At 41.6% G+C, this 117486-nt stretch overlaps 2 protein-coding genes across 10 annotated transcripts, besides 4 other annotated features; both read left to right on the top strand.

Annotated features, from left to right (window-relative positions):
* Nucleotides 39654-41416: a promoter, noted in NCBI's record as "1.7 kb upstream regulatory fragment". NCBI's record gives its function as "5' regulatory region of Eed gene" and the evidence as "EXISTENCE:reporter gene assay evidence [ECO:0000049][PMID:17784790]".
* Nucleotides 40775-40782: a transcriptional cis regulatory region, noted in NCBI's record as "motif 6 region; may bind an NF-Y family factor". NCBI's record gives its function as "necessary for full Eed promoter activity in ES cells" and the evidence as "EXISTENCE:site-directed mutagenesis evidence [ECO:0005528][PMID:17784790]".
* Nucleotides 40957-40993: an enhancer, noted in NCBI's record as "m2a fragment". NCBI's record gives its function as "high activity enhancer in undifferentiated mouse and human ES cells, with moderate activity in differentiated mouse ES cells" and the evidence as "EXISTENCE:reporter gene assay evidence [ECO:0000049][PMID:17784790]".
* Nucleotides 40978-40985: a transcriptional cis regulatory region, noted in NCBI's record as "motif 2a; binds an ES cell factor". NCBI's record gives its function as "necessary for full enhancer activity and for full Eed promoter activity in ES cells" and the evidence as "EXISTENCE:site-directed mutagenesis evidence [ECO:0005528][PMID:17784790]".
* On the top strand, nt 41252-67574 carry Eed (embryonic ectoderm development). Its single transcript, NM_021876.3, has 12 exons — nt 41252-41816; nt 45179-45331; nt 49905-49997; nt 50623-50688; nt 51797-51922; nt 52576-52657; nt 54424-54515; nt 57366-57499; nt 59867-59972; nt 65815-65973; nt 66624-66697; nt 67165-67574. Exons 1-12 carry the CDS (start codon nt 41703-41705, stop codon nt 67289-67291), a joined length of 1326 nt encoding a protein of 441 aa, NP_068676.1. The 5' UTR covers nt 41252-41702; the 3' UTR covers nt 67292-67574.
* A 13430-nt stretch (nt 67575-81004) lies between these two features.
* Nucleotides 81005-103543, top strand: Hikeshi (heat shock protein nuclear import factor). Of its 9 annotated transcripts, none has more exons than NM_001291288.1 (6): nt 81024-81259; nt 86264-86501; nt 91768-91908; nt 98513-98664; nt 102037-102155; nt 103221-103543. In NM_001291288.1, the coding sequence occupies exons 4-6, from the start codon at nt 98542-98544 to the stop codon at nt 103273-103275; spliced, it is 297 nt and encodes a 98-aa protein (NP_001278217.1). In that variant the 5' UTR covers nt 81024-81259; nt 86264-86501; nt 91768-91908; nt 98513-98541; the 3' UTR covers nt 103276-103543. The 9 variants fall into 9 exon arrangements, 7 of the variants coding, with proteins under 7 accessions (XP_006508196.1, XP_006508195.1, NP_001278217.1 ...); NM_001291287.1 differs by lacking the exon at nt 91768-91908 and adding an exon at nt 82185-82248; XM_006508132.4 differs by lacking the exon at nt 91768-91908 and having other exon boundaries at nt 81011-82248.
* Nucleotides 103544-117486: the final 13943 nt, after the last annotated feature.

Here is a 117486-nt window from a genome sequence, read left to right as displayed (position 1 = left end):
CGATGTACTTACATATAATAAATAAATAAAATTTAAAAAGAAAAAAAAAAGATTCTCGCTCAGCTGCCTCTGTTGGTGGAGTACTGGCCAAGTCTCATAACCTCTAATATTACATTAAAGGGTTATTCAGTATGACATCAAGGAGAACTTGGAACTCTGGGACTGAGTGCTATGTAAAGGAGACAGGGAGAGAGCTTGTGGGGTAGGATTTGCTGTGTCAGTCTTTGCCAAGGGAAATGAGCCTTAAATCCATGTGGGGTTCTGGAGTGAAAAGATGAACAGAAGAACATGGTGGGGCTGGAGGTGAAAGCATCAGTTAAAACAAGGGGGCAGAAGCATTTAGACACAGCAAATGCTCCAATCAGATGCAAGAACTAGTGAGTTGTGGGAAGGGATGGATGGGCAGAGACGGGTGGGTTATAAAAGCTGTAAAAAGGTAGGAAGTGAGAACCAACTCCCAAGAGAATGTCCTTTGACATGCACATCATGGGGTCTGCTAGCCCCACCATACAATACACAAATGCAAACAAGAAATAAAATGCACAAACAAATTTTATTCTCTACATGTTTTATAAACATTTTAAATGTTTTATTCTAAGTGTATGGATAAATTTCTGTGTACCATGTATGTGTCCGGTGCCCAAAGAGGTCAGAAGAGAGTATGGGATCCATGGAACTGAAGTTACAGATGTTTGTTAACTGCCATGTAGTTGCTGGGAATTGAACCCAGGTCCTCTGGAAAAGTGGCCAGTGCTCTTAACTGCTGAGTCATCTCTACAGCCATAATAGATTTCATTTTAAACAAAGAAAGAGAAGACTAGCTTAGGGACAATGGGTATATGGATGTGTGGAAGATATATTGAAGATGAGGTTGACAGTAGCCCCATATCAATCACGTACGTTTGAACTAGGGCAGACAAGTTGTGCATGTAGACAATGACTAATCTGACAAGGATTTTGAAGGCAAGACTAAATACTGAAGCATCTAAAGAGGAAGCAATCCAAGGTCAACACAGAGTGTAGACTTTGTTAATGGAAAGAAGGGTACTGGGGACACTTGTGGGGAATTTCGCCATTTCATTTGTAGACATGAACATATCTGAATATCTTTACTGGGAGACATTTAAATGTTTCTACAGGCATGTTTCTGTAGATGGTGAGAAGTGTATTATTGTCAGGCCAGGTTTGTTGATCATTCACACATAAACGTTTTAATGATTCCAGGTTACATCATTATTTATAACTTAAACCCATCTCCACTGACTCTATCCTACTCTCTGCTGACCTCTCAGCCCCTAGCATACATGTTGGTAATATGGGTGGCTATGTTAGGAAGGTAGGTTAATTCATGCCAGTACCTCAAATCTCAGTGGTTGAAAAAGTTGTTTTCTTTATTGTTTTCCTTTATACCTCCCCATACCCTTATTTCTGTGTTTTGAAGGACAAAATCCAAACCCTTATGTATGGTAGGCAAGTGCTTTCCAGAACTCTATTGCTCACCTACACCCCAACCCCACTCCTATTTAATTGGCCAAAACAAGACACATGACACATTGCCTTCAAAAGAGCTGCATGTTTCCCCCGATGTCTGAATGCAAAGGTCAGAATTCTCTGTAAAAACCCAATAAATAGTTTTCCCTGGACACTTATCTGCACCTGCTCTGCTGTCTGTGGCGTCACTAAGATGTCCTTACTGCCAACATTGTGCAACCAACAGTGCCATAGCACAATTGTAACAGACCCTCGGACCTTTGCACGACTGACTCCATGATGTACCATTCAGCCCATAGACAGCCAAAGTAAAAGCAAAAAACCAATCCATTAAAGTTCATGGTTCTAGCCGGGTGTGGTGGCGCACCCCTTTAGTCCCAGAAAGTTCATGGTTCTGAGAAAACACTCTAAATGTATTAACGTTGCTTTTTGGCTTCTGTCGTTCTGCTTCTGGCTAACTGTTCTTGTTAACTGAAGTATGTCAACCCAGAATATGATTATTATTGTCCTTAAAAGCTCATCCTGAGACTGGCTTGAGGTTCCACTGGGATCCCGCACTGTCTGACTAATAAAGACTTTCTATTGGCTGAAATGAATGCTTAAGTAGTGATCTCTGGTGGATGCCCCACAACACAAGCCCTACAGGAACGAGTTGTGTTTGATTCTTGGCTGGTTCTCTCCTTTTTTATTTATTTATTTTTAAGTGTGTGTGTGTGTGTGTGTGTGTGTGTGTGTGTGTGTGTGTGTGTGTGTGTGTGTGTGTGTACTTGTACTAGAGCAGGTACGCAGGTACCCACGGAGGTTAGAAGCATTGCATACCCTAAGCCTTCCATCAGAAACACAATAGTTAAAGCGCTCTTTACTTCCTCTCTGCTTCTGAGCTCCCACTTCCCTAGCTTCTCTAGGAAGACTCAGCTCCTTTCTGTCCACTGTGTACTTCCTCCTTACCCTTTCACTTCCTTATCGCTCAGCACGTAACATGACCCACAGGACAGAACAACCCGCAGACAAACAGCAAATATTGCCCAATCTGTTGTTTGCTCTTTCTGACTCTGACTAGTTAGTTACCCGGATTTTTCAGTCTGTGCTAGCCTATGACTTTTTGACTGGACAATCCAGGCGATAGCTACTCTTCCTTTGTATCAGAATTCCATAGAGCGGCCGTTGAATCTTTGATCAGATGATTGTGGACACCCCCTGCATTAAGAATTTTTTTTTGGTTTTGGTTAGGTTTGGTTTGGTTTGGTTTTGTACATAATTCTTTTACCCATGATATTCATACTTATTGATGAATGGCAGTACATGGACAGACATTGTTAACCCATTGACAATTTATATATATATGTGTGTGTGTATATATATGGTTTTTGTTTTTTTTTGAGACGGGGTTTCTCTGTGTAGCCCTGGCTGTCCTGGAACTCACTTTGTAGACCAGGCTGTCCTCAAACTCAGAAATTTGCCTGCCCCTGCCTCCCAAGTGCTGGGATGAAAGGTGTGCACCACCACCGCCCGGCTGACAGATACTACTATATTTTAAGAAACTGACTTCTAGCTTTAGTTACATTGAAGTAAATCTGGGTCCACAATTACATGTATTAGACTTTTGCTCATATTCAGAAGAAAGGAATATGCTTCAAATACATTGAAATACATTTTTTCCTCATTACTTTTCTACTTTCTACTGGAATAAAGCTGGCTAAATGGCTCAGTGGGTAAAGGTGCTTGCCCCAGGACCCATGTGATTGAAAGAAAGAACCAACTCACATGTTGCCCTCTTGCCTCTTCATTTGATATGATGGGTGAAACAATAAGTCTTTAAACCGCTCTGAGCTCCCGATGGGTGGATGCATGCTTAAAGCAGCCCTCTCCAGATGCTCTGGAGCCAGATGGAAAACACACACACACACACACACACACACACACACACACACACACACTGGCTTATTTTTAATATGCCCTAAGCTAGCTCAATGGCTGAGCCACTCCTGAACCTCCACGTAGCTATACACTCCCCTTCAGTATTCTTGAGTTCTTGCTTTCTAAAATCTATACTTTCTCTCTGCTACCCCAGACCTAATAGGGGAGTGGCCGGCCCCTGGGGCCGCTTTTCCCTGATTCTTCCATGGTTGGGTCTCTGTCTTCCACAGCTCTCATGTTTGCATCCTCTTCCTTCCTTCTGCACTGGTGGTTCTCCTTCTCTCTCCTGTGTTTCCTCTCTGGGAATCCTCAAAGCCCAGCCTCTGTCCTCCTACCCAACCATTGCCTGTTTCTTTACTGACCAGTCAAAAAAACAATTTTTGAGCCGGGCGTGGTGGCGCACGCCTTTAATCCCAGCACTTGGGAGGCAGAGGCAGGCGGATTTCTGAGTTCGAGGCCAGCCTGGTCTACAGAGTGAGTTCCAGGACAGCCAGGGCTATAGAAAAACCCTGTCTCGAAAAAACAAAAAAAACAAAAAAAAAAAAAAAAAAACAAAAAAAAAACAATTTTTGGCAGGAACCTTCAGTAGACGTACAAATTCCCATGTAAGCATAAATTAAATCCCCAACAGATGGTGTACACTCACACACACACACACTCATACACACACCACACACACACACATACACCACAGATCCACAAACACACAGCTACACATACACACACATGGGCATGCACACATACAAATAAATAGTACATAAATGAAATTCATGAAATTCTTACACACACACACACATATATATATATATACATATATATATATATATATATATATATATATATATGAGGTTCCTATTATTTTACTGCAACACCTTCTGAAAGACAGGAAAGTTTAGTCAAATGATGAAAGCTGAAGCCATATTTCTCTTCATTTGCTTTGTAGAAACCAAAGTAAATGCGCCACAGTGCCTATGTCCAGACCTTCATGGCCCTCCACCAGGATCAAGTCTATACAAAGACAAGACAAAAGATGGCCACCCCTGATTCTCCAGATGACCTCTGATGTGTTTATAATAGATAAAGAGAGGAGGGATATGTTTTGTTGGAGGTGCAGTCAGGTATAGGGTAAGGACGGGCCTTTGCGGGCCCATGCTGAGCCATCCATTCCCCCTGAGGGACCAGCCACATGATGGTATAATATATAGTTTACTCAGAGCATGGGAAGGGGAGCTGAGAGGGTAGTAGAGAGAGAGGGAGAGAGAGAGAGAGAGAGAGAGAGAGAGAGAGAGAGAGAGAGAGAGAGAGGAATAGAGGCTGTCCATAAGCACTTGGAGAGAGAGGGGGAAGGGGAATGGGGAGAGAGGGGGAGGGGCGAGGGAACTGAGTGGAAGCAGGAAGGCAAGAGCAAGAGCAAGAGAGTGGGGAGGGGGCAAGCCTCCCCTTTCATAGTGAGTCAGGCATACCTGGTTGTTGCTTGGTAACTAAGGGGTGGAGCTTAGACAAAATGCTAACAACCTCTGTATCCAAATCCTGTCCCCAGAGGGAGAACGGTAGAAATTAGACTCAGAACGTCAAATCTTTTCTTCCACTCAGTAAATCTCCATGGCAGCTCCACACCATCCCACTTAACCAAAGAGACCAAGCCTTGAACCTCCTAGCATCCATGTACAGGAAATGCTTAGACCCTTGACATTTAGAATCCACATTCCTTTCTCAGCGTTGTAACTTCAGCAACACTAAGAAAAACTGGGGAGTGACTTTGAGGATATTTCTCAATTTACTAGTAACTTGCAGACCTGAGCTTTTGACTTTCCATGGGTGACCTAGCTTTAGTTTAACTATTTGTTGTACTGATGAGGAGAAACGCAAAACATGGAAGGAAACTTAGAAACACACACAAACTATGCCCTTGGAATCCTACTGGGCTGGAGTGCAGACCCTTTAAGACCAGGAAGCAGCAGATGGGGACAGCGGAACAGAAATCTGCAGATGTAGGATGATGATACAGTCTCATCACTGGGCAAAAGTTGTATTCAGAAACCTGTTGGGATAGAGAGGTGGCTCTGTGCTTTAGGATATTTACTGAACTTACTTGAGTGAAAGCTTTAAGGAAGTAGCAGTGGAAGGATGTGACTAGCCTGTCACAATGGTGCCATCATGAGACAAGTCCATGAAATGTAAAAAGTGAGAGAGGAAAGAGAAACTCCTAGTGAAGACCATATGGCCAAGAGCTGCAGAGCCCTGCCAGATTACTCTTTATTGACAGCACAGACATCAAACGCACCTTGTGAAAGGGCCCACGTCTAGTCTGACTAGAAGCACATCGAAAGTTGAAGCATAAATCTGTACTCTTCCATTTATATGAATTACTCAGATTTTCAGCTGATTTCCACAGTACTAATAAAGTGTACACAATAGCCACTCTCCATGGAGGTATATAATGATACATTTATATAGTTTTGGTTTCTGGCACACAGCTTCTAAAATGCTAGGGACTGCTGGAATTGTAAGTATCTTTAATATGCTAATTAGGTAGCTGGTAGTTGGGAGTCTTTATGCAGCTTCGGGGTAGGGATTAGCAGGTCAAAATTCTTTTTTTTAATTAATTAATTATTTAATTATTTTATTTACATGAGTACACTGTAGCTAGCTGTCTTCAGACACACCAGAAGAGGGCATTGGATCCCATTATAGATGATTGTGAGCCACCATGTGGTTGCTGGAAATTGAACTCAGGACCTCTGGAAGAACAGTTAGTGCTCTTAACCGCTGAGCCATCGCTCCAGCCTCAGGTCGAAATTCTTAATCTGAAGTGTAGAACTTTCAGCCCTGTCCCTAAACTTTGAGACAGAGGAGTTGGGGATTGAACTCAATCATCAATGGCAAAATGATTTAGTGATTTACCGAATCTACATAATCAAACTTCCATGAAGAATCCATCATGACAGGGTTCAAAGTGTTTTTCAGCTGGCAAACACATTTCCCACAACTCCATGGACAGAAGTCCCTATCATCAGGACCCTTCTGTACCTTGTCCTCTGGGCTTTCAATCTAGCTGTTATTTTAAACTAGGAGTGGGGCAGTGGTTTGCCCACGTCTGTAATCTTTTAACTCGGTAGGCAGAGGCTGGCAGATCTACAGAGGAAGTTCCAGGATAGCCAGGGCTACAGAGTGAAACTCTTGTCTCAAAAAAACCAAAAAAACAATGAAGAAGGAGTAAGAGAAGAAAGAGGAGGAAGAGGAGGAGGAAGAGGAGGAGGAAGAGGAGGAGGAAGAGGAAGAGAAGGAGGAGGAGAAAGAAAGAAAGAGAGAGAGAGAGAGAGAGAGAGAAAGAAAGAAAGAAAGAAAGAAAGAAAGAAAGAAAGAAAGAAAGAAAGAGAAAAAGAAAGAGAAAAAGAAAGAGAAAAAGAAAGAAAAAGGGAAGAAAGGAACAAAAAAGAAAATGTAAAATGAGCCTTCTTGAATAATTCTGTGAAACATTCTAGCAAATTATCAAGCCCAGCAACAAAGAAAGATAAAGAAAATGAGTCAATAAGACCAATTAAGACCAGAAATATACCTTCAGCGGCCTGTTTTTGCTGAGTAGACCCCTTCTTCAAAAGTGTCTTCGAAGCCAGGCGTGGTGGTGCATGCCTTTAATTCCAGCACTCGGGAGGCAGAGGCAGGCAGATTTCTAGGTTCGAGACCAGCCTGGTCTACGTAGTGAGTTCCAGGACAGCCAGGGCTACACAGAGAAACCCTGTCTCGAAAAACAAACAAACAAACAAACAACAACAAAGTGTCTTCAATCTCTCAGTGATGCCACCTGTGACTCTGCCAGCGGATATGGGAGGCATAACCTCCTGATCCAACACATCCCCAAAGCCACACCCCTGAGCTCTGCCCCATTGCACTGTAAGGCTTCTGGGAGGAAAATTAATAGCCAAACCATCAAATTACTCCACAGACTTTTCACAATGATGTAAAAGTAGCCAACAGGCACATAAAAAAATTCTCAACCTAACTAATCATCAGAGAAATGTGAAGTAAAACCACAGTGATGGACTGGAGAGGTGGTTCAATGATTAAGAGCACATGCTGGTCTTGCAGAGGACTTGGGTTCAGTTCCCAGAACCCATGTAGCAGCTCACAACTGTCTATAACTCCAGCTTCAGGTGACACAATACCTCTTTGGCCACTATGGGCACAAGGCATGCATATGGAGCACATATACGCATACATAGAGACAAACACACATTCTCATAAAATAAAAATAAAGAAACCTTAAAAAAAATTAAAGAAAACCAGAGTGAAACATTACCTCACGTGTGTTTGAGTAGCCATTATTAAGAAGGCAAAACTAGTGTATGTGAAGATCATAGGAAAGGAAACCACCATACACTGTTGGTCAGTGTGTGAATTGATGCAAGCAGTATGAAAAGGTATGTAGATGTGCTTCATAGAACTTCTACATGATCCAGAAATCTCACTAGTCGGGGCTGGAGAGATGGCTCAGTGGTTAAGAGCACTGACTGCTCTTCCAAAGGTCCTGAGTTCAAATCCCAGCAACCACATGGTGGCTCACAAGTCATCTTTAATGAGATCTGACGCCTTCTTCTGGTGCATCTGAAGACAGCTACAGTGTTCTTAGATATAATAATAAATAAATCCAAAAAAAAACCCAGAAATCTTACTAGTGGGTATATACATAACCAAAAAAAAATGAATTCAATATGCTAAAGAAACGCTTGTATTCGCATCACCTTTGCAATATTATTTACAGTAGCCAAGATATGGAACCAAGTGTTTGTTGACAGATGGATAGAGGAAATGTGATACAGTTACCATTTGTGACAGTTCACATTAACTTGCAGAATATGATGCTAAGTAAAACCAGCCAGGTATAGAAAGATAAATACTATAAGGTCTTTCTTTCTTTTTCTTTCTTCCCCCCCCCCTTTTTTTTAAATTTTTTTTCGAGACAGGGTTTCTCTGTGTAGCCCTGGCTCTCCTGGAACTCACTCTGTAGAGGCTTGCCTAACCCTTGCCTCAAACTCAGAAATCTGCCTGCCTCTGCCTCCCAAGTGCTGGGATTAAAGGCATGCACCACCACGCCCGACTATAAGGTCTTTCTTATATGTGCAAACTGAGAAGGGTGAACTCAAGAAGCCGGATGTAGAATGATGGTTGCCAAGGTCTAGAGGAGAAGGAAGAATACAGAGATACTGGAAGAGTCTAGTTTTAACTGGACAGGGTGACCAGATCCCTGAGTTCTATTGTGTAGCATGGTGACCATAGTTAATAATGTGTTATTATATCATTGAAAGTTCCTAAAAGAATAGATCATAAGTGTTCTTACCACACACAAAAATGTGTGGTGGGTAGATCTGTCAGTGGGTACAATTCTCAAATCCTTATACTGCACAGTGGAAATCGATTCCGTTTTCACTCATCACTTAGCCCTGCGGAGGAGAATGGAGACACATGGGTGATCTGACATGGTGACCAGCAGCTGAAATGAGCCAGGTCTTGTGCAGCTGAGCTATGAACCTGTAGTCTCATGCTAACTCCTGGTAATTAATGGGAGACTTAAGTGAATTGTTGGAGACACTGTTAGTATCCAAAGAGTTGGGGGATTGGTTGCTATGAGGATGGAAAAATGTGTGTATTTGGTTATTAAAAATAGATCACTCATCTTGGATGAAATATGTCTGTTTGGTTAGGAAAACAAACAAAACAAATACTTGTACAGGAATCCTCAGGATTTCACAAACATTCTCTCCCTCCCACCCTCCTTTTGTATGTGTGTGTGTGTGTGTGTGTGAGTGTGTGAGTGTGTGTGTGTATGTGTGTGTGAGTGTGTTAGTGTGTGTGAGTATGTGAGTGTGTGCGTGTGAGTGTGTGTGTATGTGTGTGTGAGTGTGTGTGTGTGTGTGTGTGTGTGAGTGTGTGTGTGAACATAAGGCCTTAGTGATAATGAATGCTTTTAGCAGTTGTTGGGGTACACTGAATTACTTTTCCTCAAATATTTCAGGTCAAGATTTAATATTTGCTTTGTTTTTTTTTCTATTCCATTTCTTTTATTTACTTCTGGCAAATGTCATGCGAACTCACAGTGTTAGGAAATCCACATCGACTCCATTCAACTCATCCACATCTCCCTTAGGCTCTGTTATGTGCTCCATCTTTTGAAGTATCACAAAATGAGCCATTTTTGACCATGGAGTATAATGATGTCCATGCACCACTTGCATGGACGATGCCTGTGAGCTCAGAGGAGGTGTCAGACCTCCTGAGACTAGACTTATAGATGGTGGTCAGTCTCCATATGGGTACTGGGCACTGAACCTGGGTCCTCTGGAAGAACAGCCACTGTCTTACCTGAGCCATCTCTCAGCATCCCTATCTCATTGCTCTTTACTCTGCTGCGTCACCTGCTTTCTTGCTCCATCTGCTTGCTAATTCACTCCACATCTTCAACTCTTTGGTTTTTTACAAAATGCAAAATGCTGTGAAGCCATCTCAAGAGACACACATGTGTCTTAGCATTTGTAACCCTACAATTGATGTACAGTAGATTTCCTTTCCTTTTCTTTCCTCTCCTTTCTTCTTTTGTCTTTTTTTCTCTTCTCTTCTCTTCTCTTCTCTTCTCTTCTCTTCTCTTCTCTTCTCTTCTCTTCTCTTCTCTTCTCTTCTCTTCTCTTCTTTTTTCTTTTCTGTTCCTTGAGATGGGTTCTTACTGCATATCCCTGGCTGGCCTAGGCCTCAAGTTCACAGAGATCCACATGCTTCTGCCACCACACACAGCCTGTACAGTAGACTTTTAATCCACAGGTGTTGAAAGAATTAATGCTAGTGCTAGTGTGATCATTTTAATAATAGCCATTCAAGCTAACTAAGAGAGCTACAGGCGAACAAGCCTCTAATTATACTTATTTAAAAAAATTCAAGAATGACATGTTGTATGTCTATATGTTATGACCTTGTTTTGAAATATCACAAAATGAGCCATTTTTTGACAATGGAGTACAATGAGTTTCCATTATATATCGGACTATATGTTTGTATATATTCTCAAAATGATACAAAATAATTTTTATTGTGTGTGTGCTCCCTCTCCTACCACTAGTCTTTGTTGTTGTTTTACAGATAAAAAGATGGCTACTCAGAAGAAACGATGTCCAAGATCCTATGGCCCAGGGATAGGTGCATCAGGATCTGAACCTAGCTTTATCTTCTTTAAAAGCACAAGGTCATTTCTTCTCACTGTCACAAGGTCATTTCTTCTCGCTGTACTACTGTTGGGTTAATCCAAAAAACCTTTTATAAGACTAAGCATGTTATTAGTAAATACTATTAAGTATAAAAGTAAGGTCATATCTGAATGATTAAAAATGACCCCATGACAAACAGCCCATGTGGCATCAAACTTTTGCTCTAAAGTACATCAGAGCTAAAGACACGGCTTAATCTGTGAAGTGTTTACCTTGCACGCATGAGGACCTAAGTTCTAGAACTAGAATCTGTTTAGTAAAATTCAAAAGCCAACTGTAGTGGCACATACCTGCAATCCCAGCACAGGAGAAGCAGAAACGAGTGGATCCCAGGGCTCAATGGGCAACCAGTCCAATCCTCACAGAGCACCAACGCCAATTGAGAGATCATGTCTTAAAAATCAAGGTAGAGGTACACACCTTTAATCCCAGCACTTGGGAGGCAGAGGCAGGAGGATTTCTGAGTTAGAGGCCAGCCTGGTCTACAGAGTGAGGTCCAGGACAGCCAGGGCTATACAGAGAAACCCTGTCTCGAAAAAACCAAAAAACCAAAAAACCAAAAAAAAAAAAAAAATCAAGGTAGAAAGCACCTGAAGAGTGACACCCAGGATTATCCTCTGACCTCTACCCGAACACTTACACATCTCACACATGTACACACACACACACACACACACACCCCTAATAGAGGTTCTCTCAGTCTCTAATTTAGAAATTTCGAGTTAGAATCTCACGTAGCCCAGGTTGACCTCAAACTCACTACATAATGTCAACTGGCCTTGTACTCCTAACCCTCTTGCTTCTGTCTACCAAGTGCTGGCATAACAGAACTGAGTCCCAGTGCATTCTTCTATTATTTCTGAAGAGCATACTTTAGAGGGCTAGTGACTCTGTGGCTAATTCAGCCAACCAAATTGAGTAAGAATGTATTGAGTTGGGGGCTGGTGAGATGGCTCAGTGGGTAAGAGCACTCGACTGCTCTTCCGTAGGTCCGGAGTTCAAATCCCAACAACCACATGGTGGCTCACAACCATCTGTAACGAGATCTGACTCCCTCTTCTGGAGTGTCTGAAGACAGCTACAGTGTACTTACATATAACCAATAAATAAATCTTTAAAAAAAAAAAAAAGAATGTATTGAGTTGAAGCCAAGCAGCGGTGGCAGCACGTACCTTTAATCCCAGCAGTGTGTAGGGGTGTGTGTGTGTGTGTGTGTGTGTGTGTGTGTGTGTGTGTGTACAGAGGCAGATCTCTGGGTTGCAGGATCCTGTTCTACTCAGAGAAACCCATCTCACAAAACAAAACAGAAAGTATACCAAGTAGACACCTAGAAAGTAAGTCAGGGCCAAATTCAAGATCAGATTCCAAAATTATTGGGATGTGCTACAAGTAGGCCAGATGTCTTGAGAAAACATCCACATAACTCCATACACATTCTGGGTAGATATGAGGATTAGAGTAAAGTAGTTATACACCCACCTCAGGAACAAGAGGCTTGGTTATATGATATAGACCATGTTCTGTACGGTGTAGGCAACTTCTCCCAAGCACCCACACACTCTGCATCAGTGGCTGAGCTAACTAACGCATGGTGTCGGAAGGATGATTCTGAGTGATTCAAACTTGCAGAGTCAGTGCTGGATCTTTCTTTGCCCAGTTGGCACAGTATGCTCTCTATCCTGGTTTTACATCTGTTTGTTTCCTTGTTAATTTTTTTTTCAGACAGGATCTTGCTGTATAGCTTTGGTTAACTTGGAACTTGTGATCCTCCTGTCTCAGCCACCATGAGTGATGGAATTATGGGCATGCACCACCATGCCTGGCTTGGATCAGTTTCTTATGTGTTAGCAGTGTAGATATTATCAGTCTATAGAATGAAATCTTGTCTGTATACCTTGAAGGCTTGGTGAAGAACCCATGGAAAGCAGTGAACAGTCCAAAGCAGTGGATATACCCCAAAACCCAGGGTACAAGCTGTTTAGGATTTTCCTCAAAATGATAATGGCATCAAATATGCTGATTTTGCCCTGAAACAGATATTGAACACTAATGAATAGCAATTCTCTTTGACCAAACAGAGGAACAATTCAAAAGTCTCCTAATTCTGGATGGAAAGAAGGTTCTTCAAGGCCTTTGACAAAATGTTTTTATTGTTGTTTTGTTTTGTTTGTTTAAGGTAAGGTAGCCTTGGCTTGCCTGCAGGTCAATATGTAGACCAGGCTGGCTTTGAATTCAGAGAACCACCAGCTTCTGCCTCACAAGTGTTGAGATTGAAGGTTTGTATCACCACACGCATCACAACGTTATTACTGTGTTATCTTTTTTTTCCGAGACAGGGTTTCTCTGTGTAGCCCTGGCTGTCCTGGAACTCACTCTGTAGACCAGGCTGGCCTCAAACTCAGAAATCCGCCTGCCTCTGCCTCCTGTGTGCTGGGATTAAAGGCGTGTGCCACCATGCCCACCTTTTTTTTTTTTTAAGATTTATTTATTATTATATGTAAGTACACTGAGGCTGTCTTCAGACACACCAGAGGAGAGTGTCAGATGTCATTATGGATGGTTGTAAGTCACCATGTGGTTGCTGGGATTTGAACTCAGGACCTTCAGAAGAGCAGTCAGTGTTCTTAACTGCTGAGCCATTTCTCCACCCCCACAACAACATTCTTTAAGAAAGTATTAATTAATGAACGTTTAAATGGCAGGAGGGGTGCTGTTGAAGTCCAACAGCAGGATCAGTAGACTAGCAAGAACTGCAACTATTAACTGCACTTTCTTAGGACCCACCACTCCTTCAGTGTGAGCAATCACCTCAAACAGAGGAATGACATGGAGAAAGAAGCCCTGAGCCCCGGTTTCAAACTCCAGAACCAGGGAATATCTCTGGGTGCATCAGTAGAAAACAGAGAAGCAGAGATGGTAGACAGGAAGGCCCTCCTGGCAGGTTCTCTGGACCTGAGATGAAGGGGGCTACATCAGTACACTTCCAGGGAATAGGCACTTGGGGCATCAGAGTTATTCTTTGACCTTGGTAGCGTTTTTTCCCCAACTCGTGACAGCAAATGGTTAATGAGTTAATAGTAATATGAGTTATTTAATCTTATTTCCCTAAGACTCAAGTTTTGTCCTTATAAAATGAGAATAATAAAACTGCAGATTATTCATATTAAATAAGCTGAATGTATGTATTGTTTAAACCAGTGTCTACATTTGTAACCCTCAACATGCTATTCTCTATTCTTACTTCCTTTGTCGTTGTTGTAGCTTTAAATTTCATAAAGTACTGTCAAACATAGTGATACAAAAACTACTGTCACTGGAGATATTCATCAGTACTTACATACAGTGCAATAAGATGTAAGGAAAGAAAATCAGAGAAAGAGACGTCACAGTCAGCTATTGGATGGGTCACACGGCCCCCCATGGAGGAGCTAGAGAAATTACCCAAGGAGCTAAAGGGAACTGCAACCCTATAGGTGGAACAACAATATGAACTAACCAGTACCCGGGAGCTCTTGTCTTTAGCTGCATATGTATCAAAAGATGGCCTAGTTGGCCATCACTGCAAAGAGAGGCCCATTGGACTTGCAAACTTTATATGCCCCAGTACAGGGGAACGCCAGGGCCAAAAAGGGGGAGTGAGTGGGTAGGGGATTGGGGGGGTGGGTATGGGAGACCTTTGGGATAGCATTGAAAATGTAAACGAGGAAAATACCTAATTAAAAAAAAAGAAAGAAAAAAAGAAAAAGAGACGTACCTTCCTCTCCTTACTCTGGCATTGAATGTTCTATCAAGTTTCTAAGTGATTCTAATACTCTAGACCTCCTATGTCTCCCTCTTCTCTCTTGGGGACTTTTAGCTCCTCTCCTGAGTTCATGGTGGGACTGACTGCCATGACATCACACTGCCACACATCACAGCTCCAGGACATCACCTTTTCCTTCTTTAGTCACTGAGGCCTCTGCATCTTAATCAGAAAAAGCTGGACCTCCCCATCCCCTCAAGGGCAGCAAGGGTTTAGCCCACAGGGCTTAGTCTGTAAAAAAGGGCCTTTCTCTTGGGGAATGCCCAATGCAGTGAGAGGGCTGGGTGAGAGATTTGGTGTCACCCACAAGGTTTCTTCATCTTCTTTGCTTTGCTCTTCTCTGATGCTCTGGCTGGGGAACCCCAGCTCACTCATCTCTTATCTAAGATATCGATCTTACACCCGGGTTGTCTTCGGTGGGTAGAGAGGGCTGAAGTAAGTGTCCCCACCTACATCTCACATTTCACACGGAAGTTTTACAGAGGTTTCAGTCCTCTGTAAGGCCTGCCCTATCTTGCTCAAATTAGTCAGAACCATTATTATGCAGGAATTCTCTCTCAAACAATGAGTAACAGAGCTCAACCGTCCTCTAAGGCAGGCTGAAGAGATGCTCCCTGCCTAAGTCTGTTCAAAGAAATTCTTTAAAGAACTTAGAAAATTGTCGCAATAAAGGTTTTTAAGGAGGAAGGCTATGAAAGCCCAGAGCAAGATTAGTGGATTTGGGAAAGTAGCAGCTGCAGCCCGCTGGTTCAGGACCCCTCTGCCTACAGTAGGTCAGGCATCTGGAGGTTTGTTTAACAGACTCTTTCTATAAAATCCTAAGAGGTACTCATCTGAAAAAAGTATCTCTTCCCCTCTCACATTCTTGATACTAGCACATGAAGCTAGCCTTGCTTACCTCTTGCTAAGACACTTAAAATAGAAACAGATTAGGCAGAACTGGTATTGTAGGCCTTCTATTCCAGCTGCTTAGGAGTTTGGGACTTTCGGTTCACAAGTTCAAGGCCTGCCTGCACTACAGAGTGAGTTCAAGCACAGCCTGCACAACTTAGTAAAACTCTGTCTCAACATAAAATGTAATAAGAGAGCTGGGGATATAGACTTTGATGGGAAAGCCCTTGACTAGTGTATGTAAGGCCTAAGGTTCAATTCCCAATACATTTAGAAATATACAGTATCATTAAAGAGCTCATGGGGTTAGAGAGAGGGCCCAGTGGTTAGGAGCACTTCCTATACAATCTTAATGACTAGAGTTTTGGTTCCTAGGACCCACATAATAAGTGTCCCATGAATTCCAACCCCAGCTCCAACAGAGGTAGAAACAGGAGGCTCACCATTGGCTTCCGGCCACACCAATAAAATGTGAGTCTCAAGATCAGGGAGATATCTTGTCTCCAAGAAATAGGCAGAGAGTGATAGATTAAGTCCTGCCCTCTTCTGTCCTCTGCACTCATGCACAGGCTCACATACCTCCACAAACATGTGTGCCACACACACGTGGACATACAGTCACACACACACATGCACAAATATACAAATGTTTAAAAAATGTTAATGAGTTTGATTGGTAGACTACATGAGTAACTGGGTTAAATTAACAGATGGATCATGAAGGCTCACAATGCCCTATGCCACTCAAGCTCTGATTTTTCAGATGTCCTTTACTTTGCTCATCGTTGTTGGTGATATCAGTAATCTTTCTGGTGGCTCACCTGTGACAGCCTTCCACCAGCCTCCTCTGGTCCATTGTGCCTCTGGCTCTTACCTTGGATCCTAGTTCTGGATACTTTCGCTCTTCTCTTTTCTCTCTTTGCTTTCTCTTCCTTTTCTTTGAGACAGAGTCTCACTATGTATCTTGGTTGGCCAGAAACTCACTCTGGAGACCAGGCTGGCCTTTAATTCAGAGATCCGTCTGCTTCCATTTCCCCATTGTTGGGACTGAAGGCAAGTGCCACACCCTGGCCACCAGATATCATTTATAATTGCACTGTCCTAGATATTCTCAGTCTAAGCAGACTGAAACATTGGAAACCCACAGCCTATGTACAGAACACTCAAACCTCAATGTGATTTATGTTTTTTAACTCCCAATCTGATATAACACTAGCTATGCTGTTATCTTCAAGAAATGCAATCAACTTTTGGGTTGATCCTCTTTGAAGATTCTCCTTGCTTCCTTTCTACTATGAACTTAATACTATGAGAGAATGCTACCCTCACTGTCCAAGATAGCAGCTGCAGTTGAATAATGACCATGAAAAGATTTCCTGGAAGCTTCAAATGTTGTCTTATTTGATAGATTTTTAAAAAAAGTGTGTGTGTTGGGGGGATTTTCAGATACAATAAATTTAAAGATCTTAGGTTGGGGAGAGACTCTATTACCTGGGTAGACCCTAAATGCTTCCTAAGTGTCCTCAAAAGAAAGATGCGAAGGAGATTTGGTATACTAAGAGCTACTGTGCTCTGCACGTTCCCAACCAGTTCTCCCATTAATTAGTCAATACTTCTGAAAGCTTCATTACGGGATGGTATTTATAAAAAATACCCAGAAAACATTGAAAACTGCCAAAACATTTTCCAAGATACCAAAAGGTTAAACATACCGATTTCTCTATATCCTTAGCCAAAGACACAGACGTTGAATTCGTTTGGATCATTGGAGAATGCTTAGGTGACACTGAGTCAGGAGCCAGGAGGCTGATGGAATGAAAAAAAGAGAAAGTGTCAAAGGTTGTCATCCTTGATGCACAAATAGCAAAGGCTTAAGACCTGGCAGACCTTAAGGGTTGGAGCTTTTTTAGACTGTGAGGTCAAAGTCCTGAGGAAGGATTCAGTAGCTTAAGTAAGGTAGGATAAAGGATATCTAGTGGTTGATAAGTCATGGAAACAAAGAGTGAGGAGTAATCTCTAAGACCTTGAGTTGGCCTAGGATATGTGAATTTAGGATACAGAAGGAAGGAAGAAGAAAGACATACTTCCCAGGCAGGAAGAAAGGCGTTAATACTACTTAAGTCGATATGCTTGTGCTTATTTATGGAGTATAGTGTTGTATGGTATTGTATTGTATTGTATTGTATTGTATTGTATTGTATTGTATTGTATTATAATTCAAGACACTTACCTACTTTACAATAATAAAATTGAGATAATTAGTGTATGTCCTCAAAAATCACTTCCATGTGTTAGAAACTTTCAGACTCTAATCATTTTAAGTGTATGCTCCTCCTCCCTTCCTGCCTTCTAATTTACTCCTATTCTACCATCTATTCTAAGAGACCAGTTGCTTTTTAGCTCCCACAGATGGGCTAGAGTATGCAGCACTCGAGTGTCTTTCTGTGCTTGTTAATGTGATGAAAGGCTGTGCTGCAGCTTTGTGTTAAAAACCTTGCCTGGCTGTACAAGGTCCTGAGTTAGATCCACAGAACTGAATGGTAGTGGAGGAGCAATGGTATCTATGAGGACCAGTGATGAGGATTTTGAATCAAGCTAGCCAGATCAAGCAGTCGGGGTGGTGGAGTGACAAAAAAAAAAGTATTTTTTTTTTTTGTCTTCTCATAAGGTAGGATGAATTAGAGAAATGAAAGCAATATAAGAAGCTGCTAAATTTGTGGTAAAGGTGTTGGTAATAGAGTGTCAAAACGGCCATAAAGTTATTCGTAAAGCCAAAAGCCTGTATTCTCAAACCCTTCTTCTCAAGCTGGGTATGGTGGTGGCATGCCTTTGATCCCATGAGAGGAGGCAGAGGCAGAGGCAGAGGCAGAGGCAGAGGCAGAGGCAGAGGCAGAGGCAGAGGCAGAGGCAGAGGCAGAGGCAGAGGCAGAGGCAGAGGCAGAGGCAGAGGCAGAGGCAGAGGCAGAGGCAGAGGCAGAGGCAGAGGAGGCAGAGGCAGAGGCAGAGGCAGAGGCAGAGGCAGAGGCAGAGGCAGAGGCAGAGGCAGAGGCAGAGGCAGAGGCAGAGGCAGAGGCAGAGGCAGAGGCAGATCTCTATGAGTTTCAGGCCACCAGAGGCTACATAAGAGCCTGTTTTATATAACAACAAACAAAGCAAAGCCTGTTCCTCAGGCCTTTCCTGCCTATGTATACACGGGGTTCCCTGGGTGTGGTTCTGTTACCTCTCTACAGCCCACCGCAAGACAAATCTTCCTTCTGCTTATTAGGAGGCCACCACTGTCCTGACCAAAACCCTGTAAGCAGTTAATACAGCCCTCCAGACAACAGTGATGACTCAAGCCCCTCTTTTCTGTCCAGAACTGAGTGCTTGCTTTCTGGGTATGCAAGAGGTCATATATTGCAAACTAGTCTCAGTTACAGGGGTACACAATCCTCAGTTTAGAAATAAAAGCCACAGTAACCTGTTGTTATGTTTTCTTAGGAGGTGTGAACACAGGAGAAGAAGCTATGGATGCCCCAATTTGGTTTATGTAGACTTTCTTCCAGTCTGCAATAGGTGTCCAGGTAACATGTTCTAAGGATCCAGATATTTTTATTAAGAGATTATTTCTTGTGACGTCAGGAAAACTGACTCATGGAGTAGAAAAAAATGACCACATTTATCTTACTTAAAATTAAAAGATAAATCTTATAGAATTAAATTTACTTTCAATATATCTTAACCTCGCAATCAACTGAATCAACACTCCTTTAAGTTTACCGAAAATGAGTTGGAAATTAATGTCTCCTCCAGATCCTGCCTACAGACATTTACAGTATTTTATTCATAATTGGAAACTACCAAGATGCCCTTCAGGAGAATGAATAATTAAAGTGTGCTACAGTCAGACAATAGCACATTATTACTCAATAGAAGGAAATGATTGAAAGCAGGAAATGAGTAAGAACAAAGTGTGTATGTATGTATGTATGTATGTATGTATGTACGTCCGTTGATGCCCATCATATTGTCTGCTTATTTTGTCTTTCCATTACTATAATAAATGCCCAAGAATGACTTGGGGAGAAAAAAAATGGATTTATTTAGCTTATACTTCTCTTATATTTCTGGTTGTGAGTCTAGCCTTTAACGGCTGAGCCATCTCTCCAGCCCTAACTTATCAATCATGGCTGATCACTGAGAAAAGTCAGGGCAGAAACTCAAAGCAGGGGTCTGGATACAGGAAGTGAAGCAGAGGCCACAAGGGAGTATTGATTATTGACTTGCTCTCTACTGTTTGCTCAGCCTGCTGTCTTATTCAACCACTAGTTTAGGGGTGACTCCACCCACAGTGGCCTGGGCCTTCCCACATCAATTATTAATCAAGAAAATGCCACAAACTTGCTTTCAGGCCCGTCTGATGGGGGCTTCTTAATTGAGATTCTCTCCTTCCAGATGACCTGCACTGGTGTCAAACTGACAAAACAAACAAACAAACAAACAACAAAAACCAACCAATCAACACATATGCTAACTTAAAACATTAACTAAAAGCAAGAACATGTTTTTCAAAAGTAGATGAGGCTGGATGTATTGGTGTGCAGCTATCCTGAAGCAAATGCTGGCCCAAACACAAATGCTTCCTAGTTTTTCCCTCTGCTCTGCCAGGATTCAGCAGACCTGTGGTCTTTGGGAAGGACAGTCATTGAGGATCCCGATACAAGAAGACCAGCAGACAGACCACCATGTCTGCCTGGGGGCACCTCATTTGTGACCATTCCTTCTTTAGCTCAGGATCACCCATCTGCTGACAATATCCCATGATCATTGCGCCCTCACTGCAGTTCTTTGGCTCCCTGTTTTTCTTATTTCCTTTGAAGTCTAGCTGGATTGCAGAGTTAAGTTTGTAGTTATGGATAAAAACTAAGTTAAAAAAACAAAACAAAACAAAACAAGCCAATTCGAGAGGGCCCTATGAATCCAACTGCAAAACCCTTTTGAAAGGCAAGCAGAATGAAGACAGTAAACAGATCAGTGAATGTCATTGTTGAGAGGAAAGCGGCATGGGTATATGGAGCACAGAACAAGTTCAGAGTAGTTCAACTACTGTGAATGATGCTGTGTGGGTATGCGTTACTGGAGATTTCTCAAACCTCAGAGAACACATAATTAAAAAAATAATGGATTGAAGTGTGAAAATGAAATTTTAATCCATAATAATATAGCAATATTGACTTATCAACTGTAAGAGGATAAGTCATATTGACTTATCAAGAGTAAGAGGAGTCTGGTGGCCCAAACCTGTGCCTCTTGCTGTTTAGGGGGCCAAGGCAGAAGGATCAAGAGCTCTACAGAGTGAGTTCCAGGATAGCCAGGATTATACAGAGAAACCCTGTCTCGAAAAACCAATAAATAAATAAATAAATAAATAAATAAATAAATAAATAAATAAAATAAAGACCTGGACTATGACTCAGGGGCAGGGAATGTGATCGCCAGCACCAAATCAAATAAATAAATAAAGTGTTAGTAATGGGGGAAGGTAGCACAGGGACAGGGACAAGGGAGTGTATATGTGTTCTGTACTTTTGGCTTTTTCTATAAAACTAAAGCTGTTTTAAAAATCTATTAATTAAAAAATAGACCTTCAAATTTAGACTCTGTTGATTGATAATGATACAAAATGGGCTTTCCTCCAAGACACTAGTAAGCATAAATCTGAAAATCTTACAGTGAATTCCTATGCAAAATAATAAAACAGGGGGTTGGTGAGATGGTTCAGTGGTTAAGAGCACCAACTGCTCTTCCAAAGATCCTGAGTTCAAATCCCAGCAACCACATGGTGGCTCATAACCATCTGTAATGCAATCTGATGCTCTCTTCTGGAGTGTCTGAAGACAGCTACAGTGTACTTACATATAATAAATAAATAAATAAATATTTTTCAAAAATAGTAAAACAAAAGCATATCAAAAGTGGAACAATAGTCATACATCTATTTTTTTTTGTTTGTTTGTTTATTTCTTTTCTTTTTCTTTTTTTTTTTTTTTTTTTTTGAGACAAGGTTCCTCTATGTAGCCCTGGCTGTCCTGGAACTCACTCTGTAGACCAGGCTGGCCTTGAATTCAGAAATCCACCTGCCTCTGCCTCCCAAGTGCTGGGATTAAAGGCATGCACCACTGCCCGGCACATTATCTATTTTTAAAGGAAAATGCTATGAGGTAAATGACATAAAATAAGGAAAGATATTTGCAAAAATAAGACTTTAAAATGAGCAAAGGGCCACGTAGTACTTCGTTTGGCTTGGGCACTGCACAGACCCTGTCCTAACCAGGCACTCGGACCCTGGGCTGCATGGAGAAGCTGCTCCGTGATCCAAGCCCTGAGTAAGGTTTGTCTCCTTAGCTACCTCTTGGAACCTCCCTTTTGGGGTCAGTTTCCATTCAATCCTGTTGTGGAACATATCAGACCGGAGATGGGGGGAGATGCCTGAACAAGGTTTAGATATATGCACAGTAAGGCAAACTGTCCTAAAAGTGAACTTTTAGGGGAAATTTCCCCTATGTACCATCTTTTGCTTGTTCATAATTACATATGCATATGATTAAATTCAGATGTACCATGGAAAAGGATATGCAGTCAAGAAATGCTTATGTAACCCAAGTCTGTATGGCAAAACAGAGAACAGTCCATCTTACCCTACCAACTCCTCCCTCCACCTTCTTCCATGCAATAGTCCACTCCATAAAAGGAAGCCCTAGATAATAGCAGAAACCCTTGAACTCCTGATCCTGATACTTTCTTGCTGTGCTTTTATTTTTCTTCTGAATACATTTTCCTTGACAGTTTGCAATCTGTGTGAAGCGGTTTGACTAAGAATGGCCCTCAGAAGCTCATATACTTGAATGTATGGTCATCAGGAAGTATCACCACTTGAAAAGGATTAGAAGGTGTGGTCTTGTTGCAGAAAGGGTGTCAGTAGATGTGGCCGTTGAGTTTCCAAAAATCCAAGTCAGGCCAGATGGCCTTCGATGGCTACACAGGCCACAGACATCAACACAAACCCCAGGTGCAGTAGAGACCTGGCTCTTAGTAGCAGCTCAGGCCTGGACTTCCATGGCCCTAGGGGGTTGCCCTGGCTCCTCACATCTGCCTGCTCTTTACCACAATCACATCTCCAGCTCCACCTCTGTCCACAGTGCAGGGACCACTCAGCTTCGCTTTCTCTCCACCAGTACTCCCTCTCTCCCATCTCTCCATCAGATAGTTTCTCAACCCAGTGGCGTCTGCCGCCAGGCAGGGGCGTGGGCTTAGGTGTCTCTCATTTCTGCAAAAATATAATTGAAATAGTTATCAAATAAGTAAAGGATCCCAAGACTTAGAGGTCATAGCCATTTCTACAACATTTAAGTTTGCCATGCAATTTTTCAATAGATAGCAAAACCTGTAAACTATGCACACTTCTTGACTACCAATTGTTCTTAGGAGTTGACACTTGGGAAATAATCCAGAGGAGTAACTGGGTCATAAAAGGAAGGTTTAAAATGCTCTCTGAATGCAGAGAGAGAGAGAGAGAGAGAGAGAGAGAGAGAGAGAGAGAGGAGAGAGAGGATTAATTAATTGATTAGTTAATTTACTGTGACTTTCTGACACCAGCCTGTGATGTTGTGTCCAACACCTGTGTAGGCTGCAGTGTCTGCACTTAGGCCCCGCTCTGGACTAGTAAACTAAGCAACTGCCTTTGGCACATCTCCCTCTCCTAAATTAAATTATCTCTGTCCAAGAACACATTTTGTTTGTAGATGAGGTGCCTACTTATGGCAAGCCTCACCCTGCAGTCATTAGAATGCCAGAGCAATGCTGGGAAGGTTATTCTAGGCACTGAAGAGGTCAATTCTGTTTTGTCTTTGAGAGGTAGCTAGGTTTATCAACAGTACGCTTTTTTTTTCTTTTCTGCCCGTCTTCTGCTTTCATTTTTTTGTTGTTTTGTGTTTTGTCTTTCAAAGACAGGTTCTCACTATGTCTGACTATGACTGACCTGTAACTTGCTCTGTAGACCAGGCTATCTATCCTCCATCTCACAGAGCTCTGCCTCTAGTGGTGGGATTAAAGATATTAAAGCCATTTCACCTGGCTTCCCAAGAGTACCATTCCCTGCACTGGAAATTGCTTTTTTTCTTTTTCTCTGCCTCATTATCACTAATCAAAGCTTGGATAAGGCCCCCCTCATCAGGAATCATGTTCATCAATTCCCTGATTCCAAAATTCTGGTTCTCTATGCCAGCCTCATCTAATCAGCAAACAGAAAGAATCTGCCCAGGATCCTGAGTCATGCCCGGGTATCAATGCTTCTCCCGCAACAGTGAACAAAAGATGCTGGGATCAAAGGATTATCCTTTCCTGCCAGTTCAGGCCGGGTCTCAATCCTAGCAAGACTCTGCCTCAGTAGCTAGCAGGACAAAGACCTCTACGGATACTTTCTCCCTAGTGACTTAATGTTCCAGCTATCAAAGACAGGGAAGAAATAAAATAAAGCATTACAAGAGTCACCCAAGGGATTCTGAGATTATTAGTGAGGAGAATATCTTGGTTCACTTCCATTAACTCCTGTGCCTCTTCTAACACCCCTCCCCTTCCCTTTTCATCTTAGTCGGGATTCTTTATACACGGCTCTTAAAATGAGGGATGGAGATCTTGAGCTCCCCCTTGAGGCCGAAGTGTGTTAGTATCTCTCCTTGGACGGGTTCTTGAGTTTTGGAAGCTATGTTATGTGCTTTCTATAGTTTCAGGTAATATTTAAGTCATTCTCGGATTTCTGACGAGGTTGAAGATTGGTTGTAGTCCCATAGTCAAGTCAACCTATTTAGACAGGTTGTATTGAGAGAGATGATATAACTTTGAGGGGATGGTTTTCAGATGATAATACAAGCTAAAACCAGGACATAATTCAGGTATAGAATTGTAAGCCTTTTAAGTTAGGATAAATGGTAGAGTGTCTTATCTAAATTGACAAATGGGGTGGACTGGGTGTTACGTGTATCTTATACTCTATAATTTGCATAATTGTAATAGTTGTACTCAATTTATATATGAAAGAAAAGAGCCTTTTATTTGGACAAAAGGGGGGAAATGATGTGGGTTGCCCTGGTGCTGTTTGTATTCTGATGTTAATTCTGCTTCCCCAAAAGGGGCAACCCTGCTGGGTGCGGTGGCGCACACCTTTAATCCCAGCACTTGGGAGGCAGAGGCAGACGGATTTCTGAGTTCAAGGCCAGCCTGGTCTACAAAGTGAGTTCCAGGACAGCCAGGGCTATACAGAGAAACCCTGTCTCAAAGAAAAAAAAAAAAAGACGGGCTTCCCTGATGAGGAGTGGATCTCATACTCAGGTGATTTCAAGGGAACCTTCTTCCCATTTAACTGGTCAAATAAAGGCTAGAGCCTTTGACTGGGCAGCGGAAGGGAAAGGTGGGGTTTTAGAGAGTGGAGGAAGAGAGAGGATTGAGGAAGAGGAGGTAGCAGGAAGATGGAGCCCAGAGAAGCGGCAAGTAGCAAGGGATCTCGTAGCTGGGGAATGGAGTAGTGTAGTGGTCAATCTGCTCAATATAGGCATGCAGCTTATATGGTAAAAAAAAAAAAGTTCTCCCATCTTATCATCAGCCTTCATAAACTGAGTTGTTTGGTTTCACTCATTTTCATTTCAGGGAGAATATCTACAGTTCCCATGACATCCCACTGTGTGTATGTGTGTGTGTGTGTGTGTGTGTGTGTATCTTAGCTATTCTGATCTTTGACAGTTGAGAGGATGCTGGCCTGAGGTATAAGTTATATGGTATCTTTCCAGTTTTGACTTTGATTTCTCACCCACTGTTAGCTTACAGGCTATTCCACTATGCTCCTCCCAGGGACCTAGCAACAGCTTCTGTCAGCAAATGCCCCCCTTCAAGTGCACCAGATATGGGCAGCAAACTCGAGCTCCAGTGCGCTCTCTCTCTCTCTCTCTCTGTCTCTCTGTCTCTCTGTCTCTCTGTCTCTCTCTCTCTCTCTGTCTCTCTCTCTCTCCTCTCTCTCTCTCTCCAGTCTCCCCGTCTGTCGTTCCCTCCTCCAAAACATACCACTCTACCACTCTACCTGATGTCTCCCTCTCTTGTGTTCTTGTGTTGCTCCTTTCCTCTGGATTGTTGTATCTTTATTTTGCACAAAATTCTTTTCCTGAAAATTTCTCAGCCCATTTAAATTAAAATTTTTTATTCTTCAAAGGTCTAATTCATGCAACACCTTCCCCCATACTCCTGTGAGATTCTGTAAGTCGGATCCGAAGCTTTGTCACATGTCCAGATTGTAGTTATCTGTCTATTTTTTCAATATCGTCACTGGTAAGTGCACAACTTCTAGCAAGTGTGAGAATCATTCAAAAAAATAATGAATTAAGTTGTTGGAGGATGATTTCAAACACCAAATTTTCTGTAAGAGAATGTATCTTCATTTTTAAAGAGGAAAAAAATGAAAGAGGAAGAGAAAAAGGAGATAGTAGAAGGAAAATAAAGATGAGAACGAAAGAGAGAAGAAAGAAAAGTGACTGGAAGCAAAAGTTACAAGACTCGCAGTGTATTCAGGAAACAGCATTGGCGTAAGTCAGCAGACTGCACTCCAATCCCCTTGTGCTCCTAATGAGTTAAACGGCTACCAAACTACTCCCTGAGCCCTGGCTTTTCTAAAGAAAAGCAAACAAACACCAAGATAAAACAAAAATCCCCATGGAGTCCTGTGCACTGTGAGATTATGTGGTCATCTCCCCACTCAAGCATACTCAAGCTGACTGAACAATAACACTGGGGGTTAGCGAGACGACTCGGAACTTAGGAGCACTTGCTGTGATTCCAGAGGACTAGAGCTCTGCTCCCAGCACCCACATGGAAACTCTCAAAACTAGAACTCCAGCTTCAGGGTCTGACACCCTCTTCTGGCTCCCACAGGAACTAGCACATACATGGTATTCATTCGTAGATACACCTACACGTAAATAAGAATTAAAATACTAATGTAACAGTGTGGCTGCATGATGTTAGTTTCTCTTTTTGCCCATATATTCTGCAACAGTCTCCATCACCCCACCAGGTTCCAGAGTATTGTCCAGATCAATTCACACAGAGATGGCTCTGATTAAACTAAATGGTCATAAAACCAAACCAAAAGTCATGAATGTGAGAAATGGGATGATAGGGAGGAGCAGGGATTGACAGTAGTGGAAGAGATCTAAGAGTGGTTGAAGGAGAGAGAGGGGAGGAGGGGGAGGGAGACAGTACAGAATGCATTACATACACATAGGAAATTGACAAAGAAGTAAATTACCAAAAATAATTTTTAAAACATGGAAAACTTTGCCTCTATCTATTGAGGGTGATGCATCAGAAATATTTGCTGGGCTGGAGAGATGGCTCAGTGGTTAAGAGCACCAACTGTTCTTCCGAAGGCCCTGAGTTCAAATTCCAGCAACCACATGGTGGCTCACAACCATCTGTAATGAGATCTGATGCCCTCTTCTGGTGCATCTGAAGACAGCTACAGTGTACTTAGATATAATAATAAATAAATCTTTTTTTTTTAAAGTAAATGTTTGCTGACAGTGGTAATAATGAACTCTACAACTACTTTTTCATTATTAAAAACATGTGTGGTGCTGTCAGTCAAAAGCAGGACTTCCCCTATGCTAAGCAACACTCCACCATGAAGTTACTGTCTCCAACTCTATATGCCTTAAAAAAATTACTGTGGTTATTTTTCCTTTATGGGTAAATATTTTATGGCAGAATTATTCAAAGTTTCTATCGTTTATTAAGCGGAACATTTTTTTTCCTTCCAAGTCTTGCTAAATGCTGTTTCAAACGGAAGCTTCTATTCTGATACCAACTACTTTTAAGTCAAATGAAGAACTGAAAAACAGCTATACTTAAGCAAATCTCAGTCAGCCACCTCAACCTGGGATGCAGGAAAGCCACTTGTCCAAGATCATTGTAGAATTTAAGAAAGAACAGAGATCAGCTTCAGTTGGAAACCAATCAAAACTGGGAAGGAGGGACCTGTGAGACAGCTCAATGCTCAGTGGGTGAAAGTACTTGCCACTAAGCCAGAGGACCTGAGTTCAACTCCTAGGACCTACACTGTGGGAGGAGAGAAGCAACTCTTGGAGGTTGACACTACCCACATGGCATGGCAAGCCATCCCACCCCAAATAAAACATTTTTTTTTAATGGGAAGGAATTTAAAAAAAAACATTAGAAAATAAATATACAGAGCTCAGGGGATTAAACTGTAGCTTCTGGGACCCATGATGAGTATAGATATTCCGGATCTTAAAGGAACATCTTTAAGATGTGTGTGTGTGTGTGTGTGTGTGTGTGTGTGTGTGTGTGTTTGTTGAGGGGTGGGGTATGTTTTTTGCAGTACTGCTCTAAAATTGCTATTTTTTATGTTTTCCTGTTTTCTTTTAGGCAATTCAAAAAATACATCTATGTGTCTGTGTGAGAGTTTGTGTGTGTACATGCGGGTGCCCATGGAGGCCAGAAAAGGGCACATCTCTTGGAGTTGGGAGTTAGAGGCAGTTATGAACTGCCCAATGTGGGTTCTGGGAACTTAACATAAGTCCTCTACAAAATCAATAGGTACTCTTAAAGGCTGAGACATCTTTCCTCCTTGAATCCCTCTTTAAAGGATTTCTAAACTACCCACTGTCCTTGCAAACAAGTATTGCTGTTGCCCCTCTGAGCCTGATGTGCTGCTTGCTCCAGGAAACCACGTCTTTCCCACTCTTCACAGTTTGTTCTCAGGCTTTGTGGTAATGCAGCACAGTGACCTACCCTGCATGGTCTATCAGCCTTGATATGCACGGCCCCATCACTGTCATCATCATGGTGGTCATGGTTGGGTGAGCACCAGGCACACCCAGTTGGGGCAGGGGTCAGTGGAGACTGATTGGTACAGCAGGACTCAAGAGTGAGAAACTAGGGCTTTTCCTTCCGTAGCAACCAATGTCAGCAACTTCAGGAATGATGGCAACTCCATGCTGGCCAGACTGTGGCCTAAGGACTTCCTTTATCTTTTAGGGACCCTAACTCAGGTAAGACGAGATCATTGGCTTTGAGAAAGATCAGAAGTTCAGGATTAGCCAATATGAAGCAAAATTGGGGTTTATCACCTTCATAAATTGATGGTTTTAGTATCAATTTTAATCATGAGGGTTTAAAACGGAGCTGAAGGAGAAAGTAAGACAGGCTTGGGGATGGGCCTGGACTCCTCGAATTGAAAATAAAATCCATTGACTCTACAAATTACACTTGATCGGTTCCGTGTACAAGTCCTGCCTGTGCCATCTGTACTTCTGGTGGACCACGGTGTGTGATAATTTACAGAAACAGCTCACAGATCTCAGGAAATCAATGTGTTTATGTTTATCAGTTTATTATGAATGATACAAAGAATATTTTGTTGAAAAGATATAGGAGGTGAGATTCCAGAGGGATCCAAGAAGCCTCTGTCCCCACAAAGTCAGGGAGTAAACACCTCTCTCTCAGCACCTTGATGTGGTCACTGATTGGGAAGCTGCCCAGCCCCATGGGTTAGTGTTATTTATGGAGGTTTTGTAACATAAGCAGGAATAATCAAGTAACTGGCCAGTAGTGAAAGAACTTCATGTCCAGGCTGTGTTGCTGAAACTGGACTATAATTTTACATTTCCAAGCAAGGCTTAGACTTCCTAGCTGCTAATCTCCATTCTGAAGCTATCCAGGAGGCAAAGGTTGCTTCGTTAGATTAAAATAATGCTCCCGTCACATTTATAACTCAGGAAATTCCAAGGGTTTTAGGATCTCTGTGCCAAGAACTTGGATAAAGACCAAATATCTTTCTATGATACCACAAAGTGGCAATGAATTCAAGGGCATAAAATCCAGGGTATATGTAGTTAATAAGTAGTTTGTAGTGATGAAGCCAACAATGTTGTTAACTGGATTTCAAAGGCAATGATAAATCATTAGGTTGCACTTATGTTTCATGGCAATTTATTTCCCAGTAACTTCTTAAACTGACAAATTAATGACAGTAACATATCTTTACTTAGTAATTACAAGCCCGCCCTGCCCACTTTCATCTAGGTCTAACACTATCTTACTCTAGTTCATTTATTTGATAATTAGATGTTACACATACTCATGGGACTGTGAGACTGAACTGGATATTCTGATGCTGTATTCCATAGCTTTTCTAAACAGAGAGGTGGATGCTTTTCAACCTGAGCCCATTCACAAAACCTCGGCATTTAGAGCTAAACTTTGCTTCTATATACCAACACATACCCTTTCAAAACATGTGTTCTAGCACAACCAACTAGATATAGCTAGGTCCTTTCTAAAGATTTATTTTATTTTTAAGTGTGTGTATTTTTAAGTGTGTACGTACGTATGTGAGCGCCTATGGAGACCAGAAGCGTAGGGTTAGGTTTTTTTTAAACCCATTTTAATAAGGGTTCTTAAGTGCTTTAACCTCCCTTCTAGCCGGTGGTAATGGAAAAGAAAGGTTAACAGGGTAAAGGAGGATGTGCTCTTTGGGGTGATTCCAACCTTCATAGTCAGGATATCAGCAGTTTAGTTCACACAAATCAACAGTCGTAACTTAATCCACTCGCAAACACTATTCACGAACCAGCAACAGCAGTACAATCCAGAAGAAACCTCAAGGCTCTGCCAATGGGCCCAAGTCTGCAAAAGTGACAAGAAGCCACTGAAATATCATGAGCAGTTCTTTGGTGCATTTCTCTCTGTGAAGTTGTGATAAACAATGGTCAGTGAAGAAGGCAAGGTGAACCAGTGCCACAGTGTCCTCGGTGGAAACCAGCATTAGTGAAGCCCAACTAAGGCTAGCAAAGAGTGGCAAGGCAAGGCAATGCCACACAGCATCATCCACTGTCGGTTGGGTTATATGTATACCCTTTCCAAACATCATGTGTCCTCTTGAGTGTCCACTCTAGCAAAACATCATATGCTCTTTTTCCAGGCAGCATCCAGAAACACACCATGTGTCAATTCTCAGCAAAACATCCTCCCATGTGTCTATTTCAGCAAAGCATCCTCTCATAAAGCAGTTTCCAGAAAAACATCACATGACACAACTGAGTCTCCAAAGAAACCAGAAACTTCCACTTTACAGGAGAGGGTATCTAGTGTGAGTCCCCTGGAACTGGAGTTACAGGCAGGTTTGAGCCACTTGACATTGGTGCTGGTAACAAAATGTGGGTCCTCTGCAAGAACAGTTCATGCTCTGAAGTGCTGAGCCAATTCTCTAGCCTCAATAAGTCAATAATTTAAGGGAATAAACCAGGCCCTCTGTTTCTAACAGGGTTATAGGAAGTAGAAAACTCCCTCTTTCTTCCACAAGAAGACAGCAAGAAGAAGGCTATCTCCAATCCAAAAAGAAAGTCCTCATTATAAGCTACACTGAACAGCACCTGGGTCTTTACTTTCTTGGGTCCCAGAACAACCAGAAAGCAAAATAGAAAGCAGAGATCCTCAAAATACCTGACAGTTTTCAACCCCCACATTTTTTCTTCAATTTTTCTTTCAGGGTCCCCAGTACACCATAGGGGATGCAGGATAAACATGTGAAGATGATGCGAGTAGCCCTGGCAACTGTGGATAATGACTACAAAGTCTATAGAGACAACTAGAAAATGGCATTAGAAGTTAAAGACTATATTCACGAGGATCTCAAAGAGCATGATCCTGGGATACCACAGCCACACAGGCGACTGGATCATTAACCTCAAGGACCCCTAGAACCCTGACCTGAAGTAACATTTCAATCAACAGGACCATCTCTGCCAGTCTGTTAGCAAGATGAAAGTCCTGATCCTCTAGCTGAGCACAGATGCACAGCACTAAGAAGCTCATGAGGACCCAGAAAGTCTCTTTGTTTGTTTGTTTGTTTGTTTGTTTGTTTGTTTTTCAAGACAGGGTTTCTCTGTATAGCCCTGGCTGTCCTGGAACTCACTTTGTAGACCAGGCTGGCCTCGAACTCAGAAATCTGCCTGCCTCTGCCTCCTGAGTGCTGGGATTAAAGGTGTGTGCCACCATACCTGGCTCCAGAAAGTCTCTTGATGAGACCACTCACCAGGACAGCACTGATCAAGGTAGGGAGCAAAGAAGAAGTGCTAAGCCATGTAAACTGCAGGGAAGATGAAAATGAAAACCAAACTAAACAGAAACTACATCAAACCACAGGTCAGGTACATTGGAAAAACAGAAAATTCAATGATAGTCTGAGCTAAGTTAAACCTTCCCAACAGCGACAGCTCATGGGGTAGAGGTCCTTGTGCACAAGCCTAAGGAACCCAGTTCAGTCATGGATTGAGCTTTAGAAAATGGGTTAAAGCCAGGTAGTGGTGGCGCATGCCTGTAATCATAGCACTCGGGAGGCAGAGGCAGGCAGATTTCTGAGTTCGAGGCCAGCCTGGTCTACAGAGTGAGTTCCAGGACAGCCAGGGCTACACAGAGAAACCCTGTCTCGAAAAACCAAAAAAAAAACCAAAAAAAAAAAAAAAGGATTAGAATGTCTAATGTCTGCTTTTAGCCTAAATAGTATATTTTACCATCTACTATTAAAGACAGGAGTATGGGGCTTCTTAATGTGTTTCTTAACCTTACACACAATTTGTATTTTTTAAAACTGTGGTACTATCATTTTCAGTGATATGACTTAAGTGAGCGGCACAGATAGTAGCCACCTTATAAGGATACTGAGAACACGGCAATCATATGACACTTTAGCAATGTTTTCGCTACCAACCATCTTGGGACAATGATAGTTGCTTTAGTGGAACTTGACCTGAAAGAACAGACCCTAGGCTTCAAGTGGCACACAACCCTTCTTCAAAGTGCAGTTTGAGGGTTGATGTGAAGGGTTTTCTTTTCTTCTAGGCAGTATTAACATAACATTGAGTGCTACAAGTGTGTCAAAATTGCGTACATTCCTAATGCAGGTTTAGACAAGATTATTTTAAATCCTTTTACTTATATGGATTTCGAAACCTCTGCTAGCATCTGTGCAGAAGCCTCAAACTGTAAGCGTGTTTCTGCCTTTGTTCAGCCAACTCTGAGAGCTTGTTATCTTTTTAATCCTCTAAAAAAGTCAGTACAGATGAGGGTGGGAAGCGGAGATAGAATGCTCATTTCACATAGTCAGCATGTTCCTGTTTGGTTTGGAGGCGCTGTGGATGTGAAGATGAACCAGAAATGGAATCTGCGTCACAGACAGGCTGGGCTGGGATTGAGCTGTAGTGAAGCAACTGAGTTAGAACTGGGGGGGGGGGGGGGGGGGGGTACCGAGGATGTAACTCAGTTGGTAGAGAATTTACCTAGTGTGTACTAAGCTCCTAGACATGGGGCTAGAAAGAGGTCTCACAGGGTAAAGATGAGTGCTGCAAAGCTGAGGTCATTGCTAATGACCTGACTTCAATCTCTGGAACCCACATGGTGGAAGGAGAAAACCAAGTCACATTTCATATTAAATTTTCCTCTAACACACACACACACACACACACACACACACACACACACACACACACACACACACAATAAATGTAATTAAAAATAGCACAAATAAATTTAAAAAACCAACAAATAAGCATGGTAGTGAAAGCCTATAATCCCTAGTTACATATCAAACTCAAGGCCCAACCTGGGACACAGGAGACTTTTAAAATAAGAAAGAGCTGGGTGTGGTGGTGTATGCCAGTAATCTCTGAACTCTGAAGGCAGAGGCTGGAGACTCTCTTTGGGTTCTAGGTCAGCCTGGTCTACAGAGTCCTGGACAGCCATGACAACATAGAGATCTTGTCTTAAAAGCAAAACAAAACAACAACATCAGAGAGAGAGAGAGAGAGAGAGAGAGAAAGAAAGGGAGGGAAGGAGAAAGGAAAGAAGGAAGGGAGGGAGGGAGGGAGGAAGGAAGGAAGGAAGGAAGGAAGGAAGGAAGGAAGGAAGGAAGGAAGAAGGAGGGAGGGAGGGAGGGAGGGAGGGAGGGAGGGAGGGAGGAAGGAAGGAAGGAAGGAAGGAAGGAAGGAAGGAAGGAAGGAAGGAAGGAAGAGCTTGAGAAAGAAGTGTTTTGTGTTGGTGGAGTGTGAAGTTGGAAGTATAAGTCAGTATGCATGAAATGTGGTAAAGATGGCATTGAAGTGCTTGCTTGGAACTTTCTCAAGTGTCTCCTGGAGCTGTTGATTGTCTTCCTCCACTAATTCCTTTCCTACATTTTTTTCCAGCCCTTCCAGCATCTTGGCCCTAAGGAGATTATGAATCTTATAATCACCTTCTGGTAACCTAGCTGCACTGGGAGCATTACCTGGTACAAGAAGAACAGTGTAAAATGTACCTTTGAATATTCAGGAATTTTATTTCTCTCCTACCCTCCTAAAAAAAATAGCTGGGGACAATAAAAACATGCATGGGGCTAGTATGAGACTCTGTATGGCAAGCTCAAAAAGGGTGTGAGACACTAATGGTGAGGTTAAGCAGTGGTCATAGTCATGATGTATATTAGGTATATTTAAAAATGTTGTAGGAAAACAGTGTGTTCACTGTATGGTTGTCACAATTGCTAGCAAAACTGTAACACGGTTGGGGATGTAGCTCAGTTGATAAAATGCTTCGTGGCATGCAGAAGCCTTCTTAGATTTGATTCCCAGCACCATGTAAACCAGGGATAGTGGTGTATGCCTATAATCCCATGCTCTCAGGAGGGAGAGACCGGATGTAAACCAGGGATAGTGGTGTATGCCTATAATCCCATGCTCTCAGGAGGGAGAGACCGGAAGAGCACAAGTTCCAAGTCATCCTTTACTACATAGCAAGTTATAGACAAGCCTGGATCATATGGCACCCTATGTCAAAAATAAACACACACGCCGGGCATGGTGGCACACGCCTTTAATCCCAGCACTCGGAAGACAGAGGCAGGCAGATTTCTGAGTTCGAGGCCAGCCTGGTCTACAGAGTGAGTTCCAGGACAGCCAGGGCTATACAGAGAAACCCTGTCTCGAAACCCCCCCCACCAAAAAAAACCGAAAATAAATAAATAAATAAACACACCAAAAACCCCATGTTATCAATGTTTTCAACTATGCATGTATCCATGTCTCTGTGAACATATAGAAAGACTAGATAGAAACATCAATTACGGCTATCTCCAGACAGTGGAATTATGGGAGCATTTCTTTCTCTGTGCTATTCTTCTAATTAACAAATTATCCAAAATATACTCCTTACTCTTGTCTTTCCAAACAAATTCTATTTTAAGAACGACCAAAGAACGTTGGGCGTGGTGGCGCACACCTTTAATCCCAGCACTCGGGAGGCAGAGGCAGGCAGATTTCTGAGTTCGAGGCCATCCTGGTCTACAGAGTGAGTTCCAGGACAGCCAGGGCTGCACAGAGAAACCCTGTCTCAAAAAAAAAAAAAAAAAAAAAAAAAAAAAAGAACTCAGACTTAGGGCTGGAGAGATGCTCAGCGGTTAAGAGCACTAACTGCTCTTCCAGAGGTCCTGAGTTCAATTCCCAGCAACCATGGTGGCTCATAACTATCTGTAATGGGATCTGATGCCCTTTTCTAGTGTGTCTGATGACAGCTACAGTGTACTCATTCATATATATAAAACAAATAGATAAATCTTTTAAAAAGAAAAAAGACTCAGACTAAGTAGCCAAACATACCTTAGAACCCTTACTTCAAAACTGGTAGTTGGTGTGCCCTTAGATGCATTACTTAATCGCTGTGTGTCACAATTTCTTCATCTGTCAACAAAAGTATAACAATGTCTATTTATAATGTTTCAGGGATGACTAAAGCACTATTACATATTAAATACTTAGCACATTTTTGCACACTGGAAGTAGGAACACAGAGAAACTATTGCTACTAAGATAAATTACACAAAAAAGAAAAAATAAGTCTTAGATCAAGAAAGGGCATTGTGGTTGGTTTGAATAAGAATGGCTACTGTAGGGCTGGAGAGATGGCTCAGTGGTTACGAACACTGACTGCTCTTCCAGAGGTCCTGAGTTCAAATCCCAGGAACCACATGGTGGCTCACAACCATCTGTAATGAGATCTGATGAACTCTTCTGGAGTGTCTGAAGACCACTGCAGTGTACTTACATGTAATAAATAAATCTTTTTTTAAAAAAATAAAGAATGGCTACTGTAGGTTCACATAATTAAATGTATGGTTGGTTCCCCAGTTAGCAGAAGGATTAGGGAAAGATTAGGTGTGTCACTGAGAGTGGGCTCTGAGTTTTCAAAAGACTCACTCTGTTTCCAGTGTTTTCTCTCTGTCATGTAGTTTTACATCAAGGCATGAGCTTTCAGCTCTTCCTTTGCTCTGCCATCATGGTCTCTAACTTTGAAGCCACAGGTAAATCAAAACTTCCTTTTGTAAATTGCCTCAGTCATGGTGTTCTATCACAGCAAGAGAAAAGTAACTAAGACAGGCATACTTGTTCTGATTGAAAAGATGATGAAAGTCTTCACAATAAAGAGAAAATGTAAACATTCTACGATGGAAGAGGAAGGCTTTTCAGGAGGTGGGAACACTGTTGTGTAGAGGTGAGGCCACCACCGTGCCTCCTGTGTGGTAGAGCTCGAATGGCGCATCCTCTATGAAGGCTGAGGAGATAAGAACAACAGGGCGGGGGTTATCTTAGCTCACGGAAGTTAACTGATGTCCCATGTATTTGTTCTAATCTTTATTCTCAAACAGTTTTTTGTTTTTGTTTTTTGATATAGTCTCTTTATGCAGCCTTAGGTATCCTGGAACTTGACATATGGACTAAGCTGGTTTCAAGCTCACAGAGATCTGCTGGATTCTGTCTCCAGAGTCCTGGTACTTAAAAGGTACAACAGCATGCCTGACCCTCACTTTTAGTAAAATCACAGTGAATATTTTTTTTTGCAATTTGTCTAATCTGAACAAGAACTGAAAAGCCTCACCTGTCCTCTTTGCGATCCCTTAGATCACCGGATAAAACCAAATTTCAGCCAGTTTTAAGTCAAAGACTTAATAGGAGACTATCCAAAGTATGAAATCGTCCCTAGAGACAAGAGAAGAAACAAAGCAATAGAGTAAGGAAGATATAAGCCCTCCTTTTCATAGCTGTACGGATAGTTTAAGACTTGGGGAGTGCCCTAGTTATTTTCTATTGCTAGAATACTAACCTATGACTAAAAGCACCATGAGGAGGAAAGGGTTAATTAGTTTAAATGTTACAGTCCGTCATTAGGGGATGCCAAGGTTGAACCCAAGCAAGGTCTGTGAAAGAAAGTTTCTTACTAACTTGCTCAGCTTGCTTGGTTATACACCCCAGGGCCATCTGCCCAGGGATAGCACCACCCACAACAGGCTGGGCCTTCCCACATCATTCGTTAATTTTAAAAATGCCCTACTGGCATGCCTATAGGCCATTCTGGTGGGGGCATTTTCTCAACTGAGATTCTCAGTCTAAGATATCTCAGTTGACCAAAAACGAAAACAAAACAAAACAAAATCAAAGGGAAAAACAAAGCAACAAAGACTACATTGTGTCAGCAGAGAGCCTTTCAGCAGTAACTGCAGATTTTGGATTTTTCAGTTTCCATAATTGTATGATTCAATTCTTTAAAAACTATGTATGCATACGTGTGAATACACATATAATTCATACATGTCTTATGTGTCTGTATACATAAATACATAGTACATATGTCCATGTATAAATGCTAGTCTTCTTCTATGGGGACACTAATATACATCTCTGTTGTTTGGCATAAGATACGGATAAATGAGGGGAAGAAACCTTACCTCTACTATTTTCCCTGATGTGGTCAGTCGTGTTGTCATTTAGTGTGGACCCTCAAGTTCATGAACTTTGGAGCATTTTACCCAGCATGCTCTCTCTTGCACTTTTAATTTGTGCATTTGGAGGAGCACACTGTATTTCTCACTCACACTTTGAAACAGTCCCTGGATAGAGTGTAGTCTCTCCTCCCTAGCCCCTCTTCTCTTCCAGGTTTCCAAAATGCCTTTCCAGGCTAGAACCCAGGTTGTGGTCTGCTGGCCTGACACAATAGAGGAGGGGGGAGGGAGAGGGAAGAGGGAGGAGGAGGGAGGAGGAGGGGGTAGGAGGGAGGAGGAGGGGGTAGGAGGGAGGAGGAGGGAGGAAGAGGGGGGAGGGAGTGGGGAGGGAGGAGGGAGGAGACTCAGGAAACTCAGGAAACTTGTACAAATGTACAAGGTTCTTCTCTGCCTTAGAGAAACAGTAAACCACTACTGGAGAAGAGGGGAGTCATGGCTTGAGGGACCTCAGATTGTTTTGCAAAATCTATGTAATTTAATCTATGTAATTACCCTTTCACTCCAAAAACTTCCCTGGTGCCTGCCTACTCCAACAAAGACAGCAGTATCTGATCCAGTAGGACAAATCAGACATAATAGAACGACATGGACTCAGGTGGAAAAAGGAGAACCAAGCTTTACAAAGAAATGGAATCCCAGGTGTGCACTGGTTGGGCCAGTGTAAAGTTCCAGCTAACGGCGGTCGCCACCTGTTAGCTGCTGACTGTTAGGGAACAGTGGTCTTCTCATGGCCGATTAACAAACTTTGCAGTAGTGTAAAGATTCAAAGTCTTTTTTTTTTTTAATATTTTAGTTTTTAGAGTTTCTCTGTATAGAACTCACTCTATAGACCAGACTGGCCTTGAACGCACAGTTCACCTCCAGGAAAGATCAAAGGCTTAAAACAATAATATCAAAATTCTTGCACATCCAACATCAAGTCCTAAACACTTTTTTTAGAACCTGGCATTTATTTGAAATATTCTAGGTCCTAAGATAAAGACCTTTGTTTAATTTAGTAGTAATTGTAGTCTTCAAGAAATTAAGCACACATAGACCAGAAAGGACTTTCTCTCAAAAAAGCAATGTATTTAACTTCTTAAAATCAACATTAGGCATAGAGGTGGTTTTATTTTTCAGTGAATAAAAGAGAACTTGGCTATCTAAAGCAAATTATTATAAGTGCTTTTGAAGTTAAGACAACTTTTTCTCTTATCTAATACATGCTTATTACCAGAAAGACAGAGAAGCCGAAAGACAGCCAGCCATGATGGGCATATGGCTCTGTGATGCAGCACCTGCCTGGTGTGTGTAAGAGACTCTGGGTAAGATCTCCAGCCAGGGAGGAGTGGATGAGAAGAGAAGATGAACATATTGGTAGCTTAGTGGGGAGCCATATGGTACTGAGAAAGGGGCAGGCCCCAGAATTAAGCTGTGTGGATTCAGGCCTTGCCATTCCACACGCTAAAGCAGCTTGATGTCTTAGCTTCAGCTTTCTTATCTATAAGTGAAATGATAGTATAAAAAATGAAAGATTAAATTAGATAAATTGTGTAACGGACCTTCAGTGAATGTGACCTCTGGACTCAACTTTCTGGGCCCTTTTAGTCCTAGCATCTTCAAACAGGGATTGTGCTGGTTTTGATACAGTTGAAAGGAACACCTTCCATCTCAAAGTCACCGTGGACAAAAATGTGTTTTCCTTCTTCTTCTTCTTCTTCTTCTTCTTCTTCTTCTTCTTCTTCTTCTTCTTCTTTTTTTCTTACTGCATAGGAGGAGATTTCTGATAAAATCTTATTCATAGAGTTCACCCTGGTGATGTGGGCACAGGTGAGCTGGTGGGCTGATCAACTCAGCTACCTCCCAGGCCCAGATCCAGGACTTTGAATTGGCCCACCCCAATGTCTAGCCCAACTATGATTGGCTGGAATGCATGAAAGGGCTGGTCCTACAGATCCAAAGCTGAGGATCTCCAAGGCAACAACAGGATATCAGAGAGGAGCATCCAGTATTGATAGTGTAGCAGAAGCCAGAAGACTTCTCATTGCAACGGACACCTGCAAGATGTGTGGACAAGGGTATACTGTGTGACACCCTGTGACACACTACAGCTTCCACGATGAGAGGTGTTTTGGGTTTTTTTTTTTATTCTATCTTATTTTCTTTTGGGGAGGAGGTTGCAAGGGTGGAGGGCAGATACAAAGATGAATGGGACTGGAGTGCATGGTGTAAAATTCACAAAGAATCAATAAAAAGTTGATTTAAAATCTTAATCATAAAATTAATAATTGTAAAGCAAAGTAAACCTTTGTTTCAAATTTCAAAGTTTTATCTCCCAGCAACTTTTCCAGAAAAGATAAACATTTAAACTTTTTCACCTAAATTGTCTCATTTAGCTTACATAAACTTCCTCTGAAAGACTAAGACACTGGAGGGCGAAAGGAAAATACTTTTTATTATTAAGTGGGTGCCCAGCAAATGTCTTGTCTGTTTCTACCTCTTCATTTCACAAATGACAAATGACAATATAGAAACAATTCTGTCCTATAATTTCTACCTCTTCATTTCACAAATGACAAATGACAATATAGAAACAATTCTGTCCTATAATTGAGGAGAGGAAGTTCTTCATTCAGACATTCCCATGGCTTAACAATACACCCACCAAATCCACAAGGCTCACAAATTTATTATTTGTCTGTCAAGATTGTACCTGAGGGGACAAGTGAGCTGGCTCAGTGGTTAAGGCTGGCTACAGGCTGGCTACAGGCTGGCTACAGACTGGCTACAGGCTGGCTCGCAAACGTTAGTGACTCCAGTCCCAGGGATCCAACATCCTCTGACTTTGTGTACCAGTACAGACATGTGGGGCACAGACATACACACACTCATACACACATTTTTTTTAATCTAAAAATGAAAAATTAAAGAGTTTTTAATGATACGGGCAAATTTAGTTACCTTTCCCTATATTAAAAAATTGCCTTTTACCTAAGTCTCACAAACTCATGCAGTTGCTCACAGTGACTTATAGGTCTTGTCAGTTTCCTAGAGCCTCAGCTTTCAACAGCTAAAACGAACACTTAAGACTATGAATTATGACAATTCAGAACCATGTAATTTTTATTTATTTATTTTTGGAAAGAGGGTCTATAACGAAGCCCAGGCTGTCCTGGAACTCCTCGTGTAGACCAAACCAGTGTGTAGCTCTAACACACTGCAATCGACCTGCCTCTGACACCCTAGTGCTGGAATAAAAGGCATGCCCCCATACTCTGTCCGATCCATACAATTAAAAAAATTTTTTTTCAAACAGGTTTTTAGTAAATAGCCTTGATTGGCTCGGAACTTGCTATGTCGACCAGGATGATCTAAAGATTGAGGCGAGCAGGCAGTACTTCCGTTGTTGCCCTTCCGATGTTGGATTACTAGAATGTATCATGCATCACAAGGTATTTTTACTTAAGTCTAAATATGTAATTTAAAATACAGGCTTACTTAAGCCAATAGTGGCACCAACCGGTTGAATATAACCAATCATTGTAATAAGTATTTATTAGATAAAATATCTGCCCAGAACGGAGGCGTGTCCGTAGGCACTGATTTGGTACCGTTTTGAAATCCTCCCCGAAGCTTCAGAAACCGGTGGAAAGACTACCTGGTTCAGCAGACAGAACCGAGGGGAGGAGGGGCCAGGAGGCGGCCTGTCGTCTCCGTAACCCAGCGCGAGAATACGCCTCAGCGCATGCGCACCTGCAGGTGGGACCCGTCCATGTGCCCGATGGGGGAGGCGAGCAGGGAACAGCCTATAGATTTTGAATCTCTCCCTTCAAAAAAAGAATCTAGGCTGTGAGAAGTTCCGTAAACACTAACTCGAAGTTGTTCTCCCGAGCTCCGCATCAGGGACCGTAGACACAGACCCCCTAAAACAAGAGGTGACTTCTCTTTCCTCCCCCCTCCCTCGGGAGCAGTGGTGGGCCGATCCAGGCCACAGACTTTCGTTCGTTTGCAGCGGGTCGGAGATCGAAGGATTGAGCCAATTGCGGATGAAACGTCTTGGCCAGGAAGGGGGTGAGGGAGCAGCCCTTTGAGTTCCGCCTCGTCTCTAGGCGCTGGTGGGGAAGGGGGACGTAGGAAACCCCTGCCCTCTGAGCCAGCAGATCCGACGCCTCGGTGCAAAGTGTCGAGAGGGCGGCGGGAAAACCGCCCGCCCGGACCAAGGGACGGGAAGCAGCCGGGAAGCCGTGCGGGAGGGCGCGCGCGTGCGCGCCCCTTTTTCAGCAGTGTGGCGGGGTCGCACGCACGCCCGCCTCGGCGGCTGGGCGCGATTTGCGACAGTGGGGGGGGCGGCGGCGGTGGCGGCGCCGGCAGCTTTGCGGCAGGCTCGGGCCGGGCGTGCTTGACGGCGGTGTGGCGGAGGCCCCGCCCGAGGCGGCAAGAACCTGGAGGGAGGCGGAGGAACATGTCCGAGAGGGAAGTGTCGACTGCGCCGGCGGGAACAGACATGCCCGCGGCCAAGAAGCAGAAGTTGAGCAGCGACGAGAACAGCAACCCGGACCTCTCGGGAGACGAAAATGTGAGTGCAGCCCCGCCTGTCCCGGGACTGTGGAGTAGAAGTTTCAGGTTCTTTGGTAACTGCGGTCGGGGCCGGCGGGCGGGCGGCCGTGGGGGGAGGGAAAGGTGTCACCCGCGCTCAGGAGAACGCAGGCGTGCGGGGAAGTCCGGTTTGGCTGGGGCTTTCGAGCTGGGACTGCGGCAGATAGCAAGCAGAAAGTTGTCGAGGAGCGGATTAAAGGTCCCAAAGGGTCTGCGAGGTCCGCTCAGATCGTCCCTGCGTGGGAGACGGAGTTTGTGCCTTTGGGGGCTTGACGCTGATTGCGAATCTGAGATTGTACTTACTGGTTTAAAAGGCATGCTCGAGGTAAGAGGTTCAGTTTTCCCCAGGAAAGTTGGTACGAAGGGTCCTCGTAAGGATCCGAGGGGCTGTGTCACTGTAGAGCACTACGGGATCTTCAGGATGGAAAGTATAGATCTCTGGCTTGGGTTTACGTGACCGTGCGGTTATGTATGCCCCTTTCCATGGAAGTGCGGTGTGCCTTCGTGTCGACTTTTTTGTGGAAGGAGTAGAATCGAGAAGATCGTAGAGGGGGAGCCACCTTTGATTAAGGCAAAGGAGGGAACAGTTTGAAAGTTTTTGCTTAATGTAAAGGGATTGGAAGATTTCAGGCCACCGTGGTAAATTCTGTACTTGAGCCAAGTGTGAAGATTAAGGGAAGTCGGTGCTTAGAGAAATGCCGCCCCGTAAAAAAAAAAAAAAAAAAAAAAAAAAAAAAAAAATACTATGCAAGCGTTGTAAAGAGTACTAGACACGTGTTCTAATAATTAGATACTTATATTCTGATAGGGTAGCGTAGAGGCTTTGGCCTTTCGTATAATGATTACTTAGACTTTAATGAAAATGTCAAATTTATAATGAGGAAATTGTCAGGGAAAAAATTTAAGTGAAAGCTCATTTTATCTTTCCAAACTCCTAAGGTACATTTTTTGATGCTTTCTAAATTTATCCATAGTTGAATGATTGAGTTAGCTTTTGCTTCGGTCCCTTCAAAGAGGGACAAGACTTAACGTTTTGGTATGTGTGTTTTTGACACATTATTGAACCCTTTGGGGTCCTCTCAGAAAAAGGGATTTTTTGTTTGTTTGTTTGAGTTAGAATCTCCCTGTTCAACATAGACTCTCCCCATGCTGCCCTCACACCTGTTACCTTCCGTGCTTTAACCCTCTCAGTACCTAGAAGACATTTATGCACCACCATATCCTGCAGAATACTGTGGATGTATAGATGAAGCACATAAGATTACAAACCAGACCAAGTATAAAACTTTAAAATATATTTAATTTTCTTAAAGGGACAGAGGCATAAAAGCTCATTTGTAAAGCACATGCCTGACATCATTGGAGGGACAGGTTCTTTCCTCACCAAAGGGTGTGTGTGTGTGTGTGTGTGTGTGTGTGTGTGTTGGGGGGGGGGTGTTGTATTTTATTTTTTAAGTTTTGCAACAGGATCTCACTTTGTACTCTTTGTTGGCCTGGAATCCAGAGATCAGCATGTCCTGCCCACTAAGTGTTGTAGCAAAGGTTCGAGGCACAACACCTGGTTTCCCATCTAGAAGGAGTAATGGAACCATTGAGGGAGGTGATAGGGCTGATTTTTACCACCTGCACCAATTGTAATATGAGATGGGATTTTTAACTGGAAAATCCAAAATCGGAACTTTTTGCATAGAAGAACAATCGACAGGTGAGGAGAAACAGATAATCTGTGGTTTTCCTTTTTTTTAAATCGGGATCTTGTACTTCCCGTGCTGGCTAAGGTCTGCCTTTGCCTCCTGGGAATCAGATGCCTGGATGAAAATGATTTCAATTTAAGAGGCCAGTTTAGATTGTAACAATTAAAACTTCCACTAAAAGCTAATTGTACATTTACATCAAATTGCAATTCAATCACTTGTAGGTCACCTGCTTTATGTCAAGTACTTCATTCCTTGGTTCTTGGTTGGTTTTTTAAAAAGACATTTATTTTAGACCAATGTGAAGTTTGAAAAATCTTAAGAACTAATGTTTTTAAATGAATTAGTGGTTTTTAAATACCTTTTGACACTTCTATTTATTTTGTACCTTTTGTAATGTAATACAAAACCAACTTTAGGGAGCAGTAACTTAGACCACAAAAGCCGTGGGCTTCACTCTAACGACTGTTGGATACACTCAGACAAAATGGTTCGTCTGGAATGGATTTAGGGACTACTACTACCTAGTGATATATGGAAGTATCAGGGTGATACTTGGAAATTTTTGTATTCCAAAGAAGACTTAAGTATGGGTTCTGAACTGAAGATAAGAAGTCAGAAGACTTCTCAGTATTTCCTGCAGCTATATCTGTTTGGGCAGATTATTATAGTGTACAGAGTTCAGATCTCTGCACAGAGTAGAAATACATTTCATGGTAGGATTCAGACTATGAGGTGAATTGCATTTACATATAGTGTAGACCACGGAGAGCTTATTTAAAATGCTAAATGGTTTATGTTATAAATAAGTAGTCTTTGCATAACAGATGCTTTTCAAAACTACACCTAATATAGGAAGTAATAACACTCTCGCCCCAAATGGCCAACCTGAGTAGCAGTCAAATAAATTATGAAGATGTGTAGTAGGTCAGTCAGATTTATTGAATTATGTTAGTGAAATATTGAATCTTAGCAACTGTTTACCAGCAGGAGAGCAGTTAGTTTCCCCAGCATTTTCTTGTGGACAAGTGGCATTCCTACAGAGCTGTGTAGGAGTGAGTGAGGCTTTGTATTGGTGTCCCTGGTGTAGACCAGTGTCTTATTTAAAGCCCAGATTTGCCTATATCTTCCACTTCTCTGCAGTCTAAGTTTTCCACTAGTATTCTAATGTATAACTGGATTTTATGTCCCCACCTGCAGCCAGGAGTACAAGTCTCACTTTTTGCACACTTTTAATTAAGTCATCTTTTTAAAGATTTATTTATTTTATGTATATGAGTACACTGTAGCTGTACAGGTGGTTGTGAGCCTTCATATGTTGTTGGGAATTGAATTTTTTTGTAGGACCTCTGCTCCCTCCAGTCAACCCTGATTGCTCAATCTCTGCTCAATCCGGTCCAAAGATTTATTTATTATAAATAAGTACACTGTAGCTGTCTTCAGACACACCAGAAGAGGGTGTCATCTCATTAAGGATGGTTGTGAGCCACGATGTAGTTTTGGGATTTGAACTCAGGACCTTCAGAAGAACAATCAGTGCTCTTACTCGCGGAGCAATCTCAGCCATCTTTTTAATAGTGAAGTCCCTTGCTTTTAAATACTGTGTACATCTGTTTGATGAAGCTCCTAATTTATTTACTGCTCACAGGACGATGCTGTCAGTATTGAGAGTGGCACAAACACAGAACGCCCGGACACGCCCACAAATACGCCAAATGCACCAGGAAGGAAAAGCTGGGGAAAGGGAAAATGGAAGTCAAAGAAATGCAAATATTCTTTCAAATGTGTGAACAGCCTCAAGGTATGTGCTGGAAGCTCTAGACTTCAGACTTCTCTCAGGGCATATGGGATACCCTTAGGTCTAAACTATTTTAAAACTACTGTTTTAAAGGGGTTTCTGTTTGTTTAAGTTGACTATTCTAATCTGTCACACAGTTAATCAAGTGAGCTTTGTTTATCCTTGTTCTTTACTTTGAATGTATAATAGTGAGTATTGTAGGCTGTTCTTGACTTATTTGTTGATCCAAATAAAGGACTTTAAGAAATGTTACTCTTTATATTTCAGTAAACTATAACCAAAGCCACTTCTGACATCAGTTACTAAAAAAGAACTGAGTGTGATCTGTTAACTGGTCCCTAGCAAATGCCAACACATCTTAATTTTTAGTTTTAAAGATATTCTAAACTTTTGCTTATAATTACCTTTTAACAAAACAATGTGACATTTTTTAAACTTCTGGGTTTTGGGTCCATCCACATGGCTCAGTGGATAAGGGTGTTTTTGCTGCCAAGTCTGACAACCTAACTTTAATCCTTGGAACCCAGATGGTGGGTGGTTCAAGAGAATTGATTCCTGAAGTCATTCTCTGATTGCCACGTGCCTGGTAAGCCGGCCTTTACACACACACACACACAATTTTTTAATTTATTTGTATTTTATGGACATTGCTATTTTGCCTGCACACATATGTCTGTGTGAGGGGGTTCCTGCAGGTAGGTGTTAGATTGGGAAGCAAGCTGCACAAAGAGATGAGAGTGAACATTTGGTACAAACTGACTTGGTTATCTTGGATCGGGGAAACCTAACACCAGGTGGTTTTATTGTAGGCATATCAAACAGAATTTGGAAGAGGGTCTCCAGGTAGCAATAATTCCCATACTCATTTCAGTTCCAGGCACACAGTAAAGGTTAAGGTATGGCTACGTAGAAACTCTTTCACAAAGTATATGTGACCTTGGGGGTGGGTTCTACAGCTAAAAGTCCTAGAATCTAGTGTGGTCTCTGACAGCATAGATGTTAGCAGGCCTTAAAGTACATGTGACATCCACGAGGGATGGGTGAATGTTAAGGGAGGAAAGAGCCTAATCACAGTAGGGAGCTAGGGTGAGGTCTGTCCCTACTGAGTACAGTATAACAGGAAGGTCACCAGGTCTTTAACAACCCCCACTTCTCAGCTTTCTGGGTGGAATGCAGGTATTTGATTTTATCTCCTCCATTGGAGAGACACACCTGCATAATTAACATTCTGTGTCCTCTATTGTGTGGTTGCTGGGAATTGAACCCAGGTCCTCTGGAAGAGCAGACTTTGCTCTTAACTACTGAGCCATCTTTCCTTCCCCAAATCAATGTGTTTTCTGTTTTTTTGAGACAGGGTTTTTCTGTGTAGCACTGTTGATACAAACCAGACTTGAACATACAGAGATCTCCCTGCCTCTGCCTCCTGGGTGCTGGGATTAAAAGGCAGGGGATGGTTTTGGTTTTTGTTTTGTTTTTTTTTAAGATGGGGGTGGGCTGGTTTTGTTTTGTTTTTTTAAGATGGGGGTCTCCCTAACAGACCACTATAGGTAAGGACTTTTTATTTTAAATGGTTTATATATACATTTACTGTTTTTCTAAATTTTATGGGCATTTTTCCCTTGAAAATATATGTATATTTATATATTATGTTTATTATATGTTTATAATATATATTCTCTCCTACAGATGTAAGTTTAACTTTGTGCGAGAAAAACATTGAGTGGGAATGAATATTTAGAATATACAAATAATTTAAAAAATTACCCTCTCCAAAAAAAAAAACTCCGTCCAAATCTAGTCAATAAACAGGCAATAAAATGAATACACATTTCAAAAGATAAAGTAGGACCATCCAGATGACTCAGTGGGTAAAGGCCCTGGCCACATAAGCTTGGACACCTAACATCATCCCCCTAACCCACATTAAAAAAACAGCGTCATGGGCTGGAGAGATGGCTCAGTGGTTAAGAGCACTGACTGCTCTTCCGAAGGTCCTGAGTTCAAATCCCAGCAACTACATGGTGGCTCACAAGCATCCGTAATGAGATCTAATGCCCTCTTTTGGAGTGTCTGAAGACAGCTACAGTGCATTTACACGTAATAAATAAATAAATCTTAAATAACTTTATGTTATCCTCTGACCTCTGGAGTCTATTTTCCCTCCCCCTTCACCCACACACATGCACAATAATAATGAATTTTTATAAAAACCACGAGTACTGTTGGTGAATAGATAGATGAAAATGTTCACCATCTTTAGCAACCAAGGATATGGGAATCAAAATAATACAGATTCTGCCTCTCCCCTGTCAGAGTAGTTATTGTTTTTCACTGCAGTGAGGACAGCTGTATACTCCTGGTGGGGATGTAAAATAGTACAGCCACACTGGACGTCAGTGTATGGAGTCTTAGAAACTACAAGTAAAGCTACCATATGATCTTGCCACTCTATGTCTACATATCATAGAGAAACCTCTTTCCACATTTGTCATAAATATTCACAATAATCAAGTACCACGTCAGGTCAGCTTGGGTGCCCATCAACAGCTGAGTGAAGAAATGTAGATACAGAGAGACATGTGATTCAGCCATGCAGGATGTAGCTTTAGAAGGGAAGAAGGGAACCAAGGACAATAAAGGGTAATACCTAACTAAATTCAGTTAAAAGTTCATGATATACAGAAAAAAAAAGTCATAAAGCTCACTGCTTCTACTACAAATATGTACTAAAGTACCTTAAAAATGAAATTGGAAACCTTTTCTCAATATAATTTTAGGTAAACTCTTAGCAAAGCATAAGAAACTGGCCTTTTCTGGTCTGGAGCAAACTTTTAGTGCTCACCATGGTTAACTGTGCCCTGTAAGAGGTGTAAACGAAGTTCCATTATAGTTTGTTGATATAAAAACTTACTTATATTAACTTAGCAGTTTTATATACTGTCTCTAGAGGATGTTTTTATTGATGTATGTAATTGTGTGTGTGGGCGTGTCTTCCATAGGGGTATGTGCATGCGATGGAGGAGGGTTGGGTTCCCCTGGGACTGTGCCAGGCTGTTGTGAGTCCCCCTTGCCCCCAATAAACACAGGGTGCCAGAGCTGGAGTAGGGTCCTGAGTTACCTCTTACTATAAAAGACACTTTTAAGTGTCTTTTAAATAGTTCCAAAGTCTGAAGCCCTGGATTTTCAAGAGATAAGAAAATAAAAGCTAGAAGACATTAAAAGTAGAAGCAAGAACTTTAAAGTGAATTTAGAAGTCAGTGTTGAATACCAGGAGATTGCAATAAAGCCCTAAATCTGAACTGCAACTTAGAAAACTGCTGGCGACTGCGTAGTCTAAGCTCTGCTTGGAGAGCGAGCACTAAAGACAGAAATCTCACAGGTTGTTCTCCCCGTGTGTATCTGAAGGCATAATAGTTCATTCCCTCTGAGACTCCACTGTTAGTCTTGAGGGGTTGATACTTTCCTCTAGTAATCCAAGTCCAAGGTTATAAAGATATAATTCAAGATAATTTAAATTTGTTTGACTAGGACTGACTAAGAAAAGCAGTGGCGGGGCTGGTGAGATGGCTCAGTGGGTAAGAGCACTGACTGCTCTTTCGAAGGTCCTGAGTTCAGATCCCAGCAACCACATGGTGGCTCACAACCACCCATAATGAGATCTGACGCCCTCTTCTGGTACATCTGAAGATAGCTACAGTATACTTATGTATAATAATAAATAAATCTTTTAAAAAAAAAAAAAAGAAAGAAAAGCAGTGGCAAGAATGAGGTGTGATGTGCTCTATTTCCAAGGGAAAACCAAACACAATCCAAAGCCATTTGTTGGTTTGTTAGATGAGAGAAATAACCATGTCCTCTGAGCTCAAGAATTTACAATACATCTACCAAAAGTTCCCAATTGATCATGATTCAGGAAATGAAGGTTGGGTTTAAGAAAGCAGGCAGATACCAGAGTGTTTTCAGGATACATAGCTGTTTGAGTCTTCATTAGAAAACATTCTCATATTTTAAGATCTGGAAGCTTGGGTGGTGTTATAGTTTTAATGTCAGAAGTCAGTGTGTGCATGATATATGTCTTAGTGTTCTATTGTTATGAAGAGACACCATGACCATAGCACCTCTTGTAAAAGAACGCATTTAGTTGGGACGTGCTGACATTTTCTGAGGTTTAGTTATTATATCATGGCTGGAAGCAAAGTGGCATGTAGGCAGACTTGATGCTGGAGAGGTGGCTGAGAGTTCTTCCTTTGGATCTACGGGCAGGAGGAAGAGAGAGACACTGGGCCTGGTGTGAGCTTTGGAAACCTCAAGGCTACCCTAGCTAAACACTGCCAAAAACAAGGCGGCAGCACCTACCCCAACAAGGCCACACCTCCTCATCCTTTCAAATAGTGCCACTTCCTAAGCATTCAATTCTATGAGCCTATGTGGGCCATTCTTAGCCAAACCACCCAAGTATATAAGGTAGTGAATGAGCTGAATTTGGGGGAGAGAAGGAAGGGTAAGAGTTAGTTTGCTAATGGTTTTTGTTTTTAAAAATAAGTTAAATTTTTCTTTCATGGTTTATATTTTATAGGAAGATCATAACCAGCCATTGTTTGGAGTTCAGTTTAACTGGCACAGTAAAGAAGGAGACCCTCTGGTGTTTGCAACTGTGGGAAGCAACAGAGTGAGTGTCGGGTGGGGGCAGGTTGGCAATACTGATTGTTACAACTAGAGTGCTAAAATGGAATGATTTTAAAATCAATTCTGGATACTGGGTTAACAGTATGACTCTTTGTGTAAGAAACTCATAAGAAATCGTACATATGTACAGGGTATCAGGTGATGTTTCAGAACATGTATAATGTTGACTTTATGTGAGGTTCTTTATTTTTAAAGTTTTAGACTTTAATTCTCTTTGAAAAAGTTGTGATTGCATGGATGAAGTGTATATTTAAATGTTTGGAAATAGAAATTGTTATTACTAGGCTATTAAATATAGTCTAGCATTACATAAAATGTGTGAGGATTTATAAGGCTTTGGTAAGTTTAAATTAGTTTCTGTAATGTCCTTAAGTTAGAATTGCAACTAGAATTTTTTTTTTTCTTTTGGTTTTTCAAGACAGGGTTTCTCTGGCTATCCTGGAACTCACTTTGTAGACCAGGCTGTCCTGGAACTCAGAAATCCACCTGCCTCTGCCTCCCAAGTGCTGGGATCAAAGGTGTGCACCACCACGCCTGGCACAACTAGAGTTTTTAAGAGATAAAGAGAATGTTTATCTGAGATGACATGCATATTTTTGTTTCTTTAGGTAACCTTATACGAATGCCATTCACAGGGGGAGATACGGTTATTGCAGTCCTATGTAGATGCTGATGTATCCTTTTCTGAATGTTTTTATAGCCCTGGTTTAAGAAATTTGATAAGTACATCAGAACTTTGAAAACGAATTCTCTAAAGTTACTGTCCCATAGCTAGGCGTGCTGTCACGAGGGCGTCCTGGCATCTACCTGATGTTGGACTTGTTAGGAGGTGGATGTGTGATGAAGTGGGTAGGGGTAAGATGTGTGATGAAATGGGTAGGGTAAGATGACGGAAGAAGGAGCATTAGAAATCCATGAGAAGAATTATTAGCAGAGACCAGCTAAAACCTCATGGTTATTGATCATGCTTAGAGTTTTACAATTTTACTATAGTTCTAATGCTTAACTGGAAGTCCTTGTATGGATTTGATCAATAGAGCCAATGGAAAAAATAATATGTGTGTTGTTAAGGAAATAAAATATTGGTAAGTGAGTTATGAAGAAAAAGAAGATCTTAAAAGCCAAAGATTAGCTCACAGGAATTTTAAAAAGCTGAATGTTAAGATGTTTCTTCAGACCCATTGGAAGAAATGTGACAAGTGGTGCAGGGTGACACTGAATCTGCAGATGACACAGAAATGAGTGAATGGTTTCCATGTTAGAAAGGTACAAAATGAACCATGCATAGGTTCATAGCTTATCAGGACAGAGGGTCAGTAGCAAGGCAAACCTGCAGGCTTGCCACCTAGCTTTATAAATAACGTTTTACTGGAGAACAGTTATGTCTACATGTTCAACTGCTGTTTCCGGCTGTTTTGGGACTACATCAGTGCAGTAGACTACTTCCACAGGCATCTAGAAAGAAGTGTGATGGAGTGAGGGACGAAGAAGGAGCTCAGCTGGTGTAGATTTTAGCCTAAAAGTGCCACTGTGAATATGCATTTAGTTTTTGAGAATAGGGCCTTGGTGCGTAGCCCTAGCTGGCCTTTCATTTAAGAATATCCTGCTTGTGCTTTTTGAGTCCAGGTCACCTGTCTATCAGTATGCAAATTTTGTGTAAAGAAAAATGAGCACTTAAATATCCAAACTCTTACCAGTTGTTTGGAAGGTTCCATTTATTGTAAACATTTCATTAACTCATTTTTTTTCATAATTATGTTTCTTAACTGTGGTATTTCTCAGGCAGATGAAAACTTTTACACTTGTGCATGGACCTATGATAGCAACACCAGCCACCCTCTATTAGCAGTTGCTGGATCTAGAGGCATTATAAGAATAATTAATCCTATAACAATGCAGTGTATAAAGGTGCGTCTTCTGGTCAAATTGTAGAGAATGCTACTTTTGAATTCACATCTGGTTAAAACTTCATAAAATGTCTTTAAAATGAATGTAATCACTAACTTGCTTACCTAAGTTGATTTATACCTTGATTATATAGTCTTTTTCTTTATTACATTTATTTATTATTTGTTTGTTGGTTTGTTTATTTTGGTTTTTCAAGACAGGGTTTCTCTGTATAGCCCTGGCTGTCCTGGAACTCACTCTGTAGACCAGGCTGGCCTCGAACTCAGAAATCCAACTGCTTCTGCCTCCCGAGTGCTGGGATTAAAGGCGTGTGCCACCACTGCCCGGCAGGCGTTGCTTGTTTTAACCCTGGGGGTCATTGGCATCTCTTATACAATGCTATTAGCTGAGCCTTGGCTAACTGGTACCATTTTCCTTCCTATAATTTTGTTGGGTGATATTAGTATGTAGCCATGGTTGAGTGAGAACTACTTGAAGTGCATTTTTTGTTTGGGGGGGTTGGGAGGCAGAAGGCAGCAGGGCTGGACACTGAATCTTGGGCCTTGAGTGTACTAGGCTATTGGTTTGCCCCCAGCCTTATGTTTCTCTTAAGGTTTATGAAAGAAAATTTATTGGCTTTTGAGATGAAATGAAATGTTTTAAATTTATTATAGCACTATGTTGGCCATGGAAATGCTATCAATGAGCTGAAATTCCACCCACGAGACCCAAACCTTCTCCTGTCAGTAAGTAAAGGTAAGCTCACAAGAAACAAAAGGTCCCTTAGTTCAGTTTGTTTTGGAATAATTGTTAGAAGTGAAAGGTTGTGTTCTGAGAATGCATAGTTTAAATTAAAAGAAGAAATTTAGTAGAAAAAGAAAAGCCTTTATTAACATCTCATAAACCAAGCCTTCAAAAATAGGTTTCTGCCTGTTGATGTCAGACATAGTGAGATTATGTCATCCTCGACTCGACTCTTACTGTTTTGTGATAGTTGTAGAACCTTATCCTCAAGTGAGTAATTGCTTTATCATAAATGCCAAAGTTAAGGTTTTTCAGATGTTTTTAGTAGCTCCGTTCTCACCAGTCTCTTCAATAATGTTAAAGGGATGTTGCATGTTAAATAAGAAAAGAGACTGATGAGGTGGCACAGTAGATAAAGCCTGACCATCCTCAGAACCCATGTGTAGGTGGCAGGAGAGAGCTGGCCTCCACACACATGCTGGGCCACCCCAGGACAACTCCCTCTCCCCCCAAAATAATAAAGGAAGCACTGCAGTGAAGAGCCATACTCTTATTATTAAAAGATTTTGGATTTGAACCCCCTATAGATTAACTATAACTTGCCTCCTTGTTTTTTGAGACAGTTTTCTATTCTGTATCCCAGAGTAGCCACAAAGCCACAGGGAACCTCAAATCCCACCCTTCTTGGTGCTGAGGGTCAGGTGTGAGCCACTGCGCCTGCTTCAGCTTCCTTGAGTGGCTGCGTTCCCTGGCGAGAAAGCATGGCATTGCTCCTTGTGCCTGCACTGCTGCTCAAAGTTTACCTGGATTTATACCCTTCTCGTTTTGTTTTAATGTGTATCAGTGTTTTGCCTACATGAATGACTGCACTACATGCACACCTGGCACTCAGGGAGACCAGAAGAGAGTTAGGGCCCTTGGAATTGGAGTTAACAGTTACTTGTCAAGTTAGTCCTGGGTCCTGGGAAAATGAGCCAGTGTTTTAAGTGCTGAGCCATTTCTCCAGCTCTCTCTGCTGTTCTTAACTGTTTCTGGCTTTCTAATATTCATTAGCTTGTTTTTTCTACACTCTTATTTGCCTCATCTCCTTATATTTATACTTCTAAGTATGTACTTTAAAAATCTTTTTTTTTATGGGTAGATGTATATGGTTATATGTGGGTATGTGCATGTGAGGGCAGATGCCTACAGAGGCCGGAGACATTAGATACTCTGAAGCTGCAATTAGAAACCATTGTGAACCACTCGATACAGATGCTGGAAACTGGACTCATCCTCTGGTAGAGCAGCAATTGCTCTTTCTTGCTGAGCCACCTCTTCTCTCCCTACCATGTTTTTGTTGTTTATGGAGAGATGGGATCTCCGACTCTCTAGCCCAGATTGGCTTTGAAGTCAAGTCCTCTTGCTCAATCAGACCCCTACCCCCACCCGATAGTCCCTTGAGGCTGAGAATGTAGGTATAAGGGGAGGAGAATTTTGCCTTTTTATTTCAGTGCTGAAGCTTGAAGCCCAGGCCTTGGTGAGTGCTCTGAGCAACATCCTCAATGTCTGCTGCAGTTGTCATTCATTTTTCTGTTTGTTTTTGAGGCAGTCTCAGTATGTGAGTTAATAATCTACATGTAACATATTTTAAGTTGTTATATATCATCGATAATATGCTTAGTTTTACTGTACATAATCTAAATCTTCATGGATTTTACATACATGTTAATGGCATACTAAAAGTTTGCAGTAGGCAAGTGATAAAAGTCTCCCTTAACTTTGTGTGTTTACATTAGATCATGCTTTACGGTTATGGAATATCCAAACAGACACTCTTGTGGCAATATTCGGAGGTGTGGAAGGGCACAGAGATGAAGTTCTGAGTGCTGTAAGTTGAATCTGGGGTAATGATCTTGGGTTTACATAGAGTGACTATCTCCCATTAAACTTTTCTCATTGTAGGCAAACATGTCTGCTTCATGCAGCCTGTCAGGCAGTCATTTCATCCGTTCAACATAGAAATGCTGACCTATACATAAAGGCATAGAGCAAGTGGGCCTCTGGCAGTTTTGGTCTTACAGAATGACTCTGATGAGTGCCATGAGAGGAAGAATATTGCAGTCATTCTCGGGGTGGGGGTGGGGGTGGTGGTGGTGGAGGTGGTTTTTGGAGATAGGGTTTCACCATGTATTTCAGCTAGTGTTGAAATCTTCCTCCTCCTCCAGCTTGCTGAGATTACAGGCATGGATTCAGTTGGGATTACAGGCATGCTCCACTAGACCCAACTTTTTTCTTTTTAATCCAAAACCCACCAATTGAATTTTCCTTGTTCTTGTTGTTAAAGAACAAGTTTATCTAACTGTCCTTCAGAAATTTTTTGTTTGAAGTTGAAATCAGTAATTCTCTTGGGGAAGTCTGTGTGCCACCACTGCCCATGGGGAAGTCTTCTGATGTGCTTACCTTTGCATTTCAGAGTGCCTCTTCCCTGGGTTGCATGCAAGACCGACCAGTAGGTTATGGTTATAAAAAAAAAAAATGTAGTTTGTGCTTTGGCAGCAAGGTTTTCACTATACTCCCTCTGGCCTGGAACTTGCTATATAGAGCAGATTGGCATCTGAGTCACAGATAGCCTGCCCCTGCTTCCTGGGTGATGAGAATAAAGCCTGGGCCACTCATTTTGCCTGCCTGCCTGCCTGCCTGCCTTTTTTTTTTTTTTTTAAAGATTTTTATTTATTATTATATCTAAGTACACTGTCACTGTATTCAGACACTCCAGAAGAGGGAGTCAGATCTCATTATGGATGGTTGTGAGCCACCATGTGGTTGCTGGGATGCGAACTCAGGACTTTCAGAAGAGCAGTCGGCGCTCTTAACCACTGAGCCATCTCACCAGCCCTGCCTGCCTTTTTTCTTTCTTTCCTTCCTCCCTTCCTTCCTTTCTTCCTTAATTTCTTAATTTCTTTTTAAAATACTTCTTTATTGTGTATCTATGTGTGAATAGGTGGATGTGCACTTGCCACAGTGCTCGCCCATGTCGTGATCACAGGCCAACTCTCTGGAGTCTCTTCTCTGTTTCTGCCAGGGATAAAACCGAACTCTGGTCTATGGGCTCCGTAACAGGCCTCCTTACTGGTTATGTTAGAGATAAGCCTGTACTGTCTTTATGCTGATACATTGTAACCAGGAACCTGTCAGCTTTAGGACATGTTCAAGTTTTTAGCATTTCAGCCTTTGCATGGTAACTCACTTGATTTTTTTATTCTTTCTAATTTAACCACTTAAAGATGAATTACTTTGAACCGTATATGGCAGTGCCAAAATACTGCATTAGTTCAAGTTTATCTGCTTTTGAGAATCATGACACCTAATACTACCATATCAGCTTGTATATTTCTAGAAGTCGTGGTATCATTCTACACCAGGCTCTGTATGGGAGTCATCAAGAGAAGTCTGACTTAGAGGGGCTGGAGCGATGGCTCAGTGGTTAAGAGCACCGGCTGCTCTTCCGGAGGACGTGCGTTCAGTACTCAGTTGCAGAGTATTTTGTGTCCTCTTCTGTCTTCCAAGGGCTATGTTCTGTCCTCCAACCTTTGTGCATGTGCCATGGCTCATGTGTGCCACCTTCCCCAACACATACTACAAATACATTCTTTAATTTTTTGATATTTTTAAATGTTTGTAATGTGATACTTTATTGTGTTACTGTGAATTTTGTTTATATTCACCCCCAACCTTGATTCCTCCTAGAGCCTTCCCTGCCTTTCTTCCTCCCTTCCCTCCTTCCCTCCTTTCCTCTCTATACCCAGTCCAGTTTGGGTTAGCTGACTACTACTGGGCATGGGGCCTGCTCTGAAGTGAGGTGTCACACCACTCAAGGTGGCAATTTAATTTAAATTAAATTTTTTAAAAAGATTTATTTATTTATTTATTTATTTATTTATTTATTTAATGTAAGTACACTGTAGCTGTCTTCAGACACTCCAGAAGAGGGAGTCAGATCTCGTTACGGATGGTTGTGAGCCACATGTGGTTGCTGGGATTTGAACTCCGGACCTTCGAAAGAGCAGTCGGGTGTTCTTAGTCACTGAGCCATCTCACCAGCCCCTTAAATTAAAATTTAATTTAAAATTAAGGAAGATATTTCACTATAGTTGAATAGATGAATGTAAGCTCAAGTAACTTAGCTTCCATTTTGCACTCTAGTGATGAGAAAGTAATTAGAATTTTGAACTATAGTCTGTGACTTCTGGCAAGCTGAGGCGATGCCTGGAATGTGGTTAGTATTCCTGGATTGAAATGTGCTCACCAGGCGGTGGTGGCACACACCTTTCCTCCCAGCACTGGGGAGGCAGAGGCAGGCGGATTTCTGAGTTCAAGGCCAGCCTGGTCTACGGAGTGAGTTCCAGGACAGCCAGGGCTACACAGAAACCCTGTCTAGAAAAGCCAAGAAAGAGCCGGGCGTGGTGGCGCATGCCTTTAATCCCAGCACTCGGGAGGCAGAGGCAGGCGGATTTCTGAGTTCGAGGCCAGCCTGGTCTACAGAGTGAGTTCCAGAACAGCCGGGGCTACACAGACAAACCCTGTCTCGAAAAAGCAAAAAAAAAAAAAAAAAAAAGAAAGAAAGAAAAGCCAAGAAAAAGAAATGTAGTACTCATGTTACTGAGGCACTAGGTGAAAACTGGAAAGTAGCATTTGAGGCTATAAATTACTTATTTGCACTTTTCTGCTTTATTCCTAGGATTATGATCTTTTGGGTGAAAAAATAATGTCCTGTGGTATGGATCACTCTCTTAAACTGTGGAGAATCAACTCAAAGAGGATGATGAATGCAATTAAGGAGTCTTATGATTATAACCCAAACAAAACTAACAGGTGACAGGCTCTGTGTGCTCAGTAGATGTGAAATCGTGTCTGCTGCTGCACTAGTGGCCATTCTTCTAATATCCTATAACCTCAGGTATCATGTAGCCGCTATCAGGGCTTACAAATAAATGGAAACCCTTATTTAAATTATGTTTTCAATCTTTGAATTGTCTTCATCTAATTTATTGGCACATTTCAGTTACTTTGATTTATGTATACATGTTCTTAACTCATTATGTTGGAAGTATAAAAGTTAAATCACCTGACCTAGTGTGGAATAGAGAAGGGGAAAGACATAATAGTAAATCCTAACTCAATATACTAAACTATAATCTCAGACTGGTTTCTAGCTATAGAATAGTTCCTGTTAGTAAAATATTGTCCTGCTAGGAATGGTGGTGAACACCTTTAATCCCAGCACTGAGGAGGCAGAGACAAGAGCATTTCTGTCATTTGGAAAATTGCATGCCACTCTGGTCTACAGAGCAAGTTTCAGGCCACTTAGGCCTACTACCTACATAGTGAGACCCCCTAGATACGTGGATAGGTAGGTATGTAGGTAGGTAGGTTGGTAGGTAGGTAGGTAGGTAGGTAGGTAGGTAGGTAGGTAGGTAGGTAGATGTTGATATTTTCTTGTAAATGATGCTTCCTTCATTAAATAGAACCTTCAGATTGTGGAGTGTTGCATGTCTCCATGGTGAGGAGTCTGTGGAGTTGTTGCATGTCTCCATGGTGAAGCAAGCGTCTGTATCATTGAGATGCTTCCCCTGCTTCTCTTGTGAAGGCTGCTCCAGGTCTTAGTGTAACTGCCTCTTAGTACTTACTTGGTTGTCAGAGATACTTTCACTATAAACATGTGTGCACGTGTTATACGTTCACTACAAGCATTATATATTTAAATATGTTAACTTTGCATTTTTATTTTAGCAAAGAGTTATTTTCAGGTTTCCAAATAAGTTTATTAATAGGCCGGTTTTACTTTTGCAAGCTTTAGTGAACATTGGAGTGCATTTATCATACTTTACTGACTTTTAAGAATTAGTGCAACTTTTAGTTTCAATCTTTCAACATCAGGTGCAATGGTCAATTTATGTTTTAAAATAGTTTTTAGATCTCTGAAATAAATATAAATTACATTTCACAGAGTTGCCCTGGACTTTTTGAAAGGGCATTAACTAGTAATATAATATGCATTTGACTAAAAAGCAACTGAGATTGTAACAGTTATGAATTCATGTCAGCATGGCTTGGTGAGATGGATAAGAGCACTTGCTGTAAAGGCAGAAAGACCTGAGTTCAGGTCCTCAGCACCCATGTAAAAAAACCTGGTGTGGTTTTGACTTGCTGATAAACCCAGGGTTGGGCAATAGAGCTTGCTAGCTGGGCAGTCTAAGATAAACCCAGGGTTGGGCAATAGAGCTTGCTAGCTGGGCAGTCTAAGAACCCACTGGCTTTAGGTTCAGTGAAAGACCTTAGTTCAGAAACAAGGTGGAGATGGAGATAGGAGGATGCCAGCCAGAGGTTCTCCTTTAATCTCTGCAGGCACATTCATGGACACATGTGTACATATGGTTTTATTGTTTTGTTTTGTTTTGTTTTTGGCATTGATAACATCTTACCAGGAGATCCTAAACTTTGAATTGGAGAGAGTTTGAGACGATGAGCTTAACCTGTTTGTTTTTTTTAATATATATATGAGGGGGAAAGAAAACATGATTGCCTCAGGCCATAATCCACATCCAATCACAGTTCGATAATTAACATAAAATGAATCACAGGGATGGGGTGTGGCTCTAGTTAAACAGTCCAGCAAGGGTGATGTTGTGGTTGTGGCCCTCTAAACAAAGACAGACAGACATCATACAATCACTTGGGAGATTAAAATTTACCACCTCCAGAATATCTTGTTTATTTTCTCACAAATACATTTTAGCAAAGGAGGAGGTCGAGGGCAGCTTTGTGGCCGCACTTCGTTCTTTACATGGGTTCCTGACAGGCACTGAGCGCAGGTCAGGCTTGGGAGGCAAGTGCTTTTACCGTCTCACCTACCCCAAACTTGAAATCCTGAGTTTAAAAAGGACAGTAGAGCATTATCATGGAAAACTGATGGTGAAAGAAAATACAACTGAAAAATGGATACATTGGCTCTAAAGAACAGGTTGACAGGGAAGTCAGTGGTCAGAGTTTATGTTGTGGAGTTTTACAAGTTGAACTGGAAGATGAAGCTCAGCAGGCAGAGTGCTTGCCTGGTTTGTGTAAAGCCCTAGGTTTGTTCCTGACTCAGCACCGCAGAGTTTATAAATCCCAAACTGAAAAACAGTATGATCCTACTACACTTTTTTTCTTTTAACTTTTACATTTCCATTCTTCCTTCAGGCCATTTATTTCCCAGAAAATCCACTTTCCTGACTTTTCTACCAGAGACATACATAGGAATTATGTTGATTGTGTGCGATGGTTAGGCGATTTGATACTTTCCAAGGTATGGAACACTAGAGTTAAGCTGTACTTGCATTGTGCGTGCCTGCGTGTGTGTGTGTGTGTGTGTGTGTGTGTGTGTGTGTGTGTGTGTGTGTGTACACTGTTCAGGAAACAGTTACTTATGAAATTTATTAAAATCAATAGTAGATAATAAACTTTTAAAGTCTTATTTTGGTAGATTTGCTGAAATATTTAAGGAAAAAGAAGTTTGCTAGGTGCTCTCTACACTCTATAGTGAAAAAAGAAGCAAGCTTAGAAGGTTCAACTGTCTGGGAACCAGAGATGTTGAAATAATAATTAAAACCAATAGGAATGTTTTTTGTTTCTTCAGTAAATCCTTATTTGCAAGAAGAGGTGGCTGGAGTTGATTGGCTTACAGGCTGCAGTTTGCTCTACCTTGTTAGTGGATATAGATACACAGCCCTCTGTCTCCGTGGATTCCACATCTTCTAATTCAATCTATGATCAGAAGTATTTGAACAAAAGAATTGCATCTGTACTGAACTTGTACAATGATCTTCTCTTATCATTGAGTAAACATAGTACAACTATAATATACACATGTGTTGCATTGGGTTTCATGAGTGTAGTCATGACTAAAGGTATGTGGGAGGATGTGCACATACGAAGCTGTTTCAGGAAAGTACTTGATCCTGTAGCCTTTGGTATCTGCAGCCAGTTCTTGTGTCTTGCTTTGTTTAGTTTGTTTTTTCCAAGTGGTCATCTTGAGGGGTGATTGGTGTTGTTAATGGAACATGTAGGCTTATCAGAGTGGGAGAGTCTGCCTGGCTTCTTGATGTGAATGTCAAGGTGTCTTACATCTTAGGCAGAACTGAGTTTGATTTTTTTTTTTTTTTGTCCCCCTTTTTATTTCCTTTCGGATTTAAACTTACTGTTGTTGGCTTCATTTTCCCCTCCTTAAACTCTTCATCTTGGGATAGGCTACAGGAAGTTTTAAAAGTAGTTCAGAGAGGTAAAGTGTGGCATCACCTACTTTCTCTCAGTAGGCATGCTGCTATCATAATCATTATTGTAGATTTTTGTATTTTATGTTTATGAGTGTTTTGCCCTCATAGATGTCTGTGTACCATTTATGTGTCTCTGGTGCCCTCAGAGGCCAGAAGAGGGCATTGGATCACCTGGAACTGGAGTTAAAAATCAGTAGTTAACGCTGTCATGCTCTCAAAACCTAGACAATGAACATCGGTATGCTTTGTGTTTAGTGCCTTGTCGTTTTGTCACGTCACATGAATTTTGTTATTTTGAGAATGCTGCATACAGTTGGGGGCCCTTAAGATTATTTATTTTCCTCAATAGGATTCGCTGGAGAGCCATATTTTGTATAGTCTAGTGAAGCCCCCCAACCCTGGGGATTAAAGGTGTATGCCGCCATTCTCAAGCTTCATCAAGGATACTTAATACCATATCATTGGCTGTGTTTGTTTTTCCAGTTTGAAACTACAGCACACTCTCAGATAAACCGTTTGTGTGTGTGTAGACACACATATATATACATACACATACACATATATGTATATGTATATATATATATATATATATATATCTTATGTAGGCTTGACTTTTTGTATCTCTGGGATAAATGTTTAGAGTAGTTGTTGAATAATGGTTGACTTTTTAAGAATTTGTCGAACTGTCTTCCAGAGTGCCATTTTACACTCTCATCAGCAATATATACACAGTCCAGTGTCTCTGTATCATTGATATTATTTAATACTACCATTATTTTTAGTTGTTCCAATAGATGTGTAGTGAAACTTTATCCTGGTCTTGATTTACACTCACTGCTAGTAATGCTGCTGAACATGTGCTTATTTACCATCTGTATTAGGGTTCTCGAGAGGAACAGAACTTACAGAATGAGTGTATATATATGATTTATTAGAATTGTTAACCCAACACTGGCTGCCTATGAATGAAAGGTCCAAGAATCCAGTAGTTGTTTAGTACACAAGACTAGATACCTCCACTGATCTTAAGTACACAACACAATTTCAAAGAATGCCAGTGAAGGAATGAACTTGCCATCAAGAGCAAGCAGGCAAAGAGTGCATCCTCCTTTGTCCTTTCTGTGGGCTGCTAGCAGAGGGTATCATCCAGACTAAAGATGGATCTTCCCACCTCAAAGATTCTAATTAGAAGTGGCTCTTCTTCAAATGATTTGAGAGAGAGAAAAAAATCCCTCACAGGTGTGCCCAGCCATTTGGGATTTAGTTAATTCTAGATAGTCCAGTTGTATACTAGACAGTCAAGTATAGCCATCACACCATCCATATCCTTTTGGGGAATATTTCTTGGAATCTTTAGCTGGTTTTCTAATGGATTAGGTTTTTTGTTTACTTTTAATTGTTGAATTCTGAGTGTTCTTTATATATTCTAAGTATGCATCTCTGTCAGAAGCATGGAAATATTTTCTTCCAGCTAGTGGCTAGTCTTTTCATGTTCATAGTAGGGCCTTTGGCTAAGAAAGTGGCCTTTTTAAAAATAAGGGGGGGAGGGTGTCTGTGTGTGTGTTGTTGTTGTTGTTGTTGTTGTTATAGTGCAAGTGGAACTTAGAGGGCAGTTTTGGGGAATCAGTTCTCACATTGTAAGGATATCTCTCTTCTTCTTTTCCTCCCTCCCTCCTTTCTTCCGTTCCTCCCTTTCGTTTTTAGAGAAAAAGTTTCTTTGTGTTGTTGTGGAACTCACTATGTAGACCAGGCTGGCCTTGGATGACTCTACTGCTTTCTGCATCCTGAGGCCTAGGGTTAAAGAAACTTATGGGATAGTCAGTCAAACTTAGCAAATCCTCTTAGCTCAGCCCCCTGAGTGCTGGGATTGCAGGTATGAGTGACCATACCTAGCTCATTTAAGTTTGCCCCTGTACTTCCTATAGGTTATTTGAACTTTTATTTTGTTCATTTTGTTTTGGGCTATTTCCTCCTCTTCCTTCTCTCTTCCTCTTTCCCCTCCCCCCTCTTTCTCCTTTTCTCCCTCCTCTTCTTCCTCTCCTCTTCCTCTTATAATTTTTTTTGTTGAAACAGGGTGTCTCACCATCTACCCAAGCCAGCCTTAAACTTGCTATAGCCCATGCTAACTTCAAACTTCTCCTCAGTCTCCCAAGTACAGAAACTATGTGACACTTAATTTGAGAATCACCTCTTTATGTACAGCTTATCTGGCTTACTTTTTAGTAATGTGTATGTGTGTCTGTGTATGCAGGTGCTTGTGTGCTGCTGCACTGTGTGGAAGTCAGAGGCTACCTTCGAGGGTCTTTTCTCTTTTGCATAGAATCTGGGCATTGCACTCAGCTTGCAAGGCTTGTGCATGGAGGACTTTTGCCTGTGTGCCATCTTGCTGGCCCGTGTGGAGCATATTTCTTTGTGTAGCAGCTTTAGAGGTTGCTTTGCTTTAGATGTCATATTTCGAATATGTAACCTTTCAGACTACCATATGTTGGCATATTGGTAATCAGAGGAAGTATAGGACCCTTCCCTTGTCATTGCTTTGTCCCCAGCTTATGATCTAATTATCTTAAGTATTTAACTTATATTTGAGAACCATATTGGGTTGTGTAATTTTTGCAGTGAAACAAATTTGGAAAGTGAACATGGGACTGTCTGCTTTTTTGTTTTTTCCTTTCTAATTTCGGGGTGCCATCCTAAGCCAGGAAACTTCCTGCAGCTATTCATTAGAGGTCTACTAGTAACAAATTCTCTTGTTTTTTTCTTAGTTTTTCTCTCTACTCTAGAATATATCTATTAAATACATATTTCTGGCTTTACAGTGCCACCCCTCTCCCCAGACTTGAAAAGTATTTGCCCTTTCTCTGGCCTGCATAGCTTCTAATGTGTAATATTTTGTCATTAACCTCCCAACCCCAAACTTATTTGTAGTTCATTGATCTGGAATATGTGGTGGAATTATATATTAGAGAAATATTTTGTCTCATACTTTGAACTATAACACTAATGACACTGTTTTCTTCCCTTATTTTGAGACACTAATCCTCATTATTAATATATTAGATATTTTTGGTGCGCACACACAGTGCTGGTCTTATTTTGTCCCTACTCTAACACTAAGATTTTTGTCAGAGATCTTGTCAGATGGCTGTCTTCCTCCTCCATTTGTTTCTTGTTTGTTGGATGATATTCTATCGGGTTGTCTTGATTGGGGATTCTCCTCTTTGCTCGTCCAGCCGGTCAGTTAAGCTTTCATTGTGTTTACTGCATTAGTTACTTGGTGCTGAGACAGAATGCCCAGCAAGGCAATTTAAGAGTTAATTTGGCTCCAGTTTGATGGACAGTCTCATGGCATGGAAGTCGTGGCAGAAAGCAGTGTAAGGCAGCTAGTGCATGCATCTTTATTGAGAAACAGAGCAGTGAATTCTGCTGCCCATTCACTTTCTTAAGTCCCACGACGTAAGTTGGTAGTCAAGATTAGGTATCACAGTTATATTTTTACTGGGGCCTGAATGTTTCAGTATTACTAGACTCTGGAAACTTCCTTTTTTTCATTCACCCAGGCATTTGTTTGCTTGTTTGTCATTTGTCATTTGATGGCTATCAATCCCAGGGCCTCACACCTGCTAGACAAGCACTCTTCCACTAAGCTGGCCCTCGGATCTTGGGATCCTCTCTTGTTAGCAGGCTTTCTTTATTATCTACTTAGTTGTGGAAGGGAGCAATTCAGGGCTGCCTTGCAGTTTGCCAGGTGAAGGTAGTAATTCAGACTTTTCACTGGGCCTCAGCCGATCCCACCTTAAAGGAGGCGGGCCATTCCTTATCAGCTGCTTACTTAGTGACCTCTACTGGCGCTGGGGATAGTGTTGCACTCTTAACCCCTGCGGTGGTCATTGTAATGTCCTGGCTGCCAGGCCAGAGAGTTACATTACTGCTACAGAGGGAGAAGAGAGCCCAGAATGTACTTGTTAGGACCTAAGGAATGGTTTCTCAAGAGCAGGTTCAAATGTCTCTTAGCATTAAGACTTTAAATCTGAAGAGGGTAGAGAACAACGTTGCTCTTCCCATTCCAATCTTTCTGTGGCGCCGTGGTTAAACTGTTTAAATGCAGAGACCTCTGTAGGCTGCCATCTGTGACTGAATAGGTCCCCTGAAAAACTCTAGGGGGCAGGGCTGTTAATCTGGGTTCTGTTGAGGTTGGCCAGCCACGGAGGAGAGGTTGGTGATGAGATGTTTAGCAGCATCTCTGGCTACTGTCAACTAGAGGCCAGATACAGTGTCAAAAATGTGGTAGTGTGGACCACTGGCTAAGTGAGTGATTGGAATAATGACCACAGGGAAATTGTTTTAAGTAGAACTGTCACAGGTTACGGAATGTGTCATTCATGACCTGTTAGACCCGATCCCCACATGAGCATCTTGAGCCACTTTATAGCCTATGGTCCTTTCAGTGAACTAAAATCAATTTCCTATGATGTTATCTAAGCATCTACTAAATGGTGCCCACACTGTGTATAAAGCCTCAGTAGTTAACAAGGTATAGGTAGTCACTCCTGATTAAGTGTGCATTGGGAAACTGAGGAACTATGAACCAATGGCCAGATTTTAAAAGCCTTCTAATTTTCTGTAGCATTCCTCAGGTCTCTGTATGCGAACGTATCCAAAGCTGAACTTAATTTGTTCTGAGGGAGAAGCAGGATTCTTCTGAATTGCTTAATTCTATTGCTAGTCAGATTTCTTGTCCTCAGGTGTAAGCCTTGACTTGCAAAACAGTTTATAGTCTTGGAAAGTAGGCTCTCTGAGCTATTCTAAAATGGTAACAGTTTTAATTTTACTTTTTGAAATGCAGTTCTAATTATGTGTCTCTTATTTCTCTTTTAGTCTTGTGAAAATGCCATTGTATGCTGGAAACCTGGCAAAATGGAGGATGATATAGATAAAATTAAACCTAGTGAGTCTAATGTGACTATTCTTGGGCGATTTGATTACAGCCAGTGTGACATTTGGTACATGAGGTTTTCTATGGATTTCTGGCAAAAGGTAGCACATAATTTTACATTTGGAATTGTCTTCTGAAACACTGTAATTCTAGCCTCTCCTGCCCTGTCTCCCTCCTCACCCTCACACCTTGGTTGTCCCAATGCTGTGACTTGCTTTGGCGACCTGCAAGCATTATCTGCAGAAGGGGCAGCTAGGTGTCAGCACTGTCACTTTCCTAATCCTGTTCCTAAGATACAATGCTTTAATGTGTTTATCATACACAGCTTTTTTTTTTTTTTTAAAGAAAAACTTAGAGGAAAATCAGCATGGAAGGTAAAATAACTATACCTAAAGTGTTAAAGGAATCTGCCGCTGCAGTTTTGTCAGATTGACTGAGCATTTCTCTAACAGCTTTGGAAGAGTATCTCACTCTTTCTGTAACTCTGTGAAGTAGAGGAAAAGTACAACACTCGTAGTAAAACTAATGCCACCCATGAAATGTCTTACTTAGAGCCTTATTTTTTTCAAGATTCCAGGGAAATATTAATTCTTACTTTTTCTTATAAATCAGTAGCATAGATGCAAAACTTAGTCAGCTGGGCATCAAGGCTGGAGCTTGGGCTTCTAAGCAAGGAAGCGCCCTGGGTTTCCTGGAATACCTTAGAGCCTGGTGCTCTGTTAATTTTATGTTTCCAATTCTATTTACACAGATGCTTGCATTGGGCAATCAGGTTGGCAAACTGTATGTTTGGGATTTAGAAGTAGAAGATCCTCATAAAGCCAAGTAAGTATAGACATTTCTAAAATGGTCTAAATTGTAGCTTTCTTATGCCATCCTTAAATCATTAATTTTTGTGGTGCTGAGGGTCAAACTCAGGGCCTTCCTTATACCTGCCAGGCAAGTGCACTACCACTGAGCTGCGTCATAGCCTAATTTCAATTAACTTATTTATACTGTGGTGACAGAAACATATACCAAACGTGATGAAATTTGAGAATGAATCCTTGGGGGAGGGTGGGTGTTCGAGACAGGGTTTCTCTGTGTAGCCCTGGCTGTCCTGGAACTCAGAAATCCGCCTGCCTCTGCCTCTGCCTCCCAAGCACTGGGATTAAAGGTGTGCGCCACCACTGCCCGGCTGGGAATGGATTCTTAATGAAGATAGGCTGGTTTTATACTACACTTTTTCTTCTTCGTTCTTTAAGGTAAATGCTGTTCTGTTTGCTGTTTAACTCTTATCATGTTTCCCCTAGATGCACAACACTGACCCATCATAAATGTGGCGCGGCTATTCGACAAACCAGTTTCAGTAGGGATAGCAGCATCCTCATAGCTGTCTGCGATGATGCCAGCATTTGGCGATGGGATCGACTTCGATAAACTATTTTTTCCTAGTAAAAATTAGTCTGTTGTCTGTAAAATAGAAGTAATGTATCTTGCTAGTAAGGGCACATAGAGCATTTAGACTTGTTTTTCAGCATTCGATCAGGCTGAGCTGAATGTAGTGATGTTCACATTGTTTACATTCTTTGTACTGTCTTCCTGCTCGGACTTTACTGCTTTTAATAAAAATTTATTTTTGTAAAGCTGTGTTATTTTTATTGTGATGGAAACAAACTGGAAGAAATAAAGTTGTACCATATCTTTTTGTAATGTTTACTTTAACTCTAGAAAGCTATTTACTTTGAAGTCTTTAAGTGTAAATTGTATACCTAAGCTAAACTTAAATCGTGGCTCTGCCACCATGTAGCGTTGGATGCTGTCTTAGTTACTGTTCTTGGTCATGTTCTGAGAAGGGATATGGCCGAGGCAATTCTTGTAAAAGAGCAGCATCAAAGCCCACCCCCGTGACACACTTCCTCCAGCAAGGCCACACCTCCCAATCTTTTCAGATGGTGGCCATTCTTGTTCAATCCACTGTGTGTAACTCCAGTCTCAGTGGACACAATGTCTTCTTATGGCCTCTAAAAGCACCGGGCATGGAAAGCCATGCAAAGCACCAATACACAAAAATTAATTTTAAGCTCCAGGTTACTGAAATTAGATATTAAGGACTCATTAGACTTGGGAGAGGGGCTGGAACCTGAGTTCAGTGGACGGCAAGAGTAGACTCCTGAAAGCTGTTCTCTGACCTCAATTTGTGTGTACCTGCATACACAGTACAGGTTTTTAAAGAACTTGGTAGCATTAGAGCTTTGCTTTTTTTTTTTTTTTTTAACTAGGCCAAAGTGACCGAAGTGTAGATGTCCTCAGTGGAGGAGGTTGTAGAATGAAATGGCTAAGTAGTGTCACCGTTTTCTAAAAGACAAATAGGTCTCATAGAGTTAGGAGTGTATTTTGGACTTGGGTGATGGATGCATTGTAAATGTTAGGACCAGGCTGGAGAAATGGCTCAGCATGTAAAGCTGCTTGCTGTGCAAGCCTTCAGAAATACGTTTAGAGCTCAGCACCATGTAAAATGCTCGCCTTTAACCCCAGTGCTTTCCTTGGCAGAAACCAGAGTCTGAGATTGCTGCCTGCCAGCCTAGCTGCAGATTCAGGAAGAGACTACCTTAAGGGAATAAGGTGGAGAGTAAATAAGGCAGAGGCAGGTGGATTTCTGAGTTTGAGGCCAGCCTGGTCTACAAAGTGAGTTCCAGGACAGCCAGGGCTATACAGAGAAGCCCTGCCTTGAAGAACCAAAGGGGGGAGAAAAAAAGATCCTTATGGTTTTAAATTTTGAGTAACATGATATAGTGTTTTATATAGTCTTATATGTCCAAGCTGGCCTCACAGATCCTGCCTCTGCCTCCCATGCACAAGGATTAAAGACAAGACACCATGCTTGGGCTTCCATTTTTGATAACCTCTTTACATTCAGTAACACTAAATGGGAAGGAGTTGGTTGAAGATGTAGGTTAACCAAATAGTTCACAACCAAGGTCTTGTAGACAATGAAGCAAGCTCTATACTGAGCTGAAACAGACCCCCAAGCCTTGAGTAACCTGCGATTTCAGATGCAAAACAGCCAGCCACCCTATTTAACCTGGCAAGTTGAAGGAGGACCATGAGTTTGAGAACAGCTGAAATACATCACAAGATCCTGTTTCAAAAATAAACCACTACTTGAGGGCAGGCAAGATGGTCAATGAGTTTGCCATATTCGTCTGACAACCTGGCCTCTACTTCTGGAATTCATGGAAACACAGCCTTCAGTTTGTCTTTTGAAGCTAGAGTATGAATGATTGTCATATTCTGGCTAAAGTCTTTTGTGATGCTAGTAGATGGTCCCCTAGAAAGTTTCCCAAGAACTTCAATGTTACAACTAGGGACAAGAAGATGTGGAAGTTTGCTTGCAGACACTTAATCAAGGGTACCATTGCACAACATGGGCCTACCTAGAGCATAACTCCCTCTTCCTAGCTAGGGAGTACCATTCACTAGTTAAGTGTTTGCCTGGCAGTCACAGCATTCTAAATTCAGTTTTCTCATGCATGCACACACATAGCCAGGTGATGCCGTGACCTGAGTTCTACATTTCCTTATACAACAGGGAGCCGTTGGTTTGCTGAATTACACCTTCAATAGTGAAGGTACCTTTCTAAAAATTACATTTATAAATAAGTAAATCTTTAAAAAGGGGTGGGGGTGGGGGCTGGAGAGATGGCTCAGAGAGGTAAAGAGCACTGACTGCTCTTCCAAAGGTCCTGAGTTCAATTCCCAGCAACCACAGGGTGGCTCACAACCATTCATAATGAGATCTGACTTCCTCTTCTGGAGTGTCTGAAGACAGTTACAGTGTACTTACATATAATAAATAAATCTTTAAAAATTACATTTATGTTGTGGACCAGTGTGGGTGTGTATGCATGCCCATGTGGAGGTCAAGAGACAACTTGTGGGAACTGGCTGTCTCCTACCATGATAGGTCTTGGGGACTGCACTTAGATTACAGACTTCTGGGCAAGTGCCTTAGCTCACTGAACCATCTCATTGGCTCCAAGGAACATTCTCTTACACCTTTTTTTCCTTTTCTTTGTTTTCAGAATATGTAGCCTGAACTTGCCCCAAACACTCCTGCTTCAGCCTCCTTGTTGAGAACGTAGGTGAATGCTACCAGCTTAGTCATGGAACTTTTGAAACCATACAAATGATAAACATGGACATCTCAAAAGTAGATAAGACATCGAAGGCAGAGGTTTCAGATGTCCCTACATGGTCAGGGTCATTTTGAACTGAGGACATGTGCTCTCTTCCCACAGGCATGAAGGGCATGATGACAAACGCTGGCATAAGGAATACAGTAAGCTGACCTGCGAATTGCAGAACAAGGTCTTCTAGACCCCCAGATCTACTTGCACTGCATGCCCCCCTACAAAATGCCCAGGATACAAAATGAAAACACAGTTTGTGTTTAAAAATGAGAATGTAAGATTAGGATAGTAATTAATGTCAACTTGAAGGGCCTAGAATCATCAACAAAAAAACCTAGGCCTGGCTGTGAGGGATTATTTAGATTCAGTTAACTTGAAAGAACCTAGTGGGGAAACCCCCACTCAATTTCTGTTCGGCGCACACCCAGGAATCACGAACAGACGACCACCTTGAAGTAAAAGCATGAGATAGTTTTTAATGACGGAGCTCCGGGCCGACACATATCTCCCACAGGAGACAGAGGTGTCGACCACATGGTGGAGCCATAATGGCGGAGCTCCGGTTCGAAACGTATCTCACGCAGGAGACAGTGGTTTCGACCCCGAGGCTTGGAAGCTAGGGACTTTTATAGAAAAGGGGTGGGGCTGGGGGAGGAATTGGCGCGGTTTCACATGATTGGTCCATTTAAACATTAACAGACTGTCAGAAGGGCGGGAGATAGGGAGGCACTAGGCCAGTCAGGACATGTGACGATGGGCCTGCCCGGGCATGTCCTGGCCTGTTCTGCTATGTTCTCAGCCCCAGGTTTCAAAGCTCACAAACAACTCTTTGGGCTATTTGACATAAATTACATGAATCACATGTCTCAAGTTTTATTTCCTTTCAAACTGAGTTACAAAACCAGTCCTAAGTGTGTGCTAGCATTCCTAGGGCCAGGGTCCTGAACTGTGCAAAAGGAAAAGCAGGCTGGGCATCAGCATTCATCATGTCTGCTTTTCCTGACGGCTGATGTGATGTGAACAGGCCCCTCCTGTTCTTTCCCAGTGCTGACAGAGTGCATCCCCTCAAACTAAGTCCAAATAAACTTTTCTTCTCTTAAGTTGCCATTTATTTTGCCATAGCAACACAAAAGGTAATACAAGGGTCTAAACAAAAAACTTCTTTCCATTTTTTAAAGAGGATGCTATTTAGTGCTAGTGCCTCCCCAAGTAAAGTTAAAATCTTGTGTAATTAGCATGCAGTTAGTATTAGCCCTCGCATTATATCAATCTAATAATCACAGAAATTAAACAAGTGATATTTTGCGATCTATACATATGTGTGCATTTTCTTCTTGCCAGTACAGTAGAAACAGTGCTCAGAAATAACTCAATGGAGGATAACAGTCCACTCTAGTAAAAAAGGCTGTGATCTTTCTGTGTTCGTGGTAAGTTCTTGACCCACGCTACCGTCTCACCAGCAAAACGCACGCAGGCCACTCGGATCCTTCTGCAGTACAGCTTTAATACATCTCGAGAGATAGATGATCAGCTTCAGGAGAGGAGACCCAGAGAGCAGAAAACCCTTCCCTTTTATAGGCTGCGAAAAAAACGGTTGGAGATGTGCACCACTGGGATTGGCTGCCCACTATCAGTCAGTTAACGCCACGAGAAAGGCAGGGCTGTCAGTGCTTCTGCCTACCCTGCTGTACATGTGACTTGGTTACCATGCACTTGTTTGGAGACTTGCTGAATTCTACACATTATGAGTCCATTGACATGTCTGTGTTCATGAGGATCTGGGAGTGTCGTATACCAATGGAGTGGCAAGAAACAGCTGAGGTGTTCGCTCTTGTCTGAACACCCATGTCCCTTGAACTTCAGAAATGCAAGTCCAAAGATAAAATTAATAAGAATTTTAAAGATAAGAATTTCTAGATGCGGACAGCAGCATTAAACAAAACACAGGTCTTTTCTGAGGAACAGAGAGGTGCAGGGCTTCAAGACAGCACTAGACTTTACAGGTGAGTCCAAGACAGTTAAGTTGCAGAGTTCAAAAGCCAGCTCAGTCAGTCAACGGGTTCTCCAGGGAGGGAGTAAGGATTAAAAAGAAAAATTAGACAACACTGTTGCATGACCCCAGCCAGTTCTGAGGCTGGAGTGGGTTTATTTTTTCCAGTCTGCCTTTATACCATTTTAAGTACATGCATATTTGACCTTATTATTATAAGGTCAGTTCTAGGTTAAGGAACAAACAAGGCAATGAACAAAGCCCAGAGATCCCAGTTTCTCAAGGCTCACTGTGATGACCGAGATAAAAGGAATGCCACATCCCTCAGCTGAATTTACCTTGAGCCTTGTATTAGCCCAAATGTAAACATTCTTTTTTGTTTGTTTGTTTGTTTTTTCGAGACAGGGTTTCTCTGTATAGCCCTGGCTGTCCTGGAACTCACTCTGTAGACCAAGCTCACCTTGAACTCAGAAATCCTCTCAAGTGCTGGGATTAAAGGCGTTTGCCACCACAGCCCGGCCAATGTAAACATTCTTATCTGAGCCTACTTCCCTGTCCTAGCCCAAAGTCAAATTCCTGCCTGAGCTTACTTCCTTATCCTAGCCCAATCTCATCTCAAATTCCTGCCAAGTTTCTAGAAGTGGCCCCCAAAGCTCTCCACACACTCTATATGCTTTTCTCCTGGTGTACTGTAGTATTAAATGCTAAAACCTGTTAAACTGCAAATGTATACAGCTACACACAACACAGAACAGCCCAAGAGGCTAAAGGGGGAGTTTTAAGAGTAGCGCCAGAGCTGGGCGTGGTGGCACATACCTTTAATCCCAGCACTTGGGAGGCAGAGGCAGGCTGATTTCTGAGTTTGAGGCCAGCCTGGTCTACAAAGTGAGTTCCAGGACAGCCAAGGCTACAGTAGGGACAGGTGTGACAATTTAAGACGCTTTCTTACATTTTTTGGTTGTGAGCCTATCCTTTTTTTTTTTTTTTTTTTTTTTTTTTTGGTTTTCTGAGACAGGGTTTCTCTGTGCAGTCCTAGCTGTCCTGGAACTCTCACTCTGTAGACCAGACTCAGAAATCCGCCTGCCTCCACCTCCCAAGTGCTGGGATTAAAGGCATGTGCCACCACTGTCCAGTGTGAGCCTATCCTTTAACTGCTGAGCCATCTCTCCAGCCTTTCTTTCCTTCATCTCTTTCTTTCTCTCTTTCTTTTTTAAAAAGATTTATTTATTTATTTTATGTCTGTGAGTACACTATAGCTGTTTTCAGAGACCAGAAGAGGGCATCATATCCCATTACACTCAGGACCTCTGGAAAAGCAGTCAGTGCTCTTAACTGCTGAGCCATCTCTCCAGCCCTCCTTACTTTTTTAAAATAAAAAATAAAGAGAATTTTATAATGCCCTGGAGATAGTGGCCAGAGGTAGAGAACTTGCCTTACATGTCCTGGGGCAGGGCTAGGTTCAATCCTTGTATCCTCAAAAGATGAACTTGGAAGGAAATGAATGTAAAATAAATCCTTAACAGTACTTTCCAAAGTGAAGGAAAAAAATTTAAAAGTCAATATAGATTATGAGAAAAACTACATAAATTTAGCTTTTGCTGCTTCTCAAAACATAACAAAGGGCTGGAGAGATGATTCAGCATTTAAGAGCACTGGTTGCTCTTCCAGAGGACCCAGGTTTAATTCCCAGCACTCATATGATGGCTCATAAAGATCTGTAACTCTAGTTCCAAAGAATCTGACGCCCTCCTCTGGCCTCCTTGGGCACTTGCATCCCCATGGTACACAGATAGATAGCCATACACATTAAAAAAATTAATATTTTTTTAAATTAACAGATCAAAACACAACTATGTAACTCCTGATTTTATTTGTGCTGAGTTCAGCTCGGTGACTCTTGGCTTTGGCTAAGAGGTTTGACTGCTGGTATAAAGCCAGGTATCTGTCATTATCTGCAACCATTCCTTGGCTTAATCCTTAAAGAGCTGGGCCACGTTCCGAGTGCTAGAGCAGCAGTTTGCAAATATTTCGGAGCTTGGAACTGACACAGCATCACTTCTTTCATTCCGATCAAACAGCCAAGAGGGAAGAAGCTGACTGTCCCCGCTGCAAAGTCACAGCACGTGGGCTTGGATACAGGTAAGGATGTGACTGATAAGTTTGCAACTGCCTTAAGTGATATGACTCAGATCTGCCTTCCAGAAAGATCTATCATTTGGAAAGTTTCAAATTATCAGTGTATCTTCTCTTAGTTAAAATTCTTACAATAGCATAGTGTTACTTCCCTCCTTATCATGGAGAGAACTTAAGAAAGGAAGGCTTTATTTATTTGGGCTTGTTCTTTGAGAGAATACATTCTGTCACAGTGAGGGAAGCATGGGAGACAGGAACTTGTTCATACATAGGTGGGGGAAAGAGAAGACAGCAGGCCAGAAGCAAGGTTAGGCTCTAACCTCATGACCAGATGCTAGTGACTCACCGCTTCCAGGCAGACCCACTTTCTCAGACCTCCCACACCAGCACTGGTATATGGGATCCAATGGTTTAAGCACACAATCCTGTGAGGACAGTCTACATTCGAACCTAATACTCTCTCCTTGTTCTCCATCAGCTTATGCTATTGCCATGCAAAATGCACTCAGCTTAACTTCAGAAGGCCCCAAGGCTTAGTCCTGGCTGTGTTGGAACGCACTCAGTAGACCAGACTGGCCTTAAATTCAGAGATCTGCCTGCCTTTGCCTCCCAAGTGCTAGGATTGCAGGCAAATACTACCACCCCTCCACAATGGCACCAGGTAAAACAGTGCCTTCCTACAAGGGAGGAATAAGAGGACAGCAGGAAAGATTATTGCAAGTTCAACGCTAGCATGATCGACGCAATGAATTCAAGGCTAACCTAACCTGCACGGGTGAGACCCAGGCTCAAAAACAAAATAAAACAACCCAAAAACAAAACAAAGAAACAACAACAAGCCAATATGGTTTGAAAGGTGAGCAATATCTTTGAGATCTTAGAACTATTTCTCAAATTGTCCATTAGTTTTTTCAATATAAGTTGATTTAATATGAGTAAGATTTCTCTATTTGGATTTCCTCCAAAAAAAAATCAGAGAGGTTGGTCTGGTCGAATCATTGGAAAGATTTTCTTAAAGAGAATGAGGAAGCCACCATGGGGTTACAAGGATTTTGAGCACATGGCCATCTGGGCTGGCCTATTGGAGTAGGAGTGGCCCAGGCAGAACTTGGCAAGTGGTATCTCAGGATTATTGATAAGGAAGTAGACAAAGAAGGTTGATATCTGCCTAGCTCTAGTGCTTTAAGGTTATTATAAATATAAAGGTTTTGTGTCTTTTTTGTTTTGTTTTGTTTCTTTCGAGACAGGGTTTCTCTGTATAGCCCTGGCTGTCCTGGAACTCACTTCAAATGTTATCCCCCTCCCCAGTCCCTCCTCCATGAGCCCCCCACCTCATCATCCCTCCCCTTCACCTCTTAGAGGATGCTCTCCCACCCATCCACCCACTCCCACCTCGCCTCACCCCTCCAGCATCTCCCTTCTCTGGGACATCAAGCCTCAATAGGACCTAGCACATCCCCTCCCACTGAGGCCAGACAAGGCAATTCTCTGCTACATATGTAACACTGGGTCACAGATCAACCCATGTATACTCTTTAGTTGGTGGTTATAGTGTACTTACATATAATAAATAAATAAATAAATAAATAAATCTTAAAAAAAAAAAAAAAGATTCTCCCTCTGAGATGCTGAGATGCCCAGAAAAATGCTGTTCTCTCTAAAAACTTGCTTTCAGGACAACTTCATAACAGCTTGCTCATTTGGTCTAGCTTCACAGATTAATCCAGTCGGTACTTCACTTAAGTCTGAACTTTCTTAGCATGCAGAGACTGGACAACAACTGCTACAGCTAGCTTTCTTAAGACTTAACCACTTTCCCATTTTTCTTCAGACCCAAAAAGAAAACTTTACCCAATTCCCAAGAGGCAGGTTGGAGGATTTTTTGGTCATTCAATGGCTGTTGGATGTTAGTCATGGTCTTGGACAGGGAGGAAACAAAGTAGGGAGGATAGATTCAGGGATTTCTTTTTCTCTTTCCTTTTCTCTCTATTCTTCTTTCTTTATTAGGTAAGGGAAAGGGGTTGAAAAAAAGGGAGGATATAAAAATATTATAAGAATATTAGACAAAAGGGGTAGATTATTGAATCTACTCTTATTTTATTTTATTTTATTTTGGTTTTTCGAGACAGGGTTTCTCTGTGTAGCCCTGGCTGTCCTGGAACTTACTCTCTAGACCAGGCTGGCCTTGAACTCAGAAATCCGCCTGCCTCTGCCTCCCAAGTGCTGAGATTAAATACATGCTCCACCACGCCTGGCTTTGAATCTACTCTTAAATCAAAAAAACATTTTATAGTCATAATCATATATATATTCATATATTCATAATCATAATATATATTATATGTAGCTGTTTTCAGACACTCCAGAAGAGGGCATCAGATTTCCTTAAGGATAGTTGTGAGCCACCATGTGGTTGCTGGGATTTGAACTCAGGACCTTTGGAAGAGCAGTTGGCGCTCTTAACCGCTGAGCCATCTCACCAGTCCTATAGTCATAATCTTAACATTGGTAGAGATCTTTGAATTTTGATGCAAAGTTGAGTTTATATTTTATTATATTCATACAGAACTTTGTATATTGATAGAGAAATAAAGTTATTTTGATATAGTGATATAGGTTATTGTATATTGATACAAATTTAAGGTTAATTTTGATACATATAATATGTATGTTTTCAACATTTGAGGTATTGTATTTATATAATTCTTAAAGATGTAATATAAAGTTCTAGTCCTTTTGAATGCTTCTATTTAAAACTGTTAGGAATAATAAAAAATGCAAGTTAGGAACTATTAGGGATGATTAAGAAATACAAGTTAATAGATAATAAATAGCAAAGAACACACAATGTTTGACAATTCAGATATACTACAGATAATAGTCTTCAAAAACCTCAGAGGTCAACAGAATATGGCATTTAAAGATGCTTTCTTAATTAAAGATCTTTTTGACTATGAGACATGTCAGCTCCTGGCAGCATCCCATTTAATTTGGAAGAAGATGATGAACATCAATAACCTCCATATGGAGGTGCTTCAATTGAGGCAAGCTGGCCACTGGGCAAAGAAAATGACCATGTCTCAATTACAGAAAACATGCTGTCCAGAAAGGACAAATGGATACAGGAAGTTGACTGCTGGACTCTGGCAATACAAGGTATTGCAAGCAAGTTCTTCATAATTCCTGCTTCATAAATATGGCTGCCATATATACTGCCACATATACTGTCTGTCAATTCTTAGGCTTGAAGGCTGCTTGCCTACACTTTCTGTATACTCAGGTATAATTTATTCCTTCTCAGGTCTCTGATGAGCTTGAAAACTTGATAGTTAAAGTCTGAAAATTAAGCTTGAGTTATTTAGAATTTAAGAAGATGTGTTAGTCTAAAAAGCTGTTTTTAAGTTGGTAATACAAGTTGAGTTAGGTACAAAAACTTTGAATACACCAAGATATGATAGATAATAGAAAAAGTTCCCTAACTGCCAAATACTATACATAGACTGGACATTTTAAATATATATCATACCTTACAGTTTTCATAATTGTTATAATTGTATTCAATTTATATTTGGAAGAAAAGGAACCTTTTATTAGACTAAAAGGGGGGAATTGTAGAGAGAATATCTTGTTGTATGTATGTATGTATGTATCAGCTGTCAATTAAAAACCTATGGCCTATAAGAAAGGGTAGAATAGCAGGAGGAATACCGGGGAGGCAGAAAGGATTCTGGGATAGAGCTAGGTGTGGGAGATTAGCCGGGGAAGCTGTGAGGAGTACAGACACATGGTGCTTGAGCAAAGGTACTCAGCCATGTAGCAGAATATATGTAGGAAGCCGCCCTCACATTCGCCGTTACAAGATGGCGCTGACATCCTGTGTTCTAAGTGGTAAACAAATAATCTGCGCATGTGCCAAGGGTAGTTCTCCACCCCATGTGCTCTGCCTTCCCCGTGACGACAACTCGGCCGATGGGCTGCAGCCAATCAGGGAGTGACACGTCCTAGGCGGAGGATAATTCTCCTGAAAAAGGGACAGGGTTTCGCCTTTTTGCTCTCTTGCTCTGGCTCTTGCTTCTTGCTCCTGAAGATGTAAGCAATAAAGCTCTTGCGCTCTTGCTCTCTTGCACTCTTGCTCCTGAAGATGTAAGCAATAAAGTTTTGCCGTAGAAGATTCCGGTTTGTTGCGTTCTTCCTGGCCGGTCGCGTGAACGCGGGTAAGAAATATAGATTAGAATAAACGGGCTATTTTACATTATGATCTAGTCAAAGTCTGAGTCTTATTTCTGGGAGCACGGGGCTAGGAGGAAGAATCAGACCTAACTCTACAGATATCTAATGTGGAGAAAGGTTACTAAATTATTGTCTCTAATTCTCTGTCCAATCTAGAACTAAAATTATCTACCAGAAAATGGTAAAAAAAAAAAAAAGCAAGTCCTATATAATAAAGACTAAGACTAAGTTAATTAATTAATAAACAGCTAGAGATCATTACAAAGTTTCTAAGCTAGCCAGCTCTCAAGCTACTAATAAGATTGTCTTATAAGGAAAGGAGCAACAATCAAATGCACATCACAGACAAATGAAAACGTTGCCTAAGAACATATAAGTTGAATAGTATGAGTTGCTCCTAAAGTCAGAACATGCACAGAACCCAAGGTGGGAAGTTATACAGGAAACCCTGCAAAGTGAATCACTGACACTGAGCGGGAGTCTACCCACTATTTAGTATTTCACAGGTAAGAACCATCAAAGCGACCCTATTAGGTAAATCCTGATAATATTCCATTTTAAAAATGGTGAAAGCCGGGCATGGTGGCGCACGCCTTTAATCCCAGCACTTGGGAGGCAGAGGCAGGCGGATTTCTGAGTTCGAGGCCAGCCTGATCTACAAAGTGAGCTCCAGGACAGCCAGGGCTACACAGAGAAACCCTGTCTCGAAAAAAAAAAAAAAAAAAAAAAAAAACCAAAAAAAAAAAAATGGTGAAAAAGAGACAAGAGAATGTTAGGTTAGCCAGTGTATCATGCAGCTGGTAAATGCCTGAAGTGAACAGAAGCAATCTGACGGCCAGTGGTCTTACTACGTACATCCTTTCTAGTCTAAGTTCAGGAGGCAGAGGCAGGCGGATTTCGAGGCCAGCCTGGTCTACAGAGTGAGTTCCAGGACAGCCAGGGCTACACAGAGAAACCCTGTCTCGAAAAACCAAAAAAAAAAAAAAAGAAGAAGACTTGCACTGTTTGCACTGGGGAAGAGAGACCTGTTATGGCTGGTGGTCCATGCTCAGATAGATCAAGCTTCGAAAAGACTGTGTTCTTTCCTCATGCAAAAGGCACAGGGATTAAAGCTGAAAAAGGGAGAATGAGTGCGGTGGCGGTGGCGGTCGATCCTTGGTGCTACTTCCTTTAGATAATGTTTTGTGTTTCCAATGAGCCTTTTCTGGAAATGCATCCAGAACTCAAAGGACAAGTCAGTCAGTTATGGGGCTGTGTGTGTGTGTAATGCCAGCCCTCGGGAGGTGGAGGAGAAGGATCAGGAATCCAGTATTATCCTCGACTACACAGCACGGTCCAGGCTAGTCTAAATTATGCAAAACCTTGTCTATTTAAAAAACAAACAAACAGAGAGACAAATAAATGAATAAAAACAAACAAACAAACACCAATCCCAAAAGATGAGCAGCAGTGTCACACACTTTTTTATTTTTTGGCTTTTTGAGACAGGGTTTCTCCGTGTAGCCTTGGCTGTCCTGGAACTCACTTTGTAGACCAGGCTGGCCTCGAACTCAGAAATCTGCCTGCCTCTGCCTCCCATGTGTGGGATTAAAGGTGTGCGCCACCACGCCCAGCTAGTATCAGATACTTTTAATTGTAGCATTTAGCAGGTAGAGGGAAGCAGATCTGAGTTTGATGCCAGTCTGGTCTAGAGTGAGTTCCAGAACAGCTCAGGCTACATCGAGAAACCCTGTCTTGGAAAACAACTCCCCAAAGTGAGAAAACTTAGATTATTATTTTTTTTAAAAGGCATTTTTACAACAAAACTCCCTAAGCAGCACCAGACCCTATTCTTAGTGGCAGTTATCAATTAATTCATCATTTAATCCTTCCAGCAACCCAATAGGTCTATTTGTCTCAGTTTGCAGATGATTGACTGATGAAGCTGTTATATAGCTTGCCTACAGTTGTACAGCACATTAGTTGGGGCGGGGAGGAAGCACAAGTGAAGCACTACAAGAAATATAAGCAAGAACACAACTACGTGTTAAAACTAGTATTTAGTGGGGAAAAGGACTTCTGGACCTCTATAGCTTTAGTGGTCCACGCCTATAATTCCAGCAATTGGAGGCTGAGAAAGGAGTGCACAAGTTCGAGGTCTACCTGGGCTAGGTAATAAGACACTGCCATAAAAATGAGATAAAAATATATTAACATTTTTGATATAATGTTTGTCAGGAAGAATGCAGTAAGTTGGTTGCAACTTGAATTTACGCTCCAAAAATCAATTTTTCAAGCTTCCGGGCAGGTTATGCCGAACCAATTGCCCTCCGTATAAAACGGAGATAATATTTATCCCATTAAGCTTTTGAAAGGAGAGGCTGGGTGAAACGATTCTGGCAAAGGCGTATTGTTACTCCTAAAATGTTACACAACCGCCAGAAAGGTCTTCTCCCAGCACCACCTTTAGAAACTTTGACTCACACAGGCACGGAAATCATGTACTATCAGTAGTAACTTTCAAATTCTCCCGGCTCGCCCTCTGGGAGGCTGGCGCACTGCACTATGGGATTTGTAGTCTTAGCGCGATACCAGCTCCTCCTTACTACCTTAGAAGGAGGAAATGGGTGTAATGACCCGGAAGTACTCGTTCCGGAGAGGCGTGCAAGTTAGGAAGGAAGGGTCAGAGGTCGCCGGCCCAGATGCGTTCCTGTGTTGTTATGTAGTGGAGGGTCACGTTCCTTCCTGCAAATTCTGGAAGGTTCTTGAGTTCAATTAGGACAGTGGCTGCGGAATTCCTGGTGTCCGGCCTGAGGTGCCCGCTGGCCTAGCAGAGGCGCCGAGGGCGCTGCCATGTTTGGCTGCCTGGTGGCGGGGAGGCTGGTGAGGATGGCCCGGGCGGTGGCAGGAAGGGGTCGGTGACTGAGAGCTGGGTGGTGGCACGGTGCACGGCGCTTGGAACGCGGGGAAACCTGGTCATTGTGCTTTTTTTCCTGGGCGTGTGCGACGGACGGGCAATGGGACGCTGGCCCCACTCTTAGCTGTGTTTGCGAGGCTGTCAGGATGTGACTGCATTTTGTTGAGTGCGGATTTTGTTCCACCTGCTGGGTTGAGTGCTGTAGTTACTTGTTAATTTCAGCCTTCTGTACGGCATTTCGCCGTAACCGTGGTAACTCGTGAGCTAGTCTTTCTCTCTTTGCTGTTCAGGAACGTACACTCAGTAGATAGTGTAGTAATTACTCTTGTAAATTGATAATGCTACTTAGAAGTAAAGCTGAGATTTGTAATCTAAAGCTAAGTGGTTTTCGGAAAAATTCAATTTTCCGGACAATGAAGGTGTTTTGTTTTGTTTTTCCTTTTTGGTGTCTTTGGAAGGCCCCCCCCCCCCTTTCAGAAGTTTACCGACCCAGTTTAAAATACAATAATTGCAAGTTGCTTAATAGAAATGACTGAAATTTAGGTGTGAGCCGTACCTGTGATAACTAAAGGATTCGAGTACAATGCTTTCTTTTTGGTCAGAGAGATGCCCTTGCTTAGCCAGAGCCTTAGAATGAAATGAAATGAAATGAGTGCGGGAGTGGTTGAGGAGTAACCAGAGTGAATCTTGTTTGCTCTTTAGAAACCAGCGATGTATCCGTCTTGAGACGTGACTCCTTTCTCTTTAGAGCTATTCTTGTTTTGTTTCTCCTTGTTTTGTTAAATACTGCAACCTCTTTGTTAAATTGTGCCTCACGTGTGGTAAGCGAGAGCTCCACGCCTCCGTTTTCACCAGCTTTTGATAATGTATTCTATACACGCTGCTCTTAAGAAAAACACGTGGTTCCAAGAAACCATGGACTTCTGTCTGCAGTGAATGGGAGGCTCCTGTGGAGGTGAGGTAGTGCTAACCCTGGTCAATAGCTTTTGGAATGTCCCAGTAGGAGCTCTGGGGTTTGGAAGATGAAAGAAACAATTTGAGAAGAACGTGTTCCTCAGATGTCTGCCATTAATAAAGCCCAGCTTCGTGTCTTACACCTGTATTTCCAGCTCTTCAGAAGGCTGAGGGAGGAGACCCACAGTTGCAAGGCTAGACCCTGGCTCTAAAACAGTGGTGGGGTAGTTCAGTAGTTAAAACACTTTTTTCCTGTCTTTTTTGAGACCGGTCCTTCTCTCTGTACGCCTGGCTGGCTGTCCTAGGACTCTGCAGACCAGGATGGCCTTGAACTCAGAGATCCAAGTGCTGGGTTAAAGGTGTGTGCCAGCACAGCCAGCTCAGAATTATTGTAAGCCCAAAATGTGGCCTCAAACCCCATTACCACAGAACGAAACAAACCAATGAAACCCTATGTAGAGTCTGTGTTATGTTGTGAGCTAATCTGGAAGGGAATTTCCGGCTATATGCTTTATTTGCCCAACATTAAATTTATATGATAAATATCCAGTGGATATTTCTTTAAGACAAGATTTTTTTGGGGGCTTGGAATTGTATATCATTAGACATAAATGAAAATGAAGGACAAATAGAACTACTAGCATCTCAGAACTTAACTCCATTCTTTTGCTAGAAAAACCACCTATTGAAACTTACAAACCTAATTTTCATTCTTTGAGTCTTTTCTTTTTCCTTTTATTTCTATAAGACAGGATTTCTCTGTGTAGTTCCAGGTGTCCTGGAAGTTTGCTCTATAGAACGGGCTAGCCTCAAACTCAGATCTGTCTACCTCTGCCTCCCCAGTGCTGGAGGATTAAAAGCCTTCGTCACCACAACCTTAGGTTTTTTTTATAACATTTATTTATTTGATATATTTAAGTACACTGTAGCTGTCTTCAGACACACCAAAAGAGGGCATCAGATTCCATTACAGATGGTTTGTAAGCCACCATGTAGTTGCTGGGAATTGAACCCAGGACCTTTGGAAGAGCAGTCGGTGCTCTTAACTAGCCCTAGGTTTTTTTGTTTTCTTCTTAAGGAAAAAGAACTCAAAGAAAGGAAAGATTCTCCTACCCCCATTTTTTGTTTAATTAAAGTCAAGGATTAGACTGTGTAGTTGGATATGGTGACACACAGCTGTAATTCTAGTACTTGGGAGGTGGAGACAGGAATTTGAGGTTGGTCTTGATTGACTATGTAGATCACTCAAGGCCAACTTGGGCTACCTGCATAAGATCCTGTCTTTTAAAGGGGATTGGAATGTGGTACACATTTACAGAATGTCTCTTGCCTGTGCAATAAAAGTTGAAACAAATACTTATTTTGCCTTATGGTTATTTCCATGTCTGTGAATACTATAGCTTCTCACACCTTCCAAGAAATATAGGTGCTAAAACTTGGCGAAATTGAATTTAGCACTATAGGAAATTTTGGATTATATTTTTGCTTTTTTTTTTTTATGGTGGAAAATTTTAAGTTGGGTCAGTAAATTTCCTAAAAGGGAATCAGAACTTGACCTTAAACACCCAGTCCTAGTCAAGTCAGTTACTTGTACCTGTAAATCTGACACCTGTGAAGAGAGGCAGAGAAGTAGGAGTTGAAGGTCATTCAGGAGGCAGCGCCAGGCCTGGTCCACAGAGAGTTCTAGCTAGGACAGTCAAAGCTACCTAGAGAAACCCTGAGTCAAAATAGAAATCAACTAATTAAATGTTTAGTCTTCAGAGTAATTGTAGTGATGTAGAGTTGTTGTTTTGATGAATAGCAATTACAGTTTAAAGAAATACAGAAACCTAGAATAAAAAAACCAAGCAAACATATAAGCTAAAATGTAGACAGCTTGTTTACCTGAGTTCTCTCAGAATTGCTATCTTTTTAATGATGCATATTGATTCAGCAATATCAGTACATAATAAAGACAGAACTTAATGTACTGGAACCAGCAGCCTTAACCTCACCACACAGGAGAATCTCATGGTGGCTTCCAACTTGCTGTGTAAGCCAGGGTTGGCCATGATGGTCTGATTTTCCTGTCTCTTTTTCCAGGATGTATGTGCCACCATACCTGGTTTACCACCAACCCTACCCTCCCCCCCCCCCCCCCCACCCCAAGCTGAGGCCTGAACCTAGGGCCTTGCTCTTGTTAGGCAAGTACTCTACCACTGAGGTAAATCTCTACCCCCTACCAATTCTTAGGCTTCCCCAAAGTAAAGTTTTCTTTAGTTTGAAGACTCAGTGGTCAATGCTAATCTTTGCAACTAGAAAAGAATTAGGTTCCTGAGGATTCAGCATTTTTTATACTTTTAATTTTTTTAGTTTTAATTATGTTATTTACATTCCAACTGCAGTTTCCCCTCTTCTCCTCCAAATCCTCACCCGCACCTACTTTCCCTCTTCTTAGCATTTTTTTTTTTTTTTTTTTGGTTTTTCAAGACAAGGTTTCTCTGTGTAGCCCTGGCTGTCCTGGAACTCACTTTGTAGCCCAGGCTGGCCTCAAACTCAGAAATCCGCCTGCCTCAGCCTCCCGAGTGCTGGGATTAAAGGCGTGCACCACCACGCCTGGCTTCTTCTTAGCATTTTTAAACATCTTGTTATTACTTTATTTCATATGTATTTGACTTTAAAAACATATGTATTATTGAGCCGGGACTGATAGTATACAACTGTAATCTCAACACTTCATGCTAGAGAGTTAAACTCATTCTAAATTAGCAGAAGGGATGTGGCAGATTTACATAAGCCAGTACCAGGCCAGCCAGGGTTACTTAGCAGTATCTGTTTCCAACTGAAACCACTCTTGATTGATTAATATTCAACTCACAGCCTAACACCATTATACCTCATACCTGAAGAAAAGTGTAACAACATTTTTTTTTTCATGGAGGCATTTCATAGTTATTTTGCAAGTAGAAACATTAGAAATATTTTGTAAAGTGTGGTCATTTTAAATATCAAAATTACAACAAAAGCACAAAGTGGAAAACAAGGCACTAAAAAGATTGCAGAAAGGACATTTGTTCACACATAGGGCTGAGACAAGAAGGCCCTACACAGTCTCGTTCCATTTTAGCTGGAAGTGGTTTTGGTAAGGCAACTTAATGTGTTTTCTTGTTGTTCTGCCCCAGAAAGTTGGTCAGTGATGGGAGAAATGCAAGCCTTGGCTTTGGGTTATAAATAAATTTTAGTTGATGAATTTACAAATCTAGACTCTTAGAGTAATTGAGTACCCATTTTAGTTACCTGACACTCTATCCTTCAGATTGAGGATAAAATCCTAGGAGTGTTTATGTGAACATACTTTTTTTCCCCTCCTTCCAGGGATTCCCCCCAACCCCATCCTCCCTTTCTCTTCAGAAAAGGGCAGGCCTCCCATGAACATCAACCAGCCATGGCATATTAAGTTGCAGTGTGACTAGGCTTTCCAGTAGGAGGAAAGGGTCCCAGAAGCAGGCAGCAGAGGCAGAGACAGCAGCTCCTGCTCCCACTGTTAGGAGTCCCACATGAAGACCAAACTGCACAGTTGTAATGTACAGAGGGCTTAGGTCAGTTCCACGAAGGCTCCCTGGTTTGTGATTCAGTCTCTCACACTTTCTCATTTTTACAAGGCTTATGTATTTGAGTCGGCATCTCATGTGGTCCAGGCAGCCTCAAACTTGCTACATAGCTGAGAATGACCCCCCAAGTCCTGGGATTCTAGGCGTGTGCCACTATGTTCTTAAACCATAGTTATTTGTTTTTGTAGGTAAAAACTCAGGGAGCTGTTGAGAGAATGTAGCAATATTTTAAAATGAGCATTTTAAGGCTAAATATTTGGTTTTGGATTTTTAAAAAAATTTATTTGGCGGTTTTGTAATTAGAATATTATGCTAACAAAATTATATTAAGTGTAATAATGACCATACTGGGGACAGTTTGTGGCAGTACTAAAGGTTTCAGTAACTCATCAAACTTGGAACTAAGACTGGTTTTTTATTTTCTAGGTGCAAACAGCTGCACAGCAAGTGGCAGAGGATAAATTTGTTTTTGACTTGCCTGATTATGAAAATATCAACCATGTTGTGGTTTTTATGCTGGGAACAATCCCATTTCCTGAGGGCATGGGAGGATCTGTCTACTTTTCCTATCCTGATTCAAATGGGGTGCCAGTGTGGCAGCTCCTAGGATTTGTCACGAATGGAAAGCCAAGTGCCATCTTCAAAATATCAGGTCTTAAATCTGGTAAGAGTCACATTCAAATAGTGTCATAGTTAAGTTTTCTCATACACAATGTAACATGAAGTACAGCTTTTTAAGGTTCTACCATGTTTTTTCTCAGTAGCAGTAGTATATAACATTCTTTTGTAAGAGCAGATGATACAGTAGCATTTGAGAAGTGTAAGTAAAAGCTGCTTGGGCACGCTATACTGGCCATACTGGCCCTCCGGCCCTGAGGGAAACCACAGCCACTATTTACTTTGGACTTTTCTGAGTTCCTGAGCATTTGAATAAAGGAGTGTTGTTTCTTCTTCTTCTTCTTCTTCTTCTTCTTCTTCTTCTTCTTCTTCTTCTTCTTCTTCTTCTTCTTCTTCTTCTTCTTCTTCTTCTTCTTCTTCTTCTTCTTCCTCTTCTTCTTCTCCTTCTCCTTCTCCTTCTCCTTCTCCTTCTCCTTCTCCTTCTCCTTCTCCTCCTCCTCCTCCTCCTCCTCCTCCTCCTCCTCCTCCTCCTCCTCTTCTTCTTCTTCTTCTTCTTCTTCTTCTTTTTCTTCTTCTCCTTCTTCACATTTTACAGTATGCATATCTGTCTTAAGTACAAATAGAATTAAGTACAAACAGTATAGGAATAAAATTGGAATTAAAAGTTTGAACTCTTACATGGCTCAGTTGGTAGTGCTGTCTGTGCAAGCATATACTAAGCCAGATATGGTGGTGTGTGATTGTCATCTCAGCATTAAGGAGGCAGAGACAGGTGTACCCTTGGGTTTGCTGGCTAGTTAGTCGAGCCAGAATGGCAAGCTCCAGGCCAGTGAGAAACCTGGTTAAGAACACTGTGGACAGTCTCAAGGCACACCACTTAAGATTGACCTTTACCGTCTACAGACAGGTTCGTGTGCATTCACACGTGTACTTGAACATGTTCACATGAAGGTTTGCTTCCTTGTATAGTCATATACTTATATAAGTGAATTTTCACACGCACATTCACACACGTGAACATGCATGTACACACACACACAATTGTTTACAGCTCTTTGATCTCTAGTGTTCTTTTGGTTCTTTTGAATGAGGGGGCATAATCTTTACTTTGAAGGTTTTTTTTTGAAGAAATGTGAAAAGAAGCTTAGATTAGATATCGTTTTCTGCTGCTGAGTCTTTGTTTCTCTTAAATGTAGATGGACATATATAAAAACTCAAATACATTTCTGATAGAAATTACACGTGAAGGCAAGCGAAAGCTGATTTAGGCAGTGTAGATAACATGTTTATATGCTTAACAAATAGGTGCCTGCTTTGGGAGTTTAAAGCTAACAGTTACGTTCTTGTTTTCAGTAACTGTAGATTTTCATTTAGAAGAGCATAAAGTAGAGCTGGCAAGATGGCTTGGCCAGTAAAAACACTTACCCTGCAAGCCTGACAGCATGAGTGTGATCCCTGGTTCATACACACAAACGACAGTACAAAGAAGACTCAGACACTTCAGCCTGCTAAAGAGAAAGAGTGGGAAGTAGCTGTGAGTGTGGAGAGGAGGAGCCGGGGAGAGAGGAAGGAGTCATGAGCGCTGGGTGGTGGGGTCCTGGAGGAGATGTAGTGTTGTTCTTGGGAAGAGTTGGTCGGGCCTACGAGGCCTGTTGGCATTCTCTCCTAGGAGTGGGTACAATTTCTACATGAAGGGATAAGTCAAAGTTTGAATGTGCTATGCACACAGTGGCGCAAGGCAAGTGTGTATGGCAAGGATAGTAGGTGTGGATCATAAATTGAGTAGATATTATCTACTCAGTTCTTCAGTCTTTCATGTGCTTAAGATACAGGCCTGTTAATGTTATACAAAGATTGTGTGCTACAAATGCCAACAGAATCGACTTGAAATGGAAGTTCTAAATAGACATACTGTGAGTAAGTGGAATAATTATGATACTTAATATCTGCATAGAAAAAACAAAGTAAATTGAGCTGCTATTGTAGTTTTCATTATAGACAATTTTAATGTATACAGTATTATATGAGATAAGACATTCTCATCATCCAGCTTTAAAAGTGACCAGATTATTCGGTTTCAATTCCTATCCACTTCTTTGTTTTGATATGACTGGATACAGAGTCTTGAATCACAAGTAATCTATAAATGTATTAATATCTGTCTTTGAAAGATAAATTTTAGCTGGGCAGTGGTGGCGCACGCCTTTAATCCCAGCACTTGGGAGGCAGAGGCAGGCAGATTTCTGAGTTCAAGGTCAGCCCGGTCTACAGAGTGAGTTCCAGGACAGCCAGGGCTACACAGAAAAACCCTGTCTCGAAGAAAAAAAAAAAAAAAAGAAAGAAAGAAAGAAAGAAAGAAAGAAAGAAAGAAAGAAAGAAAGAAAGATAAGTTTTGGGAACTTTCTTTTTTAAAAAAGGCTAGGAATGTGGAATGTATCCCTCAGTGGTCAGAACACTTGCATACTATGTATCATGAGGCCCTGGGTTCAAGTCCAAGCACCACAGCGTTGACCTGCCCTGAGCGGGACTCTCCTCACACTGACTCACTCACCCAGAGTTAGGGTCCATGGAATTGTGTACGTCCTGTGGTAGGAATCCATCAGGGCCGCGTGGCTGACCTCACCTGCTGGGTTAGACATCTGTTCCCCTCAGCTCACACTCTACTTCTCTCCACTGCATATTCTCTCATTTCCTGTTCCTTTCAACCATCCTGTCCCCTCCTTGGGATTTGTGGAGCTCTTCAGTCTTGTCAGATGACGCACTGTCCTGGGCTGCTGTTGCACCCTGTGGGTCCTGCCTCTCCTTGTGATCCTTTCTTTTAGATCTCCTCCGCAAGTGTAGGCAACTACTGACCTGTTTTCTGATATAAAAGATTTTGTATTTTCTACAGTTATATAAATGGCATCACATAATGTGTACTTTTTCAGGAGCTTCTTTAATTGAGCACAATTAACTTGGAATCATCTATATTGTAGTATGTATCACTAGTTCGTTCCTTTTCTGTTATTGGATCACAAGCTCTTTTAATAGAATTGTGTGCCATACAAAACTTAAGTGTGGCATTTCTGTTAGGAACCATGAATTATTTGTGCTTTTTTTTTTTTTTTTTTTTTTTTTTTTGTTTTTTTGAGGCAGGGTTTCTCCGTGTAGCCCTGGCTGTCCTGGAACTCACTCTGTAGACCAGGCTGGCCGAGAACTCAAATCCGCCTGCCTCTGCCTCCCAAGTGCTGGAATTAAAGGCATGCGCCACCACTGCCCGGCTGGAAATAGATATTTTTATCTTGTTTTTTAAACAATAGAAACTGACTTGGAAAATGATGGAAAGATTGGATTTATGTTGCTCTGCATTTGTGGTAATAAGCAGTGTAGGAAGAGGAGCAATGAATTGTGGGAAGAAAGAATACTTCTGATTTGGAGTTGTGAAGCCTGCTTGACATGATAGCAGAGCCTTCAGTATAAAGTTGTAGGTTGAATTGAGTGCCAGTTGAAAGCCAGAATTTTGCTGACTTATTTTATGTACAGACTGATAACATTGCTTTGAGATGAAGGTTGGGATCACCTTTGTAATCATTAGATTCATGGTTTTTAACCTTTGAGATCCTGCTTCAAGCCCAGAGGTTTAAGATGATTAGCTTGAGCAAAGCTACCCAAGGCTGTCAAGGCTGGCTTGCTGAGGCAGCTTTAGGTAGTGGTGGCTGAATTTAGTTTTAGAATCGACAGCTTTCCAATAAGGGAGTTAGGTCAGCTCAGGGTTAGTAGTTTCTCACTTTGCTTCAACATGTTCATTTTGATTAGTTTTCTCCTGTCTTTGGCATTCTTTTTGATTGAATATTTTAAAGTTTATCTATAAACTGTATTCCTTTTTTCCTAGAGATTGTCACTCACTTTTAACATCATTCCATGAATTAATCTAGTAGTAAATATTGATACATGTTGATGACTATGGAGTGCAATTTGGCAATTTTTATTTTGTTTTTGTTTTTGTTTTTTTCGAGACAGGGTTTCTCTGTGTAGCCCTGGCTGTCCTGGAACTCACTTTGTAGACCAGGCTGTCCTGGACCTCAGAAATCCGCCTGCCTCTGCCAATTTGGTAATTTTTATATTTCATCTTCAGGCTTCCTTGTGTGTTGGTTTATTTAGTACAATCCTGAATATAATGACAAATTTAAGATGACATGTTTTTGATTATTTTGAATGGAAAATATTTGTCTCAATTTTTACACTAAAGTTTAACATCAGTGGTGTGGCATTTTTGTTTTATTTTTGTCTTTGAGACAGGGTCTCTCTACATAGTTCTTGCTGTCCTAGAACTTATCCTGTAAACCATGTTGGCATCAAACTCACAAAGATTGGCCTGCCTCTGCCTCTGGAGCTAAAGGCACACATATGTACCGTGCCCTGCCAACATCGGTGTTCTTGATAGTCATCAAAGAAGTTAGGCCACAGAGCCAGATGCTCTGTTAAGATACTCTGCCCATTCCCACATTTTCCCAGAGGCAAGTAATATAGGCAAAAAAGCTATTTACATACTTTTGTTTTGTTTTGTTTTGTTTTGTTTTCGAGACAGGGTTTCTCTTTATATCCCTGGCTGTCCTGGAACTCAATTTGTAGACCAGGCTGGCCTCGAACCATACTTTTGTTTTGACTTAGTTTGGTCCACCAACGCATTTCATTTCCAGGTGTCCTGAGAATTTTCTTAGTGTACTACATCTTTAATTTTGTCAATAAAGTCCTTTTACTGGCTATAATCTTCTCATTGACATTAAAGGTACTCTAAGAATTCAAAATTTATTTCCACATATACCTATTTTATCTCAAGTTTTATTTTAACACTGATTACTGCCTTTTTTTCAATTGTTTCTTTAAATGTCATATCTGAGTTTTGAAAGTGGTATTTATCCTTTGTGGTATTAATATTCAGAATTTTCAGAAATCTTGATACTACTTTCGGCACGCAGAGGAGCAACTGAAAAGTGGTTTCATGTTAAACGTCTGTTAAAATCTGTAGCAGCTGTGAGTAATGAAATATTGTTTCAGTTTGTGATAAGTCAGGAATATGAGTATGATGCTTTTAAAATTATGGGTTAAAGTTTTGATTCTGAATTTGGAAGTAGAAAACAGTTTCTCTTGTGAAAGATAAGTAAGTACTTAGAGAAAAATATAAATAATATGTCTTCATGTTTATGTGCATTTGTCTGTCAAAGATAAGTGTTCGCAGAGTTCATGTACTACTTGAAGAGTTTGTTGAAGCCATAGGCACATACCTGTTCATACACACAAAGTTCAATTTCAAACCTTCCTTTTCTCTGTAGGTTAACTATTTGTAAAGTGTTTCAAGAGTCAAGGAGGAAGTAGCGAATGCCTCAGTCAGGGAGCATTGCATTCCAGTGACATCTTCAGTGGAGAATTATATGGAGAATGGGAAACAGAAGAGGCCAAGATTGGAAGAGCAGGTGGGGGAGTAGGACCTTAGGTCAGATATGAAACCACTTCCATAGAGCTTGACAAATTCTCATTGTGTTTACAGCACTTTTAATGTGTGATTATACTTATTAGAATAATAAATAGTTGCTCAAATTGCCTGTGGCATAAGAGAAAACAAGTGTTTATGTGAATAAGTATCGTAGTAGGGTTTTATAAATTATAAACTTGTTATTAGTAAAGGATTATTATATTTTGTGTTCCAGGCCTCCAGAGTAAATTAGGTATCTTGTAGTTGAGTTTTCCTTTACTGTTTTGACCAAAGCCCAATTATGAGATACTATTAGTTTGAAACTCAGGATTTTTAAATGGCAGTTCCCAAGGCTGGAGAGATGGCTCAGTGGTTAAGAGCACTTGCAGAGGGCCTGGGCTCAGTTCTCAGCACCCACATGGCAGCTCACAGTTTTTCTATAATTCTAGGTTCCAAGGACCTGATGCTCTCGCTGCTCTGGCCTCCAAGGACTCCATGCACACATATAGTACATAGATGCAGGCACTCACACATGCACACATATAGTACATAGATGCAGGCACTCACACATGCACACATATAGTACATAGATGCAGGCACTCACATATGCACACATATAGTAGTACATAGATGCAGGCACTCACACATGCACACATATAGTACATAGATGCAGGCACTCACACATGCACACATATAGTACATAGATGCAGGCACTCACACATGCACATTTCAGTACATTAGGGATTATGCCTGTGGTACGAATGCGAGGCAAGCACTCTGCCACTGAGTCACATTCCTAATTCTTCATCAGACAAAAAAGAAACTAGTGGAGAGTAGAAGACCTGGACAAAGATTCCTATACTCTTCCCACACTTATCATTTTTTCGTCACATTTGTCACTATCTAGATACAAAAGAGTTACATTTATTTACTTTTTAAATGCGTGTGTTAGGTGTGTGTGTGTGTGTGTGTGCTGAGGATTATGTCTCTCCTTACCACATAGATCCTGGGGCTTGAACTCGTTTTGTCCAGCGTTCAGATTGTCAGGAACCAAGTGCATTTACCTGCTGAATGATCTCGCTGGCCCTGCGTACATCTGTCTTTCTCCTGAAAGTTTGGAGAGTATGTTGTACTTATTGTTCTCCTTTACTGCTGAGTGTGTGAGCCTATGTTTTGTAGCTCCATGCCATAATCTTGCTGTAGAAACACAGTGTGATCACATTCAGCATTAATGCAAACATAGTACTCTCATCTAATTTGCAGCCTGCACTAGTTTTTGTCATTTGTCCCCAGAATGCCTTTTATAACTGTTCTGTCACCCTTCTTCAAAGATCTAAGTAGATCCTACATTACTTATAAATGTTTGCCATCTAGTCTTTGATCTAGTACATTGCTTAGCTTTTCTTTGCCTTTCATAACACTAACATCAAATATTTATTTGGAATATGGGTGTGCATCTTTTTTTTTTAGATATTTCTCATTTTATTGCCTTGGCTGCTCTGGAACTTGCTGTGTATACCAGGGTGGCCTTGAACTCACAGAGACCTGCCTGCCTGTCTCTCCAGTGCTGGGATTAAAGGCATAGGTCACTACTTACCTATGTATTTTTTTAAAAAAACAATAACATGGACTCTGCTTTTGTTTCTCTCTTTTTTTGTGTGTGTGTGTACACACTTGCCTGTGTGTGTACTTGTGAGGCCAGAGTAGGACTTGCGGTGTCTTTCTTTTTCACCTTCTCCCTTATTCTTGAGAGACAGGATCTATGACTGAATTTGAAACACCACCTGCTAGGGAGCCCCAGAGATCTCTGTATGTTATGCTCTTTAACCCCGTGTTGCAGCTACAGGAACATTAGGTCTAGTTCAGATCTCTCCTTTCTGAGCCATTTCCCCAGTTTTATAATTGTGTTGGCTGGCTGATTTTGTTTATGAGACATGGTCTTATGTAGCCCAGGCTGGCCCCAAACTCACTATGTAGCTAAGAATGGATTTAAACTCCTGCTTCTACCATCCAAGGGCTAGGATATAGGTGTACACTACCATGCTCAGCTGTCAAGGGGTCTTGCTATACTGCCTAAATGCTCTTAACTCAGGGCTCAAGGAATCTTACGGCCTCAACCACCTGAGTAGATGGGACTGCTGGCATGACCTAGCTCTTAACCAAGACGGTTTAACCATAGAGGAGAATTCATATTATCATCATAGCCACAGTGCAAGTTGTTTTACAAGCATTAAATAAATGTAATATATGTAAAATGCAAGAATTAGATATAAGATATGCAAAATACATTAGACATAAGATATGTAAAATGGCACAGTTGGTGTACAGTTATTGGTTGTTTTATTTTCAGAGTTGTGAAATGCCAGTGTTAGAAGGGCTATTAGAAATCATTGGGCGTGGTGGCGCATGCCTTTAATCCCAACACTTGGGAGGCAGAGGCAGGCGGATTTCTGAGTTCGAGGCCAGCCTGGTCTACAAAGTGAGTTCCAAGACAGCCAAGGCTACACAGAGAAACCCTGTCTCAAAAAACCAAAAAAAAAAAAAAAAAAAAAAAGAAAGAAATCATTAGAAAAACTGAATATGGTGGTATCCCCCAACCACCTTAGTGTCAGCATAGAGATGGGGGGCAACAGCAGGATCAAGAGTTCAAGGCCAGTCTAAGCTACATGAAATCATGTCTCAAAAAACAAAACCAGAAATCACTCAGATAATGAAACTAGCTTAGAATTGTTAATTAGCTTTATAGCCCTAAATAATTTAAGCTTGTTGAGAGTCTACATATATAGATATATATTTGACTTCTAATCTTTCTGTTCATTACTAAGATCTTAAGATGTTTGCGTGAGTTTGCAACATACGTTGTCATATTCAGATGTTACTGTGTGGCAACTACTTTGTCATTAAGCATTTCCAGTCTTCTTCCTTGGCTGCTGTGTGCATATACAGCATATGAAACAGAGGACTTGTAGCCTTTATGTTTTCTCTTGAGGACTTAATTAGATGAATTACATTTCATGGTTTTATTCTTTTATATGGGTCTTCCAAAGAAGAACAGCTTTTATGTTACATATACAACTTTGGGTGTTGTTCCTAGGAGATGTCCACCTTATTTTTTGAGACAGTCTTCTGCAACCTGTGTCTCACCACCTGTGTTAGGTTGGCTGGCCAGTGCTGGGATTACAAGTGTGAACCATCACGATGGCTCTTTATATGTATTCTGGGAGCTAAACCCAGGTCCTTGGGTTGTGAGGCAAGCAACTTCCCAACTGAGCAACCTCCTCAACCCCTCAACCCCTTTACTTAATACATTTTTAATAGACTATAGCTTTTTTTGTTTGTTTGTTTTTTGGTTTTTCGAGACAGGGTTTCTCTGTATAGCCCTGGCTGTCCTGGAACTCACTTTGTAGACCAGGTATAGCTTATTTTTATCTTGCAATTACAGAAGTGCAGTAGGTCATTTCTAGAATCCAAGCTGTGTCTTACTGTTCCAGTCTCATACACTGTGGATTCAATCAGCAAATTATTTCACTTTTTTCCTTTTCTTTTTTTTTTTTTTGAGACAATTATTTCTCTTTCAACTCACTACTTATTTTTTAACTGTACTAAAAGAAAAGGGGTTGAAATATGTATGGTAGGGAACATGGAGGGATGACGGGAATTGCTCAGGGCAGACTTGACTTGCTTTTTAGTAAATATTTTAGTCTTTCTGGGCTACAGTAGGTTTCTATGGCATATTGTTCTCTAAATAACTTTAAACATATAAGCTGTATTCTTAGGTTCCAGGTCATTCAAAAATGAGATGTAAGCTAGAGTTTTTAATTTCATTGACATGTGATCTTCATAGAACAGTTTTCAAAGAAGTTATGTCTTTTTTTTTTTTTTTTTTTGTCTGATTTGGTTTTTTGAGACAAAAGTCTCTTTGTTTAGCCCAGGCTGTCCTAGAACTCAATATGTAGGTAAGGCTAGCTTCAAATGCAACAGAGCTCCATCTGCCTCTGCACTCCACATGCTGGGATTAAAGGCATGTGCCACCATGCCCAGCTCCAGTCACACTACCTTTAAAAGAAATGGCAGACTGAAGACGTGATCTTTATGGCCTTTTGCTTTTTTATTAAACAGAATCTGGAGTTCATACTTTTCAGACTTTATTATAATGGTAAAGAAAGAAACAGAGAAAGGAAGTTTGTAAACAGAGAAATGCAAAGGGAAATAAAAGATCAAAGGAGAAATACATTCTAGAATGACGGTGAAGTTGCTTGTGTTAGCAAAATCTTAGATACTGGGTCTTAAGTTGAGTTTCTTCAAGTAAGTGTTGACCACAGAACTGTTTCTAAGGACCAAAAGAAAATATGGTATTTTACTCAGTCATTTAAGAAGAACTTATTTAGTATTTGGTAACATCTTGAGTATTTTGTGAAACTATGTATGTAGACCCTGAATGTGGGCTTATGTGCAAAGGTAATTGAAATGAAATAGTATAAATGTGAAATCAAAAAACCACTGGTTGCTGTATTAATTACTGGACCACTTGCTATGACCAAACACCCGAGCAAAGCAACATAAGGAGGAAGGGTTATCACACCTGGAAGTCACTGCTGCAGGAACCTGAAAGCTGATCACATTGTACCCACAGTCAGTTAGAAGACTACCCCACCCGGGGATCCATCCCATAATCAGCCACCAAACCCAGACACTATTGCATATGCTAGCAAGATTTTGCTGAAGGGACCCTGATATAGCTGTCTCATATGAGGCTATGCCAGTGCCTGGCAAATACAGAAGTGGATGCTCATAGTCATCTATAGATTGGAACACAGGGCCCCCAATGGAGAAGCTAGAGAAAGTACCCAAGGAGCTGAAGGGGTCTGCAACCCTATAGGTGGAACAACAATATGAACCAACCAGTACCCCCAGAGTTCGTGTCTCTAGCTGCATATGTAGCAGAAGATGGCCTAGTTGGCCATCATTGGGAAGAGAGGCCCCTTGGTCTTGCAAACTTTATATGCCCCAGTACAGAGGAACACCAGGGCCAAGGAGTGGGAGTGGTTGGGTAGGGGAGCAGGGTGAGGGGAAGGTATAGGGAACTTTCGGGATAGCATTTGAAATGTAAATAAAGAAAATAACTAATTTAAAAAAAAAAAAAGAAATCAATTAGTGGCCAGGTAGTGATGGTGGTTGGTTTATCCTAGCACTCAGGAGGCAGAGGCAGGTGAATCTCTGCGAGTTTGAGGACAGCCAAGGCTACACAAAGAAACCCTGCCTCAAACAAATGGATGAATGCTTGTGCTCAGCCCTTTTTCTATCCAGGCCAAGACTCCAGCCCATTTTGTGATACTACCAAATTCAGGATGGGTGGGTACCCCATTTACCTTAAACATTTTAGTTGACACGGTTATCCGAGAGGAGACCTTTCAGTTGTTAAACTTTCTAGACGAGGTTGCTCTGGAACATGTCTGAGGGGTTGGGTTGTTTATTAGTTGGTGCAGGAGTGCCTAGACCATGGGTGGCACCTTCCTGAGGCATGTGGTCCCTGGCTATGTAAGAATGATAGCTAGTGATGAGCCTGAGAGCATACCAGCAAGCAGGGGTTTTTGTGGCTTTAGTTTCAAGCTTTTTTTTTTTTCTTCTTCCTTCCATCAACACAGCAATTCTCTGTGTTCTCTGTGTAGCCCTGGCTGTCCTGGAACTCACTTTGTAGACCAGGCTGGCCTCGAACTCAGAAATCCGCCTGCCTCTGCCTCCCGTGTGCTGGGATTAAAGGCGTGCACCACCACTGCTCAGCTTTTTTTATTTTAAAGATTTATTTATTTTATATATGTGAGTACACTGTCGCTGTTGCTGTCTTCAGACACACCAGAAGAGGGCATCCAATCCCATTACAGATGGTTGTGAGCTACCATATGGTTGCTGGAAATTGAACTCGGGACCTCTGGAAGAGCAGTCAGTGCTCTTAACCGTCAAGCCGTCTCTCCAGCCCTTCAAGCTCTTTTCTTGAGTTCCTGTCATACATCCCTTATTGAGGGACTGTAACTTGGAAGTATAAGCCAAAGTTTTCTTTTCCTTCTCTAAGTTGCTTTTGGTCAGTGTATTTTATCATAGCAACAGGAATAAACTAGAGTCATGGCTCTTCCCATCCCAGTTAACCCGATCTAGATAATTCCTCACAAGCACTTGCTTCAGTCAGGGTAACTATCATAAATTGGGCATTCTTGAAGAGTTGTTTCATTTTTTTTCTATATCTAAATGTTATCCTGTGTGTGTCTGTGTGCCCTAGCATGCCAAAGGACATCTGTGGTACTCCTTTCACCAGGAATCCTGAAGGTAGAACGCGGCCAGTTAGACTTGGCGGCAGCTGCCCTCACCTTCTGAGCGCTCTTGCTCGCTCTCGTTTATGATTTTTATATGTTTATTTATTGTCTGTCTGCAAGTACTCCATAGGGTAGATGTGGCGATCTGCGCACAGCTGGTAGGGGTTGGTTCAGTTATCAGAATCATAATGATAAACTTAATAATGTGTTAAGTAAGGAAGAGATTCCTCATTTGCAGAGGAATTTGCATGAGTACACATTAGCTTGAAATTTGTAGCACCTGTGAATTTCTTTCAGGGGAAGGAAGCCAGCACCCATTTGGAGCCATGAATATTGTGCGAACCCCATCTGTTGCCCAGATTGGCATCTCGGTGGAATTGTTGGACAGTCTGGCTCAGCAGACTCCTGTAGGCAGTGCTGCCGTGTCCTCCGTTGACTCCTTTACGCAGGTGATGCACACAGATTCCATTCCTGTTTTGCCCCTCCTCCCCATTACGGTATATTTCACAAAATTGTATATCTCTGTGTGGTGTTTAAAACAATGTTCTGGTATATGTCTATTTTGTGAAGTAATTAAAGTTAGGTAACGTCCACGGTGCTGCATTCTTCGCTGTATAAGCGCATTTATAATCTGATGTCTTAGCAGATTTGCAGTACACTTTCAATGTGTAATCTTCTGTTATACATATTCTTTGCAGCTTTGACCAACACCTTCCCATTTCCCTTACCCTTTACGGCCACCATTCTTTTGTCTGCTTCTGTAAGCTTATAAAATTTTTGAGCCTTTAAATAACTTGTATTTTTATTGAACATTTTATTATAAAATATTTTAAGTATATAAAGTACAGAGAATAAATAAGCTAGGTATGCTACAATTTGTATTATGTACTTACTCTTGTCAAGCATTTTTTTATTTTATTTTGTTTTATTTTTTTTGGTTTCTCTGTGTACTCTTGGCTGCCCTGGAACTCACTTTGTAGACCAGGCTAGCCTCAAACTCAGAAATCTGCCTGCCTCTGCCTCCCGAGTGCTGGGATTAAAGGTGTGCGCCACCACGTCCGGCTTTTTTTTTTTTTTTTTTAGCATTTTTTTAAAGTACAGATAAATACAAAGAAGTAGACAGAATAAGGTAAGAGCTGTCCTTGTAGACTTAAGCTCCACCCCCCCTTTGTTATAGTCTCTCATATCTACTAATTTCTGGATTTCTCCAACATGTTTCCTTTGTATACTTTTTGTTTCCAGTTCTAATTTATGCCCAGAGTCTGCAAGTAATTTTTTTAAAGATTTATTTATTTATTATTATGTATGTGAGTACACTGTAGCTATACAGATGGTTGTGAGCCACCATGTGGTTGCTGGGATTTGAACTCAGGAATTTCGGAAGAGCAGTCAGTGCTCTTTTTTTTTTTTTTTTTTTTTTTTTTTTTTGGATTTTCGAGACAGGGTTTCTCTGTGTAGCCCTGGCTGTCCTGGAACTCACTTTGTAGACCAGGCTGGCCTCGAACTCAGAAATCCACCTGCCTCTGCCTCCCAAGTGCTGGGATTAAAGGCGTGCGCCACCACTGCCTGGCGAGCAGTCAGTGCTCTTAACCGCTGAGCCATCTCTTCAGCCTGAGTCTGCAAGTATAAGTCATACCACTGTGACATTCACTGGCTTTTCCTTTTAAAAAAATTTTTTTTCTATATTCAGTTATATTTTAGATATTTTTACTGTAGGTAGTTTATGTTCACATGCCTCTTTGACAAAATTTTATTTCCTTTTTTGTTTTTTTGAGACAAGGTCTCACTATGTAGCTCTGGCTGGCCTGGAATTTACTGGGTAGATCAGGTTGGCTTCAAACCACAGAGATCCACTTGACTCTGCCTCCTGAGTGCAGTTATTAAGGGTGTGTACCACCACTACCCAACTGCCAGTTAAGGGGGTCTCTGTCTCTCTCTCTCTCTCTCTCTCTCTCTCTCTCTCTCTCTCTCGTCCTGGAACTCACTCTTAATCAGGCTGGCCTTGAACTTGCAGAAATCTAATGCCAGTTAAGTCTTAATGTCTAATAGTCCAAGTTCCTTCTCCTCCTCATCAGACAGAATAGGCCTAGATATTCTTCCTAATAATTTTAATAGCCTTATTGTGTTCTAGACATTAATACCTTGTTAAATTTTGTGAAAAATTTTATTTGAATTTTGTTGAAAGTAGCATTGAACTTGCATTTAGTTTTGGGCAACTTGGTTACCTTTCTTTTTTTTTTTTTTTTTTCGGAGCTGAGGACTGAACTCAGGGCCTTGCGCTTGCTAGGCAAGTGCTCTACCACTGAGCTAAATCCCCAACCCTGGTTACCTTTCTTTACACATTGTCTACTTATCTGTGCCAGAAAAGGAAAAAAAGTCTTTTTGCTGGTGTGGAGGGTGGCTGCGAACTTTGTTTCTAATAGTAACCTTTTGGTTTGTGACCTTACAAATTCTTGATATTAATGATCCCGTGCTGGTAGATCCTTGAATTGTATTCCTTCCATCCCATAAATGGCAGATTTTTAAAACCCCAAATAAGGTAATTCCTTTTGTGAAAAAGATGCATCAGGGACTTTCAGAGCTGGTTTTGTATTTTTGAGAAAGTAGTGCTGGGAAGATCATTTGTTTTACATTTTATTATTATTATTACTATTATTATTAATTATTATTATGTGTGTTACACGTGTGTTAGTGGGCACATGTGTGCTGTGGTGATTGTGGAGGTAGAAGACAACTTTTGTGAGTTGGTTCTCTTTTTCCACTCTGGGTTCCTGTGATAGAACCCAGGCCATCAGCCTTGCATGGCACCTTCCCTTCCCTTCTGAACCATCTCTATGGCCTGGAGGGTTGTTTGTGAGTGAACCCAAAGTAGCACTGCCTTTAAGTTTTTAACTTTAAGGTTCATTGCCTTTAAGACCATTTGATTTTCATTAAGAATTAATGAGCTTACTTCTAATTTCTATTAGCAGGATATTAGTAGATTTGATCATTTTAGGATCAGTGAAGAGAGACAGATTAACAACTGGGAGAAATGGCCAGCCATCCTGCTCTCGTTTACAGTAATGGGACCAGTCGCTTTTCTCTCCCATCAACAGCCTCCTTTTCCCTTCCCTTCCCTCTTCCCTCCCCTCTCCCCTCTTCCCTCCCCTCTCCCCTCTTCCCTCTTCTTCCCTCTTCCCTCTTCTTCCCCCTTCCCCTCTTCCCCTCTTCCCCTCTTCCCCTCTCCTCCCCTCTCCTCCCCTCTCCTCCCCTCTCCTCCCCTCTCCTCCCCTCTCCTCCCCTCCTCCCCTCCTCCCCTCTTCCCCTCTTCCCCTCCCCTCCCCTCCCCTCCTCTCCTCTCTTCTCTTCTCTTCTTTTCTTTTTTCTTTTCTTTTTCCCGAGACAGGGTTTCTCTCTATAGCCCTGGCTATACTGGAACTCACTTTGTAGACCAGGCTGGCCTCGAACTCTGTTCTGTTGCCTCTGAGTGCTAGGATTAAAGGTGTGCACCATCACCACATGGCTGTAGCTTTTGTAATAATACTTAAGTTTTTTTTATTTCTGTGAAGACAAAGGCCTTGTAGAGGGGGTTAATTTTTAATATGAGAAAATATGATGATTGAAGGAAAAGGGGGCGTACATATACAGAGGTGAAAGGTTCAAAGAAATCTGCCTGTTGCAGCCTCGCAAGTGCTGGAATAAAAAGTGTGTGCCACCACACCTGCCTGTCTTAGAACGTATATTCCTTAAACCAAGTTAATATGTGAATACTTTAAAATAAAAGTATTGATCTAAACTGCACATTTAATGTAACTAGCTAACATCAACTATTAACTTTTCAGTTCACACAGAAGATGTTGGACAACTTCTACAATTTTGCTTCATCATTTGCTCTCTCTCAGGCCCAGATGACACCAAATCCATCAGAAATGTTCATCCCAGCAAATGTGGTTCTGAAATGGTATGAGCCAATTCCAATCTCTAGTATTTAGACTTTAGTAACTATGTATATTTCCCTGTGAATATATGTCTTCTTTGAGAGGTAAACATAGTCTTTTATTGTGGATATCAACATGTGTTAATATATTACATGCTAATACTGTCTGCTCTGTAGCATTCAGATCTGGAATAGTTCACATCCTAAATATCCTATTACATAGTAGCCGTTTCCTAATGAATTAATCCATAGAGTTAGGGAAAGATAGTTGTCTGTGTTTTAGATCACTCTTAAGGGTATATGTTGAATTAGAAGTACTGTATTCACACTTGAACAATGGATCAAAACATTTTCTCCCAGGGGCTGTCGAGATGACTCAGTGATCAAGAGCACTTTGCTGCTCTTATGGGACCTGGGTTCAGTTCCCAGCACCCATAACTGATTGTAACTCCAGTTTCAGAGGAAGGATCTGATGTCCTCTTCTGGCTCCAGTAGATATCACAAACATACATACAAAAGAGTAAAGTACTCTTTTACATAAAATAAAAATAGAAATATGTATAAACAAAATCACAAGTCAACCAGGCATCTCGTGGTTCGCACTACACCTTGAACATAATGACTATTAAATTATTATTCTCCAATTTTCTATGTTTTGTAGGGGTTTCATTTCACTTTGAATGTCTCAGTGAGGAGATGTTTAGGAAGCTTTGTAGGCAGTAGCACTCTGCTGCAGCGAGGGGCACCAGAATAGATTGGATTGCATTTTGTCCCAGTGCTGCTGTGACTTTGAGCAAATTGCTTTCAGGAACTGCAGTCTCTGCGATGATTCCGTTCCTTGACTTTCTTGCATTGGCTCTGTCTGGATGCGGACTTTGAGGTGATGGCTGCTCTCTGCCAAGAGTGGTCAGTCCCATCTCACCTCAGGTCACCGTTCTTGCTCTTATAATAACTTCCTGGGTTGCTTTCTCCCTTTTTTATCATAGTGTTTTAGAAATGTTATAAATAGTATTGTTGATAAAAGTTATTTAATAAGTTATGAAATTGTGATTGAAATGTTCTTATACAAATTTGGATTTTCTTTTCTAGGTATGAAAACTTTCAAAGACGACTAGCACAGAACCCCCTCTTTTGGAAAACATAATTTGAATAAAATAACTTGTCATGTGATGTAAAAGCATGAAGTCAAAAGGGTCATGAAACCTACCTTTCAAAAAAAACCTGCTTAGTGACTATGAGACTTATAAAACCCTTATAAAAATTAGAACTATTGAATGAGGAAAATGTTCAATATTAATTATTTTCTCCCTTATAAGTGTGACATACTTCTTGGAGGCAAACATTTTGTATAAACTGTCATTCATTTCTTAAAATAAACCCTACTCTCATTAGTAGTATTTGAAATACCATTACATGTGTAACCTTTTCGTTTATTCTCACAGTACTTTGCTAGTGACTTTGTTGCTTGGTTTTTAGGGTCCCATGTGCCCAGGATGGCTAGTAATTAGTGCTATGATTACAGGCTTTATCCATCATGCCCTGTTTAATGTAGTTAACTTTAAATCAAATATTCATAACTGAGGAACTTTTGAAAAACGTCAAATATGTATTTTAGGATGGAAAGATTATCTTCTGGGAGTATTTCTTTTTTTTTTTTTTTTTTTTTTTGTTTTTTGGTTTTGAGACAGGGTCTCATGTGGCCCAGGCTAGTCTCCCACTCCCTCTGTCGCTGAGAATGCCCAGCCCCTGCCTCCTGACTGCTGGCCTTACAGGACATACCACCACATTTGTTTTAGGAAGAATTTCTTACGATTAGCAAGCTGTTGTTTTTCAATCAAGAGTGGTTGGTTGTGAGTTTTTATATCTGCAGATTGATATGTTTTTATTTAAAGATTTTCTGTGTTTAATACCAGTGAACTTTTGTTGAATATGGTCAACATTAGTAGAAACTTATATATAGAGAGTGTAGGACTCAGTACCTTTGCATATGAAGGGAAAACACTCTGTCTCCCTTACAAAGACTCATACTGGTGAAGCATAGTGTGATGATCGCCAAGGTCTTAGCTAGAACGAAAGCTGCTTTGCCTTACTCGATGCTTACTCGTCCAAGGAGCATGCACAGCAAAGGAACCAGAGCATGCCTCTATAAAAGGAAACTTAGCAGGTTTGGAGCCTTGAGCTAATTTTATCCTGTCTTGGCAGATCATTTTAAGAAATTGGAAATCAGGTCACTGGCAGTGTCTTTTGTCTTCAAAGGGTGTAAGTGGTCTGCAGAGGAACCAGATCATTAACAGTGCCTTTAAAATACATGGACTGGTGCAGAGTCATTTGTTAGAGCAGTTTGTGGTCTTTAGTTCAAACAAGGATCTAGTTTAATTGCACACCCAAACTGCCTTTGGAAATTTCTTGCATGTCAGCGTTTGGTTGACTTTACATGCAATGTGACTTTTCCCCCAAATTATTCTCAGTTATCTCTCTCCTTCAGCTGGAATCCTAGGTTACTGGGTTATGAATGTGTATAGTGATTATGCTCAATCCATCTTGTTAATAAATAATGATTGATGTTCAGTTATGTACCTTGACAGTGGCTATACAACAGCTTTTGCTATCCAAGACAAAAAGCACTAATCAACTTCAAAATAATTGACAGAACCAGAATGATTTTTCTACCAGCATATGTGTAACTAGGACTCTAGATTATCAAACCCAAACTATAAAAGTGACACACAGGTCAACTGAGTATTCTAGTCGTGTAGCTACTTGTTTTTACCTAGTCACAATCTGTTCTGGGGCCGGAGAGATTCTGGTCCAGTGGTTAAAGAGCACCTGCTGTTCTTTCCAAGGACCCGAGTTTGGTTCCCAGCACACACAGAGTGGCCCACAATCATCTGTAACTCCAGCGACAGAGCCTGACACTTTCTGTTCCCCAAGGATACCAGACAGGCATGTTGTGCACAGACATGTGTGCAGGCAAAACACCCACAAATATTAAACAGAAATGAATAATCTTAAAAATAAATGTGTTCTGCCTATTCAATGATTTGGTAGATAGAGGTCCAAGTTATTTAACAAACTGTTTCCTCGGTTTGGTAACCGACATAAGACCGTGTAATTGCCTACGACAGTTCTGGGTCAGTACGTGTAAACTAGTTTGCCTGGCTTCCTGAGCAGCTGGTGAGAGTTAAGTTTTGGATGACCTTTTCTAGTTGAGTTATTCTTGCTCTTGCAATAGCATTTGGCATAGCATGAACAAGTGAGTTTTCATTTCCAAGAACTCTCAAATATGACATATACTCCTGGCATGTTGGACATGCATACTTATCCCCAGGGAAAAAAGAAAGAACAAAGTTAAGTATCTGAATCATTAAAAAAATTATTCTATATCTACAAGATGGATTTTTGCATAGGATGCATGTATAAGCCTGGTTTTGAGATAAGTAATTTCTTATTTATTTATTTATTTATTTATATTCTTTAATCCTTTTTTACAGTCCAGACCTTATCCCCTTCCTGGTTTGCTCTCTAACTGCTTCCCAGCCTATAAGTCCTTCCCCCTCCCCCATCTCGAAGAGATAAGGAATTTCTAATGTTACATAAAATAATGGGAACATTAAAATCATTTATTTTTGATTTTTTAGTCTATGTACTTAATTTAGAACAGTCCAAGATGTCTAAGGGAGTGCGAAGGGGAATGATGATAGTGGATTGGAGGGATAGCTAAGTGACTGAAAGCTCGGACTGTTCTTGCAGAGGACCCAAGTTCACTCCCAGCACCCATGTTGGGTGGCTCAGCATCACCTGTAACCCAGCTTCAGGGGACCTGACACCTCTGGCCTCTGTAGACATATACACAGACATATAATTTAAAATAATAAATCTGCTTTTTAAAAAAGAAAAACATTCTTGTGAAACATAGAACATAGATGTCAATAACATTACTCTTAGTAGCCCAAAAAGATGGAAGCAACACAGTTGTCCGTCAACTGAGGCTGGATATGGTGTTCTGTGTCCCTATAATGGCATATTTTATTTGCAATAGAAAAGAATGAATTAAGGCTGGAGACATGGTTCAGTTGTGAAGAGGACTGACTGCTCTTCCAGAGATCCTGAGTTTAATTCCCAGCAACCACATGGTGGCTCACAACCATCTGTAATGGGATCTGATGCCCTCTTCTGGTGTGTCTGAAGACAGCGACAGTGTACTCACATATGTAAAATAAATAAAATCTTTTTAAAAAAATGAATTATACATAGCTATGGCATGGACAATCTTGAAAACATGGTAAGTGAAGGAAACCAATACTAAAAGACTACATACTGATTTAATTTGAGTAAAATATCTAGAAAAGGCGAGTCTGGAGACGGACAGGTCAGTGGTTGCTTAAGGCCACTGTGGGTTACAGGGTAGGATTAACTGTTACTGGAGGGGAGGCTGCCTTGTGGGAGGATGGAAGTATTCCAGAATAAAAAAGGTAAAAGTTATCAAACAGAAACGGTGCTCTACAAGTCAGCCTGTGGATACCGCTGACACTGCCTTGAGTAAACTAAAAGTACTGTATTCTTTAAATGGGGAATTGTGTATGTAGATTATACTTAAAGCTTTTTTAAAACCAAGGAATGTTGAAATACACAGAAGTCATGGAAAAATATACAAGCTACAGAAATAAGAGAATTCTTGATGATTTTAACTTTTTTACCTCTTCAAAGTATTATAGCAATGAGGATGAGAGGAATGGCAATTAGAGTCTGAACCCAGAACAGCATTTGCAGGATCTTCAGTCTGCCGGCTGAGCTAGCACATGCAGGGGGTGTTGTGGGAAGTGGAGCCTGTGGAGGGCCGTGGAGTCCTTTGGGCTCCTTGACGAGGAGCGGGAGACGGGTCTCTTCCTGTCTCTCTTTGCTACTTGGCTGCCACGAGGTGAGCTAACTTTCACCATGTGCTTCTGTGACACATCTTTCTTTGGTCCTCAGAGCAACAGGGCCAAGCCACCGTATACTGAAGCCTTAAAAACTGAACCAAAATAATCTTCCTTTTTTTGAAGTTGATTGTTTTGTACCAGTAGCAGAAGTTAACACACCCTTGTTCTAGGTTCATGGATGATACCTGTCTAGAGTGGGTACCTGTGTCAAGCCATGAGCGGACTGAAAATATCCTTTATTGTGTCATTACTTAAAAATGGTTAGCAAATGTTTTAAAGACCTATTTTTCTTTTGTTAAATGTTTTTCCCCCTGAGACAAAGTCTCAGTGTGTAGCTCTGGCTGTCTTGGAATTCACTCTGTAGACCAGGCTGGTCTTGAACTCAACAGAGATCTACCTGCCTCTGCCTCTGCTTCTGCCTCCCAAGGGCAGCTTCAACACAATTTTTAAAATTAATCTCTTAGAGATAGAGATGTTCAATAGCTCTTAACTTTTCTCTAGTGTGCTGGATGTAGGTGTTGACAAAGGCCAAAGGCCCTTCAGACAATTTTGACTTAAGTGTTTCTCTTGTCTCCGTTGACTAATCTTGTTTTCCCCAAATTCAGGGATAATACTAGATGCTGGTAGATATCTTTTATGGTTGAATTCACTGGGTTCCTTTGAGTTGTGGATAAAAAGATATAAGAAGCATTAAAAGTTTGCTTGGCATTTTTCAGATTTTAGGTATTCCAAAACAACTTTAGGCTCCATGACTTCAATACCCAGCATTTTTTTTTTTAATAAAACAAACCACTAGAGTCATTGAGATGGCTAGGCTTGTACAGACATTTCCTACATAATCTTGCCCACCTGAGTTTGAGCCCTGAAGGAGAGAACCTACTCCACAAAGTTGTCTTTTGAGGCATGCGCACATCCTCCCTCCCCATCTTATACACACACTCTCTAATAAGGGTATGGGACACATTGAGAGTTTTCACTGTCAATAATGTAATCATAATTCTACAACATTTTGCATTTCAATAGTGGGATTCCACTTTCCTGCCAAAACAACACTCCCCCCAACCCTGCCCCCCACAACGGCATCCACTTAGGAAATAAAACCTCCTAGAAGAGACAAATTCTCATTAAGGAAAATAAGCTTACCAGAAGCTGTTTAACAGCTAGCCTGGCAATAAAGCTCCATGGTGAGAGTCTTTGGGCCTGTGTTTTCAACTGCATGACAAGTATCTTTTCCAGATGGCAGACAACCACTCCCAACAGAATTTAAGCCAGCATTCTTAGGGATGCTCCAGTAGCCAATATCTTGAGGAAGACAGGCAATCAGGTCTTTCACTTGCAAGATGGCAATGGAAAGTGCATAACTTCTTGCCAAAGCAACAAGGAAGCTGGATTTATTACTACTGTCACAAACGACATCTGGGTATTGTACTGGGCTGTCTACTGAGCCAAACTGCCAGCACCTTCATGAGTACAGCTGTGCCTGCTTATAAATGATCGCCATAGCTGGGCTCATTGACAACTGGCCTCTCATAGAAGGAGGACTAGGAGGGGTCATACAGAGTACCCTGCTACTCCTCCCAACCAGGCTCTTGTGGTTGACCTCAGGGAGGAGCTAGAAGTAAATAGGTTGGGAAAGACTAGAGAGGAGGCTCTATGTGGCCATTGGGGAGGAGTTAATTTAAGCTGGGTGTAGATCTTCCAGTGTGTTTGCTTTAGGGCCACCCACTCTTCTGTGCATAACCCCTAAGCCCCCCCCCCCCCCATTGCTATATAAATAAGCCTAATTGACCCATTGATTTTCCAGAGTGAACTTTGGTGGAGTTATACATTGGGGCCTTCAGAAGAGAGGTAGATGGTTATGTCTCCCCAGGGAAGGAATTTTGGCAACACTGAGGGTTGTTGAGGTAGAAAATGGGGAAAGTTGAGGAATAGCCTGAACTTATGTGTGATGCTTATAGGCTAAGCTAAAAACCCAGAGACTTAAAGTTCAAGACTCTGGGAACTAGACTTATGGCTCTAGGTCTTAAAAGCCAGAGGCTTAGAGCTGTAGATATTCAGACTAAACACTGGCTAGAGGCTGTGGCTCATGGCCCCAAGAAACAAAAGTGCAAGCAGCTCTTGATGCACAAGGCTTACTGCTCTGGGCTTTGAGTGCCATATCCCTGCTGGCACCGAGTTAAAGTTCCTATGGTTTGGATGACAGACTCTTCAGTTCTTAAGCCTTGGTAGCTTTCAGGACATCTAGTGATTGGGCCTTGTGGGTCTTATCTTTGGGTCTTTGAAATCCCTTCTGTAGTTTTAGCTGTCTAATTTCTGCTACTCGTCAGTCTGAGAAACTTCAGCTACCTTCTTGCAGTTGCTTTGGTAGGCCTGGGGCTAGTTTAAACCACTATGGTGATAAAGACCGCAAGGGGTCAATACAAGGCCACGTGGAAGATGCCCTTTATTTGGGCCTGATAATGGAATACCAAGGAGAATAGAGCAGAGAGAAGTCTTCTGTAGACTGGCCTGAAAAGAGTGGGAAATAGGTTGCTTAGAATGCCTGATAGGGAGAATGCCATGTTTGTGCACAGGTTACATAAGCTGCTTCATAGAGCGTAATTCATGATTCATGAGTCTTATATAACAGGCCAGTCATAGGCCTCAGAAGACCAGATACTGGCTCTTATTGTACCAACCACAGGTATTTTGTGATTTCACCAGGGAGATATTCTCCCATCCTGAGTGGCTGAAAGGCCACTCCAAAATTTACCAAGGCTTGTTTGTCTCTGAATAATGTGCAAATCGCAGTGATGACTGGAGCAAGTTGTCTCTGAGGTTTTAAGAACTGTTCACCATTCTCATTTTGCTCTCATGAACCTAAAGCTGCCCTTTAAAAAGTCTCCTTGAAAGAGAAAAATGAAAACAAAATGACCTGGGTGGTGAAAGGATTGAGAAACCTGGGTAAAGTCTTCAACAATAAAGGATAAGTTTGTTTTCAGCATAGATGGATGGATAAGCAGATGGATAATTTCACAAGGGTGTGATTAAGAACCTTCGAGAAGAAGGACTTCCACATGTGCTACAATGTGAATGACATCGGCCAGTTACAAAACAAAGAACAAATGGTTCCACTTCCCTGAAGTACCTAGCATCAGTCATGGGAACTGAAAGGGAAATGGTAGTTATCGAGGTGTGCATGTAGGGGGAGAGGATGGGGGAGGTTTCAGTTTTTCAAAAGAAAGTTTTGGGTATTGGCTGAAAACAATGTAAATAAACCTAATACCATTGTATTTACTCTTAGAATAGTTAAGATTTTAAATTTGCCAGCACTCGGGAGGCAGAGGCAGGCGGATTTCTGAGTTCGAGGCCAGCCTGGTCTACAAAGTGAGTTCCAGGACAGCCAGGGCTACACAGAGAAACCCTGTCTTGAAAAACAAAAAACAAACAAACAAAAGATTTTAAATTTGTATATGTGTGTTTTCTAATTAAAAATAAAAAATAGATCTGTGGCCAAAAGTTACTATTTATAATGTCAAAAGTGTTGTTTTACATAGCAGGCTTTTATTGGAATTTCATTAGGGATAATTTGCTCACCTGATTCATTATTCTGGTTATACCTACGTGTACGTATCAAGCCCAGTAAGAGGGGCATTGTAAGCAGCTGCTTGCTCATGGTTAAGTTGTTCTCAACTCAGATAGTGAGAAGTCAAGACAGAAAAATGTACTGGGTTCTTCAGATAATTGCTTTTCCATTTGCAGCATGGGAGGGCCTGAGAATAAAAGCTTGCCTTCATAATTGATAGCAGACCTGGAGTGTGCACGGACAGACTCATAGAGGAGAGGAAGGGACAGAAGGAAAAAATGAATGAAGAGAGAGGGAGAGAGAGAGAGAGAGAGACGGAGACAGAGAGAGAGACACACAGAGACAGAGAGAGAGAGACACTAATGGAGACATTCTTTTCAAGAGTCCGGAGAACCATATTAGAGCAATCTCCCAATGCTGTAAACTAGACATGCTACATGTATGAGGAGCAGTGCTGGGGACATTGCTAAAGGACTCCTAGGAAGGAATTGCCACAAAGTTTCATGGGGGTGGTTCTGAAACAAGACCTGGAGACTAAACTAGAAATGATGGAATGATAAAATAATTCAAAGGATTATAACAAGAACTCAAAGTCTTATGAGATGGTTACATTTACACACTATTAGAGCATCTGTTCCTTCCATTGAAAGAAGTCCAGTATGCATTTGATTATGTTTAATATCCCAGTTCTCAGAATACTAGTTTGTCCCCCTAATGAGATATCACACTTATCTTTCCCAGAAGTCTCTCTGTGAAGACACTGAGAAGAGCCTGTCCACTTTCTGACTCCAAACTCAGGAGACCCTAACTCTCCCCCTTCCTTCTGCCTCCTTTCGTTCAGATGCCCAGAGTCCAGGCATGCTTTCCCTAGCACTGGGGACTTTCTCAGTTGTCCTTTGAGCTCCCCACTCCTTTGGTCTGTCATGTGCTTGCCTGCAGACCTTCGTTGCTAAGACATGCCAATTTAGTAGGAACCTTAGTTCAAAGGGCATAGCTTTCTCTTCTCCATCTCTCAACTCCTGGAAACCATTGAGATTAACAGCTTGTCTGCTCTTTTATTTTAGACTAGTGACATTGACATTCTTCTGAGCCTGTTTCTGAATTCTTTTATTAACAACACTAGGAACTAGAGGCTGGAGAGATGTTGTTAAGGGCACTGGCTGCTCCTCTTACAGAGATTCTGAGTTCAATTCCCAGCAACCACAGGGTGGTTCACAACTATCTTTAATGTGATCTGATGACCTCTTCTGTTTTTATTGTTGTTGTTTGTTTGTTTGTTTTTCGAGACAGGGTTTCTCTGTATAGCCCTGGCTGTCCTGGAACTCACTTTGTAGACCAGGCTGGCCTGGAACTCAGAAATCCGTTTGCCTCTGCCTCCCGAGTGCTGGGATTAAAGGCATGTGCCACCACCGGCCGGCTTGATGCCCTCTTCTGGCATGCAGGTGTACATGTAGGTAAAGCACTCATGTACTCATAGACATATAAACAAACAAACAAACAAATCAACTAATCAGTCAATTAATCAAGACTTAGAACCCCAAAAGGGAATCAATTTTCCCAGAAATGTGGGGTATCCTGCTCTATCATTCTCTTTCTTGTTCCCCAGTACAGTTCAGTCTCACTGAACCTGTAAGGCCATCCTTTCAGCTAGACTGGTCAGTGAGCCCCAGGGATTTCCCCATCTCGGTCCAAGTCACAGCTGTGCTGGGCCATCCCTGACTTTTTACGAGAGTGCTAGGGATCCGAATTCTGCCTCTCATGCTTGCCAGCTAGTGTTCCTTACTCACCAAGCCATTCCTCTGCTCCAAGTTCTTTTCTCTAAGTATTAGCTAGACCTTACTAAAACCCAGAGCTGCCCTTCACTAATGGGCCAGCTGAATTCTCCCCAGTCGATGGAGTCCAAGGTACAGAGCAGCACGTGGCACTGCCCGTTCTCTCCCTCACCTTTCGAGAGAGCCAGGTAGGACTGCCTGCTCAAGCTGTCAGGAACCAAACATCTGAAGAACAAATCTTGCTTCTGTTCTCTTTATGAAAGCCACTCTTTATGTTCTCTTTATGAAAGCACCGGATAAAGTTCCAGCCCCTTTGTATCTCGTAAACTCTCTTGTGGGATGTTCCTACTGGATGTGTATGTGCACGCCCCCACCCCCCATCTGCATCGTATCTATATGCTCCTCTCCCGAGGGAGATCTCTATGGGGAGTCGGTGTGGGGGAGAGTAAGGGCCAGCTGAGGAGTCCCTGCCAGCTGCAGCTGTTTTTCTCCTAAAGTAAAAGATTTGATGTGCTGTTAGGTGAATTAATTTCTATCCCAGAACTACACAATCTAATCTACATTAGGCAAATCTGTCTAATTTTCCTACTGGCATTTGTTCTTCCTCTGGTTTTTGACGGATCGGATCGGCATGTTAACAGCATGCGGTTCTGCTGGAACCGCGTGGGTAACTTAAGCTAGGCTTTTAATAGGTCTCTTTCATCTGACCGCTTCGTGGGAGAGTGGCTAGCCTGCCTCTGTTGTTACCAATGCAGTAGTCTGACATTTAGTTGTTTTTATAAATTTGTCAGCGACAAGGTCACAGACGTTACCATGCGTTATTTTGAGGGAGTTATTGGAAGTCCGTGTGTGTTGGGGGTGGTGGTGGTGGTGGTGGTGGGGGGACAGGGGACAGGGGACGGACGCTACACAGTGAGAGAAGCTGCAAGAGTCAGACAGGTAGGAATGGAAGGAAAGGAGAGCCGTATGAGCCCTGACAGTTTCCTTTGATTGGTAGAGAGGAAAGCGTGCCGCCTCTGCATGGTTGCCTTCCAGATTTTCCTGCTGAGTGTGATTGAACCCCTAAATCACCTTCTCACATGAGCTTTGGTTGCTCACGTAGCCCCTGGTCCTGCTGAGTCAGGGGTGGTCTGGGCTGTTCCCTTCAGCTTCTGGAACACTGTGTGGTCACTGGGAAATTTGTCCCACCGAGATCATGCACAACACGGATGTGTGAGTTCCAAAAGAACATCTGGATGTTCTTAAAGGGATCAGAACACTGCAAACGCAAGCCAGATGTACTCTTACCATCAAACAACCAAAACGCAGGATGAAAGGATGGAAGATTTAGGATGTGACAAAACGAGAGGAGGGGGAAAGTGAAAGAAGATAGGAGTCCGGAGAAGACTGCTTGGTCTCACTTAACACACTCATGCAGACCAAGGTGGCTTTTTTCCCCTCTTCACTGCGGTTCTCAACCTTCCTAATGCTGGGACAGTTCCTCGTGGTGTGGTGACCCACAACCATAAAATGATTTCGTTGCTACTTCATAACTGTAATTTTGCTACTGCTATGAATCATAATGTAAATGTCTAATATGTGACCCCTATGGTGGTCGTGGCTCACAAGTTGGGAACCGCTGTGACTAATAGGATTTTACAAGGCCTCTGAAAGCTGGAGTACAAATTAGGCAACCTAGAAGTAGTTACCCCGATCACCACTAGATGGCGCTTTACAGAGGGCGTGTATACAGGGATCCTGGCAAAGTGTTGAGCAGATCTTAGCAAGCTTGCTTAAATAACCATTCATGAAACATTGAAGAAATTCAAGTTCTGAAGAGGGTTACTTAACCCAGTTATATAGGTAACGGTTGTAGGTTCATAATAACATCCGAGACTTGTGTACAAAGGTGAAATAGAGGTTGGAATGAGAACTCCAATTTAAGAAAATCCTATGTGGTAGTGGTTCATGCCTTTAATTCCAGCACTCAAGAGGTGGAGGTAGGCAGATCTCTGAGTTGGAGACCACCCTGAACTACAGAGTGAGTTCCAGAGCAGTCATGACTCCACAGAGAGACCCTGTCTTGAAAAAATAACCACAACAAACAAAGGAAATGGAGAATCAATGAAGAAGAAGAAGAAGAAGGAGGAGGAGGAGGAGGAGGAGGAGGAGGAGGAGGAGGAGGAGGAGGAGGAGGAGAAGAAGAAGAAGAAGAAGAAGAAGAAGAAGAAGAAGAAGAGGAAGAAGAGGAAGAAACCATTAATTGTAAGAGAGCAAGTAGGGGTGTATAGGAAAGTTAGAGGTGGAAGGTGATGATGGTGTAATTATATTATCATTTCAAAACAACAGCAGCAGCAGCAACAGCAACAGCAACAGCAACAACAACAACAACAACAACAACAACAACAAGGAAGAGTTAGGGTTTTACTGCTGTGAACAGACACCATGACCAAGGCAAGTCTTATAAAAAACAACATTTAATTGGGGCTGGCTTACAGGGTCAGAGGTTCACCATTATCATCAAGGTGGGAGCATGGCAGTATCCAGGCAGGCATCGTGCAGGAGGAGCTGAGAGTTCTACATCTTTATCCAAAGGCTGCTAGTGGAAGACTGACTTCCAGGAAACTAGGGTGAGGATCTTATACCCACACCCACAGTGACACACCCATTCCAACCAGGTCACACCTATTCCAACAAGGCCACACCTTCAGATGGTGACACTCCCTGGTCCAAGGATATACAAACCATCCCAGCAAGCTTCCCAGGTGTGTGGAATGTGTGGATTTAGACTAAATTATGGTGATTTTATTGTTTGGCTTTGATTAGGTTTTCAGATCTTAGGTAGGGCCCATACTTTGGGAAGTGGGCTGTGTGGAATATCTACCTTGGTTATATCTCTAATAGTTCCCACTGCTGGGGACTAGAGAAAGGGCTCAGTGGTTAAGAGCTCTTGCTGCTTTTGCTGAGGACCAAAACTTGGTTCCAGAACCCATGTCAGGTGTCTCAGTCACCTGCAACTCTAGCTCCAAGGGACCTGACACCTGTCCTCTGAAGGGACCCCCTCCCCCAACATTCAACACACACACACAGAGGCTCACAGACACATATTAAAAAATATATATTTTTTGAGACAGTGTTTCTCTGTGTAGCTCTGGATGTCCTGGAACTTACTATGTACACCAGGCTAGCCTCAAACTCAGAGAAATCCTCCTGCCTTTATGTCCGTAGTAATGGGATTAGAGTCATGTGGCACCATGCACAGCCCCAAAATAAATCTTAAATAAACTACAGCATTTCCATTGCTTTCCTGGGTCAACTCTTGCTTCCTAACTTCCCCACCTTCTCATCCATTGTCTTTGTTCAGCTATATTGGACTCATTGAACTGCAAATGCTTATGGACCACTTAAGAGTGCCTTAAAGGGGCTGGAGAGATGGCTCTGTGGTTAAGAGCACTGACTGCTCTTCCGAAGGTCCTGAGTTCAAATCCCAGCAACCACATGGTGACTTAGAACCATCCGTAATGAGATCTGATGCCCTCTTCTGGTATGTCTGAAAACAGCTATAGTGTACTTACATATAATAAGTAAATAAATCTTTAAAAAAATGGCTACTGTAGGTTCATATACTTAAATGTATGCTCCTCAGTTAGCAGAAGGATTAGGGAAAGATTAGGTGTGTCACTGAGAGTGGGCTCTGAGTTTTCAAAAGACTCACTCTGTTCCCAGTGTTTTCTCTCTGCCTTGTGGTTTTAGATCAAAACATGAGCTTTTAGCAATTCCTTTGCTCTGCCATCATGGTCTCTAACTTTGAAGCCACAGGTAAATCAAAACTTCCTTTTATAAATTGCCTTGGTCACAGCAACAGAAAAATAATTAAGACAGATATACTCGTTTTGACTGAAAAGATGATGAAAGTCTTCACAATAAAGAGAAAATGTAAACATTCTACGATGGAAGAGGAAGGCATTTCGGGAGGTGGGAACACTGTAGTGTAGAGGTGAGGCCACCACCGTGCCTCGTGTGTGGTAGAGCTCGCATGGCGCATCCTCTGTGAAGGCTGAGGAGATATGAGCAGGAAAACTGCCTCCTCCTGTTCCCTTCGCTCTCTGCACTGCTCTCTCTCTCTCTCCCCTTTTTTTTATTGGATATTTTATTTATTTACATTTCAAATGTTATCTCCTTTGCTGGTTTCCCCTCTGGAAACCACCTATCCCATCTCTTCTCCCCCTGCTTCTATGAGGGTGCTCCCACCCACTCCCGACTCCCCGCCCTGGCATTCCCCTACACTTTGGGTATATGCCCAGGAGTGGTAGAGCTGACCTACCTATACTAAAAAAAAAAAAAAATACAGTATCTCTAGCATGATACTGTAATAATAATATAATATAAAACTATTACACTGTAAAAATAATATACAGTGTTATTCTACTTTCATTCTGTTGCTGTGATAAACTACCTAGATGAAAAAGCAACTTGGAGGGGAAAGGGGTTTATTCCACCTCATAGTTCTAGGTTACAGTCCCATTATATCAGGGAGGACAGAATAGCAGGCACTTCAAACATTGCAGGTTGGGAAGAGAGAAATGAAAGTGTGCATGCTTACCTTGTGCTCAGCCCCACCTCCACACAAACAGGGTCTCGGATTCCCTGCCCACAGCACGGTGCCACCCATAGTGGGCTAGGTGTTCCCGAATCAATTAGCATAACCAAGACAATTCTCACAGGCAGGTGCACAGGCAAATCTAATCTAGTGAGTCCCTCATTGGGACTCTTTACAAGTGAGTCCACGTTGTTTCAAGTTCACAATGAAAACTAACCATCACAAACACTATGTGTGAGTGTGTTGCTGTCCAAGTATGATATTGTGAGGAATAACGATGTCTGTATAATAGTCATTATCAATGGAACACAAAGAGAAGCACCCTGGTTCAAGTGTACAATTGCAGCCTTTTTATTCTCAGCTGCAAAGCAGCCTTTTTTGGGTTTGGTAAACACGTAAATCAGATAAGATGTTTAAAAATGGCAACTGTGGACCACCTCCCTTTCCTTTCAGGTGGTGGTTTATCATCTCCGGCCTCCGTTCACATCACAGGCCAATAGCTCCTCTCGGCTCTTCATAG

Source organism: Mus musculus, chromosome 7, assembly GCF_000001635.26.
Source record: "Mus musculus strain C57BL/6J chromosome 7, GRCm38.p6 C57BL/6J".
Taxonomy (NCBI): Eukaryota; Metazoa; Chordata; class Mammalia; order Rodentia; family Muridae; genus Mus; species Mus musculus.
The sequence above is the reverse complement of the archived record's forward strand: the minus strand, read 5'-3'. Positions and strand labels throughout refer to the sequence as shown.

Coding starts and splice junctions, on each gene's coding strand:
- Hikeshi (NM_026304.3), top strand. CDS start 81,230: ATGTTTGGCTGCCTGGTGGCGGGGAGGCTG. Junction 81,260..86,263: donor GCCTGGTGGCGGGGAGGCTG/GTGAGGATGGCC, acceptor TTTATTTTCTAG/GTGCAAACAGCTGCACAGCA. Junction 86,502..98,512: donor AATATCAGGTCTTAAATCTG/GTAAGAGTCACA, acceptor AATTTCTTTCAG/GGGAAGGAAGCCAGCACCCA.
- Eed (NM_021876.3), top strand. CDS start 41,703: ATGTCCGAGAGGGAAGTGTCGACTGCGCCGGCGGGAACAGACATGCCC. Junction 41,817..45,178: donor ACCTCTCGGGAGACGAAAAT/GTGAGTGCAGCC, acceptor TACTGCTCACAG/GACGATGCTGTCAGTATTGA. Junction 45,332..49,904: donor AATGTGTGAACAGCCTCAAG/GTATGTGCTGGA, acceptor TATATTTTATAG/GAAGATCATAACCAGCCATT.